The sequence below is a fragment of the Sarcophilus harrisii genome, chromosome 3, assembly GCF_902635505.1.
Source record: "Sarcophilus harrisii chromosome 3, mSarHar1.11, whole genome shotgun sequence".
Lineage (NCBI taxonomy): Eukaryota > Metazoa > Chordata > Mammalia > Dasyuromorphia > Dasyuridae > Sarcophilus > Sarcophilus harrisii.
Genome location: NC_045428.1, coordinates 277,530,769 through 277,674,947, shown reverse-complemented (window position 1 = coordinate 277,674,947; position 144,179 = coordinate 277,530,769). Strand labels below are relative to the sequence as shown.

General features: G+C 35.1%; 3 protein-coding genes across 9 annotated transcripts in view; 1 reads left to right on the top strand and 2 right to left on the bottom strand.

Moving 5' to 3' along the window:
• TOMM70 (translocase of outer mitochondrial membrane 70) overlaps positions 1-35,735 on the top strand; it is a 36,693-nt gene extending 958 nt beyond the window's left edge. Inside the window, exons 2-12 of the mRNA XM_031959569.1 lie at positions 14,757-14,930; positions 15,157-15,283; positions 16,459-16,568; positions 20,614-20,762; positions 21,451-21,658; positions 22,334-22,468; positions 23,883-23,990; positions 26,864-26,980; positions 30,392-30,489; positions 31,909-32,031; positions 33,472-35,735. Of these exons, the coding sequence (XP_031815429.1) occupies positions 14,757-14,930; positions 15,157-15,283; positions 16,459-16,568; positions 20,614-20,762; positions 21,451-21,658; positions 22,334-22,468; positions 23,883-23,990; positions 26,864-26,980; positions 30,392-30,489; positions 31,909-32,031; positions 33,472-33,625 (1,503 nt within the window). The 3' untranslated portion in view covers positions 33,626-35,735. The remainder of the gene's footprint in view (positions 1-14,756; positions 14,931-15,156; positions 15,284-16,458; positions 16,569-20,613; positions 20,763-21,450; positions 21,659-22,333; positions 22,469-23,882; positions 23,991-26,863; positions 26,981-30,391; positions 30,490-31,908; positions 32,032-33,471) is intronic.
• Positions 35,736-37,245: 1,510 nt separating this feature from the next.
• NIT2 (nitrilase family member 2) lies at positions 37,246-66,401 on the bottom strand. 2 transcript variants are annotated; one of them, XM_031959570.1, is made up of 10 exons: positions 66,244-66,401; positions 63,556-63,674; positions 60,860-60,980; positions 58,710-58,798; positions 55,778-55,871; positions 55,027-55,101; positions 52,619-52,697; positions 41,293-41,391; positions 40,194-40,249; positions 37,246-39,538 (listed from the first exon to the last, which is right to left on the bottom strand). In XM_031959570.1, exons 1-10 carry the CDS (start codon positions 66,269-66,271, stop codon positions 39,447-39,449), a joined length of 852 nt encoding a protein of 283 aa, XP_031815430.1. In that variant the 5' UTR covers positions 66,272-66,401; the 3' UTR covers positions 37,246-39,446. The 2 variants fall into 2 exon arrangements, with proteins under 2 accessions (XP_031815430.1, XP_031815431.1); XM_031959571.1 differs by lacking the exon at positions 66,244-66,401 and adding an exon at positions 61,369-61,402 and having other exon boundaries at positions 63,556-63,641.
• Positions 66,402-74,249: 7,848 nt separating this feature from the next.
• On the bottom strand, positions 74,250-143,257 carry TBC1D23 (TBC1 domain family member 23). 6 transcript variants are annotated; one of them, XR_004232971.1, is made up of 21 exons: positions 143,086-143,257; positions 122,304-122,415; positions 121,791-121,896; positions 119,665-119,869; positions 117,693-117,816; positions 115,225-115,349; positions 115,082-115,128; positions 113,827-113,930; positions 111,400-111,522; positions 110,282-110,374; positions 109,382-109,552; positions 103,780-103,822; positions 96,523-96,632; positions 95,429-95,571; positions 93,269-93,313; positions 89,928-90,016; positions 86,751-86,886; positions 85,363-85,557; positions 83,992-84,092; positions 78,285-78,379; positions 74,250-74,852 (listed from the first exon to the last, which is right to left on the bottom strand). XR_004232971.1 is itself a non-coding variant. In XM_031959566.1 (20 exons), the coding sequence occupies exons 1-19, from the start codon at positions 143,136-143,138 to the stop codon at positions 84,011-84,013; spliced, it is 2,106 nt and encodes a 701-aa protein (XP_031815426.1). In that variant the 5' UTR covers positions 143,139-143,257; the 3' UTR covers positions 74,251-74,852; positions 83,992-84,010. The 6 variants fall into 6 exon arrangements, 5 of the variants coding, with proteins under 5 accessions (XP_031815426.1, XP_031815425.1, XP_031815427.1 ...); XM_031959566.1 differs by lacking the exon at positions 78,285-78,379 and having other exon boundaries at positions 74,251-74,852; XM_031959565.1 differs by lacking the exon at positions 74,250-74,852 and having other exon boundaries at positions 76,914-78,379.
• Between the last annotated feature and the right edge of the window lie 922 nt (positions 143,258-144,179).

Genomic DNA, 144,179 nt, shown 5'->3' with positions numbered 1-144,179 from the left:
AAGGAAACTGAGGCCCCAAAAGATTAATCACATTGCCCAAGGTCACACAGTTTCCACGTTCAGGTCCCGGCCATGGCCATTGTTCTTTCACCGAATGGCTCGCTCTTTGCATGCTGCTTTTTGAAGTTAGTCTGATTTAACTTTAATTATAATAAAGAATGATAGCGCTCCCCCCTTTTTAATTTTCGGATTAAGAATATGTTGTCAACAATGTTACTCCAGATTAGACAACGGAAATGACTAATCGGATTATGTTTTAGATACTATATATCTGAAAGTGGAAGTGGATAGCATTGTTTTTTGAATGGGTTTGAACGTCCATTGGGGCATACTGAAACTCCCTTTTTCTTTAATTGGCTTATTTCCTTCAATGCAAATAACAGATCCATATATGAGGCCCTACCTAAATCGGCAAACATTTGTTAGACACCTGCCACATATTAGGCACTTTGCTAGTTCTCTTGGGATAACAAGTTTTTATTGTCCTCATTCACAAGGATAACAGTCTAATGCGTAAGACAAGCATAAAAATAAAGTTAAAGTTAATAAATGCAAGTAAGTATAAACTAGTCAAATACAAGATAAAGATCATAAATTTAAAGCTGAAAGAGGGTATTTCCATTTGCTCATTTTGTACTTAATGGAAACTAAGATTAAATGACTTGTCCAAGATCACAGTGAATAGCAAATCTAGGATTTGAACCAGGCTTCCAAATCCAGTGTCTAGGTCTCTATCCTATCACACTTAGTGTGTTTTGCCTTTTGGCATCAAGTACCTATGCGGATTTAGCTACACTGGAAAGAATAGATTGTGTTAACTGACTCTTGTGGATCTTAGTGGGAATAACCCATAGTATTTCTTACTGCAATCCTTGCTTGAAAATGTTATACATAAAGTTCTTTTACATCTTAAATAATCAAACCGGTCAGCACCTTACTGGCCGTATGCCCCTTTTGGACATCATATTCACTCTAGAGAGAGGCAGTGTGGTGCAGAAAGTGCAATAAATTGGAGATAGCTTGGGTTCCCATTTGAGAGGTGTCATTTACTACCATTGTGACCTTGAGTAAGTCACTTCCTCTTTGAACTTTGGATTCCTTATCTGTAAAATGAGGATTGTGTTGCGTGACTGCTTAGGTTCCTTCCAACTCTATGTAATCCTTGGTAGAGCTCATTTCAGAATGGTAAAGATTTCTCTCATTTGCATTACTAAAAGTGGTGGGATTAAAGGGAAAGAATTCTGCATTGAATCAGAAGTTCTTACTTGCTTTTCTTCCATTTACTAGTTATGTGAGAAGGCAAGTCAATTAATCCCTAAACCTTACTTCTCACATCTTTTGAGTGTATTAGATTAATGAGCTACTTACAGCCCTAAAAGAACTGAAGTTCTATGATTCTACCTAATTGAAAAATGAGTAAGTTGTCATTTGAAGTATCTCTCACACATCAGTATTTTAAAATTAGAGGGATGATTAATTCTTTTCAAGTAGGAGTGAAAGAATAATGAAGTGAATGTTAAAAATTTTCTTAGTTTTTGAGGAGTTTTTTTTTTTTTAATTTTGACGATTTTTTTTTCTTTGATAAAATTTAAAACTTTAATTACAGTTTTTAAGTTCCATCCCACATCCCCACCCCTGAATTCTTTTTGGCATCTGACTGAACATTGCTGGAACATTTCGAAACTTTATACTTTTTTTCCTATAATGGGATAATATTTCTTCAGCTTAAACGTATCTTGTCTCTTCTGTAACATTGTATTTTGTATTTTCTCATTCATTTAATGGTACTGGTTGAGAATCAAATTTTTATCTGATGAATTATTTGTATATTTTCGACTGTTACAAATTCTTAAAGTTTGGCTTAGGCTAAGTAAGAATTGGTAAAAAAAGCAAGCACTTACATGTAATTTCAGAGGTTTGCCTTTTTAACAATACCATGGGAAACTGTATGTCTGCTGATAAAAATAAAGAACTGCTTTGATATGATAGAAAAGATGCTGTTAATATTAAAGATTTGGGTATCTTTGTCCTAGCTTTTTAAAAATGAACTTGATAGGAGGAAGGAGAAATAAGACAGATTAAGAAATTGTTAAGCATATGTTAAATATGTGTTTGGCTATCATGGATTGTTTTTGTTTTGTTTTTTAATCAAATTTTTATTTATCTTACTAGAATGTTAGAAATTCTGGAAAGGACTTTTTTCATAATTTTCATGTTTCTTCTGAGGTAATTAGCATAGTTAATCTTGCTTTTCTCTTCGAAAGTTGAAAGATTTCAGGATGAAGAATATTAGCTACTTTTCAGGTATTGAAAAAACATTGCTCTAAACTTTAGTTTAGAGTACATTTCTGAGAATAAAAAATGAGGTGTTTTTGTTTTTTTTTTAATTATGAGAAATTGTTGCATTGTTTTGTTGTGCCCTCTCCTCTAGAGTATAGTTGGATCTCCAAAATTAGATTGGGTCAGTTTGAGAAATTTTGTCTTCTCAAATATGTGATGTCTTTATTGCTTTAATTAGGGTGAAAACTATAGGTGTTTTTTGTGCTCTAGTTTATGTAAATGTTGAAAAATTCAATTCAGACATTTTTTAAAGCTTAGAGTTAGTCTGACTCTTCTTTGCTTACAAAGTTTACGGTCTAAAATTGAGAGAGAAGACGCAAAAACAACTCAATACACTTAACTACATCAATGCTTTGTTTTGACAATTTTTGAGATTGAAGGTATGCACATGTTCAGAAATAATTCAATATATCTTTTATTTAGGGCTTTCCTCTTCAATTGCTTTATGTTTATGTTATATTTTTACACTTTTAACACTATAAATTGGACAGCTGAGTACCATAGTAAAGAGTATTAAATTTGGAGTCAAAAGGTACATTCTAATTCTAAAGACTCGGGTCTCTAGCTATTCTGATCTTGATCAAGAAAATTCTTAACCTCTAAATTCCCTAGTACTGTTGAATAGTTAAGTAGAAATCAATATAGTATTATCTGTGGATATAATATTAAAGAATGCATGCTAAGTCCTTTGAGACCTATCCATTTGATTTGAAGCTGAAACCTAAATTTTTTCTTGTTTTCCCCTTACTATATAAGAATGTGTGCTAGAGCCAAGGAACTGCCCTGACAATTTTTTTTGCTTACATTCCCAGTATTTTTGCAGCTTTTTTTTCCTTCATTCAACATCATTGCTCTTCTGTTTTGATTTGTAAAATAAAATACTGAACAGAATAATTTCTAAGTTTCCTTCCAATTCTAAATTCAGTTCAATTCAATTGAGATTTATTGTGCCTCTACCCTGTGCTAGGCACTGAACCAGAATCTGTGGGTAAAACAAAGAGAAGTAGTCTCTGCCCAAAGGAAACTTAAGCTTCTATAGAGAACACAGCATGGATAAATGAATGCAAAGTAATTGGGGAGAACCCTGATAATTGGGGGACAGCATATAGGAGATGGAATTTGAATTGAGTCTTCAAGAGAAGATTGGAATTCTAGCTGAAGTGAAAGTATTGTAGACATAGGAGACATCTTATACAAAAGCAGGTAGCACAAAACAGAATATTGTGGGAATTATGTTAGATTAGTTAGGTTCTAAATAGAAAGTACCAGGGCAGAATAATACCATTTTAGAAAGATAGGTTGAAACTATTGTAGATTTTCATGTGCCAGATAGGAGTTTCTGTTTCATCTGAGATGCAGAAAGGAGCCACTGCAGCTTCTTGAGCTAAGAAATGTCATGGTCACTGGATATGGGGGAGTTCGAGTTGGCTTGACCATTGTCTTGGCAATGGATTCTGATGACTGCTTTTGTACAGCTCTGCTTCACTAAAATCTAATTCACCTAGACATCTCCCTACTGATGTCAATGATTCTCTTCCAAAAGGAAGGGTGAATTGTAAATAGCTATTATAGGGTCAGAGCTATTGAAGAAAATGAAAAAAATAACATCCCTTTTCCCTCCTTGTCTTGTAGTACAAAATCTTATAATCATGGTTCTAGAGGGTAGTGATGAGGGTCGGTCTGTCTTGGTTGGAGTTGATAGGGATAAAGAAGAGAAAAGTATCGATAAGAAATATTTCAAAGTAGAATTGACAGGACTTTGTAACTGATTGTGTAATATATGAGGCATAGGGGAAGAGTCTGTTAAACAAAAGATTTACAGCTTTAGGGGACTCAGTGAATGAATGGTGGTGCCAGTGACAAATGTCAAAAGTTAAAAGAAAGAATAGGCTTAAGGGGAAAGATAATCTTTCTTTATCCATGTAACTGTTAGAATATATTGCTGAATATAACTATGAACTAAAGGAATTTTAGCTTCTTAAACCATCAAATCTTAAATTTTTCATGTGTGGGTAGACTGTACTAGTCACTTATTTTGGGAATTGTAGAACTATAACTCAAAAGTAAATGACATTTATATTATTTTAGCTTTATAATATTAATCAGTTGCTGTTTAATGGCATTTATATTTTAGCTTTATAATATTAATCAGTTGGGAAAGTGCTCAGCAGATCTGGTGAAGTAGATAATAGCTATAATCTAAATATTCTATTTGATACCATTTAATAATAGCAACCTGAAGGTACTAATCTTATTTCTGAAAGGAAAAGACTATATAAAATTAAAAAAGAAACAGAGTTGCTTATTACTATTTAGCTTTGTGCTCCTAAAATAATTTATATGTCCAAAATGTTAAGTTCAATATCTTCAAAAATCTGGCCATACTTAAATTTAGGCTATTTTGGGGGGCGGGGAGGGAGGTAGAGTATAGCTTACTAAATCGTTCAGTATGAATATAGACTAAGTTATTTTAGGGTAGACTTAGAAATAAGCATAAAATTGTTTGATCTATCATGTGCACATTTTACTATCTAGTGGTAAAGCCTTCCTTGTTAAAGACTGGCCTTTTTAATTTCAGTAAGTGACCCTGAGCCATCTGAAAATATTTTTAATAACTAATTAATTTCATACAACAGAAATTATTGTTTGGCTTATCTTGGTGGCATTTGGAAGAAGGAAAAAATGTGGTTTGGGAAATGAAGTTGGAAAAGTTCTTTAATGAAAACAATTGCTAAGTTGTCCTAAATATGCCCTGCATAGTGTTTTGTTGAAGCATTGAGTTAAAATAAATTGCACTAACTTACTGCTCAAAGTCTCGATATTTCACACCTGAATTATTGCCGTACTCTAATACTTCTGTGACAGTTCTTCTTACTGTTGCCAAATTAATAATTTGAAATGCCAAATTGATATCCCAAAGTACAGGTTTACCCATGCCACTCTACGAAATTTCTCTCTTAATGGTCTTTGTGTTGAAATGCAAATTTCTTTAGATTGAGATGGTTGAATATTTTAAATGCCAAAGAAATTTGCATTTGCTATATTGATCTATTCACAATGCTGTATCTGACATTAAATCTATCTCTATGCTTTTGTGTTTCTCCTACCTCTCCTTTCCTGATTTATTTTTAAATTCTCAACTTAAATACCCTCCACGCCCTAAAGAGTACTTCTATAATACATTATAGCACAAAAGAGTGGATCTGTATGAAACTTGGATATTCATTTCATGCCTCTTGCTTTTAAAAAATATTGTAATTATACATATTGCTTTCTGAACTCAACTTGTTTGTGGATCCTTTTGTTCTGTTTACATATTTAAAAAATTTTTTTTCATGTTTTAAAATATTACATCGGCCTCTTGGAATGGGTAGGAGAAATCATGATTGTTTATCTTCCCTCCCCCATTAGAAATGAAGAGACAGAAAACAATAAATGTACGTCTTTGCACTTTGTGACTCGCCTTCATCATAGCTCCTGGAGATATTTGCATGGATTAGACTTAAGTCTTTTAAAGTTATTTTTCTTTACAGTGTTGCTGTTTGTAAAAATTGGTCTCCTGCTTCTATTCACTTAGTTCTGAAATCAGTATGTACTATCAAAGATTCTGAGAAATTATCATTTCCTATTGTGTATTAATGTCTTACTACATCTTGTATCACTTGTTAAGTCATTCCCCATTTGTAGGAGAGGCAGTCTGAGGTACTGGCTTAGATTCTATCTCTTTGTTTTACAACCCAGTCCTGTCTCCCTTTCAGGAGCAAGAAGTTTCTTTTTTTCTTTCTTTTCTTTTCTTTTTTTTTTTTTTTAATTTAATAGCCTTTTATTTACAGGTTATATGCATGGGTAACTTTACAGCATTAACAATTGCCAAACCTCTTGTTCCAATTTTTCACCTCTTACCCCCCACCTCCTCCCCTAGATGGCAGGATGACCAGTAGATGTTAAATACATTAAAATATAAATTAGATACACAATAAGTATACATGACCAAAACGTTATTTTGCTGTACAAAAAGAATCAGACTCTGAAATATTGTACAATTAGCTTGTGAAGGAAATCAAAAATGCAGGTGGGCATAAATATAGGGATTGGGATGTAATGGTTTTTAGTCATCTCCCAGAGTTCTTTCTCTGGGCGTAGCTGGTTCAGTTCATTACTGCTCCACTGGAAATGATTTGGTTGATCTCGTTGCTGAGGATGGCCAGGTCTATCAGAACTGGTCATCATATAGTATTGTTGTTGAAGTATATAATGATCTCCTGGTCCGAGCAAGAAGTTTCTTTTGCTTATTACTATTACCTCCCCCCTAGATATTGTTCCCTCTCCCTGCCCTTGCTTTTTTCCCTTTTGAGTTGACGTGTTTCTACACCAGTCTGTGTGTTCCACATTCTTCATTAATGCTTGCTGAATTTGCATTGATTAAAATGTTAAATAGCGGAGGATCAAGCAAGTACAGTTTCTTGGGAGTATTCTGGAAATCTTCCATGCTGACATCAAACCTTTATTAACTACTTTTTAGGGTCTGGCCGGCTAAACAATTCTTGTCCTACCTAATTTTAACAGTTTAAAAGCTCACTTCTCTCATGTGTCCATTTTATGAGAAACTTTGTGAAATTCTTTGCTAAAATCTAAGCTACGAATAGAACATTTCACTGAAGTACTTAACCTAGCAAGTCTGTCAAAAACAGAAATTACCAACCTTAACTTTATTTCTTGGGACTGATTCCTTTTCTGTTATGATTAAATTTATTCTTTTCATTTTTACATGTTATAGTTGATCATGTTTCTTCTGATTATTTTGTTAAAGGGTCCCCTCTTTCAAGAAGTCTTCCCTAACATTAACATAAAGACAGCTTCATTCCCCCATCCCATTATTTCTGTTCCATTTGTATCCACGTGTAATATTTTTTCCCCAGAATAGATTTTGAATTCCTTGATGTAGGGGCCATGCTATTGTCTTTTGTACTTTCTATGGTGCTAGATGAAATGTTTTGCATGTAATAGGCAATTATGGTTATATAAATTTGTTGATGCCTCAGTACATTCCCTCATATTGCCACCTGGAAAGCAGTTGTTTTACTTGTTGTTGACATTGTAAAAGCATGATAATTTTCTACTGTGATTCTTTGGCCTTTAATTATTAGGTGGAGGGCTCACAAAAATGCTTTCCTTAACATGTATGTAAATTTCAGTGTTTTGCTTTGTGTAGATCTTAGCATAAAATCTATGAAATCCTAGAGTTTTACTGCTTCTGGGAGATTAGAATGTGGAAAGTAAAACCATAATCTTTAATAACTAAAAATTTAGAGACATGAGGGTTTTTTCTTACAGAATCTATTAAATGTTGGAACTTGATAGAATCTAATAATGAAGTGTCAAATCCCACCTGGCCATTGTGTCCTTTCATCTTTTCTAGCAGATTGTCCTCCCACCTTTACAAACACAATCACTTCTCTCTCAAATTTAAACAGATCTTTACTAGCGAGACCCTACTACAGTCTCTCACCATCCTCTACAAAGCTCTTTTCCTTTCTCAGGCAAACTCCCAGAAAAAGCTGTCTACATATATGGCCTTCCATCCTTAATTGCCAAATCTGTTGCTTTTTCAGAAGCAGCTTGATTTTTCTACAGCATTTAATTTTGTTGGTTACAGTCTCTTCCCAAATATTCCCTTTGGGTGGTTCCCCTGGTTCTTGCCTGTTTGCCTACTCCTCAGTCTTCATATCATACCCACTATCTAGGTGTACCCCAAAGCTCTATCCTGTACTCTCTACTTTATCTCTGTCAGTGACCTCTTCAATTCCTTTAGCTTTATAAACTCTTTCCATTACTATATATATATATATATATATATATATATATATATATATAGGCAGCTTCAGAAGAGAACTTCATTGTCACATAACTAGTTCCCTTATTGAACATTTCAGTCTGAGCATGTCCATGAAAAAATTTTCTTCCTTTCCCCATCCCCCATAAAAACAATTCATTCCTTTTCTTGAAATTCCCTGTTGCTGTGGAAACAAGGTTTCCCAGGTTCCCAATATAGGCAGTATTCTTGTGTGGAATCTCCCACATCTACATCATATCCAGTAAGCCATTAAATACAGGCAGGCAGTTTTTTACACATGCCCCTTTCTCACTACTCTTGGCCTGGACCATTTTAATAATTTGCTAATTGATCTCCTTGCCTCAAGCTTCTTCCCACTAGTCCATCCTCCACATAGCTGCCTAAGTAATTTCCTTAAGGGTAGTAGTCTTTTTATTTTGTTTTATTTGCAGGTCTGATCTTGGCTCTCGTATTTAATAAATTTCAGTGACTTTCTATTTCCTCTACAGCAGGAAATCTTTAAAACTTCTGTATGTCTGTTTGTGTCTTGTGTGTCTGTCTCATGCACCCTTTGGCAGTCTAGTGTAATCTGGGCCTCTTCTCAAACTGTTTTTAAATGCATAAAATAAAAAACAAAGGATTCCAGAGGAAACCTATTATATTAAAATAAAGTTAATAAAATATTTCTGGTTTTGTTGTTTTTGAAAAGAAGTTCATGGACCACAAGTTAAGAATCCATCCTAAGGATCAAATATAAACTTCTGAAGTTTAAAATAATTCACTACTTGGTCCTGACCTGCCTTTTCAGTATCATACATTGTAGAGGATTCCACTTTGCCATGTTTCACTTTGTATACTTTAGCCATCTGATACAGCTTTCTCCTCACTTTCAGGGATCATGAACTATGATCAAATCAAATATGAACCATGCAAATTTACACTGGTTCTATATCAGTGGGGTTTGGCAATCTCTTCTGTAACTCTGCTCTATGTCCCTATAATTTTCCCAGACCAAAAGTGTTTCTTACCTGACTGCTGCTCCCTTTTGTATACGGTCTCTTCAATTAGATACATATTCCTTAAGGACAAAAAACTATCTTGGCTTTTTGTGTCTGGGCTTGGTATGATCAATGCTTATTCATTCATAATAGTTATCATAGCTCTCCTTTATGACTTTATGCTCTATGGTGATCTCCCATGTCCAAAATATCCTCTTTCTTCATTTCTATTCCATAGAATCCCTCTTTTCCAGATATACATCAAACATCACTTTCTACAGGAAAAAATTTTTTTTTGTCCTTGTAAAATACATACATGCACTCCCAAATTCTCATGTCTTTTTACTTGTGCTATGTTCTCCAAATACTTGTGCATATGTTGGCCGAACTAAGAGAATATTAAAAAACATGATTTATTTCATTTTTTTGACTTTGCATCCCCATATTGCACCTCAAGAATCTGATACTTAATAAATGGTTGTTTATTGATAGGATATTGTGGAGGTTAGAATTAAGAGGATTGGCAACCTACATAGTTGACTACAGGAAAAGAGAAGGAAGAGTTTAAAAGATTTGATTATTTCTAAATGGCAAAGGAGTGTTACGTCCATCATTAGAAATTTGAAATTTGGGAGAAGGGACAGATTTCTCTTTCCCTGATGAGGATGAGTTCATTTTTTAATATGTAGAATTTAAGGTAATAAAATGATATCCTGGTGGAATTGGAGAGACTGATAATAGGTGTGTAGATTTGGGGAGGGTTAGTATAGAAGAAAGAATATAGTGAGAAAAGAAGGGATTCAGGTTGCCATTCTATACCTTTGTACATAACAGTGATTTGAAGAACCTTGTTGAAAAAAATTGAAAGCAGGTGAGAATAACAGCCTAATTTAAGTAAAATTCAAGCCACAAGGTGGCTTTTGCTGTTTTAACATCAGTTCTTAGACAGATGGTACTAATTTTTAAGTCAGCTTTTTCTTTTCATATATCACATACTTTAGCAATTTACTTTACTTGTATACATTTACATTGAATAATTTACATTGAAACCAAAATATAGATTATCCTATTTATGTACAACAAAAGTGCAAAATTATACTCTACATAAAGGGATTAGTACCTAGCTTTTTTTTTTTTTTTTTTTTTTTTTTTAAGTCTCATTTCTTACTGAAGAACATTGAAAATTTTGTTCAGGAAAATGTGGAGAGGTTTCCTGTTTAGTGTTCTTTTAAAAAAAAATCTTTTAAAAAAATTTTTTTAGTTAAATATTTAGAAGATGGGGCAGCTAGGTATCACAATGGATAGAGCACTAGCCCTGAAGTCAGGAGGACCCGAATTCAAATGTGGCCTCAGACACTTAACACTTTCTAGCTGTGTGACCCTGGACAAGTCACTCCAACCCCAGTTGGCCTCAGGAAGAAAATAAATGTTTGAAAGCCAAACAAAGTACAAAACTAATAAGTCATTTTGAAAGCTGACTTTACAGTTTGTCATTCTTTTGCTTAGCCCATATTTTCAACAACTCATTAGTATAAAAAAAAAATGGGAAGTTATTTAAAAAAAAAATACATGAAGAAACCCATATTAGATAAGTTCCTTGAAAATAAGAATTGCCCCTTTTTTTTTTTAATTGCAAGGACCTCTTAGTAAAGTTCCTGAAAAAAGAAAATTCTTCATAACTTGACATGGTCTAATTGCTAAATATAATCATCTCCATTGGGGCATATAGCAATTCATCAACATCTTCTGTTATAGGATATGATTCTTGGCATCCTCTACTTTCTTTTCCATAAGTATTAATTTAGTGTTCCAGCTATTCATTAGCTAGTTATTTCTTATTCTTAGTGTATGAATAACTTAAAAATTTCCTTATGTTTTCTGAGTCATACTCCTTTCATTCTTTTTCTTTCTTTTTTTTTTTTTTCTTCATGATTTGTAGCCTAGAAGAGAGCAATCCATGACTCTTGTCCAATAGGCAGCCTATTGAGTATTAATATGTGTGATTTGAATAGGAGGAAAAGAATGAGTTGGAGTGCAGTTTCCCAAATATAAAACCACTTTCCCTGATACACAAACCTATTATAGCTGTTAAATTAAAACCTAAATCAGTCTGATTTAAATTTTTTTTTCATGATCTTCCACTTAACATTCACTCAATCCTTAGAATATTTATATTTTAAAATGTCCATTTGTCATTTTAACTAGCCACTATATATCACTATATATAATAGTTTACTTAACCTACTGGCTCAGTATACCCACAACCCCTCTCCAAACACTGTCCCTGTCTCTATTTTAGTTTTTAATCTTAATTCCCCACTCCAGTTTTCCAGGATGGATTAGTAAAATTCATTGTTAATCAGGAAAAAGTCCACCTGCCCCCATTATGTATCTCTCTCCATTGCCATTTATGTTACCCCAATGTTTATGAGTGACCAGAGAAATCGAACACAGTTCATATGTAGAAGAATCATTTTGACTTAACATTTGAAAATGGGATGTTGCCAAGTCATGCAGTACCTTGAATACCATACAAAGGAATAATACATTTTATTCAAAAAAGAATCACTAAAGTATTGAGCTGAAAAATGCCATAATCAGATCCCAGTGCATTAGGATTAGCCAAAAGAGGGAGTTGATGGACTTCAGAAGACTCAGCCAAGAGTCCTTTGCTGTGCACCAGGTAATAGTAAGAACTTTTACCAGACAGAGGAAATAGAAAAGGGGATGATGGAGAAGATTTGGGTTATAAAGCTAATCCTGCTCTGGTACCAATTTGCCTGTAACATTATTTAGATCAGTTCTTTTAAAGGGATTAGCATTAACTTTTATATTGGCTACATAGAGCTCCAGGTATGCTTTGAGCCATTTGCTTAAAAGTATTCCTCTTGGTTTTAAGGGAATTAATGAAAAAAAAAAATTCAAATGGAAGTGGCTTAGCTGTACCAGATCTAAAATTATATTATAGAACAGCAGTTACCAAAACCATTTGGTTTTAGCCTTAGGCCAATAGGCTAAGGAATAGATTAGTTGATCAGTGGAATAGGTTAGGTTCAAGGGACAAAACAGTCAACAACTATAGCAACCTAGTCTTTGACAAACCCAAAGACCCCAGCTTTTGGGATAAGAACTTACTGTTTGACAAAAATTGCTGGAAAAATTGGAAACTAATATGGCAGAAACTAGGCATTGATCCACACTTAACACCATAAACAAAGATAAGGTCAAAATGGGTTCATGACCTAGGCATAAAGAATGAAATTATTAATAAATTAGAGGAACACAGGATAGTTTACCTCTCAGACCTGTGGAAGGGGAAGGAATTTATGACCAAAGAACTAGAGATCAATTACTGATCACAAAATAGAAAATTTCAACTATACCAAACTGAAAAGTTTTTGTACAAACAAAACTAATGCAGACAAGATTAGAAGGGAAGCAATAAACTGGGAAAATATTTTTACAGTCAAAGGTTCTGATAAAGGCCTCATTTCCAAAATATATAGAGAATTAACTCTAATTTATAAAAAATTAAGCCATTCTGCAATTGAAAAATGGTCAAAGGATATGAACAGACAATTCTCAGATGAAGAAATTGAAACTATTTCTAGTCATATGAAAAGATGCTCCAAGTCATTATTAATCAGAGAAATGCAAATTAAGACAACTCTAAGAAAATACTACACACCTGTCAGATTGGCTAAGATGACAGGAAAAAATAATGATGATTGTTGGAGGGGATGCGGGAAAACTGGGACATTGATGCATTGTTGGTGGAATTGTGAACGAATCCAACCATTCTGGAGAGTAGTTTAGAATTATGCTCAAAAAAAAGTTATCAAACTGTGCATACCCTTTGATCCAGCAGTGTTACTACTGGGCTTATATCCCAAAGAGATCATAAAGAAGAGAAAGGGACCTGTATGTGCACGAATGTTTGTGGCAGCCCTCTTTGTAGTGGATAGGAACTGGAAACTGAGTTGGATGCCCATCAGTTGGAGAATGGCTGAATAAATTATGGTATATGAATATTATGGAATATTATTGTTCTGTAAGAAATGACTGACAGGATGATTTCAGAAAGGCCTGGAGAGACTTACACGAACTGATGCTGAGTGAAATGAGCAGGACCAGGAGATCATTATATACTTCAACAACAATACTATATGATGACCAGTTCTGATGGACCTGGCCATCCTTAGCAATGAGATCAACTAAATCATTTCCAGTGGAGCAGTAATGAACTGAACCAGCTATGCCCAGAGAAAGAACTCTGGGAGATGACTAAAAACCATTACATTGAATTCCCAATCCCTATATTTATGCCCACCTGCATTTTTTATTTCCTTCACAAGCTAATTGTACAATATTTCAGAGTCTGATTCTTTTTGTACAGCAAAATAACGGTTTGGTCATGTAAAAAAAAAAGTATACCTCTTGGGCAGATAGTATTGATAATAGGTTGGATTATATGATATAATGATATATGATATGATATATCACCTGGGACTTGGAAAAGTTGAATTCTACTAAATTAGGACTAAATTATAAACTGTTTTTGAACCTTTTGAATGATTCCTTCACTTTGTTTTGATAACTGTCATAAACTGAACACTTGAAGCACACCAACCATGAATAGAAATGGTCTTTTTGTCCAATTCTGTCTCTTCTGGTTTTTATGTTTGTTTAATAAAAGAATTCTGTCTTAAATAGCAAGGTGGTAAATTACTTAGTTGCCATGTTCATACTTAAATTTAGTACAGTGCAAGAAACAGACTTCCATTTTTAAATAGTGTTTGCTTCTGGTTTTTATTCTTTTGATGCAGTCATAACTTTTTTCTATTAAATTTTACTAATTTACAAGGAAAGGTACAAAACTCTTTTCCCTTTTAATATCTAAGACTAGTTGAAATTCATAGGCTTATGGTTTTAAAGTTTACCTCAAAGAATGACTAGTTCCACCCCATCATTTTCAAATAAAAAAATAGAAGGAAGTCACACAAGTCATAAGTAAGAGTTGGGATTTCATTCATTATGGCACATTGCAGTACTAATAATTCATATGTGAAATAGAAATGTAATTTTGAATATATTAATTTGGGGGTTTATTAAATACAATTTTTCCATTAAAATAGTATAATTATAGAGTTTATACCAGTTAGGGAGATGTTAATCTGTTGAATAAAGAGTGAATTATTGTAATATGAGTTGACAATTTATGGCAAGAGTTTCAAGATTCAATGGCCTTCACACTGGTACTGCTCAATAGTATGGGAAGATATAAAATAAAACAGGAAAACTTTTTGTCTGATGAAAGCTTCAGTTCTGAGATTTCTATCATTTCTAAGTCCATTTTATTATGGTTACTTTTTCATTTTTTGTAGTTAATTGGGAATTTTAAAATTTTGCTCACTAGTACAATTGTAGAAATGAGCATCTTAACAAATGCTCATTTGTTAAGATGATCTTTGTTAGATCTACTAAATTGTTATACTATTGGTCATATATAAAACCATGTCTTTTGGTTATTATGGATATAAGATTGTTCCTCTTATTTATTAGATGCTAATGAATCTTCTTTGCAGAGTCCTCTTGACAGAGCCCAAGCAGCCAAGAACAAAGGCAACAAGTATTTTAAAGCAGGAAAGTATGAACAAGCCATTCAGTGCTATACAGAGGCCATCAGTTTATGTCCTACAGAGAAAAAAGCTGACCTTTCTACATTTTATCAGAACAGAGCTGCTGCATTTGAGCAATTGGTATGTCCTAAACTTTTTTCTATTAATTTGTGATATTGTATCTATTAAACTGAAATTTATTGCTACTTACTCAAATCCAATAAATTGATTGAATCCTTTGGGGGTTATTTCCAGACTAATATATTTACAACAGTTTTTTTGTGTTTTTTGTAATTTGATGAAATCAAGGTTGATACTTTGTCAAAAGTTTATTCCTTTGGTATGGTGTTTTTGCTTTAAATTGCAGCAAAAGTGGAAAGAGGTGGCACAAGATTGTACAAAAGCTGTTGAGCTCAATCCCAGATATGTGAAAGCTCTTTTTAGACGTGCAAAAGCCCATGAGAAACTAGACAATAAGAAAGAGTGTTTAGAAGGTGAGTGCATCCTTATATTAGTTTATTAAACTACTGTAGATTAAAAAGTCTCTATTACCAGATTATTAGTTTTTTCTTCCTTAAATAGATCTGAGTTTTTGCTTCATTTCTTCTAGAATTGCAAAATATTGAACCATATATAAATTTTTAAAAAGATTGTCAGGAAGGAAGTAGAATGAATAAACAGAAGGTCACTAGGGCAGGCAAAAATTAGTATGTGAACATAATGACTTGGATGTTATAAAAAATGTGAAATAGTGAAAAGCAGGAGAGTCAATGGGTTTGTGATTTGGGTCATGTTAGCTAATAAGGTACAAGTGATAGCTTGTTAATCTATCTAGAAAGGAAATATCCAATGAATCTTAACCTTGGATCCATTAACCCCTTCCTTATAGTCCATAGATAGATTGATTCTTGAAATTTAGATGAGGGCGAAATTACATCTTTATTTTAGTATAATTGGTTTCCTTCATAATTCTGTGTTCTTTATCCATTGAAGAACATTCTGAGGAGTCCAGACTTCCACAGAGCGCGCGTGCTCGCTTGCTTTCTCTCTCTCTCTCTTTCTCTCTCTCTCTCCCCCCCTCCCACTCTCCCTCCCCACGCACACACACACACTCTCATTCCTCTAATCCAGAAACTATTCATAGAATTTTACAGCAGGAAAGGATCCTTTCTAGTCGAGGGATTTGGATCCTCTTTTGTACACTAATGAAACTTATGGACCCCTTCTCAGAATAATGTTTTAAACTGCATAAAATACATTATATTGTAAAGGAAACCAATTATATTGAAATAAAAATGTGATTTTTTTTTTTTTTTCCTCATCCAAGTTCACGGACACCCTGAAATCTATGCATGGACTCCTGGTTAAGAATCCCTCATCTAGTCCAATCCTCTAATTTGACAGGTGAGGCCCAACATGTAGAAAGTTGGCCGTACTGGTTGTCAAGTACTTTGGAAAGCAGTTCATAAGTCTTATTTGTTTCCTATTTAGCTATAGGATATAATTAATTAGATTTGTAGGGATTAATTTCTTAGTTTAAGTGACTACTTCCTAACGTTCACATTTCTGTTTTTTTTATTTTCTTTTCATTGCAAAATTGATGCTGGTATTTCAATTGTCATGATAGTTTAATGGATAAGGATCCCTGTTTTTTTCTTTCTATTCCTAGATGTCACAGCAGTTTGTATTTTAGAAGGTTTCCAGAACCAACAAAGCATGTTGTTAGCTGATAAAGTTCTTAAACTTCTTGGAAAAGAAAAGGCCAAAGAGAAATACAAGGTAAACTGGTTTTGTTCAGAAAGATTATTCAATAAATGTGGGGAAGGATCAGCTCAGCTCTATATCTTAAACTTGAGATGTGTGTAATGAAGGTCTAAAACTAAAAATTAGATTTGGATTGTATAGTTCTTTTATGTGATTGATGGTTGAGGCTATCAGTGGTTTTGATGTTCCATGCTTTCAATTTAATTTAATTGATTTTTAAAAGGTTTTGAAAAATGAGTCTGTAACATAAACATGTTTTTTAAAAAAGTCATTTGGCCTCTCTGTGTCTTTTTCCTCATCTCTAAAATGAAGATCAAGTAGCATCTACCTGCCAGTGTTATTGTGAGGATCAAGTAGATTAATATCTGTAAAGTACTTTGCAAACCCTAAATCGCTATTTAAGTGCTAGCTGTCATTAATAATTTTTTGCAAATACCTTTTAGGCATAGGGAATGGTAGGTGATTTGGTCATTTCTTGCCTAAAGTAGCGTCTTCTCATTTTTGCCCCTTCCCAGCAATCTTTTATCTATTTATTCATTTATTTTAATTTCATTTATCCACATATGAGAGCAGTTAGATGACTCATTGGATTGGATGCAGGGGCAGGGGTTAAGAGGTCTATCAAACCTCAGACACAAATTAATTGTACAACCCTGGGCAAGTCATTTAACCCTGTTTGCCTCAATCTCCTCATCTGTAAAATGAGCCAAAGAAGGAAATGAAAAATCAGTATCTTTGCCAAGAACACCCCCAAAAAGTTCAAGAAGAGTTGAATACAACTGAAATTAAGCAACAACAATCTAGCATTATTACGGATACTCAAGATGAAAAAGCAATGGAATAATAAAAAAATTTTAAATTATGTCTTTGTTTTGTTTTTAAATAATATTATTAAATCTGTAAAAATTTGAAAGCCCTTTTATTCAGGCCAGTTGGCCTGAATTATTTGTCACTTCGTATGCATTGAATTTCTTTGTATGTTCAGAGATGATTAATTAAATTAGAGAAATTTGTTAATTCCCATAGGACATTAGCCATTTAGCACTTGGACCTTGTTTAGACCATTAGAATTTTATGGAATTGGAGCTCTTTAATGGTCTTATCACTTAACTCAAAAAGCATTCCCTCTGCTGTGACTAGTAGTCTATTAATTGCCATATTTGATGACATAGTCCCTTTTTTTTTCCCTTTTTACCCTTCTTAGTTTCTCCTTTTTAAAACGATTTTTATTATTGCATGTAAAAGCAATTTTTTTTTTCGAGTTCCAAATTCTTTCCCTTCTTCCTACCCTTCCCCCCCTCCTGAAGTGATATATGGGTTATATATACAGTTGTTTATCATGCAAAGCCTATTCCCATGTTAGTTATGTTGAAAGAAAACACAGGCCTCTCCTCTACATACACACACACACACACACACACACACACACACACACTGAAAATTAGTATGCTTCTGTTTGTATTCAGACTCCATAAGTTCTTTTTTTGGAGGTGGATGGCACTTTTCATCATGAGTTCTTTGGAATTGTGATGACTTTAAAAATCTTTATTTTAGCATTTGCAGCCATCTCTTATAAGTCCTCTCCACCTGCCTGTCTTCCTTTTCAATGTCTTTTGATTGATTATTATGTCCAGTTCCTGACTTGGAGAGGGGAGGGAATTATACATGAGTATGCTAGACCTGATTGTTAACATTTTCTCCATGTGAACATTTATTTAAACCTTGGAAATAATAAATGGTATATATAGATTAAGGTTTTATTGATTGTTGAGACTTAAATGGTGGAGAAGACATTAACAATGCAGGGTAAAGTTAAAAAACTATCCTGCATTTGTTGAAAAGTTTACCCCAATGTATATCCCAACCATGTCTGTTCTAATCTTATTTCTCTTCTTTCACTATATCTTTCATGTGGGGTAGTGATTTTATCAGCTCCCTCTGGACTTAGTTATGCCTGTAGATTATGGGTGAGGAACCTTTTTTTTTTTTTTTTTTTTTTTTGCCAAGGGTTCTTGGATTTTACAAAATAATCAGCTCATCCAACTTGAGCATTGTGAAGTTGTTATACTTGGCTTTCAGCTCACCACTGCTTGCAGTTGCCTTAGCAAACAAATTCACAGACCAGATGACTCGTATCTCTATCCTTGCAGGTCTCCGGTGTTCCAAGACTATACATACACACACACACACACACACACACACCCTCTTAGGGTATCACCAACAACAATTTTGAACTTGATGGTTTTTCCTCTGAACCCATTTCTTTTTGCTTTTCACTATTTTTATCAGAGACAACACTGTCCTTGAAGTTAACTAGATTCACAATCTTAAACTTGTCCCCAAACTTTTCAGCCTATGTCAAGGTTTGTGAGAGTTGTTGCAGATCAACAAGCCTTTATAGTCTGTCTCTTTGTGGGTTTTTTTTTTTTTTCTTGGTTTGTTTTTTTGATTAGTAAATTTCCCAAATACATGTAAAGATAGTTTTCAATACTCCAATCCCTATTTAGTCTCCATAATTCTCTCTCTGGATGTAGATGGCATTTTCCATCCCAAGTCTTGGTATTGCCTTGAATCACCACATTGTGGAAAAGAGCCAAGTCCATCACAGTTCATCATCACATAATCCTGTTGTTACTTTGTACAATGGTTCTCTTGGTTCTGCTCACATAATTCAGCATCAGTTCTTCTAAGTCTTTGCAGCTTTTTTTCTGAAAATCAGCCTGCTCATCATTTCTTATAGAAAAAAAAATACTCCATTACATTTATATATCATAACTTATTTAGCCATTTCCCAGTTGATTGGCATCCACTTAATTTCCAGATCCTTTACAAAGGGGATGGCTACAAACATTTTTACACATGTAAGTTCTTTTTGTTCTTTTATGACTTCTTTGGAATGTCAATCCAATAATGGCACTGTTGGATCAAAGGGTATGCACAGTTTGGTAGCCCTTTGGGCATAGTTCCAAATTGTTCAGAATGATTGGACCATTTCACTATTCTAACAATAGTGCATTTAGTGTCCCAGTTTTCCCACATCCTCTCCCATATTTATTATCTTTTCCTATCATCTTTTCCAATTTGAGAGGTATGAGGTGGTACCTCAGAGTTGTCTTAATTTGTTTTTTTCTAAGCAGTACTGATATAGAGTATTTTACATATGACTATAAATGGCTTTAATTTCTTTATCTGAAAATTATCTGTATCCTTTGCCTGTCTCTGCCTCTTAATAGGCTGGTTCTGTATCCAGAATGCTCAGCTTCAACTTGGCCACTTAACTTCCCACCACAGTTGATGTTATTTCCTGCCCTCTTCTCCCCAATCTTCTTTCCCCCATTCTCTCAGTTACTTTGTATATCCTTTGCATTTTTGTCTATGCGTTTGCTTCTCCTAATAGAACGTTTCACTTTTCTGTCTATAGCCCTCCAGCTTCTTGTACAGTGCCTGGCAAATTGTAAGCTTTAAAAAATTGTTATTGACCAAATTAATGATTAAAACTACAACTAACATTGGTATAGAACTCAAAACTTTAGAATTCTGTTTTATAGCAGTATGATCCTTAATAATCATACTTATGTATTAACTATGGTTTAGGTCATTAAAGGGCTTGCTATATTCAAGGTATTCTATTGGGTAACCCCAAAGCTTATTGGGTTGATCATGTATGGTAAAATCATTACAATATAGACAAGAATGGCAGAAATAAAGAATTAGATAATATATATTATTATCTACATTGGGAGTGAGTGTAGTTAGCAAGTAAGACTACATTCAAAACTAAAAATAACTTGATTCCTTCAGGTAAGAGAACTTTGTCCTTTTCAATAAGCATTAACAGAAAGGCCATAAAAATAAGTAATTCACAACAAAAATTTACTCTCTTGAGAAACAAAATGTAGAACTAAAAAAACCACATTGAATGTGCTTTAATTTGGATTTATGCTCATTTCTATCAATATATTTGGGGGAAGTACAGTTTGAATTTTCTTTTTCTGTATCCTAAAAATGTACATGCATTTTTTCCCCCATTTTAACATTTTATCATATAATTAAATTGCAGAATCGTGAACCTCTAATGCCATCTCCACAGTTCATTAAATCTTACTTTAGTTCCTTCACTGATGACATCATATCTCAGCCTATGCTTAAAGGAGAGAAGTCCGATGAAGATAAAGACAAGGAAGGAGAAGCATTAGAAGTAAGAGAAAAGTAAGTATGCCAAAGTCTGTGGTTTTATTTATTTGTTTTGTTTTTTTAAACCATATTTCAGCTTCCAAAATATTAGGCAAACTGCTGGTACCTTTTGAGACAGTGCGCCTTGTGGTTTCTCAAAAGAAATATGAATCCTGTATCAAAAGTGTGTTAAAAGTACATTTGCTTATAGTTTACTCTTACTATGCTGTCTGCCTTGCTTGTCCATATAACAATAGCAGTTAATACTTAGGGTTTTAGAAAGTATGCTGCTCATCACATAAAATGTAATTTTCAACATTTGGATAATTAATTGGATAACATGGAAACAGAAACTAGATTTGGCAAGATTAGAAAGAGGCAGATTTTGGCACAATAAAGGATTGTCCCAAAACTCAGGATTTTAGGACACCCTCTCTATAAGGAATATCGAATAATTAGTGTTGCCTCCAAATGGAATGAGTTATTTTGTGTCGTTAAAAACATCTGATGCAAAAGATTTTTAGGGGTGTTTAAAGAAAATGCTATGGACAGTATATTAGATTATATTATGTCGTATTATGTCCCCTACTCTGCCATTCTGGTCTTTTTACCAGGCCAGATTTATATTTTGAGGAAGCTGCCATTTGTTTACTCTCGCATATACCGATTATGGTCAGATATAAGTACATAGTTAAAGAATAGTTCTCTCTGTTGACATTTCCAGTTCTGGATATTTAAAAGCCAAGCAGTATATGGAAGAAGAAAACTATGATAAGATCATAAGTGAGTGCACAAAAGAAATAGATGCACGAGGTAAATACACAGCTGAAGCCTTGTTGCTACGAGCCACCTTCTACTTGCTTATTGGCAATGCCAATGCAGCTAAGCCAGATTTAGATCAGGTCATCAGCATGGAAGATGCTAATGTGAAGGTAAGCAAACTGATTTTTCTTTGTCCTTCTCTTTCCCCCACCCTATTTGAAATATAGTATTGTGGGAGAGGAAATAATTGTTTAAAGGTTTGCTTTGTAATAGTGTCCATCTTGTTCAGTTGTTTTTCAGTCATGTCTGGCTCTTCTTGACTTCATTGGGGTTTTCTTGGCAAAGATGCTGGTCCTGTTCATTTCTCTCAGCATCACTTCATGTAAATCTCTCCAGGCCTTTCTGAAAATCATCCTGTTGGTCATTTCTTACCAAACAATAATATTTCATAATATTCATATACCACAGTTTATTCAGCCATTCTCCAGTTGATGGGCATCAACTCAGTTTCCAGCTTCTGGCCACTACAAAGAGGGCGAGTAGCAAACTTTTTAAAGTGTTGAGTTATTTCCTGGGATACTAGAAAGTTCATTGACTTGCTAGAGACACATTAACCAGAAAGTGTGAGAAATAGGACTTTGAACCCTGATCTTGAGGCTTTCTGAAGCTGATCTTTCTATCCAGTGGCCATTAGACTGCAATGTAAGAGTCTAGAGAACTGAACGAATATCTATGACACAATGTAAAATATAATAAGAACCATAAGAAAGAGTAGTGTTAAGAGTTCAAAGAATGGTGTTCGTAACACTGGATATTTTAAATCTTTAATTTATTTGAATCTACAGCTTCGTGCAAATGCCCTGATTAAAAGAGGCAGCATGTATATGCAACAACAGCAGCCTTTGCTCTCTACTCAGGATTTTAACATGGCTGCTGATATTGATCCTCAAAATGCAGATGTTTACCACCACCGAGGACAGGTAAAAATTTTCTCTTTAACGTTCTGACTTTTGGAAATAATTTTACATTTTCTAGAGATTTTTTTTTACTAATATCTCAATTCATGATGCCTTCATTTGTTTACATATATGTGTTTGCCTCTCTCATGCCAACAAAGCCTTCAGAGTCAGAAGAGTTAGGGATGTAGTCCCATAGTCGGGACACCAAGCAGTCTTAGGTCTGTCCCCTTATTTAGTACTTTTTGTTGTTTTTAAAGAAGTCATTAGTGTCATGGCCAAGATTCCTCTTGCTTTCTAGTATATAAGTATAATGTGCTGGGTTTTTAGAAACAATAAATAAATAGAGAGCTTTATTTGGGATAATATATACAGCTAATAATAAAGGATAATATAATATATACAGCTACACTTGTATACTTCACCTTCTAAGATCTGTTTCCCTCTTCTATAAAATGTAGGAATAAGATTAGATGGCCTTCAGCTCCTTTCGGCTCTGGATCTATTGTGATCCTTCTGTTCCAAAGAAGGAAGGTGAAGCTAAAAAATAATAATAATAATGCTTTTTACCTTTAACATGAGCACCATAAATTTAAGTTGCCAGAGCAGAATAGCTTTGTGTGTATAGTAGGAGCAAACATATTACAATTATTAACCTTTATATTAACTCTTTATGTTCTTTGTATACTCTGCATTTTCCTCTATATCATCTACAGTACTGTAGTACACATTAGGCCAGTTTTACAGGATAAGAAATATGTTCTAATTTTTTATTTTTTTATAAAGCACTTGAATTCTGTAGCAGTTGTATCTTTTTTTTTTTTTTTTTTTCATATCAGATTCCTTTGAAGACTTTGGTTAGGCATTCAGTCTCAGCTTTTTTTTTTTTTTTTAATCACATGATTCTTTCAAGGAACAAAACTTCACGTAGGATGAACAGATTTTTCTGTTGCTTGTGAAATAGGAAATTTCTGATTTCTTTAATTTAAAAAATCTTATTCAGTAGGAAGGAATTAGCAAAAACCACATGGATTAAAGGGAAAATTGGTGTAAATGTTAGGGTACTATTGCCTATTTATTTAGTTTCTTGGGAGAAGAGAGAGTATTTGTGGTGGTGGCTCATTTTGTTGAATGCTCACCTGTGCTTTAAATACTAATGGAAACTTCTTTGGATTGTATTCATCACACATTTCTACTTGGAGGAAGAGAATCAGGAAAAAAAAATTAGAGTTCAAAAATGCTAACTTTACTTTCTACTAGTTTTTTGAGGTATATTTTAAATCGGTATTTCCTGATGGCAAATATTCAACCAATATTGTTTAGCATTGTGGTAATAATGAGTCTTACATAAAATGCATTTTTTCCACATTGGTGCTAGTGCTTACTTTTTACAGAATTATTTGGGAATGAGAATTAATTTTTATTTTTCTTTCCTTAGTTAAAGATCCTCCTTGATCAGGTTGAAGAAGCAGTTGCAGACTTTGATGAATGTATTAGATTACGACCTGACTCAGCCCTAGCCCAAGCTCAAAAGTGTTTTGCACTGGTATGCATTTCTTCCTTAAATATAAATGTTACTGAAATTGGTTTTATTTCATTATTGAATTTATCATTGTTTTATAAGGAATATTTGTATGTGAAAAAAGTCCTATTAAGGACTATTATCTACCATTACTTTGATATTTTTATTATTCTTCATCTTGTAGATATTGGATCCTGCCAAGCTTAGGACCATAGTTAATATCCCATGATCCTATCTATCATATTTGTTCTAGAGTTGGAAGGACTGAATTTATATCCTGCGGTTGATATTGGCTAGCTGTATGACTTTTAGCAAATCACCTAACCTTCTTGGGCCCTGGGTTCCTCAATTGTAAAATGAGAGCCCTGCATTAGGTTCACTATAAGGCCCTTTTAATCTTTACAACTATGTAGTTGTACAACTACAACTGCTGCTTCTTCATTCAGTGAGCTTTAATTAATGATAGTTCTTTAAACATTTTACTTAGGGTGTGTGGGTGGGTACATACGTACGTACATATATGTAATTTGCTCTTGCTGCTCTAATAACAGTACTATCAATTGTTAATGTTCAGATGGATAAGAATTTTCCTTTCAAAATGGTATAAATAGTCTAATGGCTTATGTGTTCAGATTAGAAAACTTTTGGCTGAGATGTGATGAGTTCATTTTATCAAACTGCCAAAGAAGTTTGGTGATTTTGCAAGCCCTGAACTCATTTTTCTCTGATTCTGAGGCTGGTCCTGTCTGTGAAAAGAAATTATTTAAAAGGAATTATTCCTTTTAAATGGGAAATGATGGATGTGTTTTATAGGTAAGCAAACTTTAGGATACAAGTGAAAATTGAGTTTTCTCTGTAACTTTATGAGGCTATGAATTTTCCTCTTTTCAGAAAGAGCACCATTATGACAATGACTACTAATAAAAAATATTGCTACATAGCAAAGACTTGGAAATCTTCCGATTTATTTGCATTTGTTTCCTATTGCAAGTAAATATCTTAATGAGATTATGTATTATTAAGAATGAGGGGCTGAGCAGGATGAATACAGAGAGTCTTGGAGAGACTTACATGAAATGATGCTAAGTGAAATGAGCAGAACCAGGAGATCATTATATACTTCAACAACGATACTGTATATGAGGATGTATTCTGATGGAAGTGGATTTCTTTGATAAAGAGATCTAACTCGGTTTCAGTTGATCAATGATGGACAGAAGCAGCTACACCCAAAGAAAGAACACTGGGAAATGAATGTAAACTGTTTGCATTTTTGTTTTTCTTCCCGGGTTATTTTTCCCCTCTGAATCCAATTCTTGCTGTGCAACAAGAGAACTATTCGGTTCTGCACACATATATTGTATCTAGGATATACTGTGGCATATTCAACATGTATAGGACTGCTTACCATCTTGGGGAGGGAGGGGAGAGAAGGCAGGGAAAAGTCGGAACAGAAGTGAGTGCAAGGGATAATGTTGTAAAAAATTACCTTGGTATGGGTTCTGTCTTTAAAAAGTTATTAAAAAAAAAAGAAAGAAAGAAAGAAAGAATGAGGGGCTAAAATCAGTTTCAATTGATCTGTAATGAACAGAACCAGCTACACCCAGAGAAAGAATACTGGGAAATGAGTATGGACCACAACATAACATTCCTACTCTTTCTGTTACTATTTGCTTGCATTTTTTGTTTTTTCTTCTTGTGTCATTTTTACCTTCTTTCTAAATCTGATCTTTCTTGTGCAATAAGATAACTGTATAAGTGTGTGTGTGTGTGTGTGTGTGTGTGTGTGTGGTATTTAACATATATGGGACTACCTGCCATCTAGGGGAGAGGGTGAAGGGAAGGAGAAAAATTGAAACAGAAGTTTTTACAAGGGTCAATGTTGAAAAATTACCCATGCATATGTTTGGTATATAAAAAGCTATTTAAAAAAATAAAAAAGGAATGAGGGGCTGGTTAATATTAGAATTTCCAATTCTGGTCAGAACTCGAGACATACAACTAAAAATTCTTTTTTTTTTTTTCCTTACCCCCACCCTCTCCTCCAGATGGCAGGATGACCAGTAGATGTTAAGTACATTAAAATATAAATTAGATACACAATAAGTATACATGACCAAAACGTTATTTTGCTGTACAAAAAGAATCAGACTCTGAAATATTGTACAATTAGCTTGTGAAGGAAATCAAAAATGCATGTGGTCATAAACATAGGGATTGGGAATTCAATGTAATGGTTTTTAGTCATCTCCCAGAGTTCTTTCTCTGGGCATAGCTGGTTCAGTTCATTACTGCTCCATTGGAAATGATTTGGTTGATCTCGTTGCTGAGGATGGCCAGGTCCATCAGAACTGGTCATCATATAGTATTGTTGTTGAAGTATATAATGATCTCCTGGTCCTGCTCATTTCACTCAGCATCAGTTCGTGTAAGTCTCTCCAGGCCTTTCTGAAATCATCCTGTTGGTCATTTCTTATAGAACAGTAATATTCCATAATATTCATATACCACAATTTATTCAGCCATTCTCCAACTGATGGACATCCATTCAGTTTCCAGTTTCTAGCCACTACAAAAAGGGCTGCCACAAACATTCTTGCACATACAGGTCCCTTTCCCTTATTTATAATCTCTTTGGGATATAAGCCCAGTAGTAACACTGTTGGATCAAAGGGTATGCACAGTTTGATAACTTTTTGAGCATAGTTCCAAACTACCCTCCAGAATGGTTGGAATCGTTCACAACTCCACCAACAATGCATCAATGTTCCAACAACTCAAAATTCTAACGAACGCATATAACATTTTGCGTCTCTCTACTGCTGCCTGTCATGATTTGAGGGTTCCTGGTTTGACAGAGCTGCTATGATTGTGTATTTTGTTTGTTTTCAAAACAGTATCGGCAAGCTTACACAGGAAACAATTCTACACAAGTTCAGGCAGCTATGAAAGGCTTCGAAGATGTCATAAAGAAATTTCCAAGATGTGCTGAAGGCTATGCATTGTATGCCCAGGTAAGTGATGGTAAACATTTTATTAATGTTGTTAATTTAATTAGTTGTGCTAAAAAAAAAATTCCCACTAAAATCCTCTAATCAATTCTAACTAAACCCTGAATTCTGGTAATTTAGAATAGAAAGATGTAATAATCAAATCTCTGTCGAAGTAATGTAATATGTTTGGATATATGTAACCACTAATTTATTCTGCGTTAGATCAAGGCTTCTTAACTTGGGGACCATGAATTATTTTTAAAAATATTTTGTTAACTATTTCAGTATAACTGGGTTTCTGTGTAATCCCATGTACTTAAAATATTTTAAAAAACATTTTTCTGAAAAGAGGTCCATGATACAAAATTAGTTAGGAATACTGCTTTAGATGCAGACAGTAGTCCTCACATGTGGCAAAGTAGACCATATGTTGGACCTTAAAATTATCCAGTAGTTTCCTCTTGAAGCAATAGCTTACTCCAAAATACAAGTGATTAAAAATATTTGTTAGTAGCTCAGCACCCATCTTATTTGAACATTTGAGTTGAATTTGGAGACCTGATCTGAGTTGCTAAAATGATCTAATTGACTAACAACCCTTGTGTCATCTCACCTCTTACCCCCAACTCCCACCTTCTGTAATTTCTAATAATTAAATCATTGTCCTTTAACCACTGCCATATATTATAGCAGTTTTATATATAAATATATATATATATATATATATTCCTACTGCAAAAGCCAAGTAACAAGTAATAACTTTCTTAAATGATTAACACTCATATTGCTTTATCCAGTCCATATCTTTCCTGGCTTCTCTAGTATTTGACAGTGAGCATCCTCCTCCTAGATACTCTCATCTCTGAGGGTTTTTTATGTTTTATCTCTTGGTTCTCCTACTTGTATAACCACTTAGTGTTAGTCTCCTTTGCTAGCTTCTCATAGAGAACTAGCCTCATTCCCACCCTAGCTATTTGTGTACCCCAATGCCTTGTCCTAATTGTTTCCTATTGATCTCATTACTCTTAATATTTATTATCAATTGCAGTTCCACATCACCATATGCCTTTTGCATATTTCAAATTTCTCTTGTTGTTTGTCTATTTATTTATTTTTTGTCACCCTGGGTCACAACCTCATTATTGTTCTTCATTTGCTTTCACCTATATTAGTTGCCATGGTTTGAGTATTGTGCAACCACATCTTTCCAACTTATTCCCTTCTCTGTAGTCATTCCACACTTTAGATCAGGTCCCCATCACCTCTTTTTAAAAATTTATTTTTATTCTTGAGACAGATTTCTTCCATATTTCTCAATCCCCAAGAGCCATCCCTTGTAATAGAAATTTTGAAAAAAGAAGAAAGGGGATGATAACTCAACAAAACTTATCAAAACCTCTAAAAATCTTGACATTATATGCAGTATTGTTCCACGTCTCTGAACCTCTCAGCTCTGCAGAAGTGTTAAGACTCAGAGAGAAAGGTGTTCTGTCTTATCTCTTCCTTAGGACCACACTTGTTCTTTATGTATTCTTTTTGTAATTTTCATCTTTGTTTCATGGAGGTTGTTTCCAATTATATTGATGTAATAGTTGTATGTATTGTTTTCTTGGCTTTGATTATTTTGAATTAGTCTTCTAAAGAAAAACAAATACAGAAGTATTTATAAGACTAATTCAAAATTAGTCAGAAGTATTTATGACATAGTAAATAATTATTTACATTAATGTGCTACAACTTTTTTAGTTATTCCACAGTAGATATTTATTTTCTCTACTTTTTTGCTATTAAAAAGTGCTACTATAAATAAATATATGATGCCTTAACTTTTTGTTGTTGACCATATGGAGTATATATAATTGTGGAATCTGTAGGTCAAAGGTTATGGATATTTTTAGCCACTTTATTTGTATTATTATTCCAAATTGTCTTCCAAAATTGTTGCCCAAATTTGCAGCTCTACCAGCATTTACATTATTGTGTCCCTCTTTCCACAACTCTTCAAGCAGCATTGACTTATTGTATTCTCATCTTCACCATTTGCTGGCTATGACTTGAAACCTTATAGTTCCTTTTCTCTTATATAATTGTTCTTAGCTTGCAGTGATTATTTGAGAACTGTTTGTTATATCCTTTGACCACTTATCTTCAATAACCTTTCCATACAGTTCTCCATATATACTCTGCAAATCAGTGATCCTGATCTCCTTGCTGTTTCTTAAATAAGATCCTCCATCTGTAGACTCCCAGGTGTTTTCCTTGGCTATCTCCCATCCTTGGAATCCTCTTCATCTATATCTCTGCATCCTAGCTTCCTTCAAATCCCAGCTAAAATTTCACCTACAAGAAGGCTTTCCTGATCCCTCTCCCCTTCCCACCCCATTCCACTTTGTAATGCTATTGTATATGACCATTTACAGTCTTAACTTTCATATGTCTGATTTGCATATCATTTTTGCATGTTGTCTCCCTATTAAACTGAGCTTGAGAGTAGAAACTATTTTTTGTTTGAGTTTAGCACAGGACCAGAGAGCATAGTAGGAGCTTAAGAAATGTTTATTGACTGACTACTGACTAGAAAATCAGGGGTAGCTTTTTGCAAAAGTTGGCTTTTGAATTTTACTTTAAAAGATAGGTAGGAATTCAGTTTATATGTAAGATTAGCAACTGGGGGGGGGGTTGAGATATAGGGTATTCCGTTGGGTAGATAAAAGTAAAGACAGGAGGAAGTCAGTTCAAACATGTTCTGTTTCCTTCCTTTTGTCATTGTCTTAAAGATATAGAAAATGGGCTGGTACTCTTGGGGCACCTTTTTGGGGAGAGGAATTTTTTAAAGAAGTATGTGAAGACATAACAATCTTAAGTTTGTGTCTTCCCTACTTAATAAAACCATTTACATATATTGATAATTTGGTTAAGGATTATGAATGGAGATTGAAGGCTCCTTAATAGTATTCTGTTTGCTTAATGCCTCATCATGGGTGTTTTTAAATGTATTTTAGAGGTAAGGTGCAAGTCCTCGTTAAAATTACCACTGACAAGAATTGATAATTGTTTGTCTGTCATGAAAGCTTCAACATGTGCTTGTAGGAAAAGGTTTTTAAAATATTGTGATGCAGAGAAAAGAGCAAATAGTGCTGACCTTTTTAAAGTATAAAACTTAAGATGTAAAATATTTTTGGTTAAGACTTTGGCATCAGAATTGTGATTGAAACTGGTTACTTTTATGGATACAAATGAAATCCGTGATTGCTCTTCTGTGTAACATTAGCATTGAACCCAAAAGGAAGAAGGTAGTCAAGTGAATTCATAGAAACGAATGATAAAATGTAAAGAATTAAAACAACCAGCCAGTGATATCTAAACAATTATAATTTTAAATTGCATTGAGTGACTCAAGTTACTCAATTTCAATGAAATGTCACCTCACAGGCACTAACAGATCAGCAACAGTTTGGTAAAGCAGATGAAATGTATGATAAATGTATTGACTTGGAACCAGACAATGCCACAACGTATGTTCATAAAGGGTATGTATTTTTGTGGTTTCTGTTCATTTTTCCATAGTTAATTGGTTTGTATGGGGGTGAAAAAATAAAAAATTTAAGTCAAAAGTTTCCTACAGCAAATAACCCTTAAATATTTCATTAATTTTCAAATGTAATATGACTTAAAAGATGAAGGGCATAGTGCTATGAATAATAAAATAACCCTTCTTATTTTAATATTGATGTATTCCCACACACGGGACTATAGTTAAGAGTAAAGGTAAAAGCCAAGGAGTGTTGTTAACCCACCATTTTTTGTTGTTGAGTCTCTTCAGTCTTCTCTGAGTCTTCATGATTCCATTTGGAGTTTTCTTGGCAAAGATTTTGGAGTGGTTTCCTTTTCTTTCCTCCAGTTCATTTTACAGATGGGACAAATGGGATTAAATGACATTCCCAAGATCACACTAGGAAGTGTCTGAGGCCAGATTTATACTTGGGAACATGGATCTTCATGACTGCAGAACACTAGTATCTCAACCAGTGCAATTAGCACACCACTGCTGTCAAGTTAACTCAGTTTTCAAAAAACTTTAGTTTCAAAAAGCATCTTCCTTATAGAGAAATGACAGTAAGTGATAGGAAGAACACATAATTTCATGATTGATGAATAATCTTATGTAGCCTAGTTCTTAGAGCATGTTGACATGCAGTTAGAAATTCTGAAAATGTCAAATGCTCTATAAAATTATGATCATATCAAAGATGATTGTCTTTGTTACCAGAATTAGTTGAATGTTTCTCTTAAGTTAGCTCCTATTCCCCAGCTTTGTTTCTGTAGCTGTAGTTACCTCTGCACCAGAATTTGTTGATTTATCAGAAGACATCACTCCCCCAGTGTTGGTGGCACAAGTCTTTGGTGAAAGAAATGGGAGTTTTATAAGTATATAATGGAAAGAGAGCCCCAGAAAGGAAGACCCTTTTACAAACTCAGTTTGTATACTACCCTCTTCTCTCTAAGTATTTAAATTAATTTCTATAAGAAGAGTCAAATATATTGATGAAGGGAAAGTATATTGATTAATAGACCCTAAAGTGAGTTTCCAGATAGGATAGCCTTCTTTTTTGCCCTTCCACCCTGATTTCTACCCTTACTCTTTTTTACTTTGCTCTCTCCTACGCCACTCCATTCTCATCCTTCTCCTTCCTCATCAAATGTGACCAGTTTTCAGGGCCTTCCTCAAATCCTATACCTTCTAGGGAGGTTTTCCTGTTGATGCCATCCATGCTCTTTATTTTAGTAGCACTTAACTCTCTATAAAATTTGTTATTAATTTGAATACACCATTTTGTGTTACTTTTGTCTCTCCAACCAATTTTATACTTTCCAAAGTTCTTTGACTGGGGTGGGTATATAATTTAGGAAATACCTCACTGACTTTGAACCATCTTTCCTTTTTCCAGTTTGCTTCAGCTTCAGTGGAAGCAAGATCTAGATAAAGGCTTGGAGCTTATTAGCAAAGCCATTGAAATTGACAACAAGTGTGATTTTGCATATGAAACAATGGGAACTATTGAAGTGCAGAGGTAAAAATAATTAACATTGTTGAACATATTTCTAAAAAATTGGAGGAGGAAATTACTTCTTAAACTTTTTACTCATCTTCACAGTATTGCTGGACAACAAAGCCCAATCAGTGACTAATAAAATAATTAATTTTACTGGAATTTTAATGATTTTGTAAATCATAGAATTTTGAGAGCTGAAAGGGACTTAAATGGTCATCTTGTCCAAGTTTGACCCAAAAGGAATCTCGACTATTAACGCAGTAAGTGGTCATCCAGCCTTTTAAAACCTCCAAGGAGGGCAATCTGCTTTCAAAGCAGTTCACTCTACTCTTCTATCTCCACCTTTTCAAATAACCCAGGGATTTTGAAGGCATACAACAATCACTTGTATTTAAACTCAAATTTAGATAAGCTTGAAATTTCCTAATTTCTTATGTACCAGCTCTTCTATAAGGGCTGATAATGTTCAACTAGTTTTGTTGGTAATAAGAGCCTAGTGCTTTAGAAGTGTATTGTCTTTTTTTTTTCCCTATGAATACTTAAATCGGTATTTTTTTTTCCTATGAATACTTAAATCGGTATATGTAGTCACTTAGGTAAAAAAATAAGAATCATTCCTCACACACATTCCCAGATCCATAATAAATGAACTGATCTTTATTGGTCAGCAGATTTTTCTGCATTAGAAACACATCAAGGTAATAGTAGAATGAATCAAAGCTACACATTGGATGTGTGACATTTAGCAAGTTAATCTTTCTAGTCTCACATTCACTTGCTTGTTTAATACTGCTAAGGCAGAAACCAGAATTTATGAAGCTTAGAATTTGCAGGCCAAGTAGAGGTGATGCACAGATATGCCAGGGTCCTCAAACACATGTTCCTTTAACCTACTCTGTTCTGAGGGCAGAGCCAAAATCATGGCAGACTTGAAGAGCAGTAGGTGAAATTTGTATGAAGAGATAAAAGTTGAATCCCTGACTTCGATGTTCATTGAATAGATTTAAGTTCTGTGTCCAAAATAAACCAATCTTGAATTAGTGCAGTCAAAACAATTAAGTATAAAGTAGTTTTGATGTTTTAATGGGACTTTTGCTTGAGTACTTCATCTGTATACTTAAAAGAAACAACTATTATGGCTATTAAACCCCAAATTTACTCTCCTGAAAAACGATTGATAAGAGATTCTATTTTTTATTTTGATGATAAAATAACCTGTGTAAAAATTTGATAATAATATTTAAAATTATATCTCATGAACAAAAATTCATTTCCCCTTCTCTGGTATTGCCCAGAATAATACCCACTAATAAAGTTTCAAATACAAAGCAACTAACTAATTTCATTTTAAATTTAGTATTCGTCTCCATCATTTTGTTTACATTACTATCCTTATCCCTTCCCTTTCTAGTTATAAAATTTATGCTGTTGTTTTGACTTTGATTGTTGTCCTTTCAGGGGAAACATGGATAAAGCCATTGACATGTTCAACAAGGCAATTAATCTGGCCAAATCTGAAATGGAAATGGCACACCTCTATTCACTTTGTGATGCTGCCTATGCTCAGACAGAAGTTGCAAAGAAATACGGATTAAAACCTCCTACATTGTAAAACAGCTGGGAAAGGAAAAATGACCCACTTTTTAGACGTTTGCCCATACTTCAACCAAGCCCTACAGATGAGATCACAGACCGTGGTGAATGGTGGAACTTAGTTTTTTTCCGTTTGTGGTGTTTGTCATTTGTTACATCTGTTTAATGTTTAGGTGTTGTGGGAGTGGCTGTTCAAGGAAGTATGCAGTGTTGAAGCTTATTCCCTAATGCAACAGAAGGGGATATCCAAAACAATGTTGCAGAGGGAACAAAGGATATTTTGGCCATGCAAATAAAAACTGATTTGTTCATTGGGGGGAGGAGGGAAGTGATTATGTTTTGGATGATTTTGTTTATGGTATATATATAAATATATATATAAACATTTTACAGCATGTTGGTTTTTAAAATAATATGGCGAGTACTAGTAAAATAGATTTCTTTTATATACAATTAATCCCTATGGATTGATTATTTGTTTTTCAAAGAAAAAAATATGTTTTTGTTTTGAGATTTTTTTTGGTTTTGTTTCTTAAAGCTAAATTGAGAGAGAACCTTAATATGATGAAAGGCACAGTGTGCCTTCTGCATAACTCTAGGAAGAACCTGGTGGCAACTACCAATCAATTTGATCATTTCCCACAGAGACAATAATAAATGATGAGAAACATAACTTCAAATCTAAAGCAACCACAAACTGCTATAATAAACTATACAGAAACAAGTCTGTTGCTTTGAAGCTGACAGACTTAGAATATGACTTTGAATAGCATTGCTACTGTTGAGGGAATAGAGCACTCAAGATGTAAAATGAGGTGGGTTTTTAAAAGGCTTAATACTATTTATTGAACTTGGTACTGCTAGATTTAATGGTGTACACTTTTTAAAGAAATTCAAATGATGGCTTATGTATATAATCTAAATAAAAATGGAATGAGTGTGATACATGGAAACATTTGATTTAAAATAGCTAGTAAAAAAAAATTTGGTAAAGCAATGTGCAATTTATTAAATGTTATTGCCAAGAGCCTACGATGTCAAGTGGCAAATGCTTGAGTGTTTCACCAAGTTATAGTAACAGAGTTAGAAATAGTACCTTTTCTGAGGCATTACTTTTTATGTAAAAGTATGTGTGGGATGCCGTTAATTCAGTGAGCCCTTTGTTGTGAGGTCCTGAGTGCCAATATCTAGGAATTTGTTGGTAATTTAGGAAACCTGACCATCTGTTTACAGTTTTATCCTCATTCAATCTGCAACTCATACTTAATTTCTAGTTATTTTATTCAGATTGGGTTTTTTTGGTTTTAGTTTTTTTGTTTTGTTTTGGTTTTTTTTGGTTATAATCCTAATTTAACTAGCAGAGTGTCCTGTTTTTGTTGCATGGGTTTTGTTTTTGTTTTAAGCAGTGGGCCATCAGATAGTGTCTCACTAAATTTTAGCCTTAGAAAATACATACCACAGTATGATAGGGCCTTCTGTCATCCTTTTGGGAAACTAAAATCTTGTTAGTGTACAGGGCCTGGGGTAAGGGGACTGCTTATCCAAAGGGTCAGCGTTCACTGGGTGCTTATATTTCTGAAACCAAATAAACTTTGTAGGCGTGAACACTACCTTTTTAGTACCTGTAAAATTGGTTCCTCTTTCATAGTAGGGGTAACTTCTGACTTGAGGAGATCATGGGTCTAAAGGTAGCAAATTGGGAAGTGAAAATTTTTTGACAACCAGGATAATGACAATTCAGATCTAAGGGCTCTCTCTCCATTTTTAGTCTTTAAATTATGTACCTTCCAAGACAACCACTGCTGACTTCAGGAGAGGTTGCTTTATCCCCAACTTAAAATTCTTCTGATTCTTTAAAAGGGTTTTTATTTGCATGGCCTTATTTTCATAGACACTGACATTTTCTTCTACTCTTCTCCCTTCCTCCCCCCCCCGGGGAGGGGTAGAAAAAAACCACACAAAGGAAAATGACGCATGTGCCGTTCAATATTATCATTCCAAATCTTCACGGACTGTTGCCTGTTCTTAAAATATTTGAAACTGCACTGAAAGCTACATTTGTCTGTAACTTTTCTTTTGTAAATGAATTCACATGTAAATTCACCAAATAAATATTACATTCAAGTTTATCCTAACTTCATTTTTTAAAGCTAGAACAATAGATAAGGAATTACCAAATAGTAGCAGCCTCCTGCTATAAAAGTAATGGTAGTTGTTAGAAAATGTCAGCAGTATTCGGTGTTAGAACAGAATGACGTATACAGAAGGATAAATAAGCCAAAAGTGTTTCTTTAAAAGCAGAGATCAGCAAACTGGCTTTTAACATAACACTTAAACCCATGGATCCTACGAGAAGAGTAGAAGAAATTATGTGCAACAATATAGCAACTGACATTATGGAGAGCGACAAACTATAGTAATCATTAGTACTTTTGTTTCTTCAATAGTATAGGGCGATGAGAATAGGAAACAAAGTAAATTATTTTATTTAGGATGTGTTATTTTAACATTGATGTTAGGAAACAGCCTTTGTTTTTTTCTTTTCATGTATAGTGTTTCCTCATTCAACTTACTGCTCCATTTTGCCTTCATTTGTCATCACTATTGATTTCTTACATCATATTCAAATTCTTTTTGTTTCATCATAACTTAAGTTGGGTGGTTTCTGCTTTGTTCCTAGTTTTATGCTATTTTTGAAAAGCATTGTTATAAATATGAGGCTTTTTATCATTAATGGTTTTTAAGGCATTTGCCCATCATTGGTCTTCTGAAAAGGTAGGGAATTTTAGTTACTTGCTTAGAATAATTCCAGATTGCCTTCCATAATGGCTAACCCAGTTTTTCTCCCTCCTTCAAACCCAACATTTCCTTAAAAAAAAAAAAAAAAACTTCAATAGAACTGTTGACCCTGCAAAAACTATGAACAACCTTTATTTTTAGAGCATCATTCAAATGATTTTAAAAAATCAAAGATTTTTAAGTTCCATATCTGAAACCAAGTTTTGCTACTATGATATCCTGAAAATTGAAATTTAATAAGTGTTTCACTATACAAAATAAAAATCATAAACAGCTTTCCCTCATCACTGAACAACCACACAGCACAATTCTAAGATAAGTGGTAGAAATGAGTTAGATCTCTTAGAAGGTGTAAGTGAAAGACTTTATCAGTGAAGAAACAAATCCAGGGGTGAATGACAGTGAAAGATTTCAGTAGAAACATCTCACCATATACACCTGTTGCTTTTAGAGGAAAGAAGGGGTGAAGTGGGCCTTAGCCAGTTCTGGAAAAAATGTGTCTCAACTTAATGAGGTAATTAAAAATGTTTTCTTCCCTTCTCCTAAAAGGCATTTAAACTAAGTCTGTTTTAGCAGAAGAGGAAAATCCTCTGCCCTTTCCAAGGAAAGTTTAAGTCCAGACACAAAAAGAAGAGGAGGTTTTGACATCTATAGTGAAGAAAAATAAGTATAAATCAAAAAGAATTAGCCCTAACTCATTTTGACTCATGAGGAGAGTCCATTTAAAGAAAGATCTCTGAGACAAAGGAAGAGTCCTCAGTTTGCCCTGCTCTCAGAGAACCTAAAACTCAACTAAGGCCTCAGCAACAAAAATGAATATAAATATTTTTTAAAAGACTCTTCTAAGATACGAACTTAGCAAAAAATCCCAAAGGTGGTTGGTTGGGCAGCCCATAATAAATAATAATTAGAATTCTTGAAATGATTCATGAGATTTAAAGTGACATTAAAGGAAATGGAAGAAAGGGGAAAAGAACACAAGGCACAAAACTATATCGGTAACAAGATCCTTAAGAAACAGAATGAACCAAATTTATGATTCCACAAGACATGAATCATTAAGTAAAAAAAATGGACAAAATAAATGGTGGTTCACCAGAAACAACCTATCCTGGAAACAAATAAGGAAAGTTAATAAAAATCATTTAATCTCTCCCATCCCCCAGGTGGGGGAACTGGTTCTATCAAGAAACGTGCTTATATTAGACAAGAAGACAATTTGAAAATGGAAGAATTTATCAATCATCTGATTGATAGAAATCTCAAAATGGAAACTCCTAAGAATGTCATTGTTTGAATAGTTTCCAGATAAAAGAAAAAAAAATACCTCAAGCAACCTAAAAAACTCAAAACGCTGAGGAAATTGGGCTCTTCAGCAACTATCATTTTAAAGGAGATATGGAATCAAATTCTTCAAAGGCAAGTATCAATCAAGAGTAACTTGTAAAATTGAGTAATTCTACAAGGAAGAAATGACTTCAGTAAGATAAGGGATTTTTTTTTTTTAAATATGGAAGTCAAGAAAAATTAAAGGGACATATATAGGTGAACAATTAGATCTATCATGGATGAAATGTTTATTCTAGTGGAGGGTGATAAAAAAGGGTTTTTACAGAATCTTAATATTCAGGGTCAGCTGTAGTCAAATGAAACCTAAGACCTAGAGTTTTGTTGTATTGGCAATCCTTTAAGAAGGAAAAGTTGGGGAGGAAGGGAATGGGCAATCACACATAGGCCTGCAAATACATATAAATATGAAAGGAATGAAGAGAGAATGTGACTTGAATTACATTGCATCTAAACTGGTTTTATATATATATAATTATATATACACACACGTAATTTGATATTGCGATGCTTTTAACTGTGATACAGGTAGAAAGAGGGGAAAGATATTAGAGATAGATTCGGGGATCTTGTAATGAGTCCATATAAGTTCCTTGAAAAGTCCCAGAAAAAGATGGTGTAAAGGTATGAGGTAAGTTTTTGGTTTTGCTTTGACTTATTAAAGTTAAGGCACCTTCTTGTACAGGTGATATTTAAAATATATGGGAAAGGGAATGATACCTTTTGTTTTTCCTTGCAAAAAACAAAAGGTAAAATGAGACAGATAACCCAGCAACACATGGGAAGAAAGTCACTTTGGGGTTCTTAATGTTGAGGATGGAATTTTGTGTAGTACTGCTAATTCACACTTTTTAATTAAGCACATTTACATTGTATAGAAACTCCTTCTCCAGATGTTAAGCTGCAAGGATGGCTCTTAAAGTTTGTCATTTTCACTTACATTGTGGAAGGCAACTTATACTGTCAGAGAGATTAATAGGAAATAGCCTGATATGTAGATTTACTTAGGCAGAAACTCCAGAGAATTATTTGTCAGTCTGAGAGGTTTGATTGGTGAGAACAATTCTGCTCACAAAGGAGAATAAATTAGATGAGATAGGGAAGGGGAATTCTTAATTTTAATGGAAATATAATGTTAGGTATCTTAAATAATTTTTAAAAAATACTTAACATAAACATTTAAAAAAGAAACATAATAAATTTAACCCATCACAAAACTGCCCCATTTCTAAACTTTATTTTTTTTCCCCATCCCATCATTAGGCAGCAACAATACCCAGCCCCTTTTGCCACAGGATAAAAATTTCTCCTTTTTAAGGAGTATAACCAAGCAAAACATATGTCCCCAAAACATAAGCCAGGTCTGAAATCTTAGGCACTTGTGGGGCAATATAACAAAACGGCTTTTTGGATAAAAAACTTTCAATTCCATGAAATGAATGGTGCCCATGAGCACCTTGATCTTATGTGAATTTTGCCCCTAATCCTAACAACACTTTATTCTGCTACTTTGTCGCTATTCTGACTGGTCTGCATAGCAAGACCAAGTAACTAATGATAAATCTTCTGTAGGACCTCAAGTGTGTGTGGTCTATTGTTGGATTAATTTCTTTACCCTTCACCACTAGGAAAAGGCTGAAATCTAAAAGAATTCAAAGATCTGGATATAGATCTTTTGCAGCAATCCGGGTCCCTCAGACCTTTTTCCACTCCACAGCATAAAGATCTGCCCTCTTCTGGCTGAGAACAGGGATTTGTTGGCGAACTTCAAACAACTTCTTCAGGTCTGCAAAAAGAGCAAGTTGTGTTACTAAAATTCAGCCTCCTCTGGGCTTTTCTGGGAGCAACATCTCATTACTGGAGGCTCCCGGAGGAAGTCCCAGGGTCAGAAGCCAGGGGGTGCCATACTCCAGTCTTTCATGGAGATGGTTAGTTGGTATTTAAGGGTTTTATTGATATTTTTATTATGTTACTGTCACTTCCCAAAGATCCTGCCCTATCCTTTTAATAAATACAGTCAAGTGAAACAAACCAGCAGACTGGCCATTTCTGAATGTATGCATGCTGCAATCTGCTTAACTGGGAGAAAACATGCCTCAGCATCATGTGAAAACTGAAGTGTTGTCATGGGAAGAAGTGCAGAACCAAGAGCAATGGGTGCAAGGTACCAAGAGGTATGTTCTTAGGCTGGATGTCAGGAAAGTACTTCCTAAGAGAAATAATTGATATCTTGATCACCACTTGTTACTAAGGCTGGTGGTCCTTTTTGTGGTTTGGTAGAACTGGATGGCTTCAGTTTCTCACCCTCTAGGCTTCTATCCCCTGCTTACCAGCTCTTTCCTAGGAGGCATCATATGACTAGTCATACGAAGTCATAATTGGTGAGCCACAGTTGGAAAAGCAAAGTAATGTAGCAGTGCAAGTTAGTAACCAAGTCTCACCTATGTTTGCATACACGATGCTTTCATCGGTGTCAGCTTGGGCCAGAATTTCTCCCCTGTAAAAGGAGTCAACACGGGAAAAAGATGTGTTTAGTAGCTGCACTAGTGGTGCAGCTGAAAGAGAGCACAGGTCTGAAATCTCCTTAGCTGTGTAACACTTGGTCTCTGATGGTCTTAGCTCCCTCACTTATAAGACAAGGGAGCTAGGCTGAAGGGTCTCTGCAGAATTTGGATTCCTCACTGAGTTCTCCAGGGACCAAGACCACTCACTGTGCTTTGTGACAAGAAGGCATCAGTACATGGTACCCACAGGGCCTCCAATCACATCTGAATCTCAAGGGAAGGACTGTCCCACATGAAATTCTGTGATTATCTCTCAGTGGTTAATGCTTATTTAGTTGATTAGGCAGCTACAAATAAATTTGTTTCATAGACAAATCAGACAAAATGGATTTCCACAATTCTTTCCTGCACATCTGACCTGACTAAAAAAAAAAAAAGATTTACATTATAACCCAAACACATCTAAACATACATGCCCTAAAATGCCTCCTAGAACTCTATAGTTCACTGTTTGAAAAGGAAGAATTAAAGAAAAAGGAAAATTAAAAATTTTCAATTAACTATTCTGCCACTGGGCTGATGGGAGTCAGTGTGGAAAGAGCATTGATTCTGAAGTGAGAGAACCTGGATTCAAATCCTACGTCTGAAGCTTACTATACTCTGCTATGTACATGAGCTCCCCAGATCCATCTGTTAAAAAACCACCCACCATGCACAGATAAAACTGACAAAATGCTAGAGAAAACTCGAAAGGGATTCTTGGACCGAGATTTTATCACAAAGGAACAAATAGAATGATACATTTAAAAATGGAAGGGGTCTTAAAAATCACCTCATTGTACCTTATTTTATAAAGAAGGAAACCTGAAGCCTAGAGAGTTTAAAAGATGGATATGATCTCAGATTCTCTGACTTCAAAATCATTGCTCTTTCCTCATCAGTTTATGAGATCTCCTTGCATCTTTCCTCTTGGGTGTTCTGAACACAAGTGCAATAAACTAAGGTAGTATCAGAGGACTCAGAACAAAACACTTACCATGGACTCACCACAGTGCTATGTCCCCAGGCAACATAAGAGGAATCCACATCCCTGGCTGGGGAGGCAGTGGCCACAAACACTTGATTGTCTACAGCACTAAAATGAAAAGATGAGAAAAAAAGTCCTATCATGAGAATCTCATCATATTGCAAACTTCCTGACCCAGATGCTTATATATATTGTCTCTCCTCTAGACTGTAAGCTTGTTGACAGCAGGAACTATCTTTTGTGTCTATCACCAATGCTTAGCAGTACTTGGCACTTAATAAATGTTGAATGACTGCTAATACTTTCCAGTACTCCTCCAGGAGAGGACACTCCAGCAGGCACCTTTTTGGCTGAACAAGATAGAAGAGTTTCTCAGGGACAAAATATCAAGAGACTAGTAAGCCAAAGAAAATGTGGAAGAACTGAAGACAAGAACAAACTGGTACAATTCCAGACATCCACAATATGGCCCTTCATGTTCAATAATAATCACTGACAATCACCTGGGGTCAAAGGCCTGGCCTTGCACAGCCACAGACACGTTTTCCTTTGCTTGTGTAGACAGACATGGCTTCCATGACTAGACTTAGAGTAATATTGAATAAAACAGGATTTGGGGAAAGCAAGCCTCCATGTATGAATAAGACTTTGGGCAGGAGCAATTGTAATGAAGCCAGGCTATATTTGTGTCTGTCAAGCTTATTTTTAGTCTCTGATGTATTGTTGGGGCACACTACCTGTAAAGGGCTGAAACTGAATAGGTACACTGGAATCAGACAACTGAGCACTTAAGACTAAATCACCTATTGGATAATAACTATTAGCATATGCTTGGAAAAATGGCCCTTCTCGCTATTCTGTGCTGGCTTGATCTTTTGGTGTATATGGATTGAAGGAAGGATTAGATAGTGAAGTAAGAAAAGCCAGAGTCACTTTGAAGGAGGACCAGGAGAAGAAAGGTTGGTGGAGAGCATATGACAGTTTTGTCCATCCCCTTCATTTTCCCCCTAAAGACCAAGGACTTTTGCTTATCCTGACTCTGGCTAATTCTGAGGCCACCAGGGAGCTAATCCCAACTTGACATTTTGGTGCCCAACGTGCGAACCAAGGACCCTAATTTCACTGAAGAAGTCCCCAGTGACCAGGGAAAAGGGTGAGTATTTTAATAGACAAACAGGGAACTTACTTTGTTAAGGGCTAAACTAGTAACCTTTTTTAACTGAAATGGGGCAGATATTAGGAAGAGATTCTCTCCCATCCTCATCTCCACCCCCACCCCCTCCCAGAGGGGGAGCTATAGAAAGCATACTTAGGTTGATCAAGAGACAGGGTTTGCTTGTAACTTGGTAGCAGATCAGTGGACTCTTGGGTACATTAGAACACACGTCCCCTTGGTTCTTCAAGGAAGAAGAAATAGAGGCAGATAATTGGAAACTAGTAGGAGATCATCTATGTGACTACTCTAATGATAAAGGTCCTGATTCAATTTCCAAGGAAACGTTCTATATATATACAACATAATACAATTGGCCTTAAAGAATCCTGCAGGTTTTAGAAAAAAAAGAAAAGTTTTAAGAACAGCCAGATGAGGAAGTGTGAGGAGAAAGAGTAAGACAGATTTATGGCAATATCACCAGAGGGCATGAGGAGTTAAGTGAACTTGAAGGGGTGGTGATTCTCACTCTCACAATCTAGCTTCAATCCCACCTACGCCGTCTCCCCATCAACTTCACCTTTTGGGGTAAAGGGAGGAGTGGGAGGGGCAGTGATATCACCAGCACCTCCCCCCCAGCAATCACCCCCTCCTATGACTGGATTGCAAAAGGCACTACTTAAAGCCACAGAAGAAGGGCAGAATACAGCTGATAATGAGAATAGAAATGTATCCTGTGATTCAACAGTTTTAACTCCTCAGGTCGAGAAAGTAGAAGATACATTCCTTTTGATCTAGAAATCTTCAAAGACGTGAAAAAGGCTTTCACTATTTATGGGGCTACATCAGCTTATGTTAAGATGTTATTACAGAATTTGGCTTATGAAGTCTTAACCCCTAGGGACTGGAAATCTATAGAAAGGACATGGTTAGAACCTGGACAAAACTTATGGCTTCCTGAATATAGTGAGTTCTGTAGGATATAAGCCCAACAAAATAGTCAAAGTGGAGTTAATCCTCCAATAACTTGTGACTAATTAATAGGTGTAGGCTCTTATGCAGAAATTTTAGTACAGATTAATTATTCCTTAGCAGCTTATGGACAAATTGCTGCTGCTGCTATCAAAGCATGGGGTTTTATCCCAGGTGAACAGGACAAAGGAGAAGCCTTCACAAAAGTAGCACAAGGGCCAAATAAACCCTTTGCTGATTTTGTGGGACGTCTGCAGACAGCTGTCGTACAAACTAATGATGAAAATGCAGCAACAGACATTATGATAAGCAACTTGCTAAAAAAAATGCTAATGAGGTTCATAGAAGAATTATACTAGGACTGCGCAAGGATGCTCCTTTAGAGGAGATCATAACACGCTGTGCCTCAGTGGGTACAAATACCTTTTATAGCCAGGCTATGATGCAGACTTCCCAAGATCCCAACATGGGAAGACGGGCCCTTTTGGCAAGAGACTTCCAGAGAGACTCATCAATGCTTCCAATGTGGTAAGTAGGGCATCTGAAAGCTCAACGTTGGCATAGAGACAGTGAGAAAACAGGGTGGGAGAACAAGACCCAAAACCCCATGTCCAAAATGCAAAATTCCATTGGGCCTCAAAATGTAGACTGACTCAGGAAAACGGGATGGGGGGCCCAGCCCCAGGCCCAAGGCAAAAAATACTTGGGGCATGAAGGCAGTTGATGCTACACCCAGAGAGCCTTTAGAAGTTCAATACCCAAACATAACCAATCAGCAAGGAAGCCATCTGATGGGAGAAAGGGATTACAATTGGGGAGAATAGAGCTGTATGCAGCTAGAACTACTAAGCTATCCCCTGGAGAGGTGAAATCTGTTCCTCTCCAGCCAATGCATCCCTTGCCTCCAGGCACAGTAGGCTTGACCATTTCATCTCCTGAGAGTACGTACAAAACAGTGTCCATCCATACACTAATGTGGGAAACTGGAGAGTGTATAGATAATATCCCAATCACTAATACAGGTAGACAATGTGTGACTTATCAACCAGGAGAAGACTCCTAATAAGCAATCTGGTGAGAGTCAGTCGCCCAGATTCTAACTCCAAGGCACAAAATCCAGGAATATACTGGACAGCAGCTGTAACAACTGACCAACCTGTGCTCACGGTCTATATAATGCCCTACCATTAGAAGGAGTGGAAGACACTGGTGCAGATTGTACAGTTGTTAGAGGTACCAACTGGCCCAGTCACTGGCCAAAGATTAAGGCAGACACCTATATGTCTGGCATAGGAGGATCAATAGCAGCTGAAGTTAGTGCTACCCCTTTGAGATGAACTTTTGAAGGCAAAACAGTAGTTTTTATTCCTTTTATAGTTGAAAAAATTCCCATCAATCTGTGGGGAAGATGGGTCATTTTTACCTTCTGAATCCAATTCTTCCTGTGCAACAAAAGAACTGTTCAGTTTTGCACATATACATTGAATCTAAGATATACTGTGACATATTTAACATGTATAGGACAGCTTGCCATCTGGGGGAGGGGGTGGAGGGAGGGAGGGAGGGGAAAAATCGGAGCAGAAGTGAGTGCAAGGGATAATGTAAAAAATTACCCAGGCATGGGCTCTGTCAATAAAAAGTTATTAATTATTAAAAAAAAATCTCTGGGGAAGAGACATTTTAAAACAATTAGGATTACAAATAAGTACTTCAGTTTTTTAGGCAGGGCTGCTATGAAGACCTGCCAACACTCTCACCTGTTCCTATTCAGTGGAAAACTGATACACCAGCATGGATACAACAGTGGCCCTTAGCTAGTGATAAAATTCAGGCCTTAATAGATATAGTACAGGAGCAACTTGACCAAGGACACTTACAACCTTCTCTAAGTCCTTGGAATTCCCCAGTATTTGTTGTAAGAAAAAAAATCTGGAAAATGGAGGATGTTGACTGATTAAGAACAGTAAGTGAACAGATGGAAACTATGGGAACTCTTCAGCCTGGACTTCCAACTTCTACTCAACTGCCTAGAGAATGGCCTCTTTGTGTAATAGACATTAAGGATTGTTTCTATTCTATCCCTCTAGATAAGGAGGATATGAAAAGATTTGTCTTTTCAGTGCCCAGCATTAACTTAGCTGAGCCTTATAAAAGATATGAATTGACAGTTTTGCCACAGGGAATGAAAAACAGCCCTACTATGTGTCAAATGTATGTTGCTGCTTCTCTTACTCCAGTAAGAAAACCATTTCCAAAAGTAATATTATTACATTACATGGATGATATATTGGGATGTGCACCTGAGGAGCAGATGTTAAAAGCATGTCTACAAAAGACCATAGAAACACTAAGAAATTAAAAATTGCACATAGCTCCAGAAAAAATTCAAAGACATGTCTTTTTCAATATTTAGGATATGAAGTATATCCTAAGGTGCTTCTACAGGACAAAAACTTTCCTTAAGAACAGACAAGCTAAACACCTTAAATGACTCTCAGAAATTGATAGGAGATACCCAATGGATGTGTCCAGTGTTAGGCTTGACTAGCTATCAATTGCAACCATTATATGACATTTTAAGGGGAGACAGTGCTTTAAACTCACCATATCAGCTTACAAAAGAACTCAAGAGGCTTGAACTGGCTTTATCCAATGAGGTTGGAAGAGACACTCAAAAACCTTTGGAAATATCAGTTTTTGCCACACAAGAGGCACCCACAGCAGTCCTTCATCAAGGAGACAGTGTGATAGAGTGGGTAAACCTCCCAACACAACCAGAACAAAGTCTTACTCCTTACCCAGTGCTTGTGGCTAGAATTTTATCAAAGGCCACTAAGCAAGCAGTGCAATTATCTGGAACAAGACCTGACAAGATATACACAGTTTATACTAATGCACAAATTACTGTGTGCTGTGAAACCATCCCAGAGTGGAAAATGTTATTGGCCACAACTCCAAATTTTACACACAGGTCTCCATTAAAGATAACCTGACTATTACATAATTGGCCATGGATTCTTGAAGAAAAGGTTTCTAAAGTTCCTCTTAATGAACCAACTATCTTTACAGATGCATTCAAACATAGTATTTGTGCTATATACTCTCGTGACTTAACTATAAAGATAATCAGAACTCCTTTTCAGTCCACTCAGCAGAATGAACTGTATGCAATCATTCTAGCTCTTACTTATTATCCAGGAGATATAAATATAATATCTGATTCGGCCTATTCAGTAGGTGTGGTACAAAAAAATTGTCACAGCCCAAATAAAATTTGTAGTTTCTAATATATATCAGCTCTTTAAGGAACTTCAAGAGCAAGTGAGAAAGCATCCAGGTAAGATTTATATCTTGCATGTCCACTCTCGTAGTAGACTTCCAGGTCCTATTTTTGATGGTAATTCAAAGGCAAATAGCCTTCTAACCATGTTAGCCAATATTCTTTTATTTCAAGAAGCTTTACATTTCCTTTCCACACTCCTATGCTCCCTCCAAGGAAGAACCCTTGTGGTTTGAGACTCAATGAAATTTGGCAAACAGATATGACCCATTTTAAGTCTTTTGGTCGTCTGTCTTTTATCCACATTGTGGTAGACACCTTTTCAGGATTCACTTTTGCAATACCAGCAACAAAAGAGACAGCCCGAGTGGTCACTGAATTCCTTATCCAAGCATTTGCAATTTTGTTTGTGCCACAAGCAATAAAAACAGATAATGGACCTGCATATACTTCTAAACATTTTGCACACTTTTGTGCACAGTATAAGATTTTACACACTACTGGCATACCCTTTAATCCTCAAGGACAGGCAATAGTAGAGAGGAGAAACAAACATTAAGCTGCTCCTCCAAAAACAAAAGAAAGGGGACATCACAGATAACCCTAGAGAACTTCTAAATTTAGCCCTTTATAATATTAACTTTTAATTTTTACAAAGATGCACTGGCTTCAGCAGACAGTTTTTATAACCCACCAGGGCAGTGTCCAGTGTGAGCAGCTCCACTCTCTTTAGATAATCGCCAGGTGATGTGGAGAGATCCAGAAAGTGGTGAATGGAAGGGACCAGATAGGCTAACTGCTTGGGGGAGAGGGTTTGCTTGTATCTCTATAGATGGAGAAGGAATCAGATGGGTGCCAACGAGCCATAATCGCCTTGTCCATTGGAGAGTGACAGAGCAGACCTTTGAAACGAAGGAGAAGACCCAAGAAACATCGGTTGGTTCTGCCGCTGACTGTGCCCACCACTGAAAGAGCCTGGCAATTATGGCGTTTGACTCATGGACATCAAAAATTGTTGGACTTGAAAACCCTCAGGAATCATTGGATTTTCTGAGAAATGATAAGATTGTTGTAAGACTTCAAAATCTGCAGGAATCATTGGATTTTCTGAGAAATGATAAGATTGTTGTAAGACTTCAAAATCTGCAGGAATCATTGGATTCCCTAACACATAAAAAGACTGTTACAGGACTTGCAGAGATTATTGGATTCCCTGACATGTGAAGCAATGGACAATAGACTGGTTTTGGACTATCTCTTGGCTGCTGAAGAAGGTGTATGTGACTGTTTATATACCCTCCTTCTAGGACTTCTGGAAATCTCTTATAATACCATGTTGATTCAGATTGTTTGTTATATCACTACTTGTGTGTACAATTCATGTTTGTTACACCACATCGAGCCTGCACTGACTGTGGGGAGAGTCATCCCTAATAGCCTCTGCGTTATTGCTATGTGCATGTGTAAATACCTCCCATGCTGATGGGTTTGTGCATAATAAGACCCTTCAGCCCAGAAAACCACTAGCAACCCCCACTTCCCTTTGGTGCTTTTCATCTCCCTTCCTGAGATGTCAGGGGGGTCGTGATCATCTCCTTTTTAGTGCTTTCACCTCCCTTCCTGAGAAGTCAGTGGGGGGCGTGATCACCTTTTTGGGGTTCTCACCTCCCTGAGAAGTCAGGAATGGCGGGACCACCTGTGTTCTAAAACAAAAAAAAGTGGGAGATGTAAAGGGCTGAAACTCTGAATAGTGCACTGGAATCAGACAACCAAGTACTTAAGGCTAAATCACCTATTGGACAACAATTCTATTAGCGTATGCTTGGAAAAATGGACCTTTTCTCATTATTCTGTGCTGCCTTGATCTTTTTTTTGGTATATACAGATAATCGTAGGAGGGAGTAGAGGGTGGAGTGAGACAAGCCAGACTCGCTTTGGAGGAGGACTAGGAGAAGGGAGGTTGGTGGAGGGCTTGTGGCAGTTTTGTTGATGCCCTTCACTTCTCCCCCTAAAGACCAAGGACTTTTGCTTATCCTGACTCCGGCTGATTCTGAGGCCTCCAGGGAGCTAACCCAGATTTCACAACCGCCTATCCCTGTAGTCAGTCACTCCTCATGATTTCAAGAAAACCCAAGAAAAGATACCAATATATTAAGAGGACATCTCTCTCTCACCCCTTATTAGTAGAGATGAACATTTCACAAGGCAGACAGTCCTGGATCAGTTTAGATATGTGAAGTTTGAGAGAAATCCTCCTGTATTAGACCACAGATGCCCTAACTCAAAGCATCTTAAACTTTTTCCATGCATGATCCCTTTTCTCCAGAGAAATGTTTACATTATATGGATATATTAAATATGTATACATACCAAGCATTTACTGAAAATAAATCATAATTTCGTGATTTCCACATTCAGTTCTAAGACCCCAGAAGGGCTCACAAAACAATTTAAGAAGTTTTACCCCAAAATGTTGGAATAAGTACCCACTACAGACAAGGCCCTAGGGGTATGAAGACAAAATGCAAAACAGTCCCTGCCCTTCAGGAGCTGCCACTCTTTTGCTCCTCTAGCAGTCTTTGCCATCCAGACCCATCACACAACAACCATCCACAATTCCCACTATCTCTCTTTCTAGTCCCATGCTCATAGAGTGGCAAAAGGAACTTAGGAATGTAGGAATCAACAATGTATCTAGAGGCAAATTTGGGGCTTAGCTTCCTCATCTGTAAAATGATCAGGTTAGGAGAGATGGATTGAGGTCTCTGATTAGATCATGACAGATGAGAGTAGATAAGACATTGCTTGAGCACTCCACAGATTCCCTCAGGATCAAACCTCTGAACAGATTTTGGAGCAACAGAATCCACAAACATTGGGAGTGTAATAGTTTCCCAGCTTAAAATATCTTGGAAAGACTTCAGGAAAGTCTGTTGGGCAAGGGGGAACACAGTCCAGCACAAGGAGGCCCAATGTAGGGATTCTAATTGAAGGCTCTTAGCCAAATACAGCAGCAATGGCTACTCTGTCATGGTTCAGAAGGCCAGTGGATCAGCAGAATAACTGAGATATCCAACACAACTATAGAAGGCATAATAGGCAGAATTTGGCTGGGCCCACCTACCTCAGGAGGGAAGCCTGCAGGACCACTGGCTGTAGTGCAGTCAGTAAGAAACCACTGTAATCCTGCAGAGGAAACTACAGACAATATCTCTTGGGTCCTAAAAGCAGGCCTTAACCTTTAAAAATAGGCAAAAATGCAAAAAGAGCTCTGACCATAGAGGGCTACTATGGAAATGGAGAAAAAGATCAGGACGCAAAACCAGAAGAGGACAGCAAAAGCAAAATGTTTTCAGGTAAAACCTCAAAGAAGGATATGAAGTGGCTTCAAAGCCTTTCTAGGAAGAGTTCAAAAGGGATCTTAAAAGAGAGATAGAAGAAAAATGGAGGGGAAAATGAGAGCTTTGCAGGAGAGTTATGAAAGGTTTTTTTGGGAGGAGAAGCCAACATCTTAGAAAAGGAAGCACACAAAATTGATTGAAGAGAATAACTTAAAAAATAAATTTGATGAAATGGGAAAAATATATACTGAAATAAAATGTCTTAAAAATAAATTTAGTGAAATGGAAAAAGAAAATAATTTCTTAAAACATAATTGGTGAAAAATCCAATAAACAAAACAATTCCTTTAAAAATACAATTGGCCAAATGCAAAAAGGAAATTAATGATTCACTAAAAATTAGATTTGGACAAATGGAAATGAATGACTCAATGAGACATCAAGAATCAGTCAAACAAAATTTAAAAAAATGGAAAAATAGAAGAAAATGTAAAATATCTCATTGAAAAAACTGACCTGGAAAACAGATCCACAAGAAAGAATCTAAGAATTATTGGAATACTTGAAAGCCACAATGAAAAAAAGAGCTTAGATAATATCTTTCAAGAAATTATCAAGGAAAACTTCCTTGACATGCTAGAACCAGAGGGTAAAAAAGTCATTGAAAGAATTCAACAATCACCCCCTGAAAGAAATCTCCAAATGAAAACTCCAAGAAATATTGTCACTAAATTCCAGAATTATCAGATGAAGGAGAAAATACTCCAAGTAGCCAGGAAGAAATTCAAATATCAAGTAGTCACAATCAGGATCACCCAAGACCTAGTAGTTCCCACTTTAAAGGACTGAAGGAATATGATATTCTGAAAGGCAAAGGAACTTGGAATACAACCAAGAATCAACTACCCAGCAAATATGCATTATCTTTCAGAGGAAAAGATGGACATTTAATGAAATAGGGATTTTCAATCATTTCTGATGAAAAGACCAGATCTGAACAGAAAATTTGATCCCCAATTATAAGACTCAAGAGAAGCATAAGGCAAAAAGAGAAGAAAAAAAATTTTTTTTTAAGGTTAAAATATTTACATTCCTACATGGGAAGATGATACTTGTAACTCTTGAAAACTGTATCTTTGTCAGGGCAGTTAGAAGAGATAGACTTGGAAGGCGTAGGTATAAGTTGATTTTAATATGATGATATAAAAAAAAATTATGGGTGGAAAAGGGACTGTACTGGAGAAGAGGAAAGGGGAGATAACTGGGGTAAATTACATTACATGAATAGACACAAAAGATCTATTACAATTGAAGGAAAGAAGGGAGGGAGGCAAACCTTGTTTGAACCTTAATCTCATCAAATTTGGGAATAATATACATACTTAATTCAGTATACTTAATTACCCTATAGGGTAATAGGAAAGGGAAAAGGACAGGGGGTGTTTATAGAAAGGAGAGCAGAAGTAGAAGGAGAAAGGAATAAGAAGTGTGGGGATGGAAAAAGGGAGGGCAAATTGAAGGATGTGATGGTCAGAAGCAATAGGCTGATGAGGAGGGGAAAGGGTGAAAGAAGAGAGAAAAGTATAATTTCGAAAAAATAGAATGGCAAGATATACAGTTAGTAATCTTAACTGTGAATGATGAACTGAATGATGAACATCCATTCAGGATGAACTCTCCATAAAATGGAAGTGGATAACAGAATGAATTAAAAGCCAGAATCCTACAATATATTGGTTACAAAAAACACATTTGAAACAGAGTACATATACTGAATACAGGTAAAAAGCTAGAGCAGAATTTATTATGATTCACCTAAAGTAAAAAAAGCAGGATAGCAATCCTGATCTCAAAATCGAGCAAAAGCAAAATAATTAAAAGAGAGGAGGAAGGAGACTACATCTTGCTAAAAGATACCATAGGTAATGAAGTAATATCAATACTAAACATATATGCACCAAGTAATAATAGCATCCAAATTCCTAGAGAAGTTAGGTGAGTTGCAAGGAGAAATGGACAGCAAAACTATATTAATGGGAGATCTCAACCTCCCTTTATCAGAATTAGATAAATCTAACCACAAAGTAAACAAGAAAGAAGTTAAGGAGATGAAGAGAGTTTTAGAAAAGTTACATATGATAGACCTTTGGAGAAATTTGAATGGTGATAGCTAAATGTTTATGTATGTTATTTCACCTGAAGTTCACAATAACCCTGTGAAGCTGTTATTACCACAATTTTACAGATAAGGAAGTTAAAACAGACCGAGGTTAAAGGACTTGCCCAAGTCACAGTAGATGTTCCGCGGTGGGATTTGAATGCAGATATTCCAAGACCAATGCCCCACAGGCCATGATGCCTCAAGAAACTAGATCCTGGATGCCAGTCCCAAGCCCAGGCAGTGGCACAACAGGGGGGAAGTGGAGCAGTCACATGGGGACCAACAAGGAGCAACACTCCCTGCTGGATCTGCCCACTGTAACCAAGCTCAGGCTGGAGGTTCCTTGGTGTCATCATGATGGGTTGGTGGTCTACCAAGATGGAAATTTTTTCAGGAGGAAAAAGCTCTTAAAAAGAGTCTTATCTTACCGGCCTCGCTGAAGCAGCTCCCAATGTGCTGGTCCAGTGGTCAGATTAAAAGCACCGGGGTACACCAGCAGCTGGCAACCTTAAAGAGAGAGATATGAGAGCTGGTGTTGGTCTGACCCGGTGCAGCACAAGTCATTGCTCCTCACCGGGCACACCTCACAGTCCCAAACCTTGAGAAAACACCAAGTGGGTCAGTACACAAGCAGTGAACACAAAACTCTTCAAAAGCAAACCCCCTATTCTTGTATCACCACCTGCAGTTTGGTGCTCCACAGAAAAGTGAAGGGAACCATTTACAATTTAAGCCAAACTTTCTCAACTCTAAATGATGGATTTCAGTCTGAACATTAATTGTAAATTGCTTGTGGGCAGGCAATTCATCTTCTATTGCTTCATGATATGAGGTTGTGATTCCTGACAAGTTCTTGAAGGACATTAAGAATTACCCAGTTACCACTATTTTTGCCAAAAGTTTACAGCATTGAACACATAATAGACATTCAAGAAATACATAGTAAATTCAATAAATGCATGCCAATTTTTGAGGCAGCTGATGGTTCAGGGGATAGAGGGCTGGGTCTAGTGGCAACAAGACTCAAGTTCAACTCCAGCCTCAGACCCTTATCAGTTGTATGACCCTGGGCAAATCACTTGCCTCAGTTTCCTCAACTGTAAAATGGTGATAATAACATCATCTATCTCCCAGGGTCACTGTGAGGATCAAATGAGATAACTGTAAACCCTTAGCAGAGTGTCTGACACAGTAAATGTTTATTCCCTTTCCCATCTCAATTAAATGTAGTTTTTAAGGGCCTTTGTTCAGACTCCCTAATTGGTGGTAGGAATAAAAGAAATGAAAAATGACTTGTCCCCAAGGAACTTAATAGGAATGTTCACTACAAAAACAGGTCAGCACAATTGAGTCACAAAATAGAGAGCTAGACTAAGCGTTCAAGGGAAATTTTGAAAAGCTATTGTTGAGTGGAGGGAACCAGGCTTCTGGGAAGACCAATTCTGAAGGTATGCCCCATGAATCTGCCATGAATATGCCATGTCCAAAAGTGGAATGTGCTGCCTAAGGAGGCAGTGGTTTGGCTGATGAACACCTTCAGGAAAAGACTAGATAAATATGTCCAGCATTCTACAAAGGTGATTATCTCCAAATTGTTCAATCTATTGTTTGTACATGCTATCTGCATGTTTTCTCCCTCATTAGACTGTGAGCTCCCCCCAAAAGTTATCAAACTGTGCATACCCTTTGATCCAGCAGTGTTACTACTGGGATTATATCCCAAAGAGATTAAAAATAAGGGAAAGGGACCTGTATGTGCACGAATGTTTGTGGCAGCCCTTTTTGTAGTGGCTAGAAACTGGAAACTGAATGGATGTCCATCAGTTGGAGAATGGCTGAATAAATTGTGGTATATGAATATTATGGAATATTACTGTTCTGTAAGAAATGACCAACAGGATGATTTCAGAAAGGCCTGGAGAGACTTACACGAACTGATGCTGAGTGAAATGAGCAGGACCAGGAGATCATTATATACTTCAACAACAATAGTATATGATGACCAGTTCTGATGGACCTGGCCATCCTCAGCAACGAGATCAACCAAATCATTTCCAATGGAGCAGTAATGAACTGAACCAGCTACGCCCAGAGAAAGAACTCTGGGTCAACAACAATACTATATGATGACCAGTTCTGATGGACCTGGCCATCCTCAGCAACGAGATCAACCAAATCATTTCCAATGGAGCAGTAATGAACTGAACCAGCTACGCCCAGAGAAAGAACTCTGGGAGATGACTAAAAACCATTACATTGAATTCCCAATCCCTATATTTATGCCCACCTGCATTTTTTATTTCCTTCACAAACTAATTGTACAATATTTCAGAGTCTGATTCTTTTTGTACAGCAAAATAACATTTTGGTCATGTATACTTATTGTATATCTAATTTATATTTTAATGTATTTAACATCTACTGGTCATCCTGCCATCTAGGGGAGGGGGTGGGGGGTAAGAGGTGAAAAATTGGAACAAGAGGTCTGGCAATTGTTAATGCTGTAAAGTTACCCATGCATATAACCTGTAAATAAAAGGCTATTAAATAAAAAAATAAATTAAAAAAAAAAAAGACTGTGAGCTCCCCGAGAGCAGTTTGTTTTTCACCTTTCGTTTTATCCCTAGGACTCAGCACAATGGCCAGCACATGGTGAGTACTGAATAAGTGCTTGATGACTTGATTCTTATGCATTTCCATTCCCCAATCTCAAAATGATCCAGCGCTTTCCCTCTACTTATTAACTGACTAGGGACTTACTCAGGCTTAACCAACTCCAAAGCCAAAACTCAAGGCCTTTTAAGTAGTTTTAATAGTCATAACAAAATGTCCTCACCTCTCTGAGAGTAGATTTGTGCAAGTTCAGCAAAGCGAATGTCATAGCAAATCCCCACGCCCACTTTGCAATAAGCTGGATAAATGAGATACAGACAAGTCAGTGTCATTAAGCAAAGGAAAGTGTAACAATAAACACAACAATGACATTGAGGGGGAGTTTTTTTTAGTTTTCAGTAAGAGAAGAGGACTTGGAGCCCAGGTTCAGGCCCTCCTTAACCCAGATATAGCCCAGCTTGGCTTACAGTGGGGGTTTTTACTGATGCCCCAGGAGACTTGCCTGAGGTCATAAAGCAGTATATGTAAAGGCAGGAGCTGAACCCAGGCCTGCCTGCTTCTCAGACCAGTTATCTCACTATCCCAGGTTGCCTGTACTAGCCACATACCTGTAACAAGTTTTGCAAAATAAATTGCTTTGGCGTAAGGAAAAATCTGATTGAATTTGGAGTAAGAAGACCGAGGTTAAAATGTTGATAACTCTATTTATTAGCTTTGTAATCCTGGGCAAATCGCTTCTCTCTAGGTCTGGGGACCTCATTGGTAAAATGAAGGCATTGGACTAGGCCAACTCTAAGCTCTTACAGTTCAGGGTAGGGTTGGGAAAATTAGCTGACTAGGCAAAAGAAGCACTGAGTCACATCAGAACTAAACCCAGGTAGGGGAAAAGCCTGCTGTTCTTCATTGACAAGTAGGTGAGAAAGAAGCAATCCAAAGATCAAGGCCACAAGGCCACACTTAATTCTGGTACATACGGGTTTCAAAAATGGAGAGACTGTCACCAGCACTCAACGTTTCTGATTCTTGGAATCGAATCCTTCCAGGAATATCAATGTCAAACAAGTGAAGCTGTCTCAAAAATAATTGATATGGTTACCAAGGAATGCTCACAAGTCCTCAAAAATTAATATTTTACACATCCCTCTTCCCAGTTCTATTTCTCCTAATTTCTGTTCTTGTCTAATAGATCTGGTAGCTTTCCCTGAGCACTGAATCTCCAACTCTGATATCCTGGTATCAGTAGCCGTCCCATGTTGGGAATCTTCTTTCTTCTATCCCTCAGCTCCTATAGCCTGCCTTCATTTCAAAGTATAGTCCTAGTGCCTGGTCTGACCCAGGGATTTTGCTGATCACTTTGAACTGTCCACACATTTACATTCACACAATTCTCACTCTCATTCTCACTCTCTAGAAATTACTTTGCAATGGGGGGTAAAAAAACAAACTAGTTTGCATCGCTTTAGATAATACTTCCTATTTATTTGTACATATGTTGTACTGTTCCCCCCATCCCTTCCCAGTAGAAAATATGCTTCCTTGGGGCAGAAACTGTTTCATTTCTATTTTTGCATCTCACCCATTTCTCAACCCCTCACCATACAGAGGATCCTTAATTGAAAATACCTTGTCCAAAGTTACCAAAAACTTTTTAAACTGCTAAACCTGATGATTTCTTCTCAGTCCTTTTCCTCCTTGATCTTTCTAATAACCCTGATGTAGTCAACTCTTCATTCTTTCTTCTTTTTGCTTCTATGAAATTATTCTCTCCTGGGAAGATTCCTACTTTTTAAACCATTCCTTAGACTCCACTGTGTGACCATGAGCTATCACCATTCCTCAAGCCTGTATATATATATACCATACACTCTACCCCTCCTCACTTTTTTCTCCATTCTCCTCTTCCACAATCTTATCACCAATGCTGAGCTTGAGTAATGTCTTTACACACGTTGGTCTCAAATTTAATTATCCACCCTCAATGCCCTTCCTAAATTCTATTCCTATTCGTCCTCCTAAACTCACTTCCCCCTTTAGATCATCACCATCCCCCCAAACCCCTGAATTTTGAATCCATGAGTCCAGGCCAAATAAGAATTGGTTGAAGGAAGTAGGAATGTTTAATCTGTAGAAAATGCACAAGACATAACAGCTGTCTACAATTATTTGAAGATCAATCATGTGAAGGAGGAATCAGACATATTCTATTTGATCCCACTTGGGATCAAATAGGTCAAAACTTGGAAAATCTGATGGAAGTTGGAAAGAAACAAATTTAGGTAGAAGGTGAGAAAAAGCTTCCTGATCATCAAAGCTGACCAAAAGTAGAATGGGATGCCTGGAAAAGCAATGAGCTCTATGTTTAAGAAGAGGACAAGGACACTTTTCAGGTATGTTAGAGTGGAGAATCCTTGTGTATAAGGGTTCAATAGATAACTAAGGTCGCTTCTTACCCTCAAATTTTGTGACCTGGTCAATTTTTCTTGTCCTCACCTTCAAGTCTCATTCTTACTTCCTCTATACTAACACTGCGTGTCCTCCTCTTCTTTCACCACATAGCTCAGATGCCCTTTCCAAGCTCTCCTCTCCCTGGCTGTCAAAGCAATCTCCATCTAGGACTCCTCTGCTCAACAACTTTCAGCATCTTCCTAATGACTCTGGAATAAAAACTTCTTAGTCCAGCACTAAACACAATCCACAAAATGGATCCTCAGCTTTGCTGATATAACTCCCTGACACGTTGCTTCTCCTTCCTATGGAAATGAACCATATTTGAAACATTCCATTTCTTTCAGGCAGGCATTCTCAATTATTTACACTTTTCGCTCATCTGAGTTCTACCACTTCCACACCCACACATTTTTCATTATTGTAGATGTTTCCAGGCATATCTTTTCATATTGGATTTTTTCACCCAGTAGAATTCAAGTTTAAGAGACCAATCTCCTTGTTTTTAATTCCTCATTTCCACACCTATTCTCCAAAGACCTATTCAACTGAGAATTCTAAAGCAAGGGCCTAAATGTTTCATTCTCCTGCTGAAGAAACTTTAGTGGCTTTCTCCTCACTCTAAAATAAAATGCAAACTCCTGTTTGGAACTTACAGCCCTTTCTAAAATGCTTGCCTCAATGCCTGAAATGTTCTCCCTCTCCTCACTATCTCTTGTTAACCCCAGCACCCTATATACTTTGTAATTATTTTGTATATTTTCTATATTTAATTAGTCCTAGTACAAGGTAAATACCTAGAGGAGATAAGAATCCTTTTATCTTTGTAGCCCTTCAACCTAACATGACATAGACACTTAATAAATGCTTCTCGAAATTGAACTAAATTTCCTTGTCAAGCTAAGATAAGCAGCAGCTACCAACTGCTGGTTTCTTCTAAGCTGGCTTCTAACCTCTGGCACTTATCTTCCCAAAATTCTGAAATCTTCCCTTCCCTGCTAAATCCTCAGCCCTTCCTGTTCTTGACTTCCCCTCTTCCTAGAGATCTGTCCTGCCTTGACTTCTGTAGTAAGTTTTTTTCCAGTTCTCCTTCCTTTCTCTCTGACCATTCCTGCCCAATCTCCCTGACAAATCATCATTGTTCTCTCATCTCTTTAAGTAAGGATAATCTATTCCAAAAGTTCTTCTTTCTTTATACTTTCTCCATCAATGATCTCTCCTTCTTTCATAGATTCATATAACACATCCAAAAAGATTACTCCCAAATTTACCTTTTATCCTCTCTCTCTTAAACTCCAATCCCACTTCACTGACTACTAGATATCTTTATTTATAGGCATTTAAATTAAACTTAATCACCATTTATTAAGAATCTTCTAGGTGCAAGGGATGGGACATACAAAGACAAAAATGGAGGAGGTCTACCAAAAAGGACAAATGAGACTTAATCACATCCTTTACCTTTCTGTGCTTTGCCAGGAGAGCTCCATCAGGACCAAACACAGTACAGGTATTGTAAAATTTTCCATCATCTTCTTCAGGAATGGAACCTTTCATCAAAAGGGGAAAAAAACCACATATAACATCAACATTTTTCTGAATGCAGCATATCAGACTTCAATTCTCATGTGGAAAGTGATTTAATGGTTTATCAATATTTTCTGATGTGCCCAAAATAAGACTATTTGATCACATACTTTCCAAAGTATTATTTCTCACTATATATACTTCTAGAAATAAGTTCCTATTTGTATGAGAAATAGTATCAGGGCAAATAACAAAAACAGGTTTAAAAGAATCCAAATGTTCCCTAATGTAAATATTACCCTTAAGCAATTAGACACTAATCTGTAACTTTATATCAGAGATAGAAAACTTCCAGCTCTCAACTTTCATTTGGCTTGTGGGACAAACATAAAGAGAGATTATTTTCATTGAGGTCTTGAAGTCTTCAAATGAAAAAAAATTTTTAAGTTTTTGGCAGCAATATCCCAAAAGACCACAAGATGGCAATGTGACAAAAGTCTGATTTTCAGAGTTTATTTTCAGTCTCTTACTTCTTTTTTTTTAAGTGAAATATTTTTTAAAATGTTGAATGTCAATACAACTAGTTAAATTTTTCTATTAACTTATTTTACTTAAATTAATTTCAACCTATAAAGCCTAACAATTTTTTAGTTACTTTTTTAAAGTTCCTATCAGAAATCTTTTGTTTATTCTCATTCACTTTTAGTGTAAGGTTATAGTTAGTATATATTTCAGTCTTCTGGTTCTACCATTTTTTAAAACCTGGCATAACTTTGATAAAGGTTTTTCTAGATTTGTTTTGCTTCTAGTCTCCAACACTAAATATATGATCCTAAGATTTCTTTGCATTCCTCATCAATGTTGATAGTATTATTTTCCATAACCACAATTTCTTTAAGTCCAGTGTGGGGAATTTATATCATTACCAGTTTTTTTTTTTCAGTTACACACACATACACACATATAATGCTACGAAAATCTTCCAACAGATAAATTTTCTGTTGTTTTTTAAATAACACTTCAGAGAACACTGCCAACAATGAAAAGTTAATAAAAGGGTACTACTGTTTTTGTAACTTTTACTGCCAGACTGTTCTCCAAAAAAAATTGTACAAATTTGTTATTTTGCCAATAATAAATGAGTATCTATTCCTCCATATAATCACCAGCACCGTTTCCATTCTTTTCTCTCATTTCTGCCTCATATGCTTAACTGAGCAAAACAAAGCATTTTTTTTCAACTGCTAGATTTAATCTTTAACTGCTTATTCTAATTTTAAAAGCAAAGCATGTCAGTATGTTATAATGATAAAATGGAAAAAAGCAATGGGGTTTTTAAGACCAGTTTTGGCTCTACCACATTTTGTGTAAATTTAGGTAAATTGTTTAACCTGCAAAATGAAGATCTCTACATGTCACATATTCAAATGAATTTGTGACTCATCAAAGTGGGAATTCCCTCCCATATGCAAATTACAATATATCCATATTTGTCTTTCTTGAGCTACTCTCATCACATGTAACAAATATAATATACACAACATCAAACAACAGAACTATACAATAACACATTCACAAGGAAGTGGCAAAAACTTTTATCATAATAAATATTATTTTTAAAAAAAAATTTTCAAAAGAATCTCCCTAAATTAATCTAAGTTAATGTTGAGCTTACTTATATGTCTACAAGAGAGAAGTTTCTTTACCCCTCACATTAGAGACCCCACAATACAAATATATTGAACACATGTTGATGTGATTTATATTTCATCTCTTTCTGATAAATATGCCAAATATCAAACATTTTCAGAAAATCATTTTTGTATTGCTTAGGAAAATGTTTATTGAGAAAACCTACAGTATGGAAAAGTAGGTCTTCAACATTAGTTTGTTGATAATAGGGGAGGACAGGAAAAATTCCAAATTAAAAAAAATTATTTTTAACATCAGAAAACAAAAATGATTAAAAGCTAATGTCCCATAAGAACCACTTCCAGGTGTGGCATACCCACATGGGCATGAACTTGAATCCCACGAAACATATTTTTACAAAAATATATAACTCTGGGGCCCCAGAAAGCTACCTCCAATGAGATAAACTTGACATTCTTTGGCTAAATCAGAAAGTCTTCTTGTGCATTCACCGGGGATTGGCTCTGCATATTCAGGAAAGAAGTTTGCGCCATAAGGAGAATTAAAACACTCCTAGAAGTGAAGGAGAAAGGGGGGGAGGGGGAAGATGTTAAAGGCCTTCTTCTGGAACACTTGAAGAGAATAATGTCTTCTAGAAAAGGGTCGGCTCCCACAAGGCCCTTCAGGGCCACAGCAGCCCTGAAACAGAGGATGCCACCCATTCCCAACGAGGCGAGCCATTTGGGCCCAGGCCTTACCTTGCTGACCAAGAGACAGATTCAGCTCCTATCTCATCAAGGTCCTATCTTAAAGGAAAGCCATAGGGGTCTAAGAGAGGTTTACAGACTTGCTGCTGATATGATCCAATTTTTGGGACTTAGGACATTACAGGCTCCACACATATGGATTGAGATACCCAGGATTTATAAAGAAGTACAAAAGATTGAACAACTAACTATACCATAAGCCACCTCTCTGTTCTTCTTTCTGGTGATCTAAAAAAATGAGAAAATTAAACCAGGTGATCTTTAGAACAGAGTGAACATCTGTGATTTTATGTTTCTAGAAATAAAAACTACTCTCATAATTAGCTGAAAATTCCCTTCTATCTGTTCTTTCCCACAGCTGACTCACATAAATATTGATATAGGCAAATATCTATATAAATATGACATAACTCTAAGAGAGGGAGATGGAACAGTGCTGAGAATTTACCTCATATCTTTTTTTTTTTTCCCTTTCACAACTAAGAGCCAGTCTTCAATGATCTGTTCTTAAAAACCAGGCATGTTCTAAACTTGTCTCAGGAAGAATTTTTTTTTTTTTTTTTTTGCCAAGCATTTGCTGAGTGACTACAGAGAGACAGGACTGAACAGTATCATGCAAAGTATTTTTTGCTATAAGGGCTAGACTTAAAAAAAAAAAAAAAAAAAAACAACTGATTGTGCAAGGTACACTTAATATCCAATGTGATAAAGGTGTGACTTGATAAATAAGAATTAATATGTATCAGATCTTGCCAATGCCAAATCACATAAAATAAGTGACTGTAGCCAAAGGATATAGTGTATATTAAAGTTTCTTAAAAATATAAAAAGTTGTAAGACTTACATGTTTAACATATAATATATATTAACATATATTGAATTAATTGCTGTCTGGGGAACGTGTGGAGAGAGGAGAGGGAAAAAATTTAGAACTCAAAATTTTGTATGGATAAATGCTAAAAATTATCCGTGTGTATATTTTGAAAATAAAAAGCTTTAATTAAAAAAAAGATTTATTGCATTAATTAACAAATTCACAATTTGTCCAGCATTTAACACAGTGTAGGTGTGGCACATTTAAGAGTTTATTAAGGACTTGCTGACTTGATTTTTTGCCTTCTTTCATTCCAAGTAATTCAGATACCAGTGTAGATAAAACTTCTCCTGCTTTAGGAAGCTTATAGGCTAGTAAGGAGATGATGCCAATACAGACAAATAAAATGATAATAGTATATGATAAGCACATCAAAGACTGGTAAAGCAAAGTGCTAATTTGAGGACTGAGAGTGAAAGGTCATTATTAACACCAAAGAGTGAAAGACACCCAAGACTTCATAGAGGAGGTACCCTGTGACTCAGAATTTAAGGCTGCATAGAAATTCAACAGTTGGATTTTAGCAGGAGGAATATAGAAGATTGTGAAGAGATACAGATAGGTTGAATGGAGCATAAAGCGCATGGAAGAGAGCACTAAGAGAAAGAGAGAGATAACTCTTTAATGTAAAGGGCTTTGTCAAGGGGGAAAAAAAAGGAGTGCTTGACAAATAAAAGGGACATGGAAGATCTTTGAGCAGAGAAGGGGTATAACCAGATTGTATGAGTGAGAAAGATTCTCCTGGCAAATAGTAAATGAAAAGGTAGAAATAAAAAAAACCTCTTCAGAGGTGGTTAGTAGGGCCTGCTTTACAATTGTGATAGCAGCAACAGAAGGAAAAAGTCAGATGTGTTCAAGGTGAGGAGGCAGAAGCATCAGCATTTGGCAATGGACTGTTTATGAGAAATGTCAAACAGGGATTCATTAAACTTGATGTGTGAACATGAAAGATAAGGTGAATGACTGAACCTAAAATAAGAAGGCCCAGATCTAGAGGCTGGAGGAAAGGGGGAGGAGAGAGTAAGGAGTAGGGGAAAATAAGAACAGGTCTGTAGGGAACTGGAACTCTTAAGGCTGAAAACAGATTTGGAAATTAATGGCAGGGGGTTAAATTTACAAAAGTGATAAGCAAAGGAGAAACTGTAAAAATAAGTACACAGATAAGCCTTTGGGGAACAATCACATTGAAGGTCGAGGAAGAGATAGGAAGTTAAAAAGAATTAAGTAAGTGTAGTATTGGGCAAAAAAAAAAAATTATCTGTGTCAAGGGGTGGTCTATAGTGGTCAAAGTGAAGACTAGAAAAAGCCACTGGATTTGATCACTAGGAGGTCAATGAGATTTCATAAAAGAATTTTTTAAGTGGATAACTTGTAAAAGATATAGGATAATACTGGTGAATAAGCAGAATCAACCTCAAATAATATTCTGATACCCTTCCCCTAAGTCTGGAGCTGAATTGCGTGATGAGAGTCAGAACTGTATTAGGTGTGTTCCCTTTATACTTACAGGAAGACTTATAATTTTGGCTCCTTGACTTGCAGCCTTCTTGATAAACTCACCAGCTCGAGTGAGGTTATCTGCCTTGACAGAAGACACACGAAGCTGGATGAGAGCCAAACGAAATTCTAAGAACACAGGTAAAGGAAAATGAATACTAAGGAAGGCAACATTTACTATATATGTAAAGCATACAAAAAACTTCTAGATAGAAGTGGAGGCCATAAACATCAAGTGCTCTGAAAAACTCGGGACAACTTCCCTTCCTCACCCTCAGAAAAATGATTTATATAATAACAACATTATAAAGACAAACAACTTTGAAAGATTTAAAAATTCTGATCAATGCAGCTCAACCATAATTTCAATTGCCTTATGATAAAGCATCCTACCTACCACCTGACAGAGAACTGACAGACTCAGAATACAAACAAGCCCTATTTTTTTGAACATGGTCAAAGCAGCAACCTGCATTGTTTTGTCTGACCATGCCTTTGAGTTACAAAGGCTTTACTTTCAACTTTCATTTTTCAAGAACCAGAGGATAGAAGGGAAAGAAAACAGATTTCTGATCATTGAAAAAAAAAAGTTTCTAAGAAACCCAACTGATTTGCCTCAAATCATACAGATAGTAAAAAATACATACTGTATCTGTATGATAGTAAACAGGACTATCACTTGAACCCAGGCCCTGATTCTACATACAGGAAACTACTCCGAATTAAATTATCAGCAGAGTCAAGACTAGCATTCAGATCTCCTAAAGTTCAGCCCCAAGTCTTAATATTACAAAAATTCCTTTTGTAAAAGATTTAGCAAAGGTCCAGTTTGAATTTATTAAGTGCCTACTTTGTATCAGGCCCTATAAGAGGTACTGAAGATATATCAATATAGAATGAAACAATTGCTCCCTGCAAGGAGTTTACATTCTAATGGGGAAGATACACAAATATATTTATAAATATATAAAAATACATTTACATATGTTATATAATTTATATAAACATATAACTTGTATATGTATATACAAAAGTAATGAAAAATACAAAGTAGTTTGGGATGGAAGACACTAGCAGTTGGGGTATCAAATCCTCAAGCAGCTTGAGCTACATCTTAAAGGAAGAACTCAACTTTTAAGAATCACAGAGTCAGAATTCCATTTAGGTGAATTGGGGTGGGCTGAAACCAGCTCTAATCAACCTGTAGAGATTGTTAAATTTTCAGTGTGAGCACTTTCACCATGTAAAACCAACAAATTAGGGCTTGATTTATTTTTGTTTTGTTTTATTGATTGTTAAACTTAAGTATTGATGATGTAGATTAAATTTAAGAGTACGTGTGTACATTTATTTTTTGTTGACTGTTGATTTTTTAGACATTTTTTTTCTGAAGAACACAATTGTAAATCATTTTAAAATGTATCCCTCAAACAAATCTATAATAACTGAGAGAAAATCTGGCCTAAAAGAATCATAGTAAAGTAGTGATAGCATGAGCTTAGCGGCTTCCTCACAGCTCCCCACGTCTTCAGGTTTTGACAATACATCATCTATCCAAGAGCCCTTTAGGGAAACTGGAAGTTTTCAAGGTGGGGGGCGGGGAGAGAAAAAAAACAGGAGCGAGACAGATTCTTCAATTATTTCCTAAAGAACACAAAGTCCAGAAGTGACAGGAATGTTACCAATTAACAGCTTACAACAACGAATAATTAGGATTAATGATTACATATTAAAGAAAAATTTTGATTTTCATAATTATCAAGATGATGTAATGAATATATTAAAATATATTAAAAATCTAGATCTCTCCAAGCTGCCTTTTCTGGCTTGGGAGTCAGAAACTCGCAGAACTGCTTGAAATCATCAATAAATGATCGAAATCAGCTCTCCCATATATGTTATGTAAAGACTGTAGAATCTTGTTCCTGTCACAGAACTCTGGCTTGTTCCCCCACCACCTGAAGAACCCAGTGATTTGAAAGAACCCTCCAAGAACACCCACATTGTCCCGCAGTTGTGGGCTTGTCATAGGAAATCAATCAAATCCCGAAAATGATTGCATTTCCCCGTCCCTTCCCATTTATGATTTTGGTATAAAATCTGTATCTATCCTGAAACTGGGGGAAGTCTCCTGCTCAGGAGAGCTTCCCATGGGCCAACTTGTATTCCCACTCAACGATCTCTATAAACGATCTCTTAAAAATCCCGTCTCCGGTTTTAGATAAAGTCTGGCGCCACGGACGCCTGGGGCACCGGAGAAGCCTGGGGGACTCTTCTCAGAGCGCTTTCCCACGAGTGATTAGGGAAAGCGACTGCTCAGAACTATTCTTTATTCTGAGCCAATGCTCTCTAAAAGAGGTCGGGCCGCAGATCTGGAGCCCCTGCACGAGACGGGGGCGGGCCTTCAGCGCGAGTGCGTCGTTTCTCACAAACAGGAAACCGAGCTGCAGAGGGTGAGAGATTAGCCCGGGTCACGTGATTAGAAGCGGGGACTGGACCCGGGTCTTCTCGGCTCCCCGACGCCAGGCCGCGAGGTGCAGGACAAAGGGCGGGCCGGCTCGGGAGCAGCCTCTGAGCCCCGGCCGGGTCCCGGCTGCCTGGGAAGCTGCCGCCGCCGAGAGCCGGGGGCTCCGGGGCTCCGGGGCTCGGGGAGCCGCTCCGGGGGGCAGGGGCGCGCGGACTCCGGCGCCGCACTTACGAGACATCATTTTCGACCCGGGTTCCATGAGAGAAATAACCCCGCACGCAGGAAGGGGAGCGGCGAGACGCACGGAAGGGGCAGGAGGGTTGACGCACGAAGCCGGAGCGTGGAGGGCGCACGAGCTCTTAAACGGGAGCCGGAAGCGGCGGCTCCGCCCGCGGCGAGGCGGGGCGAGGGGAGAGGCGGGACGGCGGCGAGGCGGAGCTCGCCTTCTCCCCGTGGGCGTGGCCACGACGGCCTCGGGCTGCCCCGATGCGCCCCTCCCTCCCGGCGCTGCCGCCTGCGGTTGTGGCTTTGCCCGCTCCCCGCAGGGGTTCCCGAGCACTCCCAGCTTGCTCGCGCACGCTCCTGATAGACTCGATTTCCCCGGAATTTTCCTCCCCACCTGTGAGCCCCTTGCGGGCGGGCTAGCCATTTTTGCGGGCTCCCTGGAGCCCCGCCCCCCGAACTGCGAACAGGTGCTTAACACATGCTCATGCTCCCAACTCAAGTGTTTGCTGACCCCGCTTGGGCTGGCCTGTCCCAGCCCCCACCAGCTCTGAGCCAACTTGGGCTGTCCCAGCCCCCATTCCAATGATCTGCTCAGGTTTCCCAACCCCTACCAAGCAAACTCAAGCCCTCACTGAAACCCATAGAGGAGCCAATTTGGGATATCACTCACGGGCCCCTTTAGGCTAAATCTCATTATGAAAGAGCCAAGCTGGAGCCCTCTCTTTGCAGAGGTTCCAAGCATGCCAGCACCATGTCTGGCACCCCAAGGGACCCCTCTGTCCACTGGAACCCTGTTTCCGGTGTCCTCCTCTCTTTATCCTCACCTATTTCCTTAACTAGACTTTAACCTTACTTCCAAACCCCATAATAAACCTCTTTTATCAATCCAGGTTTTTGGGTCTGTAAATTCCTTTACAAGGGACTCTCCTGCCGTTACTAGCATAACGGGGAGATAATTCTCTTACCACTAGGAGAGCATCACCCAGAGCACCCAGGAGTCATTCCCCGTAGGTAGCCCTCTGTTTTTTTGGCTGGAGACCTATTCCTACACCCCCTTCATTTTCCTTTTATTTATTTCTCCATTAGAATGTAGGCTTCCTCAAGGAGTCTTCTTGTACTCTCAGCTGTAGCACAATGCCTGGCACTAGTTAAGTGCTAAATAAAGGCTTGTTGACTGACTTCACTGGTAAAGAAAAGCAAAAAGAAAGTCTTTTGTTTTCAAAGTTTAAGATCCCACAGGGGAGACAACACGTAAACAACTGTGTATAAATAATATTTATGCAGAATAAAATGGAGATAATCTCAGTGAAAGAAGGGCCTTCTAGGTAGGAGAAACAGCATGAAAAACTTGGTGTAGGAAAGATACACAAATACTGATGCGGGTTGTGGACCCTTTAAGATTTATTCCTTTCTGATTTCCAATCCCTCCTAAGTGATGCATTATCAATTCAGGAAGCTAGGGCCTTTGATTCACAAATCCTGGTCAAAAGTATCCCTTTGAATTCCAATATAAGATCCGGGCCTGTCCCAGCCCCCACCTGGATCTGAGCCAACTTGGGCTGTCCCAGCCCCCACCTGGATCTGAGCCAACTTGGGCTGTCCCAGCCCCCATTCTAATGATCTACTCAGGTTTCCCAACCCCCACCAAGCAAACTCAAACTCCATGAGCAGCCAACTTGGGACTCTACCCACAGGCACCTTTAGCTAAATCTCTCCTTATAAAAGAGCCAAGCTGGAGCCCTCTCTTTGTAGAGGGTGGAAACATGCCAGCACCATGCCTGGCACCCCAAGGACCCTCTATCCACTGAACCCTGTTTCCGATGTCCTCCTCTCTTTATCCTCACCTATGTCCTTAACTAGACTTTAACCTTACTTCCAAACCCCATAATAAACCTCTTTTATCAATCTAGGTTTTTGGGCCTGTAAATTCCTTTACAAGGGACTCTATTGCCGTTACTAGACCTCATTTAACTCTGTTTCCTTGCGCTGACTCCAAAGGGGTTGTAGGGGAGCTCTATTTGACTCCCTGTACCCCGAACCAGCCACTAGACCTCAATTAAACCCTAATTTCATTTAGGTACACCATAGCTAGACCTCATCAATACTACTGTAAAACCTCACTTTCCCTGAATTATTATGCTATATCCTGAATAAAATATTATGGCCACCCTCCCCCTTTTTCCTTATCCCATTAAACTCTGGTCACTCTTACATTCCAGTGAGTTTATAAATTCCAGATGGCTTATCTCAAATGCCTGGGTAGTGCTCACTATCTCTTGTCCAAGACTCTGTCTCTTGCTCTCGACCTTCTTGATCCCAATTGGTCAGAATTAAAAAGTTATGATCTTTCCTAAAATTATGAGGTACCCAGTGTTCTGCCCCTCCCCTTGCCTTTGTTTTCCTGATAGCTGGATGCCAGAGAAACCGAGGCAAAACGGAGATTAGGTTTTTAATATTTTAATAGTGGAGAATCTGGACCAGCCAAAACCAGCTGGCTGAATGGAACTTTTGTCTCAAAGCATCCAAAGATAGAAAGGCAAGAGTCCCTGCTTTTAAAGCACTTAGTCTAATGAGTGAATGATATGGAAACTGTACAAAAATTTATATGTACAGGATAACTCAAGAGATAATGAAAAGAAGAACACTCAGATTTTAACTGGGACTTGAAAGGAGCCAAGGAAGCAGAGACAAGGGAGATTATTCCAGGCATGGGGAACAGCTAGTGAAAATGAACTCGCATGTCCTCTCTCTTGTGCAAGGAACAGCAATCACTGAATCCCAGAGTAGCCAAAGAGAAGTAAAACTGGAGAAAGGCATGAGGCTATGAAGGTCTTTGAATCCTAGAGGATTTTATACTTGATTATGGAATAAAGAGCCTGCAGTTCACTGAATGGGGGTGGGGTGGGGAGGGTGTTAAGATCAGATCTTTATTTTAAGAAGATCACTGACAAGTGAGTGGAGGATGGAATGGAGTTGAGGAGACTTGAAGCAAAGAGACCAATAGGTTACTGCAACAGTCCACGTCTGAGGTGAGAAGTGCTTGTACCAGAGTGGTGTAAATGTCAGTGAGAAAAGAGCATTTATGAGAAATGTTACAAGGGTAAAATTTACAGGCTTTGTCAACAGATGGGAAATAGAAAAGAGAGAGAAAGTGGGGTCAAGGATAACAACCTGGCTTGTGAGAAGTGAAAAACTGAAAAAAGCTGGTGGTACACTCAGCAGCAATCATGAAGTTTGGAAAGAGGGAAGATTTGGAGAGAGAAAAATAATGAATTCCTTTAGACATGTTAAATTTGAAATGTCTATGATTTATCCATTGAGAAGTCTAATAGGCTTTGTGGAGATTCAGATCTCCAAAAGTTGAGAGGTTAGGGATGGATATGTAGATTTGAGAATCGTCAACATAGAGATGATATTGAAACCATGCAAGCTGATGAAATCACTAAGTAAAATAATATAAAGGAAGAAAAAAAAAAAAAAAAGACAGTCCAGGACAGAGGTCTAGGGGAAATCCTACTGCTAGTGGAAGTAACTAGGATGAAGATATTATCCCTAGTCCAAAAACCTAGAGAGAGATATCAAGAATAATATAGTGGACTGTTGCAGAGATTAAGATTAATGTAATGGGTCGAGGGGGAAGGGGGAAAGCCATTAGATTTGGAAATAAGAAATCATTGGCAACTGTAAATGATGAGATCTAGATTTCAAGGTTCCCAGTTAGGGAACCAAAATGATGAGATTAGGGTTCCTGGTGGTCAGGGAGTTAAATGATGAGGTTAGTGGCAGGTACAGAGTTCAGGGAACCAAATGAAGAGGCTTGACTCTCCTAAATCCCCTTAGAATTGGCGCAAGGTAGGGAGTTGTGGGAACCTCCCTTTTGGTGGCACAGAGGTCCTTCATAAAGGAATTTACGAACCTGAAAAGCTAGACTGGTAAAAAGTTTATTATTGGCATTGGGGAGTCAGCCTTTGCTATGCATGAATAGAAAGACTGAATTCCTTGGTGGCAAGATAAAGTTTCTAGTGGAAGAGTCCTGGCAGAGAAGTAAAGTTTCTAGTAGAAAAATCCTGACAGAGGTATAAAATCTTGTTAGGGAAATGGGTGAGGAAAATAAGAGAGGGTAATGCTGAACGAGAGTATTTCAGCAGCAGAGGTTGCTGCTACTATGCCAGGGAGAGAAATTCCTTGGCATATTAGGTCCTCTGAAAGGACTGAGCCCCAAGTTGGCTCATTTTATCTATAAACTGGGGTTTGCCCCAGCTTGAGCTGGAATTAGAGAAAATCTTGGAATTGAATGAGTCTTTCTCAAATAATCTCCAATTCAATGGGATTAGCATCTCCAACTCAACTAGCCCCATCTAGATGACAGAATGAAACTGTCCTGTTTTCCCTCAAGCGAGGTCTTTCACAGAGGCCAGGATTCAAGGAGAATCTCGCCAAGTTTTAGAGTTTTGGGGTCCTCCCTCACCGTAAAGAGAGAAATTTTGGTTGAATAATGAATTTGGAAATGAGACTATAGAAAGCAATTGGGGATGGATAGCACAAGAAAGCATTTTTTTGAGAATGGGGAGATAGGCATGTTTGTAGGCTGTAGAGAAAGTAATTATTAGGGGGGGGGGGGAATTAAAGTGAGCCTTTGAGTGGTAGAGGGAGTTATCTAGTAGAGAAGGCAGGACAGAATGTGTATCTGTACCCTTTGGCTTTACTCATCAATCCAGTTAAATCTGCAAACCAAAATATCTCTCTGGCCATTATTTCCCATTATGTATTATCTTCCTCTATTAGAATGTCTTGAGGACAAGGATAATTTTTTTTTTTTTTTTTTTAACTTTGACTGGATCCCCAGTACTTTGGACAGTCCTTGGTACTTATACATTTTTTGTCCATTCATTCTAAATCTCTGAAGTATTTAGAGTAATGGTTATCTACTGCCCCTATTACCTACAGTGTTATATGTATAATTATTCCCAGGTAAAAGAAAAACTCAGTACTATTTTTTTTTTTTTGCAAAAGTCTGTTATTGTCTAATAATTATCTTAAAGTACTGCTAAAGAAATTAAAAGGCAATTAATATACTGTTGAACTTCTGAGATAAGGCACTTAGACTTTCAATATGGCCAAAAGTGAAAAAGATGGTGAAGATATTTCAATGTACTAGGTTTAGTCATGACCAAAAGCAAAAAAAGGGTCTAATCAAAATCCCTCCCTGAATTTGATTCTAATCCAGGGAATGAATAACCAATTTAGTTAACATTTATTAACACTTTATGACATCTCTGGGAATTTAAATAAAGGCAAAAACAATCCCTGCTGTCAAGAAATAGTCTAATTATTAGGTATTTGATATAAGTGAAATCAAGAAATAGATTGTAAATTCTTTTGAATTTGGATTTTTTAATTAGAATTTTGACTATTTTTATCATTTTGGTGATGTTGGGTGCTGCCCTCCCCCTTCCCCCCCCAGGAAATTGAGTCTTACATATCATTATGACACAATGAAGGACAGAAAAGAAAAACAGTATCCAGGTGCCTGCCACTCTGATTCCATCCTTGTCCAATACTACCCTGGAGAAGAATTATATTATCTCACTTCCTGCCTATGCTTTTGTTAAAAATCTCTACCTATCCAAGAATAATTCCTCCTCCTCTGACAGGTACTGAGCCATGGCTGTAAATACTAAGTTAACTCCTCTCTCCCTGAAGTAAAGACAACAGCTGTAAAATGTTAAGACTAATTGCCTTTTCACTAACTATATTCTATTTGTAAACAATAATTAGCTAAGGACCTTTTAAAAGTTCCCTAACTCAGCTGCTCAGGACCAGAATGATTTTTGGACATGAGTCCCATCCTTGGTGGCCTAAACTCTTCACAATTAAAAGATTAAAAACCAATTTCTGTCTTGTTCAATTTCTCTGGCATTACAATGAGACCAAGGACTGAATTATATTCTTAATATTTTCAGTAAGTGGGAGCTTAATATGCTTCTATATTTTAAATATGATTTCCCCACTTAATACAGACTACAGATCTTTTTGTTAGGTATTCTTTACTGAAGTTTTTGCTTGAGCAGAAATACAGGTCTGGGTGAGTGCTAAGCAAAACAATCAACAAATATTTACTCAGTACCTTTGTGTAAAGTCCCATGCTGGCCTTTTTTGGGGGAGGAATTAGTTACTCTCTAACTGTAGTTAAGAGTTACTTCAGATTCTCTACTGTATAGTAGAGAAGTAAGTCAGATTCTCTACTGTATAAAATAAAAATTACTCTGGACTATAGTACTTCAGGGAGGATTTAAATATGTGTTCTAAAGGATGGGTAGGAGTCCAGTCAATCAGAAAAGGCAATCCAAGGTATAATGTTCTCATTTTGGTTTTCTGGAGGTCTTGGAGCAGCCTTCTTTTCAGTAATCACAAGAATAGCCAGGTATTAAAGTCCAAATCCTTTATTATCTCTTTCAAAGTCTTGTCTCCTTTCCTGGGGCCTGGTTAGCTTCTTTAAAGGCCTTCTGGAGTCTTGGTTTCAGTGGAAAAAATGGCCAGGTCAGTCACCAGGAGCCTGACCGAAGATGGAATTGAATCTCTTTCTCCTTTCCTTCAAGAGCTTGAGCTCCCAGCTTATATGCTCTACACCAAGTATAACCCAATCATTATATCACTAGGAAACCATTATTTGTTGTAAGATTAAATCAATCATACTGAACTTAGAGAACTATTAAGCACCATGCTAAACTAGATAGCCATTGGTCTCATCAATTCCACTGACTTAACATCTTGTAAGAATCCTTGTTTCAGAGTTCTGGCCCATAACATCTCCTGCTTTCTTTTATTTTAGAACATAAGGTGGTCACACCCTCTTTGACTTCTCAAGGAGGTGAGAACCCCAAAAAGGAGGTGATCTGACACTTTCCCAGACTCCTCAAAAAGGAGATGATCATGCCCTCCTCAACGTCTCAGGAAGGGAGATGAAAACCAAAGGAAAATGGGGAATCAAACCAGATTAGCGGATTTCTGAAGGGTCCCACTTAAAACAGGTATACATAAATCCATCAACATGGGAGGTATTATATAACAAGCAACATGAAGCAATAGGAGGGATTATACATGTCCATAAGTCCTAGAAATAATTCAAAACCAATCTATTGTCCATTACTTCATGTGTCAGGAATCCAATGATTCCTACAAGTTTTGAAGTCCTGCAATAATCTCATCTTGTATGAGGGAATCCAATGATTCCTGCACATTTTGAAGTCCTGTATCAGTCTCATCATGTCTCAGAGAATCCAATGATTCCTGCTAGTTTTGAAGTTCTGCCACAGTCTTATCAACAATTTTTCATCTCAGGAAATCCAATGATTTCTTCTGGCTTTGAAGTTCTGCCACAGTCTTATCAACAATTTTTCATCTCAGGAAATCCAATGATTTCTTCTGGCTTTGAAGTTCTGCTAGTCTCATTATTAGCCATGCTCTTTCAGTGTCAGATGTTTCTTAGGTCTTCTTTGTTTCAAGGTTTTTCTCTTTTTCTGTCTCTCTTCAATGGACAAGGTGAATACGGCTGGTTGGCACCCATCTGATTCCTTCTCCATCTGTGAAGATACAAGCAAACCCTCTCCCCCAAGCAGTTAACCTATCTGGTCCTTTCCATTCACCACTTTCTGGGTCTCTCCACATCACCTGGGGATTATCTAAGGATAGTGGAGCTGCTCGCACTGGACACTGCCCTTCCGGTGGGTTATAAAACCTGTATAACGGAGCTGGTGCATCTTTATCAAAAATTAAAAAATGAATGGTATACAGAGCTAAATTTAGAAGTTCTCTAGGGTTACCTGTGGCTCCCCCTTTCTTTTGTTTTTGGAGGAACGTCTTAATGTCTCTGTTCCTCCTCTCTACTATTGCCTGACCTTGAGGATTAAAAGGTATGCCCATGGTGTGTAAAATCTTATACTGTGCACAAAAGTGTGCAAAATGTTTAGAAGTATTATGCAGACCCATTATCTTTTTTTATTGCTTGTGGCACACCCATAATTGCCCCTAGTTTCAGAGTTCTGGCTCATAACACCAGGGTTCAGGAAATAAAACCAAAACAGAATACATTTTCCATCCTTAGTCAATAAATAAATGTTCTAAATACTGTACTCAAATTAAGGGTATAAGAAAAGGCAAAAGAAAGTTCCTGAGCTCAAGGAGCTCACTATCAAATAGGAGAGATAAGAAAACATATGTACAAGTATCATATAATGTAATGCCAGAGAAACTGAGGCAAGACAATTGTGGAGAGTTTAAGCTAGTATGTCAAATAGAACTCATGTTCAAAAACCATTGAACCCCAATGACTGAAGCAGGGAACTTTTATAGCTAACTAAGGTTTTCAAACAGAATCAGATAAGGAGGGCAAGGATACTGGATAAGTAGACACACCATAATTCTAGGAAAAGATCATAACTTAATCCTGACAATATAAGGGTCAAGAAAAGAAGGTCGAGGGCAGGAGACAGCAAGGTAAGGAACAATACTCAAAAGGAGGGGGAAATATCCCAGCAAGGAATGAAATAAGGCACCTGGAGTTTTATGACTCAATGGTATTTCAAGGCTTCTTTTCTGATTCAATTCTCCAAGTCCTAATGGCAAAGAAAAAGGAGGGGAGAGGGCTATAATAATTTTATTCAGGGCATAACTATAGGATAAATAAGAAATAGTTGGGAGGGGAAAAAAATTCTTGTAGAAAAAGAGATTTTAGTTTAGATTTAAAGGCAGGCACTTGGGAATAGGATGAAAGATAAATTAAATTCAGTCATGTTGAGTTTAAGATACCTAATAGCCATCTCGTTCAAGATGTCTGAAAGGTAGCTCACAATGCAAAACTGGAGGTCAGTAGGAAAGGTAGAACAGGACAGGCAGATTTAAGAATCATTTTTAGAAAGAAACTGGAAATTGAGTTAATACCCATCAATTGGAAAATGGCTGAATAAATTATGGTATATGAATGTTATGGAATATTATTGTTCTATAAAAAACGACGCAGGATGATTTCAGAGAGGCTCAGAGAAACTTACATGAACTGATGCTAAGTGAAATGAGCAGGACCAGATCATTATACATAGCAAGAACAAGACTATAAGATGACCAATCCAGACAGACCTGGCCGTCTTCAATAATGAGATGATTCAAAATAATTCCACTTGTTCAGTGACGCAGAGAGACATCTACACCCAGAGAGAGAACCATGGGAACAGAGTGTGGAACACAACATTTTCTTTTTCAGTTTTTCTTTTTCTTCCTTGATCTGATTTTTCTTGTGCAGCAAGATAACTATATAAATATGTGCACATATATTGGATTTAACATATATACTTTTAACATGTTTAGCATGCCAACTAGGGAAGGAGGTGGGGGGAAGGAGGGGAAAATTTAGAACAAAAGGTTTTGCAAGGGTCAATGTTGAAAAAATTACCCATTCAGAAGCAATAAACTGGGAAAATATTTTTACAGTCAAAGGTTCTGACAAAGGCCTCATTTCCAAAATATATAGAGAATTAACTCTAATTTATAAAAAATCAAGCCATTCTCCAATTGAAAAATGGTCAAAGGATATGAACAGACAATTCTCAGATGAAGAAATTGAAACTATTTCTAGTCATATGAAAAGATGCTCCAAGTCATTATTAATCAGAGAAATGCAAATTAAGACAACTCTAAGATACCACTACACACCTGTCAGATTGGCTAAGATGACAGGAAAAAATAATGATGATTGTTGGAGGGGATGTGGGAAAACTGGGACATTGATGCATTGTTGGTGGAGTTGTGAACGAATCCAACCATTTTGGAGAGTAGTTTGGAACTATGCTCAAAAAGTTATCAAACTGTGCATACCCTTTGATCCAGCAGTGTTACTACTGGGATTATATCCCAAAGAGATTATAAAGAAGGGAAAGGGACCTGTATGTGCACGAATGTTTGTGGCAGCCCTTTTTGTAGTGGCTAGAAACTGGAAACTGAATGGATGTCCATCAGTTGGAGAATGGCTGAATAAATTGTGGTATATGAAAATTATGGAATATTACTGTTCTGTAAGAAATGACCAACAGGATGATTTCAGAAAGGCCTGGAGAGACTTACACGAACTGATGCTGAGTGAAATGAGCAGGACCAGGAGATCATTATATACTTCAACAACAATACTATATGATGACCAGTTCTGATGGACCAGGCCATCCTCAGCAACGAGATCAACCAAATCATTTCTAATGGAGCAGTAATGAACTGAACTAGCTATGCCCAGAAAAAGAACTCTGGGAGATGACTAAAAACCATTACATTGAATTCCCAATCCCTATATTTATGCACACCTGCATTTTTGATTTCCTTCACAAGCTAATTGTACAATATTTCAGAGTCTGATTCTTTTTGTACAGCAAAATAACGTTTTGGTCATGTATACTTATTGTGTATCTAATTTATATTTTAATATATTTAACATCTACTGGTCATCCTGCCATCTAGGGGTGGGGGGTGGGGGTAAGAGGTGAAAAATTGGAACAAGAGGTTTGGCAATTGTTAATGCTGTAAAGTTACCCATGTATATATCCTGTAAATAAAAGGCTATTAAATTAAAAAAAAAATTACCCATTCATATTTTGTAAAATTAAAAAAAAAAAACTTTAATTAAAAAAAAAAATCAGCTTAGAGATGGTAATTAAATCCATAGGAACTGATGATCACTTAGTGAAGTATGTGAGAAAAAAAGACAAGACAGAACCCCTTGGGACTCCTGCAGTTAGAGGGCATGACCTGGAGAGATGGTCTGATAGGCAGGAGAATGGCAGCCTGAAAACTTAGAGAGCAGAATAACAAGAAGAGGACAAATTAATGATATCAGAGGCTACAGAGGTGTCAAGAAAGAATGAGAATAAACAAATGGCCATTGGATTTAGAAAGAATGGAAAGATGAGATCAGAAACCAAATTATAAAGGATTAAGAACTGAATGACAGAAGAGAAAGAAAGGAGGCACCTTCTGTAGATGGCCTTTTCAAGGAGTTTGAGCAGATATAGAAATAGAGGATATTTCTATATATAGAATAGATGAAAGTGAAAGTATTTTTGAAGATGGGATAGACATGTTATTAAGCAGTAGGAAAGAAGCCAGTTGAAAGAGATTTAAGAGTGGCAATGTCTAATGAAGGAGGCAGGCTGGGATGGAACTGCTTCTGCTGAGAGGAATTGCCTTGGTAAAGAATAAGGATACCTTTTCATGTGAGATAGAAAAAGATAGTGGCAGATGGCATCTGCGTGAAATGATGGAGAGGAAAAGAGGGAGCCTATGATGAATGCACTCTATTCTGCAAAATATGAAGCAAGGTTCTCAGATGAGGGAGTTTGGGGGAGGGGGAGCCATGGGATGTTTGAGAAAGGATGAAAATATTTAGAAAAAACCAGGCCAAGAGAATGAGAGTTGATGAGGATGGTGTATCCTAATACATTGCCTAATACATGTTGAAGTCTCATAGTATGAAAGCAGGAAGTAAGAAAAATTGTGAACTAGGCACCAAAGTTGTTAAGGAAGGGGGATGATGTGGAAGTTTGCAGACAGCAGCTACCAGCAGCTGGGTGGCATAGTGCACGGAGCACTGACCTTGGAGTCAAGAGGACCCGAGTTCAAATGTGGCCTGAGACACTTAACACTCAATAGATGTGTGATCCTGAGCAATTTCACCCCCAATTGCATAAATTTCAAAGGAAGGGAAATTACCAAGTGATGGAAGTTTAGGAAAAACCTGGAAGTGGCAATGGGCCAATGAGATGGACAGCCCATGGTTAGGTAGCAGGCCCTGCTTTTACTACTCCTTTTTCCAAAGGCCTCGGGTAAACAATAGAGCATTAGGGGATGGCAGTCAAAATTGAATAGCAAGAGATGACTTTTCTCTTCCTTTTCCCTAACGGTACAGGTCCAGCAGAAGGAAGACCAGAGGTCTAAAGGATGGTGGCTCCTCTTGGGAACATTCACAGAAGATGGAAGGAGTAATCAAAAGGTCTAGATGCTCTTTTTACCTGAGGATGGAAATCAGCAGAGTCCCAGCAGGAGGTAAAAGTCGCCCAAGAATGTTAGGGCAGGCAGAAGTTGGCTGGGCTTCTTGACTGGTTCCCTAAGGGCATATACAACAGGTGGTAGAAAGCTCCAAGCACAGAGGAGGGTCTTCTTGTTCATTTCCTTTGTCAAACTTTATTGCAGAAAATTCTCATCATTATTCCCCTGCACTACTTTAATTTAACTTTACATTTGGTTTTTTTTTTACTTACACTCACTCCACTTCATCCAACTGCAAACATAATTGTCCTGTAACTCAGATCTGTTACTCCTCTGTTCAAAAGCCACCAAAGGCTTCCTATTGTTTCTAGGATAAAATACAAACTTATAAAACTCTCCACAATCAGGCGTCAACTTATACCTTCTGCTTAATTCATGTTATTTCCCTTCGGGAACTTTATGTTCTAGCCAAGCTACTCTCCATGTAAAATATGGCTTCTCCAATCACTGAAAACAATCTTTGTTTCCAAGGCACTTGGTTCCTCATCCTGGATTTTTAAAATTATTATAACTCACATGCCAATCTCCTCTGTGAAGGTTTCTCTTATCTTCTAAAGGAGTGCTGTCAAACTCAAATAGAAATGGATACATGACTTAACATTAATTAACATTTTCAATACTGTACTGTCTTTTTACTTTTGTTGAACCTTTCCCAAGGTTGGGGCCTATTCTGCAGTTTCACTGGTGTCTGACAGAAGCCTCAAATATGACCTCTATATTTAAGAGTCCTTTTTTCTGAGGCTCTCTTTTATTCCCATCATTCCCTATTCTACTTATCTAGGTCAGTCAGAATCCATAAACATTTATTAAATACCTACTAATCTCTAGGCTGTGCTAAGCTTGGAGTACACAAAAATACAAGGTAGTCCTTACTTTCAAAGACTTCACAGTCTAATAGGGGAGCCAATACATAAAAACAAGCTGAAGGGAGAAAGGAGGGATTACCCAGCAATAGTCATGGTTGGAATCATGAAGATGGGAAATGAATTAAGGATATGTTTCTGAGTTGATTTCATCTTGCAGAATGATAAGTTTCTGGAGATCATAAAGTCCAAAACAGTATCCAGATGGGAAATGATCCTTAAATAATGGAGAATCTGGAAGGGACTTTCCAATGTCTATCCTCCACTCCTTCCATTCTGAGGGAGATAAGGACCACAAAGGTAGAGGGTATTGAAGAGGCGTGTTTTCAAGTTAACTTCATCTTACAGAAGGGTTTCTTGAGATAATGAAGCCCAAGAAAGTAAGCAGTTGAAAAATAAATATAGCTAGGTTTTCCAAATTCCAAAAGTGTGTTAGATTAGGAACCAGAAGGCCTACATTCTAGTTTAAGTTAATTACTAACTGTACTGAAAACCACTCTCTTGAATTTCCTCAACTTTCAAATGAAGGCCATACCTATTTCACATATGGTATATGTATCCTCTCCTCTTCCCCCAAGAATGTAATCTCCCACAATGCATTGCACATAGAAGGCACTTAAATGTTTAAATTAAGTCCAGGAAACTGGATTTACCTATCTGACTAATACAGAAATTACACAGAAAAACTGAGAAATAGGATTGAAAAGCCATATAGATTTTGGAAGCTAGATTTTGGAAGACTTTGAGTACTAAGTGAAGATTTTTTAGTAAGGGAATAATAGGATTAAAACATTTTAATTAATCTCCCTCTGTGATGTAGGTAGACTGACGTGAGCCAGATTAAAACAAGTAAAGACATTATTGGAGTAGTCCAAGACTGAGGAGAAAAGGTTTGAGGCAGAGGGAATTAGGAAGAAGAAATCAGTAACACATGGTGATCAATTTTAGTAGGCAAAAAATCAAATTTAGTAGGCATCCTTTATTCAAGAGAGGATGTTAATATTTGAAGCTTGAGTGTCTGAGAGAATGATAGATTTAACAAGATGCTGAAGAGGAAAACAATCAACAACAAATACCTATCTTAGGATAGGCTTTGCAGATACTAATTTGGGGAGAGTTCAGTCTAAAATATTGCAAGTCTGGATGATGGTAGAACTCTCAAATAGAAATACCCATTATTTATAGTTTCTTCCTTGATGTATTTTTAAAACTAACTTCAGAAAATAACAATTCTTATTAACATTAGACATTAATAATTTGTTTAACTAATTTTTTCTAGAAATAACTTGAATGAATAATTTAATTTTCTTCAGTTCAAGTGAAATATTATTCAAAAGAACTCTGTTTCTTTATCTTGCTATAAAACAAGAGCATTTTTTTTCTTCTCCAGGGTTAGGAGTCAGGAATTAGTTAGAAGAAAGTGGCATAAGTACTTCCTTTATCTTCCTCCTTGCTCCTCCCCCTGTGGCAAATAGGGATTTTTTTAGTCGAATAGGACATCTATCTATTAATAAACCAAAATTCCTTTGAAATGGTTTACTTTTGTTCTGTTATACCAAAATGTAATCGTACTAAACCCAGATTTCTGGAACTCCATGGAATACATGCCACTAGTTTAAAAGGCATCTGGCAAGAAAATGGATTCAACAACAATGCAAACCAATAATTATCAGTTATGGAAAAACCTCAAAACACATGCTTTTATTTATGGTAGGGCTGGTAAAAGCATTCCTTTATACACATTATTGGTTTGGGTATATATATATATATATATGTATGTATATATTATCAATGTGTGAATATGCTACATATAAGTATACATACATAAACATGCATATTAATAATGTGTATAAAGGAATAGTGCTACAAACATGTGTGTGTTGTGTATGTATATGTGAGAACTTGTATGTATAAAAATATTTATAGTAGCTATTTTGTAGTGGTAAAGGATTGAAAATTAAGGGAGGGTACCCAAACTGAAGAATGACTAAATAAATTGTAGGAGATGAATGTAATGGAAAGCTGTTTTAAGAAATTGGAAAAGGCATTGTTTCAGAGAAACCGGTGAAAACTTATGTGATGCAAATGCAGATACAGAAAGAGATTAGCAGAACTAGACCAATTCATTAACAAAATAAATTAAGTCAAATAACTATGAAATGACCAACTATGATTCCAGAAGAACAATGAAACATATCTTGGATATAGAGATGATGGACTCAAGATGCAAGATAAGATATGGCCAATGTGGGAATTTGTTTTGCTTGATTCTGCATATTTTGGTCTTATTTTTGTTTTTTGTATTTTAAATGCATTTTATTTTTTCCTACTAATAGGAGAAATAAAATTTAAAATGAACCTAATACTCTTCTTAAAAGATGAAGTTCAGTTTTCAATATAATAACAATAGTTTGATTCAGTAAAAGATACTATGACTGAAATGTTTATAAAATCTACACATATTTGTTACAAGAGTTTAGTTTTATTTTTCCCTAGTGGGAGGTGAAGTGGAAAGAAGAAAATAAATGTTATTGAAACAAAAATTTTAGAAAGACTTTTGACTTTTCAGCATATCATCCAAATATCCCAAATTTATTAATGATCTATTCTTGCTTAATTATTAAAAAGCAGACTGGATTTTCTCTTTATCTGTTATTTTGTTTTAGAATTATTATGTAGAATCGAAAATACTTCCCCCCAAAACCACTTTATGCACCAATGCAGCTCTTTTAACCTGGTGTGGTCAATAAAGGACACTGGATTAGAAAGTCAGGAAGTCCTGGGTCCAAATTCCACCTTAAATACTTATTAGCTCTGTGACTATGAGCAAGTCATTTAAACCTCCTCCTCCATTTTACTCTTCTGTAAAATGTAGTAACAAATTAGAACTTAAGGCATGTTATCTGCTAATATATAAAGGGGTCTCTGGGGTCCCTGAGGAGACATGGTTTGGGATGTTTCTTCATTTGGGAGTAGAGATTCTTTTGCACAAGTTAAATTTTGTTTGGAAGTCTAGAATTTATGTCAACAGCTGTAACTGGCAAAAGTTATGTTTTTCTATGTGAATAAAAACTGATAATTTTCCAGTATCTAGAAACTAAAAACTCCTTCTACTAGAAGAAGCCCAGGAATTTTAATTAATCTATAATATAGCAACTGCAAAAACTTAAAAAGAAAAAGGTATAATGTCTTCTGGAAGAAAACGTTATGAGCAAATTGTACTGGTTTATTTACAGTTGTAATTTAAAAACAGTAACACAAACATTTTTACATTAATATTATGGAAAAAATCCCATGGCTGAATTAGGCAAAAGTCAAAGACTTTGGGAAAGTTCTGTAAGGGATCAGGAAAAAGGAAATGTAATACAACAGTCATAGGGCAGGATTATAAATACCAAGCGTGCCCCAGTTGCAATTTCATGCAAATGTCTTCAACAGTTCAATTCAGTTGGTTTTAGATAGTAAAGCAAATTATTTCCTGAATTAAGGTGCCTCATAACCACTTGATTCCCATTAAAATAACTTAAAAATAGTTGATTATTAGATTCTTTTCTCACCTCACAAAGCATTAGTTTTATATTTTATGATCTGAAAGTCTATGGATCTGCTACATTACTTATGGGGAAAAAAAAAAGATAAAAGATTTCAGAAAGTCATTCCATGGCTCTAAACACATTCTAGGGCTCCCCACTAAATGTGTTCAAAATGGATCAAAAAAGATCAATTAAGAAAGCAGTAAAATAAACCAGATCACTTATGTTTCACTGCATCAAGGAGGAAGAAAAATTTTTTCAAAATGGTTGAACTTTGAAAAACAAAGTACTAAAGGAAAATTGCATTAAAAAGCAAGGACGTGATGATAAGGCATTGCAGCTATATAGCGCAGTGCTCTGATTAGTAGCTTTTATTTAGTCTCATCACAGAACACAATCTCAAATGAGTGTAAAACAATGCACACTCATACCAGCAGGTTTTGAAACATACAAAACCAAATAATTTACTTGTGATGGAGACTATTTTCATTGCTCCAGTTTTATCCTTTCAATTTGAATTTCAAATTTAATACACTTATACACTTATCATAATGCTTTTATGCAATCCATTTTACTCATTAAGACTAGAAGTTAGTCTTAGCTATCCTGTGATAACTATTAGTACTGGGTTTAGTATTTTTAAAGCATTCGTTAAGTGTTCAAATTATTCCCCCAATTGTGTATAGGTAAATGGGTGTGATTTAGAAAATATGTTTTTATACTTCACAGTAGGATTGCATTATTCAATCAACTCGAATCTCCATATCTACCTCATTGGTTGAATTCCAGTCCTTTTAAGAACAAGAGTAGTAAGCAAAACATTTACTATTCTGTAATATTTTTAGTCTGTGATAATATTTGTGGGTAAAACCAAATGTATAAACATTAGGTTTTCTAAATGATTTCTATGAATAGTGTTCAAGGTCATTGAAGACACTGCAATTATACACACACGCACACACACACTCTTACATGTGTCTATACTGTTACCTGAAAAGTGCAGAATATTCCCTTAAAATGGGTTGCTCAAAACTGAACTGCATCTTGTGTCCTTACTCCACGAAGGTGCAAGATCAGCTACTCTAAAGCCACTTAGTAAATGACCTTGATAATAAATGACTTGTACAAAACCAAAAATGCAAAAGAAAATTTAAAAATTTAAAAACTGTCCTGAAATTGATTACAATAATTTACCCTATCTTAAGCCTGCTACTCAGGCATTCTCAGGAGTAAATAAAATGTCTTAGTATTCAGTTAGGAAAGTGTGTCCACACCTCTCCTGGTCTTTCGCTATTAGCTTTCCAAGGCATCCAGAACCTTCATGATCTGCTGTTTTATGGCTTTGGTAGCATCTCCTGCATTTGGAATCAAATACCTACAAGAACAAAAACTAAATGTTAATATAATGCTTTAATAATAATAATAATAATACTTATTCTTCATAACATACCTAATAAGGCTGAGGTATTAAATTATTTTTTTCAAGAAAAAATAAAAAGCCAAGAAAAGTTCAATTAGAATTAGTGTTCAAGTCAGCACCACTATCTCATTTTAGTGAGATATAGTGAGCACCACTGTAAGACTGAGACAATCCTAGTGAGCTAATCTAAAAAGTACAGTTTGTTTTCTCAATCTCAAAACAGGTTCTAGGTTACAATAAGACAGTCTAATGTTCCCCGTGAGTTCCACTATGAAAAGTTTGTATTATGGGCACAACAGTACTTCAACTGGGTAGGACTTTAAAGCATTTGATGTCAGCCACTTGTGAGAATATATCCTTAGGAGATCAAAATCAAAGAGGAGACATGTATAGAAATATTCACAGAAACCATTTTTGTGGTTGCAAAGAATTAGAAGCAAGATGGGTACCCAATGATTGGGCAATAGCTGAACAAATCATGGTATAGAAATATAATGGAATAGTATTGTGCCATTAAAAACTCAGAGGAATTAATGAAATTTTAATGAATTAATGCAAAGTAGAACCTAGAAAACAATTTTCATAATGATCATATAATGTAAAAGACAACAATGTCAGAACTCATATCAATGCAGTGACCAATCTTGACTTCAGAGGTCTGAGGATAAAACAAGCCTCTCAAGAGGCTTGATCTATAGTGTTCTTCTGGAGGTGAAAGGTGGTTACATCAGTTATGACAGGATGTAAAAGAATACAATCATCACTATACTACATTATTCTTAAACAAGAAATACAAATGAAGTAATTATTAGATGATGATAAAAATTATTATATGCAATCAAACCTACACTTGTATAATGTCTCAGGTGGTTGAGAAAAACCTGAATGAATGTTCAATGAACTCTCCTTTAAGCTGTCCTTTAATTTAAAATATATAACGCTCCAGACAATGATTTTAATTATTACTCTCAAATATCTAGTAAGCAAATTAAGTTCTTTGGTTCATAAGAAGTATAAGGAATCCTAAATTCCACAAAGAGAACATGCCAAAGTAGACATGGTCCAACTCTATATCATGGAGAAGTTGCTAAACCACATTTGTGGCAGTAGTAGTTACTGGTGGAAGAGGAATAAGTAGAGAGATGTGAAAACACATACTGATTGTTTAAATAACTTATTGTACCACTTTAATATAATAATATATGTAATAATTATGTCTTCTTACCTCTCAACTGCCAAAATTTCTATTCCTGAAGTACTGCTGTTTCCATATTTAAAGGTAATTAGCTCAGGGTGTTTCTTCTTGGATGTGATTTTAACTACAGAATTTAATGCCTGTCGAGACTGTATATAAGCCAATCCTTTTCGTGAAGCAATTTCTCTTAAACAGTACATGTGTGTTGCAGTAACCAAAAGATGACTTGAAAGGAAAAAATTATTATTAGAAAAAATTAGAACAAAATAAACCAAAGCAGATGCTACCAAAACATCCCTTTTGTTAATACACTGGTTAGATTTTTCTCGTGCAGCAAAATGACTGTATAAATGTGGGTATTCATATACTGAATTTAACATATATTTTAACATATTTAACATGTATTGGATTTCCTGCCATCTAGGGGAGGGGGATAGGGGGAAAGAGGGGAAAATTTGGAACACAAGGTTTTGGAAGAGTCAATGTTGAAAAATTACCCATGTATATGTTTTGTAAATAAAAAGCTTTAATTAAAAAAAAAAATAAAAATAAAAAAAATGTATTAATAAAAAAAAAGATATATATATATATATATATATATATATATATATGTTAGATCTAGGTGAGATTAGTTCTTCATTAGCTAGAATCATGGGATAAAATGATTTATGAACAAAAACTATTTTATAATGAAAGACTTTTCATTCCTGCCCCCTTGATTGTTTAAATTAGTGATCAGATGTTACTGGTAAATGATGTAACAAAACTGACACAATTCTAACAAATATATCAGAATAATCCCTAAATGAAACTCTATATTCTTAAAAGATATAAATAAAAAGTATTTATCCACAAACATAAATTATATGGTCTGTTTTCTAAAAACTTTTCAAACACTGAAGCTCTAAAAGTGACAATATTTGCTAAATGAAAACTAGTGAACAAATTAAACACTATTTCAGGTAAAGATATAACTTTCTGCTACATTATACATTATATCAAACAATTTCTGACTTAAGGAAATAGGATCTCACCATGGCAGTATCAAAGGAAGACTATCATTAAACATACTCTGGCACAGTACTGAGATCAGTGAGGACCACAGAATATTAAATTTCCTTTCATGATTGGAAGAAATGCAACTTATTTAGATCCCTAAATCATTAATGACTAGGGAGCAATAGTACCTCCCTTTGGTTCAATTTTTGATACATTTACAAACAACCATATTCAAGAGTTTTTAATTTTAAAAAATATCATTCATTGCAAAAATTGATAAAAGTTATTATGGCAAATTGAACTTATGTGATAAAATTATTTTATATATATATCCCTCTCTAGATAATTTTAAATATGTAATATTCCCATATGACAAATTTTATTTTACTTCAGAGCAAGAAAATGTCTTAAATCAGTACCTAGGAAACATGTGTCCATTTTCTTTTACTTCATTGCAAGGAAAATGATGCTTGATGTCTGGCTTGTTTATCCAAGTTTGAATATTCACAACTTCTTTTCGATCATCATCTGACATTGAAGAACTATCGATTTCATCTATAAAGAATTAAAATTACTATCTAAATGAAAATAAGATCACCTCTCACATAGATAGGCAGCATGATATAGTAGGAAAAGCATCGAGCTTATAGAGTCAAAAGAAAACTGGGTTCAATTCCACACTGCCATTTACAAACTATGTAATCTTGGGAAAAGTCACTTGTTTTTTCTGAGCATCAGTTTACTGATAATGATACCGATCAGTTTCTGTAAAGGAGGGATATCACATTTAGTCCAATGCTTAAATGCTGTTCTGAGGATCAAATGAACTAATAGAAATAAATTGCTATAAAACACATTTTTATTATCATCTTAACTTTTCATATGTCACAAAAGACTTACTAGTCAAGAGAAAATCTCAAAAGTATTTTGATAAGACCAGACTAAAAAATAACCTCATAATATTTAAGGTAACATGCAATATATTAAACATGACATTTTGCAAAGAAAATTGAGTAAAAAATTTATAAGACTAACAAACTTTCCAGTAAACTAAAAAACTTGAGGAATTTACATGTAAAGTTGTCACCCATATAATTTTCAAAAGTAGTATGAATTTAGGGTTAGAGTCGGGAGGCATATAATAAAATTGTAAAGATATGGCTGAGCCTATTCAACCACAAGTGTATTTCTAAGCTGAAGGAAGAGGAAGATTTTTTTTCCCTTTACCAAAAGCCATAGATAGTTCCTTAACTTTTTTTTTTTGAGAAATAATTTTAAAATTACAAATAGATAACATCAAAATCTACTAAGAAAAAAAAAATTACCCCACTTTCTATTTCATGAAGATTAACACTATCACCTAATAAGAATTCCCTCAATTTCCCCACCATAAAGCTTCTATGATTTATCTTCTCTTTCTTCCTTTCATCCTAGAAAGAAAGGTGTCCTTATATCTAAAATAATTCCTCCTACCTCTGTTCATATTCATGACCTTATTTATTCCTTCCTGTAAACTCTTAAGGACCTTTTTCTCTGCTTGCTCTTTCCAATCTACTCATAACCACGTCCAAATATCATCAATTTTAAAAATGTTTCTCCTACTTTTATCTTATTTAGTTACCACTCATATTTCACTTCCCCTTTATAAATGAAGCTTCTTTAAAAAAAAAAAAAATGGTAAGTACCACTTGGGGTGGGGGATGGGTGGGAGATGGGGAGATAAAGCACATTAATTCACTTTTGGTAAAGTTATGTAGTGCCACTATTATGGAAAATAATTTGGAATTATACAAGAAAAGTGACTAAAGGTATGATATACCGGGTATAAAAAAAGTCATAAACAGATATCAAAATAGTAAACGTAGCACTTTTTATGGTAGCACAAAACTGGAGCAGAACATTGATGGGGAAATGGCAGGACTGGTGGAAAGGGAGGTGGATAGAAATCCCTGAACAAACTGTCATATATAAATGTGATATATGTTATTATTATTAGTATACCATAAGAAATGATGATCGTGAAGAATTCAGAGAAATTTGAGAAGACTTGTAATGAACCAATTAAAGAAACAACCAAGAGTAATATACATAAAGACCACAAAAATGGAAATACTACTAAAAGACATTAAAATTTAGAAGAATGAATGACCAATTGATTTGTGAGGGCTAATGAAACATACTTCACTTCTCTTGGCAGATAAATGGTAGACTGGGTCCAGAATGATGAATATACTATCAGAACTCAACTGTTTTTCTCTGTCAAAAATGAGGGTTTCTGGGTGGAGTAGGGAAAGAAGTAATTGGACAGTGATACTAAAAAAAAAAAAGATCAATAAGACATTAAAAAAATAGTCTAAATTTAATATCCTCAAAACCTATTTACCTCAACAACCCCACGTACTGCGTTATATTGCAAACACTTTACTGAGAGTGCATTCTCAAAGGTCAGGAAGGACCTAATTGACAAATCTAACAGCCTTTTTTCTATATCCTCACTCTCCTTGATTTTCTGAAGCATTTGACATTGTTAATTGACCTGATTCTGGATACCCTCAAGAAATACATAGTATCATTTGGAAAGGACCTCATGGTATGACTTATACTTGAACTACTCTAAAACCAATGAGTGCTGGTGATGAAGAGCATACCACCTTCATAAAGCAGTTTATTACATAATGGGAGAACGCTAATAGTCATAACTTTTTTTTTTTTTTTCATTTTGATTGTGACCTCCATTCATTGTTCCTAGATCTCTTGATTTGTCTTCCAAGGTTCTATCCTTAACCTTCTTCTTTTCTCTCTCTCTATATGACAATTTCATTTGCTCCCACCCTATCTCTAACATCTGCCAAACACACACTTCTTATTTCTAAGGATACTGAGAGTTCAGTTCAAATCCTACATCCTTCAGGAAACGTTTTCTGATCTCCTTCAGTACATAAATACATTTTCTTTGTTTTCACCTCTTTCGTGTATTTCTAGTTTCCCACTGCACGATAATTATTTGTGGATATGTCATATCCCTGAGTAGACTGTGCTCTATGATAATGGGGTTCATATTTTATCTGAACTTTATCATTTCCTTGATTACTTTATTATCCTTTATTATTTCCTATCACGGCGTTCAGCACAAATTACATATGTTTATATGTAATGACAGTTGCTTTTTTTTTTTTTTTAAATCCCCAGTGCCCGACACTTAGTCGGTCCTTAACACATCCTTTACTGACTAACTAGGTAGATCTCTAATGTATACTGAATTGAACTTGAATAAGAGATTGTAGATGGATGGCTACAAAAGAAACAGACAGAATTTTAAGAAGCAACACTTCCATCTTGTGGCTCTTTAGAGTAATTACTGTTATGAGCACACATATTATTACCTAGAATCAATGCTTGCTGCCATATGTTGGTTAGAAATAAAGCTTTGGGCCAGTGTTTCCAACTTCTGAATAATACTATGTCCATATCAAACATATTATGCCCTATTTTGCTATTTTTATAGGACAGAATATCACTTGTACTCAGTGGCATGTATGGTTAATGATATCTCAAGAATTCCAAAACAAAAAGTACTCTACAGTTATTAGAAGTACCTGTGTCATATTCTTCTTCATCCCCAATGCTAAATACAGGCTTCACACCACGATAGGGCTTGCCCACTCTGTCACTGCTACTCACGTGTCTGCAATTAACAGAATTTGGAAAAGAAAATAACAGTTTAAGATAATCATCAAGCAAAGTTTTCCCCAAGCACCATTTTAACATGCAAGCAAACATGAATTTTATGCACCCAAGAAGAGCCAATAGTTTCAGAAAAGCTGTGTCAAAATTGAAAGTAGATAAGCAAACTATGTTAGTAAAAGTGAAGTAAAGTTTATTTGCTAGACTAAATGTTCTCAAAGCTGTAAGAATGAAATTTAAACAAGTTAAACATTCTTTCTAAATGCAATCCCAAAGTCTTGACAATGAAGCCAAAGTGACAAAGGACAACAAAGTCAACTGGGCATTTTTTCTTTCTAACAGAAAAATTGGAGTATGCTAGGAAAAGTTGGCTTTGTTTACTTTTTTAAATTCTCAAAATGTTTTTATGCACATAAAAAATTACTATGAAGACTTAAGTCTCTCCCTCAAAATATCACTTTTTTTTTTTTTTTGTGAAACCAAAATGTTATTTTGGAGATATAAATAAGTGTTATATACACAACCTAAATAAATCCTATAGGATTGAAGTTCCCCCTGATTTGTGTGTGCGTGTGTACCTACTGATATCAATTATGTCTATAAACCATCAAAGTAAAATGAAAACACTTCTTCAACATATATTAGTCCATACATTTGAAGAAGCTGCAGCATGTTTTTAGAATAAAGATCAGAAGGATCATTTACTATAAATGTGTACCGTAGATTTTCACATTTTATCATGTTTTTCATATCAAGAACATACAACATGTTCTTGTATAGAAAAATTTGGAATATTCAGATCTTCAAATAGTTTTCTTAATTGTGTGTGGATAATCCTCTAATAAGTATTCTAAATGAAGCTCTAAATAGAAAACCATTGTTCTAGTCCCTTGTTTTTCCCCTAAAGAGGCTGACATTTTAAACCATATATAATATATAGCTGACTAGGAGACAAATGTAAGTAGATATAGTATTAGTCCAAATGTAGGTCAAAGGCTCCCCAAACCTGAGCTTGGTATATTATAATCACATTCCAAGGAGCACAGACCCAGTTTTACATTCACTAGTCTCATCAGCAAAAGTTAAAGCAACAGCTACCCTACCCACACCCTGGAGATTAAGTATAATCACACATGGAAATAGGGGAAGTGATAACTTTTCAGTGTATTTTCCTTTCAAAGAAATTTTATATTAGGTTTATAGCAGGTTCAATACAGCAGATTATGAATACTAGGTTAAAATAGCTCCTGTGAACCACAAAACAAGTTAAACAACATATTTTATAAAGTTGGAATTTAAGTGATCTAGAAATTAAAATAAATATTCTTTCTATTGCCTAGTAAATTTTTGGAGATAGAACCAACATCAACAAAATAGCTTCAGGGATAAAAATCTAAACATAGAATCATAAGACTTAGAGGTAGAAGAAACTTTTAGAGATCATCTAGTACAAATCCTTCATTTTTCAGATTAGGAAACTAAGGGCCTGAGAGATTAAGTAATTTGCTCCGAATCACATGAGTAATAAAGTATAGAGCCAGGATTTGAACCAAGGTCCTTGATTCCAAACTAGGGCAGCTTCTACTGTTTTGGCTTGAAATACTTATTTTAGTCTAAAATGATTCATAAACCTTTTGTCATTTTGTAGAGAAGAAAATTATATATTGCCAAAACCCAAACCTTAAAGTTCTATATCTAAAGGTACTTTAAGACCCTTTTTGCATATTTTTTTTTAAAAAAGGAAGTTTTGATTAAGCCATTATGATTTTTTAAAAAGCCAATTGAATGTTTACATGAGTAACAACCAAAAAATAAGCACGAGTAACACTGACAATCCAAAAGTGATTCTTAATCTGGACTGTCAAAATGCAAAATTCTGCAGAGAAAAAAAATAGAGTAAATTAGATAAATTTTAAAGATGTGTCAATATTCATTTTTGATTCTTAAAAATCCCAGTAATAATTATTTAAATTCCATAGAAAGGGCTTTTCTAATTTTTTTTAAAAGCACGTATTTAATCAAACAAAGCAAAAAACAAAAGACAGAAAAATCAACTCAAAAAAACCCCCAATCTTCAACCTAACATTTTAATGGAATATCAGAAGGGAAGGAATTTTTAATTAATTTCATCAAAGACAGAAAGAAAATAACTCCTGTTTTTACTTCATCTAAATTTTATTTTGGTCAAACTCTCAGATTTGAGATACTTTCCCTACATTAACAATGTTTGTTAAGTCTTAAAAACTTAATGGAAAAATTAAGTGGGACAAGGAGGATCATAATTTGAATGAAAAATTAAGTTCACAATTTGGGAAGAATGAAGCTCAGCTAAATGAAATTTAACCAAAACAATCATCTCATAATAAGAAAAAGAAATGAAGATGATTGCATGTTGGGGAGATGTCCTCAGAAATAAATTTTATAAAGTGATTTCTCTAGAAGATTTGAGTAAGCAAATTCAGAATTATCTTGTACTGGCACTATGCCAGAATAACTTTAAATGTAAATTTTTAAACTTAGAAGACTAGCTTCCAAAAGTACATTACCACAAAAGAACCAATCCTCTTTAGCTGGTTTATATTCACATAAGTAGTAAGCTTTATTATCTAAAAAGCTGTAAACTTCTAGAAAAGGGTATATAAAGTAAATATAATAGAAATGGAAAAAAACAATCAGCCACAGAACCAAATAGCCTGAGAGCTATTTATTTTTTCTTACTTGCACTAGGTTGGACCAAATGACCTTTCAACTCTTAAGATTCTATATTAGACTATAAACTTTCAAGAGGTCAGGACCATGCTTTATTATTTCTACTATGACATGGTACTATAAATACATATCACATTCTCTCTCTTTCTGTTTCTGTCTCTCTCTCTCATTTTTCTGTAAGCAACATGCTTTACTATCTTAAAGAAAAAATCGCATGTATGATCACATTGATGTACTCAAGTCTTCAATGCATATTATCATGAAAAATTAAGTTCTCAAGAAAAGACAGCATAAAAGGAAGTAGAATCAAACCAAAGCATGCATGAAATAAAAAATGAAAAGCACCAAGCTAAAATACAGCCCAAAGAACAGCACTAGACAAATAATCAAAAAGCAGAATGAAAAGAGGCTACTGAAAAATTTAGTTTATTTAAACTGTCACCTGGAATCTCAGGTTACGTCAGTGTAACTAATGCTTACAAACAGTGTGAATCGTGCTTAAAGACAAGCATGGTTTAGTTGGACTCTTCTACTCATGGCTTACCGCTCTGTACTTGTTTTGTCTGGCCAAGGAAGATTGAAAGACATTCTATAGTAAATTAAGGCAGAGGACAGAACAAAACAATTATAAAAAAATTAAAATCTATATATTTTTGAAGTGATCAAATTTTCCAATACATATCATTATGTGAAGAAATCATTATGAAGAAAGGGTTTTATACTCTCAACTAAAAACCACAGGAAAACAAGACACTGAGTAGGGATTGGGATGTGGAGAGTAGGAAGGACTGTGGGGGAGGAGAAACATATTTACTCTGAAGACAAACCATATTCCTAGAGATTAAAACTAATATATAGAAAATTGTAATTACATTTAATCTACACCAAAGAATATATCAAGAAGTTGTGAACTATCTAAAAGTCAAAAGATTATACTCCTAAGAACAAAAGAAACCTTGTGAGACCCATTATTTTGCCAGATCTGATAAAATAACCTTAATACAATCCATAAATACATGAGCATGATATTTTATGTTTTATTAACAAAAGTAAACCTGTAATCTTAGTTGCTATTTACCCCAGGAAAAAATACATTTCTATGAAATGCCATATTTCTAACATTCATTTTTTGTGTCACTTGATTAAAATTAAAATGAATTAAGTACATATAATATATTTTCAAGAGAAAAGTTTGCTTAGAAACAAAACCTCTCTTTTGTTCTTTCACTTCAGACATTTTTATATACAAAAGAGGTGCATATCATTTGAAGAATGTAACAGAAGAAATGATGGCTATGATTAATCACAGAACCACAATAAGACTTGCATAAACTAATCCTGATCTGAGATAAGTAGAATTGGGAGAATAATTTACATGATGACAACAATATGTAGAAAGTTAACAAGCTTAAGAACTCTAATCAAAGTAAGAAACAATAGCGACTTCAAAAGGACTGATAATGGAATATTACCCCTCATACACACTTCTTTACAGAGAAGTGCTAGACTAGAGATGCAGATTGACATACATTCTCAGAAATGGGAAATATGCTCATCTGTTTTGTTGGAACAATTGTTTTGTTACAAGAAAGGGTTGGAAAAAAAATAGGAAAGTAGTGCTAAAGAAGGAAAAATAGACCATCAATAAAATAATTTTCAAATACAAAGAAAAAATCTAAGAGACCCAAAGTTTTGTTGCTAGTTGATTAAATTTAAATTTATTTGTTTAAAAGTACATATGTTAATTTTTAAATTTTTTAAGAGATCAACATCCTCTCCCCACCTTCCAATTTATTGTTTCAGTTATTTCTGAGTGATGTCTGACTTTTCGTGATCCTATTTAGGGTTTTCTTGACAAAGATACTGGAGTAGTTTGCCAATTCCTTCTCCAGCTCATTTTACAGATGAGGAAACTGAGGCAAACACAATTATTGTGCCCAATGTCATAAAGCTTGTAAACATCTGAGGCCACATTTAAACCCCAAAAGATGAGTCTTCCTGATAGAAAGAAACAAATCCTTCTGGTTCAAAGTTCTAACGTAACCTCAGATTTTAGAAAGCAACTAGCTAATTAGGTATAGTGAAAAGACAAATTTCCCCAAAGGCCAAGAGTCTTTCTACCACCCATATGATTTTGGAAAAGTATCCACCACATGTAGTGATACGCACATATTAAAGCAGGTATTACTATTATTTTAATGAATAAAAGGCACATTGTTTTCATGTTTTTAAAGTTTTTAATATATGAAGTTTCTTTAGTTATTTTCAGTTCTCCACTATATTGTACAGTGAGTGTCCCATGAACAATTATCCTTTTTGCTGCCAAAAAGAGGATGAAATTTAAGCCAAAATTAATTCCATGAAATACAATATGTAGAATACATTGCAAGAGGATTGCTTAATAAAAATGTATTTAAACAACTTTTCTGGAATATCTTCTTTGACCAAGTTATAGTGACATACCGATCATAGATTATAGGTCTTCTATCACAAATAAAATTTGAAAGAGTTGAGGAATAATGAAAATCCAACTCCCTCACTTTACAGATGAACAGAAATTGAGCTAGATTAAGTATGTTACCCAAGACACAGAGGTAGTAAATAACAGAGTTGAGTTTTGAGCTCCAAACCTAGCACTCTTTTGCACCATGCTCCTCTCTTAATTTCAAATTCTATTCAAGAGAAAAGGGAAAGAAAGGCTCACCTGTCTACAGGAGTTGATGTATTCTCAATAAAACTGATAACTTTTTCCTTGACATTCACAGATTTTGTCTTTAAAGCAACAGTCATTTTGTTTACCAATGATTTCATTCCTCGTCCATCATTTGAACCATTAGGAGAATCACCCTGAAAGACAATAACTGATCTAACTGATTAACTGTCTCCCAAAACATAAAAACAGGCAAACTCATGACAAAGATAGGTAAATATGAACTTTTTAAGAGTGGAAGAGGTAAAACTGAATATAAATAAGTGTCTTACTCTGTCAAAAATTTATTCCTTCCTCACTGAAAAGTATTTCAAACCTATTGACTTCTGGTCTAACTCGCAGAATGAAAAGACAGTGCGATTACTATTAACAGGACTAATTCATTTTTTTTCTTTTACATATTTCTACCATATTTGTTCTTACTTCATTAAGTATTTCTTTAGAAAATGAATAAATATATGGGTGAATGAAAATGTCTGTTTCTATATTTAAACCCTAAGCTTAACCAAATTACCACTGCAAACAATTTCCTTATCAGACTCAAGTCCCTTTTCTTTCTGGTTTGCAAATATTTTTTGCATGAAATGGCTTTAGTTAAAATTTTCTATGCTACTCTTAAGTACGCTTTTATTTTTAGGAAGTTGTTAGAGCAAAAAGTTAAAGGGCTTCCATTTAATTAGTATTTTTCAAATTGGGAGTTAGAGATACCAAAAAGGGTTGTGAGTTAGAAAGGTGAGTGAAGAGAAGAGTTACTCAGGTCCCAAAAGAGGCGAAATGTATTACTACCTTAGGACCATAAGGCTTTAAAGAAGACTATAATTACATTAAAAATAATGACTTAGAACTAATGAATTTTTTAGGAAAAGACACTTATGTCAGACAAATTTCTGAAACTTTCTTTTTATTGATGGTAATGACTAAAATAAACTAAGAATATCTGTTTAAAATCAAGACCATTAAATTAAACCATATTAAGTGATTGATTCACTGTAAACATAATAAAACTACTTAATGAATTTGTTAATACTTGGTCCTCTTTTCTGGACATTTTTCTAGTATGGGAAAACAATCTGTATATAGACACTTACATCAACAGAGGAATTAATACTGCTCCTGGAGCCTGAGGTGCTAGCAATCCAGTGGCCATATCCATTTTCTGGTCCATCCACGTTTATATCTGCTAAGTGTTGCTGGAGTGCTTGTGGGAAAATAGAAATAAAAACTAAAGCATCAAATCCTTTTAGACAGTTATTACATAACTTCTAAGTATGACACAAAATTGCTTCCTTATATACATATGATCCTCTTTCTGAAGAAAATAGTAAAACAGTATGGGCCATAATAAAAAGACCATAATCTTAAAAAAGTCTCCTCTTCCCTTTAACATCCTGTTCATGTGCCACACATTCATAAGAATAGTTTTAACATAACTGATGAATTTTCCCTTTTCCATTTTTGTTTCTTGTAAGCTGCCCATAAGTTATCACAATTAAATTATTTTACAACTTAACAAAGATTCCATGGAAGAACTATTGCTGCTTTTCTTTGAAGAAGGAAGTCAAGCTAACCTATTCTGTAACAATTTAACAAATTTCAAAATTATTTTTTAAAAAGAGATTAATCCTTAGCAAAAGCAATGATTGGTAGCAAAAATAATTCTGCAAAACCTCAGCTTCATTGTGCACAAAAACAATTTTTAAATGTTCAGAATATAAAGGACAACAGTTCTAATGAACATCCCTCCTGTTTACATATTGCATTACAATATATTATATACAAATTAATGATGAAAATAAATACTGGATCCAGGACCAATGTGTATATAACACTTATAATGACTACACTGATCATTCTCTAGGTATGCTATTCACTGGGCAAAAGAAAATAACAAACCTTGCTAATACCAAGAAAGATAATACTTAGTTTTTTGGAAATCTACTGAACCAATCTTTTTTTTTTTTTAAATAACTTTTTATTGACAGAACCCATGTCAGGGTAATTTTTTACAACATTATCCCTTGCACTCACTTCTGTTCCGATTTTTCCCCTCCCTCCCTCCACCTCCTCCCCCAGATGGCAAGCTGTCCTATATATGTTAAATATGTCATAGTATATCCTAGATACAATATATGTGTGCACAACCAAACAGCTCTCTTGTTGCACAGGGAGAATTGTATTTAGAAGGTAGAAGTAACCCAGTAAGAAAAACAAAAATGCAAATAGTTTACATTCATTTTCCCAGTGTTCTTTCTTTGGGTGTAGCTGCTTCTGTCCATCATTGATCAGTTGGAACTGAGTTAGATCTCTTTGTCAAAGAAATCCACTTCCACCAGAATACATCCTCATACAGTATCATTGTTGAGGTATATAATGATTTCCTGGCCCTGCTCATTTCACTTAGCATCAGTTCATCTAAGTCTCTCCAAGCCTCTCTGTATTCATCCTGCTGGTCATTTCTTACAAAACAATAATATTCCATAACATTCATATACCACAATTTACCCAACCATTCTCCAATTGATGGGCATCCATTCATTTTCCAGTTTCTAGCCACTACAAACAGGGCTGCCACAAACATTTTGGCACATACAGGTCCCTTTCCCTTCTTTAGTATCTCTTTGGGGTATAAGCCCCTACTGAGCCAATCTTAAAAATAAACTTCAATGTATCAGCATTGTTTTCATAACTGTCCACCTCTTCTTTGCTTCCTTATACATTTTCTTCAGGATCTATTGTTGATAAGGAATCTATGGCTACCATCTAATACTCTGCTCTTTAGGATCCATACAAATTTGTTGTTATGACTAATTAGGGTTTACAGATTTGTATTTTTCATATCATCCTTCCCCTCCTGCTTTAAAAGTAGCATACAATATAGATGTTATCTTAAAATTTTACAAATTCTCAAAATACATTAATTATATATTCTACAATAACTCTAGTCAATTATTTTTAAATATGGGGAACTGAGTCACCAGCTTAGAGATATGAACACACCTAGCCTGTTTATTTTTTCCCCCAACTACTAATTTTTTTGGGGGGGTGAGGGTTGGGGGAACTTATACATGTACTTTTTTTTTTCTTTTTTACACATTTCCTTATGAATCATGTTGAGAAGGGAAAATCAGAACAAAAGGGAAAAACCATAAGGAAAAAAAAAACAGGAGAAAAAGGAAAAAAGTGAATATAACATGAGTTGGTTCATATTCAGTCTCCATTTCTCTCTATGGATGCAGAAAGCATATTTCATTTAAAGTTTATTGGGATTTAAAACCATCAGTAAGCATCATATATAATGGGGATAAACTGGAACCATTCCCAATAAGATCAGGAGTAAAACAAGGTTGCCCACTATCACCATTACTATTCCATATTGTATTAGAAATGCTAGCTATGGCAATGAGAGCAAAATTAAAGGAATTAGAGTAGGTAATGAGGAAACCAAATTATCACTTTTTGCTGATGATATGACAATATAGAGAACTCCAGAGATTTTACTAAAAAGCTATTTGAAATAATCCACACCATCAGCAAAGTTGCAGGATACAAAATAAACCCACATAAGTCATAAGCATTCTTATATATCACTAACAAAATCCAACGGTTAGAGTTACAAAGAGAAATTCCATTTAAAGTAACTACTGACAGTATAAAATATTTAGGAATCTATCTGCCAAGGGAAAATCAGAAACTATATGAGCAAAACTACAAAACTCTTTCCACACAAATAAAGTCAGATCTAACCAAATGGAAAAATAATAAATGTTCTTGGATTGGGTGAGCAAATATAATAAGGATGACAATACTACCTAAACTAATCTATTTATTTAGCACTATACCAATCAGACTCCAAAAAACTATTTTAATGATAGAAAAATAAAAAAAAAGTTCATATGGAAAACAAAAGGTCAAGAATTTCAAGGAATTAATGAAAAAAAAAATCAAATGAAGGTGACCTAGCTACCAGATCTAAAATTATATTATAAAACAGTGGTTACCAAAACCATTTGGTATTGGCTAAGAAATAGACTAGTTGATCAGTGGAATAGGCTAGGTTCAAAGGACAAAATAGCTAATAACTTTAATAATTTAGTGTTTGACAAACCCAAAGACCCCAGCTTTTTGGGATAAGAACTTGCTGTTTGACAAAAATTGCTGGGAAAATTGGAAATTAGTATGGCAGAAACTAGGCATTGACCTACACTTAACACCATACACCAAGATAAGGTCAAAATGGGTTCACGGCCTAGGCATAAAGAATGACATTATAAATAAATTGGAAGAGCATAGAATAGTTTACCTCTCAGACCTGTGGAAGAGGAAGGAATTTATGACCAAAGAAGAACTAGAGATCATTACTGATCGCAAAATAGAAAAATTTGATTATATCAAATTAAAAAGTTTTGTACAAACAAAACTAAGGCAGACAAGATTAGAAGGGAAGCAATCAACTGGGAAAACATTTTGATAAAGGCCTCATTTCCAAAATATATAGAAAACTGACTAATTTATAAGAAATCAAGCTATTCTCCAACTGATAAATGGTCAAAGGCTATGAACAGACAATTCTCACACAAAGAAACTGAAACTATTATTAGCCATGTGAAAAGATGCTCCAAGTCATTATTAATCAGAGAAATGCAAATTAAGACAACTCTGAGATATCACTACACACCTGTCAGATTGGCTAGAATAACAAGGAAAGATAATGCGGAATGTTCCAGGGATGTGGGAAAACTGGGACACTGATACATTGTTGGTGGAATTGTGAATACATCCAGCCATTCTGGAGAGCAATTTGGAACTATGCTCAAAAGGCTATCAATCGGTGTGTATCCTTTGAGCCAGCAGTGCTACTATTGGGCTTATATCCCAAAGAGATTTTAAAGAAGGGAAAGGGACCTGTATGTGCAAGAATGTTTGTGGTAGCCCTGTTTGTAGTGACTAAAAGCTGGAAAATGAATGGATGCCCATCACTTGGAGAATGGCTGAATAAATTGTGTTATATGAATATTATGGAATATTATTGTTCTGTAAGAAATGACCAGCAGGATTATTTCAGAAAGGCTTGGAGAGACTTATATGAACTGATACTGAGTGAAATGAGCAGGATCAGAAGATCATTATATACTTCTTCTTTTTTTTTTTTTTAATTTTATTTAATAGCCTTTTATTTACAGGATATATACATGGGTAACTTTACAGCATTAACAATTGCCAAACCTTTTGTTCCAATTTTTCACCCTTACCCCACCCTCCTTAGATGGCAGGATGACCAGAGATGTTAAATATATTAAAATATAAATTAGATACATAAAAGTATACATGACTAAAACGTTATTTCTGTTGTACAAAAGAATCAGACTTGAAATATTGTACAGTTGTTGAAGGAAATCAAAATGCAGGTGTGATAAAATAGGGATTGGGAATTAATGTAATGGTTTTTAGTCATCTCCCAGAGTTCTTTTTCTGGGTTAGCTAGTTCAGTCATTACTGCTCCATTAGAAATGATTTGGTTTGATCTCGCTGAGGGATGGCCGTCCATCAGAACTGGTCATCATAGATTGTTGTTGAAGTATATAATGATCTCCTGGTCCTGCTCATTTCACTCCAGCATCAGTTCGTAAGTCTCTCCAGCCTTCTGAAATTATCCTGTTTATTTCTTACAGAACAGTAATATTCCAATATTCATATACTCAAATTTATTCAGCTTTCTCCAATTGATGGACATCCATTCAGTTTCCAGTTTTTAGCCCTTACAAAAAGGGCTGCCACAAAACATTCGTGGACATATCAGGTCCCTTTCCTTCTTTATAATCTTTGGATATAATCCTAGAATAACACTGTTGGATCAAAGGGTATGACAGTTTGATAACTTTTGAGCATAAGTCCAAACTATTTCCAAAATGGTTGGATTCGTTCACAACCCACCAACAATGATCAATATCCCAGTTTTCCTGATCCCCTCCAACAATCATCATTATTTTTTCCTGTCATCTTAGCCAATCTGACAGGTGTGTAGTGGTATCTTAGAGTTGTCTTAATTTGCATTTCTCTGATTAATAAGATCATTATATACTTCAACAACAATGCTATCTGATGATCAATTGTGATGGACGTGGCCCTCTTAAACAATGAGATGAACCAAATCATTTCCAACGGAGCAGTAATGAACTGAACCAGCTACACCCAGGGAAAGAACTCTGAGAGATGACTATGAACCATTACATAGAATTCCCAATCCCTCTATTTTTGTCTGCCTGCATTTTTGATTTCTTCAAAGCTAATTGTAATATTATTTAAAGTCCAATTTTTTTGTACAGCAAAATAACTGTATGGACATGTATACATATATTATATTTAACTTATACTTTAATATATTTAACATGTATTGGTCAACCTGCCATCTGAGGGAAGGGATGGGGTAAGGAGGGAAAAGTTGGAACAAAAGGATTTGCAACTGTTAATGCTGAAAAATTACCTATGCATATATCTTGTAAATAAAAAGCTATAATAATAATAATAAAGTTTATTGGGAGTGCTTTGGCCCAATGAACCAATGAGAAGAATGAAATCTATCATAGTTGATCATCACACAAACTTGCTGTTGTTGTGTACAATGTTTTCCTAAAGTTTCTACTTGTTTCACTCAGCATCAGTTCATGAAAATCTTTCCAGGCCTTTCTAAAATCAGCCTGTTCATCATTTTTTATAATATACCTCAACTTATTCAGCCATTCCCCAACTGATAAACATCCACTCATTTTCCAATTCTTTGCCACCACAAAAAGAGCTGCTACAAAAAAGCTTGCATTTATCTAATCAACAGTGATTCAGAGCATTTTTTCATATGACTGTAAATGGCTTTAATTTCTTCATCTGAAAATTGTCTATTTATGTGCTTTGACCATTTATCAGCTGGGGAATGATGTGTTCTTATTAAAAAATATTTCCCAGCTTTCTGCTTCCCTTCTAATCTTGGCTGTGTTGATTTTATTTGTGCAAAAGCTTTTTAATTTAATGTAATCAAAATTGTCCACTTTGCATTTCATTATGTTCTCTAGTTCTTCTTTGGCCATAAATTCTTCCCTTCTCCAAAAATCTGATAGACAAACTATACCCTGCTCTCCTAATTTGCTTATAGTATCATCCTTCCTTTACACCTAAGTCACGTGCTCATTTTGACCTTATTTTGGTACAGGGTGTGAGATATGGATCTATGCTGAGTTTCTCATATTTTCTAATTTCCCCAGAAATTTTTGTGAAATAGTGAGTTCCTATCCTAGAAGCTGGAGTTTTGTGGTTTATCAAATAATAGATTACTACAGTCACTGATTATTATGATATATGTATCTAATCTATTCCACTGATCCACCTCTCTATTTCTTATCCAGTAAAAGCATTTGGTATATTGTATATTGCAAAACATGAAGTTAAAAAAGTAGTCATTAATCAACATCTATGCTTATTAATAAACAAGTCTTACAAATGCCAGTTACTATCAACTACACTAAAGAAGGGATCTAGCAGATAATATTAGGGAGCATAAACACACACACGCAATTATTTTTAGTTTAGAAGGCTTAGTATGGTTTTCTGCAGCAGTTCTACCTTCCTAATTGTATCCACATTAATCTAATCATGGAATTACTTGTATCCCTAGGATACCAAGTGATGGTGACAAGAAACCAATTGAGAAAATCTAATGGCAGGGGAAAACTCTGCTATAGATAATAAACATATGTAACTCATAATCTATTTGTATTGTGAAGTTTTTTCATTGTGTAAAGTCAATTAATTATAGTTAAATTACTAAATTTGTGTTACTTTTCTCTGCTCTTCCACAATTTGTTTATAAATATAAATTATAAAAACTAGTGCCTACTTGTATGTGTCTTGTATATATTGCATGTATTTATCTCCTGCATTAGAATCAAGGGCAACTAGGTAGCATAGTGGACCGAGCATTGGGTTTAGAATCAGGAAGAATTGTCTTTATGAATTCAAATCTAGCTTAGCTTTGTGTAAGTCATTCAACCCTATTTGCCTCATCTGTAAAATGAGTTAGGGAAGGAAACAGCAAGCCATTCCAGGATCTTTGCCAATAAAACCTCAAATAGTGTCATAAAGTTAGATGTGACCGAACAACAATAAAAAAATTCCTTAAAAGCAACAGCTGTTTCACTATGTCTATCCTTAGCACTTACCAATATCTTGCAAAATAGGAAGTATTTAATAAATGTTCAGTGACTGATTAAATTCTCCATCCAATATTACTTCAGTTGTCATACCAAGCATCCTCCTTCTCACATGCAACAGATAAAGAAACAAAATTTTAAACTTACCCATAAATCCTCCACTGGCAATGCTGACATATTCTTTGTTTTTCTGTCATGAGAAATAAACATGATATTATTTTCAAATTCCCCATATTCAAAATGTTGATAATGCTGTTTACAACTTACATTTCTAAAAACATGTATTTAGCATTTTTGTTTTGCTCTTTTTAAAAAGAATCCAAAAACAACATCCATAAGGTTATACGTTAAATTGCTAGTTTTCTTTTTAATATTCCCAACTTTTGCACAAAGGGAAAATTAAATTATTATTTCCTTTTCCTTATTTAATTATTTCCTTATTTAATATTTCCTTTTCCTATTAAATTATAAAGTTTCCTCTAACTGCTATGACTAATACCAAAAGATTTTTGAATAGGAATCAAATGGGTCCTGGAAAAGAGAATAAATACAAGGAAGAGGTCTGGGGGCCTCATTTTGATCACTACATACATTTTGTTCTACATACATTTTGCTCTATCCAATCTATCTTTTTTCAATAAGAACTGTCACTTATCCATTTCCATACAACACTTCAGTCATTTTCTGATTCTGTCTTTCAACCACTTTTGTATTTCAATTAATCTGAGACCTCAACTATGTAGCTTCATCCCCTCTCCAAAACAATGCATCCACGATCCACATTCTGGAATGTCCTCACTCATACTCTCCAGAGAGGACCTGCAAGCTGGAAGCCTTCCACTATTTCTTAAAAGGAAGTTTTTAAAAATTGTAAACCTAATGACCTAATAAAAACAACCAAATAAGGAGTAAAGACTTATCCCAAATTCCTACCCTTTAAGAAGGGACAGTCAAATTAAAAAACAACAAGTAAAGAAAATACTTTTGTTTTGTTTTGTCACCTTGCAGTTCTGTTATCTTAATATATTCTATCATTAACATATCAATGGTTCAGTCCTCTTACTAGGCATGTATATAATTTCTAAATTTTTGTTACTAATAATAGAACAGCTATGAGAATTTTGCTGAGATTATATCTTTTCTCTCTTCTTATGATGTTTTTGAAGACTAGGAAAAGAGCAAAAGAATTCTTGAAAGGTAATATCAGTTTTGTAACTTTTACTGATTAGCATATCATTCTCTAAAATGTACCAGCTAGAGTACCGGTTCTAAAGTCAGGAAGACCCGAGTTCAAATCTGGTTTCAGACACCTCAGACACTTACTAGCTGTGTGATGCTGAGCAAGTAAGTCACTTGACCTCAATTCACATATACACACATACACACATACTGACTGTTAGGAGACCTTGGTGATCTAGAACTATAATATATTGAATCACTGATAGAATAACACTAATAAAAAGAACAATCTGAAGGTCAAAAAAATCACTGAAATTACTGTATAATTTCTGAAATTTAATTTTTTTGTCTGTTTTCTCTTATTCAATTTTGAACCAAACTTATTGTCAATCTACAGCAACTATTCAACATAACAGAATAAATCCAATGGATTACTCTTCAAAATGAATAATATATGAATTTTAATTCACTAAGTTTTTCTCTATAATGTTGTTAGTCCAATATCTTCACTGAGGAAGCCCAAATAGCAATTATGGATTTTGATGCAATAAACATGATGTCAACCAAATATACACTTTGCCAAAAGGGATTTGCAAAATGATTATGAAACACATAGTGAAATAAAAGAGACACTCATGGAAGGGAAATGTGCACATGTGTGTGGAGGGAAGGGGGGCGTTCTATACATATATTCTAGAAATTGTTTGCTTTCCCACTACTAATTTCAATTGTTTTCTCAGTTCTTAACCCTTTTACACAATTCTGAAGCACAAGACATTCTATCTATTCTGACATTCTCTTCCATCTTGGCTTTACTAACATTGTTTTTTCCTGGTTCTCCTACTTTTCTAAATGCTTTACAGCCTCCTTCATGGTTTTTTTTTTTCTTCCATTCCCCTTTTCTGCTGGCCTTGGCCTTCTTTCATCACTACACCTTTTCCCTTGGCTCTCACACCCTATTTCAATGACAATTTAAAACTCTACATAGGGGTATTCTCTTTGAGCTCTGGAACTTTATTTCTACCTACCTGCTATATAACTTCACCAAGCTATCCTACCAGAACCTTACATTTCTCATGTCCAAAACTGAAGCTGCTTTCCCTCCAACAATTTGTCCTACCAATTTCATTATTTCTCTCATTGGTATTTCGCCATCCCAGCACCTTAAGTTTGGAGCCTCTTCTCTTCCTCTCAATTCTTCCATCTACTCAAGTGTCAAATCCTTTTGAATCTACCCCTTAAAAGGTATCACATCTGTCCTCTTTCTGCCACTAACAATGGCATCTCACTAGTTCAAGTTCATTCTAGATTCTAGCCTGGACCCCTGGTAATGCCTCCTGATTTGTTTCACTGCTAACAGCCTCTCCACTCTCCAGAACATTCTGCATACAGGTGTGTATAATGTACTCTTTTTTATTCAAGAACCCTTGAGCCATTCTATCATATAGAAACATGTTAAGTAGACTCAGGACATTGTACACAGTAACAGCAACATTGTTCGATAATCAACTATGACAGATTTAGCTTTTCTCAGCAATATAATGGATTAAAACAACTCCAAAAGACTCAAGATGGAAAATAATATTCACATTCAAAAAAAAAAAGAACTATATAGGCTGAATGCACATTGAAGCATACCACCTGCACTTTTTGCCCTTTCTTGTGGTTTTCTTCTTTTATTCCGAGTTTACTTTCACATGACTAATGTGGAAATTTAAATATATATATATATATATACACACACACACACTTTAGTCTTACATTTGAGAGCCCTCCACAGTCTGCCCCTCATCAATCTTTTTGGAATTATTTCACAGTACTCTACTCCATATATATTACATTCAAATCCAATGAGATCAATAGTTGGTTTTGCACTTTGTCCCCATATTCATCAAGGTCATCAAAATCTCTTTTCCTTCAAGGCCTAGCTTCCATGAAAAATTCCATCCTTGATAGCCTCAATAAAAAGGGATCTTTTATTTCCCAATTTTCCTTGAAGCACTTTGGCTCTCTTATTTGTTCACACTCTACCTTATGTCATATTTATTTATCTAAATCCTGTCTCCCTCTCCATTGAATGTAAGCTCCTTGTGGATGGGGACTGTGTGATTGTCTACCTTTGTATCCCCAGAGCTGGTGATTACTAGATAGCAAAGTGGCTAGAGTGTAGAATTGGAGTCAGGAAGATCTGAATTCTAATCCAGCCTCAAACATTTACTAATTTTGTGACCCTGAAGAAGGTACTTAATCTCTCTCAGCTTCAGTTTTCTCCTCTGTAAAATGGTGACAGTAATAGTACGTCCATTCAGGGTTGTCATAAGAGTCAAGTGAGATGATAAAATCTTTGTAAATCTTAAAGCACTTTAATGCTAGCTATTATGAGTTATTATTGTTATTACATGTAGACCATTTCTATACTGATGTATGTATTTTGCCCTCAACTCTCTTGATCTCCAATATCCACATTTCCACTTGCTTTTTAGGTTATCACAAATTAGTTATCCAGAAGACATCTTAACTCAATATATAACTCCTTATTTTTTCCCCATAAAGCACATCCCCCCAATCTCCCCAATCTCATATTTTCTCTAGATAAGCAATACAATCTTCCCAGTCCTTTAGGCTCACAACCCAGGAGTCATCAGGATTCTTCAATATCTTCCATTTACCCATTATATCCAAGTTGTTGCTAATATATAATACATGTATACACATGCATTCTTATGTATGTATATGGCTGATATCACACCTACATCATATTTATATATACACACAATATGAATATATATGTATATATATGCACCCACACACCTTTTTTCCTCTGATCAGCTTAATTTGTATTATTGCAACTGCTTCTAGTAAGTCTGCCTGCTTCAAGAATCTTTCCACTTCAATCCATCCTTCATTCAACCATTAAAGTGATTTTCCTAAAGTATAGGTCGGAACACACACACACACACACACACACACACACACACACATCCTCTCACTCAGTAAACCAAGCTCCCTATTTACCTCAGGACTGAATGGGTGGCTGTCTCAGTCAAACTGAGACCTTTTAAAGGACTGGGTCTCCCACTGCATCCAGGGACATCTCCAATCATCCTGATCCATGAGGCAGGTGATCTTATCCAGCACTCCCTCATTTAGCAGCAACACCTTACTCTCCACCACATCATCTTCAAGCCAGTGACCCTAGCCTCCAGCTTTTCCAAAGAAACATTTTATCTCTTGCCTATGACAATTTTCTCTGGCTGTTCCTCATTCCTGAAAATTTCTCCCCCCTTAACTCTACCTACTGACTTTCTTTAGATTCCATCTAGAATCCCCATATCCCATCTTTTGCCAGAAAAGCTTCCCCAACTCTTTTTAATATTAGTTGCTTTCTTTCAGTTAAATATTTCCTGTTTACCAGGAAAACTTTAGACAATTTGCTTTATCTAGACTAGTTTTCCAGTAGTCTCCAGAATTAGATTGTAAACTCCTAGAGAGCAGGCTTTGTCACCTGCCTCTTTTTGTATTATCAGGTGTGCATAGTGCCTAGAGATACTTAATAATGTTTATTCTACGTCCTTAAATGTTTATTGATTAATTAGAATTTGTGTTTTTTTCTTAAATTAAAAAAAGATGTTCTAATTAATAACAGGAATTGAACATGAAATGAAACAAATGAGAAGGTTTGTGCGACATTATACCTCTTACCACCCCAATTCCTTTTGGTATTAGGGAGTAAGGGGGAATTGAGACAGTGGGGTTAAGTGACTTGCCCAGGTTCACACAGTAAGTATTAAGTGTCTAAGGCCAAATTTGAATTCAGGTCATCCTGACTCCAGAGCTGGTACTCTATCCACTGGCTATCCCTTATCTTCCTAATTCAAAACCATACAAAGATTGATGTCAAAGTTCTAGTTATCAAACTACTCATTAGGTGTTTATGAAGTCAAATTTTCTAGCTAAATAAAATGAGAGGATAGTTCTGTGAGAATGCAAAGAGGAACACAAACCATGTCACAAAATTCATAGGTCATCTGGTTAATTCAGACTCACATTCATTAAGTACCATGGACTAAGCCCTTAAGTTACAATACAAAAACAAAACTAGCCTGCTACCAAGGTACCACAATTAAGCAATTTAGCAATGGAAGAGACCTTAGAGATCACCAAGTCCAATCTTCTCATTTTGCTGATACAAAGAAAAGGCCTATGACAATATTTAAAAAATAAAGAGTCAAGTTTCAAAAGGACACAATCAATTTCATGATGGCAATCCTCACTGGAAATATTTCACTTTTTTTTTTTTTGGGGGGCTGAGGCAATTGGGGTTAAGTGACTTGCCCAGGGTCACACAGCTAGGAAGTATTAAGTGTCTGAGATCAGATTTGAACTCAGGTCCTCCTGACTTCAGGGCTGGGGCTCTATCCACTGCACCACCTAGCTGCCCCTTTATCCACAAGGAGAAAATGCCTAATAGGCCTCTTTTTTTTTTTGTTTAAACAGCATAAACTTTTTATTTTAAATTGATGGCTAGAAGAAAATATTTGCTCAGGTATAGTCATTTATACAAACATACCTGTAAAAAGTGTGCAAGAACCATATTCATATACATGTCTTCTTCTTCTCTGCCACTTCCCATGAAGCAGAGGTGTTCCCCTCCCGCAATTGAACCAGACTCAATAGATTGTTTCTGGGCTTCTAGCAAATATTTTACTGACTGTGCAAATTCTGATGGATTCTGAAGCATCTGAAAGGGAAAAAATAAATCTGGCCAAGCTGATTTACAGTAATTTCAAAATTTCATAAATTTACGGTAATTTTATTATCATAGAATGTTAGCATTTAAAAGCAAACAGGAAAAGAAGTAAAGTCCTCATTAAATTTAAGAATTTCAATCTCTTAATCAGTTCTAAAACAGACTGATAAATGTCAATGAAAGATGTGAAAATGAATGGCAGCATGTGGGAGAATATATGAACATGAAAGGCAGGTATAATAGTGATTATAAAACAAAAACAAAATTTTTTAAAGAAAATCTAGAGTTGACTACTGTAGGATTTCAGATGATAACTTCATCTTCAACTTCATTTCAGATGATAACTCATAACTTGTGCTTTCTAAATATATGTAAACAGAAACCAAGTTTAGAATTATAATTAAATATTTCTCAGTTACTATTTGAAATGAGTACTTATATTTAGATATAATGTAAAACTAACACACTCAGAATTTCTTAATCAGGTACATGAACTTTCTCCTAAGAATATATAATCTTTTTTATCTGAAACAATGTGATAGTACTTAATGAAATAATTTATGCTGCATTTTTAGGAATGCAGCAAGAATTTTAAAATAATAATAAATATCAGACTACATAGTTACTAACAATAGTTTCATATTCTTACTTTTGTGAACTATAAGGGAAAAAACAGTATTGTTCCTTACTTCATTTATTTTAATCAGTACTTATACTAACCAAATCTGAATCTAAGTGAAAAGCTGTTGATAAATGCCCAGCATTGTATTGTTCCGCAGGCCTGCAATCCACCACAAAGAATCGAACTCCTTCCTATGAGGAAAACAACATCTGAAATGTTAGAATTCTCAAAATCAAAAATTTCATCGTGAAAGGCATTTGCAACCCGACCAAAGCAAGATGGATTGATATGATGTGGTAATAAAAAACAAGGAAATACTTTAGATATTCCAAATAATTCTAATATTTAACAATAAAAGTGTCTTATAAAGAATTTTTAAAAATAATTTACAAGCTTTAAAGACAAGGCAGTAATTGCCTATGGAATACTACACATTACATAGAACATAAAATGTACTCCCCAAATGTGGAAAGAAAATCTTCTGAATTGACAATCTAAAATGAAGTTCATGTAATGAATTATTTAATCTGGACTTAATATCTTAATTTCTTATAAGAGAAAAATCAGATACTGGTACTCACTTTAATTCCAAACTACCAGTCGTGGTATTAAGAGGCAGCGTGGTGCAGTGGAATGAGAGCTGGATTTGGAGTCAGAGGACCAGGGTTCGAATCTTGGCTCTGCCATTTACTACCTGTGTAACCTTGGACAAGTCACTTGACCTTTCTGGGCCTTAGTTTCCTCATCTGTAAAATGAGGGGTTGGACTAGATGGTCTCTAAGGTCCCTTCCAGCCCTGAACCTATGATCCTAAAATCCTTTGGGGGAAGGAACATCGAAGCATGACAGTTTTCCATTCCCCTCCCCAACATGTTTTTCTAATCCCTTGAAAAAGCTTCTAGCATGGCTACACAGAGCTTTTATTTAAAAAAATGATTGACATTTTTTAATTGAATGTGTTTTCTGGGGTTTTCACACTGATAACAACAACTTAAGAACTAGGGAATATTTTTCTCACTATTTTCCTTTTTTTTAACCACAATCTTAAACTATAGTATAACATTAGCTAAACCCTCGATCACAAATTAGTACTGAGTATCAAATTTAATCTATGATCTTAAACATTAAACTTCTGAAGAAAATCAGTAGCCAAAATTTCTTACATTTAAAAGGGTCTTTTTCTCAGGAGAAAAATTTTATTTCTTTTATTTACTGACCCCTTGATGTTGATTTGCTTGAAGAATCTCTGATACTGAAATTGCCAGACAGAGAGCCTGACTCAGATCTGTGTCATCATCCTTAATTCCCAGCAAAGGACTGCCAAATAAACTATGATTGTCCTGATTGGTAAGAGAGAAGTATTTTTTTTAATGAGAAAAATTGAGCTTTGTCTCTTTCCTAGAGACAAAAAAATTATAAAAAATTTATGTAGTTTCAATGCACAAAGACAAGAACATATAAAACCTATCTCACAATCACACAGTGCTCACAAAGCAGAAACAAACAGCCTATTATGTAGGACATGGAGTTCAACTGTTTTGCCAATAATGGTAAAAATCAAAGCTTTTCTGCCTACAAATACCTCACAATCCAAAAAAGAGATGCAAGAAGATAGTGTTACATACCTCTTTTCCCTTTTGTTCTTCCTGAAGAAAAACTAAAACACCATAGTTCTTCAAGCACTTTAAAGTTAAAAATTCTTTAAAATAGATAGACTCAACTTTTTCTTATACTATCATCAAAAATAAAATCACAAAATGACTGTTTTATATTCCTCACAGATTTTGGAAAATAAAATAACTGATATAATGATACTTTACTCTAATCATAATTGTGACATTAATCTAAAACAGGGATTATTGTCTTGTGATCTGGTAACTGGTAACTTGTTTTTTAATTTCATTTCAACAGCAATTGGTTTCCTTTATGATCCTATATATTTTATTTATTTAAACATATTCTCAGAATGAGTACAAAGGCTTCTTCAGAAAAAATGATGCATACAAAAAGAAATTAAGTACCCTACACCTAAAGTTTTTAACGAATTATTCTGAAAAGTAACATTAGGTTGTGGAGAGAAAAGAGAAAGTAACTGTGCAAAATATTCTCCATAACCCAAAACAATTATCTGTCATACTTAAGGAATAAGGTACTCCACAATAAGTTTGCATCAGATTAAAGATATTTATACTTTAAACATAAAAATATCCTGTCATATCAACTTCTTTTAATTTTTTAGGTGATTAAATTGTCATTTCACAGTGTTTAAAAATCACAAATATGTACTTTATTTAAAAGCAGTAGCACTGATACCTCATAGTTTTTAGAAAATAAATATGAAAAAATTCTCTCTCTCAAAAAAATTAAATCTGACCTTTTGGGTTAGATTGTCTAGGTACAATCCTAGGCTATCATTATGAATATCAGTTATTGTGCTGTACTCCAACACAGAAGCATCAAATTCACAGCCACTTCCAGAATCAGATTAAAATGTAATTAAGAAATGTTTAATAAAATAAATAAAAATATAATACAATATAGATATTGTTAATTTAAGTCAATGTCTTGCCAAGCTCCCTTTCCATGAGTTTGATATCCTTGTTCTAACTTAATGAAGTCTTTCTTGAAGTGCTTCTGAGAGGACTGTGTGTTTAGCAGCTAGTGAATGTAGCTTCTGACCTTTACTCCCTTATCATTATCTGCTGTTTTTTTTTTTTTTTTAATTTAATAGCCTTTTATTTACAGGTTATATGCATGGGTAACTTTACAGCATTAACAATTGTCAAACCTCTTGTTCCAATTTTTCACCTCTTACCCCTCACCCCCTCCCCCAGATGGCAGGATGACCAGTAGATGTTAAATATATTAAAATATAAATTAGATACACAATAAGTATACATGACCAAACCGTTATTTTGCTGTACAAAAAGAATCAGACTCTGAAATATTGTACAATTAGCTTGTGAAGGAAATCAAAAATGCAGGTGGGCATAAATATAGGGATTGGGAGTTCAATGTAATGGTTTTTAGTCATCACCCAGAGTTCTTTCTCTGGGCGTTATCTGCTGTTTTTTAATGTTTCAGTTTCAAACAGACTCATAATATACTTGCTGCTTTTAATCTGCTATCTCAAAATTATATAAATAAACTCCATTTCACACGCAATTCTAACCTTGTCTTTGTCCCAAACATTCTAAGGCTCACATTCCAAACTAAGCTCCCTAAATTAGTAATAGTTATGCTAAAAGTTTTTTTCCCTTTAAACTTACCTGTAAATTAATAACCATGTTCTAGAGACTGCTGAGATTGCGAAAAAGCTGACCTTTGAATAAATTTTTTCCTCTAGATCATTAATGTTCAACACTTTTTTTTTTTTAACTCAAGTAGGTAATGATTTGGGAAGGTATTAGCAATTTATTTTCTCACAATCTGAAATAAGTGCAACATCCAAAAGCAAAGTGATGATGGATTACTCTGTAACTTGTCTGCCTTTTTCTTTGTTCTTCCACTCAGGACACACACACACACACACACACACCTCAAATTCAAAAAAGGAAAAAAACTGGGACATCATGAGAAATAAAGTAGATAAAAGACAATGAAGCAATTTGCACAATGGAATTCATTAACCTTTTGCTTAATACCTTTCTAAATGAAGCTGGAGTTTTACTGTAATAATATTGTGCCAGAGAAAATAGATCTTCAATATCTTCTATATTCAAACTGGATGGAGTATTTTCCAAGAACTCTGAAATAAACAAAGGCCAAGAACACAACAGTATTTTAAAACTATGAATGAAAGAACAAACCTTTGATTGGCACAATTTCTCTTCAAAAAGAAATGTTTAGGGAGTTTGCAATACTTAATATTGTGAAAACAGTATTAATATGAATTATTTGAATTATTTTTTCAATCAACTGCTCATTTGGGAGGCACACATAATTTCAATGGAGAGCTGGTACTCATAAAGAAAAAATCTTATTTAATAAAGATGCTTTAGTTATTTGTCTATTGGTCTTCAAATATTATATCCTCTTATAGCTGATGGTTCCATGGTTTTTAGGGGAAAGCATTTTCCCCTCTTTTCTTTTCAATTACATGTAAAAACAGTTTTTAACATTTATTTTTAAAATTTTGAATTCCAAATTCTCCTTTTATTCCACTCTCTCCCCTGTCCCCTCCCTGAGATGGCAAGCAATTTGATATATTAAACATGTCATGCAAAAAGTATTTCCACATTTGCAAAACAAAATATACAAAAAAAAAAAAAAGAAAAATAAACAAAATTTTAAAAGTATCTTTTGATTTGCACTTATCATTCTTTCCGTAAAGGGAGATGATTGTATTGCTGAGAATTATTTCGTCATTCATAGTTGATCAGCATACTATATTGCTCTTATTGTGTTCTGTATTTTCCTGGTTCTGCTTACTTTATTTTGCATCAGTTAATTTAAGTCCTCCCTTTTTTCTTATAGAACAATAGTATTTCAATCATATATCAAAATTTATTCAGCCATTCCCCAAATGTGCTTCCCCTCAATTTCTTTCCCCCCACAAAAATAACTGCTAAAATATTTTTATACATATAGATTCTTTTAGTTTTTCTCTGATCTTTTTGGAATACAGAGCTAGCAGTAGTACTTCTGAGTCAAAGGATACGCACAGTTTTATAACCCTTTAGGCATAATTTCAAATTGCTCTCCAGAATAGTGGATTAATTCACAACATGAGAAGGCTTAAAAAAAAAAACAACAACCTAAAAATTTGGGACTCTGTTCATGGAATCAATAAATGCAAGGATTGGATACCACCCTAGTCCAAATCTCTAACATTACAGGTTAGAAAAATAAGGCAATGAAATGGCCAACATTTTTTTTCCTCCATAAAATAATACTTACGAATAATTTCTTCTTTATTGTCAGACTCTTGTGCTAAAATAACATCTCTGTAACAGAGGAAAGTGATATAAATTACCAAGTAAAGGTAAACAATGGCAATAAGGGAAAAAGAAAATTTTAAAAATAGCCAATTTTATACTCACTTTGTATTGACAAGGATTATTAACATTAAAAAATAAATAAAGAATGGATCTGCTTGCTGTAAGTATCCATCCCATATTGCCTGAGTGACTTCAATTGAACAGAAACATGCAAAAAGGCTTCCAAGCTGTAATCAGGAAATACAGCAAGAGAAACAAAATATTAGAAATAACTAGAAGTAGAAACTTAAAATTGCTTCTGAAAGACTAAGATGCTAATAAAAAATATATCAATTACATAAAACAAAATCACCTATACTTAATATTTAGTGAATACAGTAAAATGGGTTTTGGAAATAACAGAGTTGATATTCAGAGAATCTAAAAATTATGCAAAAAAACCCCCACAAAACTTCATGGACTAAGTCGGAATAAATCTTTATTAATTTTTAATCGCAAAAATGCACTAACTTATAGAGTTTTTTTTAGAGTTCCTCTGGTATCATATCAGTGATAACTAAGAATTCTCAATTTTTGACAAAAAGTCCAGTTCCACCCTTTACTCCCATTCTATTGGTTTAATTCAAAACATCTTAGAGAAATTAATGTATGTTTTCTAGTAGTACTTAATTCTTTTTAGAAGATTTTTTACATACTATTACAAAGAGATTTAAAAAGTGTTGTTAATATCTTCCTAAAGAGCTTTTTTTTTTTTTTTTTTTTTTTTTTTTTTGGTCAGAGGACAATGGGAACAAAAATTGTGGCAGAATTGTGTTATTTTTCAAACTAGCCCACATAGACCTTGTTATTATGATGTGACTGTAACCTCAGGAATACTATACCATGGTCCCATGTTGTATCTATCATTTAGATTGTCTTAAATATATACTTTTTGATTCTAAGATGTCTGTTTTAGGCAGATTTTATAGACTCAGTTATGCTGATTCTGGATGGAACATGCTTAACTAACTACAAAAGAATCCTAGTTTATAACAGTAATGCTGGCTCTGGAAGGCTTAACTAATAATAATGATGGCTCAAGAAAAAAGAAGACTAGCTCTAATTCTAAACTAACCAGTAAGCCATAAAATTAGCATATCATATTGGTACAAATCAGTAAGCTTACAAATTCTTTTGAGACCCCTTATAACACCAGCCTGGAACTTCAACACTATTTTGGGATTCAGCTTCTTAAGCCCAATAATCATTCCTATCATTTGTTTTCATCATTAGAGCCAGCATTACTGTTATAAACTAGGATTCTTTTGTAGTTAGTTAAGCATGTTCCATCCAGAATCAGCATAACTGAGTCTACAGGAAAACTTTATTTTCCCATTACCATGTTATTACCACATCAAAAAGTTTTCATTCTGGTGGTAGAAAGTATCCATTGTGTAAACAGAATAAATTAATAATATATTAAACATTTCAAAAGGTTCAATTCACTTTTTTAAAAAGTGAAAATATCATGAAAAATGGCTAGTTATATTGCTTTGCATTCTACTCTGGCTTATTATGATAATCAAATGGTTAAAAAAATAAACTTCATAAAGTTATTACTCTTTTATTTTGAATATTTTCATTTTAAAGCAAGATGGCAACATGGTAAAAGGACAACCAAAGAGAATACTTAAATATCTTTAAGATCAATACTAGTTAATTTCTATATATTATTTTATGTCATTAAAATTAAGAACATATTGGGAAAAGTAATGAGAAATGCCAAAAACACTGATGTGCTTAACTTTAACTCTGGGCCTAACCTAGGCCTGCATAGATGCAAAAAAGAAAAAAAATATTCAATATGACACATATAGAGGTCATTATGAAAAAAATTTTAAGAGAAAACACACACACACTCACATATGCACACATATTTGCTTGGATACACATATATATGGGTTACAGAAATGTTACAACAACACACCGTCTTCAAGATCAAAGGATGTTAATAAACGCTAAATTCTTGCTGATATAAAGATATTAACAAAGAAGTCTCTATACAAAAGTTAAGTTAGACTTTGTTAATGAAACAAGTTTGCTTCTTTAAAATAATCTTTCAACGTCCAACCAACATTTTAGTTCAGGGATTTAGAGTATTAAAATAAAATTGACAATTTTTAATAATGCAATTAAGAGTTAATTGAAAAGAACCAACCTCATATGCAAAATCTCTGAAAAAGATGATTGAATTTAAAGTTACTAAAGATAAAAAGTATTTAACTACTTTAAATCCCTGAAGTCAGTTTCCTAATGTATGAAATACTGATCTCAAATATTTTTATGAAAGGCACCAAATACTTAGACACGAATAAATCTTTTAAGAAAATCCAGTTAAACTTCATAATAAAATATTTTGAAAAAAGTGAAGAGTAACAAAAGCCATTTTGGAATACCAATAATTCTAATCTTTAGTGTGAGTAGTACTTTTCTGTAATTTAGTATTTTTCTTCTCCCTTAAAAAACAAAACTATCATATATTTATAGATAAATCTATTTTTCATTAAGTGTCCCTACTTTCACTTTATTACCCAGTTGAGTGCATAGGAGTCTGGAGTCATCTTCTTTGTATCAAGAAAGGAACACAGTTCAGGTTCATGATATTGGATAAGCAATCGAAAGAGATGAAATGGTCTCCCCTTCAGGAAACAATCCCTAGAAAGCAAGAAAGGCAAGGTTTTCAAGTAAATGCACTGAACTGATATTACATGGGGCATTAAAGGTGATCTTTCTGCTGCCCACTTCTGACTCAAGAGAGATAAAATACTTTTAAGTTCTAATACATAAAATTGAACAACTAGCAATATCAAATTTGGATGGGACTGAGTATGAAGGCTAAGAAAGTCTTAGATTTATACTTGTTCATTGTAGGAAGGATTTCCTCTGTATCTGAATAATTTTTAACCTAGAGCAGTCTAGTGACAGGTTAGAGGGAGGGGAATCTAGAAGACAATGGTTTGGTAGTTTCCCAGCACAAGCAGAAAGGGAGACAGGATTACCCTTATTCATTCACTTGAGAGTATCCTCAGTTTTCAAGGTTGACCCATTGAAACTATAGCTTCAATGGTCAGAAAGCAACACATACACATATACACATCAACTTGGTTTCTAACTGGGACCAGGAGTCAGGGAAGCTCTAAACTTGGCCAGAACTGTTCAAGTGCAGATAAGGTAGCACCAAACAGAATCCACATCATAAGTGGAATATGCTAAAACCAAGACCAGTACTTTCTTGCTCCATCATAAACCAACGCATAAATCAGAATTTCTGAAATCTTCTTGATGTGAAAGAGGGACAGAAATACTAGCCACAATTATTTTAAAGGATTGATATGAAAATAAAATGAAAATAACAGATGTAAAAAGTGATGCTTAAAGTAAAAATCTCTGTATAAATTCAAGATACCTTTATCATTATTACTTCTATTAATGAAGAGAATTCACTGAAATGTCTCATTTATTGTCAGAAATTTCTTCACCACTTATGCATTCCTTTCATATTCTTCCCGCCAAGTTAGATAGGCTACAGCACTCAAGCTCTTCTGACCCATTTAGGAAGCAATTCCTCTCTCAAAAGGATTGAACTATCCACAGACCCATAATTAGGTCAAGTCATCAAACACTTATTAAGCACTTATATAAGCCAGGCCCTATATTAGGCCACCACTACCATATCCATTTTAGTTATTGTCACCAACCCAAAATCAGAAGAATAGAACTTTTTTCAAATTTCTCTGTATCCAGGTATATCTAGTTAAAAAGATAAAACCTTTCTAGATATTAATAAATTCTTCTATAAGAATTTATTAAAAGCATCACTATATTTATAATAACCTATCATATACCAACACAGTATCTCACTTTATTAACTGACAAAAATGCATAGTAATTCATAATAGATGCATAGTAGTGTAAAACTCTCAAACAGGATGCAGTAAAATAAACAATTTGCCACATTAAAAATCATTATATTAAGTTATCTGTGCCCAGTTTAACTGATTAGCATATTATTAAAGAAATCAGTCAACTTCCATAAAGGCCAGCAAATTTACTCCATTGTATAGAACTGCAAAAAACCCAAAAAAAAAAAAAAAATTAATTCTAGCCAACTGGCTGTTATATAAATGCCACTGGTCACTAGTGACCTAAATAAAAATGTACATTGATGGATCAGTAAATATCACTAGTGGAGGTTAAAGCACACATCTTACTGAGTGTAGAAGGCAAAAAAAAGAGGCATTTTTCATAAATAAAGGTTCAATATTTAAACAAGTAATACATTGGTAGACATGAAGATTACTTTAAAAGCCAAGTATAAAGCAAATTAAAAAAAAAAAAAAGTTTCCATGCAAAAATTTAGCAAAGTGCATGTTATATAGTTTTACCATGAGAGAATTAAAAAGAGAAAAACATTCAGAAAATATTTCTCAAGCAGAAATATTTTACAAATAATTTCCATAATACTGAGATTCCAAATGCAGATTTTTATTTTATTTTTTTTACCTGGGAATGTACTTATTCATGATAGCATAAAAACAGTTGTATAAATCACTGCGTGTAAGATGAAGATTCACCAGTGGCTTAAGCAAATGTATCCAACCAAGGGATGTGCTGTATTTGACATTCCGTGATTTACAATAAAATGTAATTACAGATTCAACGTTCAAGAGTAATGCATCGGTCTTTTCTTCTGGCACTGAAAGCTGGTCTAGAAAATAAATGTCAAAATAATCAGTAAATTGGGATTATAAAATCAAAGGTATCAAAACTACCTGGTAATAGTTAAAACAGAAGAGTAAGTAAGTGGAATAAACTGGATAAAGCAATTTCTACATAAATCAACAAAGTAGTCTGCTGTTTGGCAAAATAAAGAACATAAAACACTGGGTGGGCATCTAATTGGATTAAAAACTGCAAGGGCAAGATGATTTAGGCTAGTTCTAATGGACTGTTGATGGAGAGAACCATCTGCACCCAGAGAGGACTTTGAGGACTGAGTGTAGATCACAACACAGTATTTTCACTTGTTGTTGTTGTTCGCTTGCTTCCCACCCCCCATTTTGTTCTTTTTGATTTGATTTTTCTTGTGCAGTATAATTGTGGAAATATGTATAGAATTATTACACATATTGAATTACTTGTCATCTAAGGGAAGGGGTGGGGGGAATAGAGGGAGAAAAAAATCTTGGAACATAAGGTTTTGGGTGAATGTTGAAAACTATCCATGCATATATTTTGAAAATAAAAAGCTTTAAAAATAATAAAAAAAACTGCTGGGGAAAGTGAAAAGAACTTAGAGAAAACAGGTTTTGACCAGCAATTTATGCTACATACCACAATAAGCTCCAAAAGGATAAGCAGTATAATTATAATAAATATCATGAAAAAGTTAAGAGATGAATGGATGGACATTCCCTTTATTACTATAGCTAGGGGGAGTATTCTTAAACCAAAAAAAAAAAAGGGGGGGGGGGTAAGAAGAGAAATACTTTTTTAAAAAAAACCATATGAAACAATTTTGATTATACAATATCTGAAATTAAAAACAAAACAAACAAAAAAAAAAGCCCAGATTTATTGACTAGGAAAAAAAATGTTGCATCATTCATATGATAAAAATTAGATATCTAAGACATACGTGGAAATGAAAATACGTGGAAATGGTTAATACCATTAAGAGACAATGACCAAGAGATAATTGACCAAAGGACACAAATAGAAAGTGTTTAAAAAGATGAGCAACCTAACAAACTTATGAAAAAGTTCTCCAAAAGCAAATTAGAACTACATTTCACTTCACCTACCAAAATTGTCAAAGACAGTATGTCATAGCTCTTAGAAACATGGGGACTGAGAATCTATAAATAGAAGGGATGTGTGTGATCATATAAATCAACCTCTTCACTTTATTTTAGATAAAATTGAGGCCCACAGAGGTTCAAGAATCACATGCCTAGTCTTGCATCAGGAATACAACAACATGGCTAAAGAAAAGACTTGTGCCTCCAGGGCCACCACAACCCTTGCAAGCTCTATAATGTCCTTCTCCAAGTACACCATGTTATCTGTGGTTGTGATCCGATAGCAGTGTACTGTAACTGAAATATTAAGGGAGGAGGAACAAAAAGAAGACAGCGACCAAAAGGAAATGATAACCAGGTAAATCATCTCAGGGGCAAAGCAAAAATGCAGTGACTCCCAACCATACTAAAGTCAAAATAGGCCTTTATGAGATGCAAACTAATCGTCAGTTACACTGTTGCTTTAGAAACACACAGTGTCTAAGTGTTAGTACACAACTTACTTCTAAATGGGAGATTTCTTGTATAGATGATCGAAACATATCTTACATTGCAACAAAAATAAGAGATAATAAAAATGTGGGTACAGGAACATGAAGAACTAAGCATATAGTGTAAAGAGCAAATCTTTTTTTCCAATCATTAAAGATTTCTGCAATTTGATGCAATTTTTTTCATCTTACAATCTCTCCTCAAAAAAAGGTCATATATTACTTTGAATAAATATCAAAATGAAACCAGAAATCTTCTAAGGGTTAGGGTTCTAACAATACTTTTAATAATTTCTAGATTTTATATAAACAACTTGAAAATAATTCTCATGCTTACCAATGAGCTCTTGACAATCCTTGTGAATTGTAGTCTGTTCTGGCAGATCCAGATTACCATCCCAAGATGCTAAACTGTTGCCTTTCCCTGCAACATTTAAAGCAATCTAGAAGAGAAAAAGAAAAAAGCCAACCATTTCCTATTTTCTATATTTAGAAAATCCAAATGAATGTTGAAAACTATCTGTGCATATATCTGGAAAAATAAAACATTATTAAAAAAAATAGACTTTTATATACTACTTGCTATCTGGAGTTATTATCAATCCTAAAACTTAGCACCTCGGAGTGTAACTTTTATTACCACTTTTATTAAGCTTAATTAAAATAAGCTTAATCCCAATTAAGCATTATTGGGAAATTCCTTCACAAATTTCACAGAAATGGTACTTTGATAATAACATCCACAGTAATAAATCTTCAAATACTCAAATGAGTATAAAGTTACAGTATTGAAAATGAAATATCCTTCAAGCACTTAGTTGCTATAAATTATATTTTCATTCCAATTTACCTTCCAAACTTTTGCCCTCAAATCAGCAGGTAGTGGTCTCCCTTGAATTATATTCCTCAAAGTTTCAAGATCACAACCTCCAGTTTCCAAAGCTTCTCCAAGATCTTTTTCCCTACAGGAAAAAAAAAAAAAAAAAAAAAAAAAAAAAAAAAAAAAAAAAAAAAAAAACCCTTCCAATTAAGGAAAAACTTTTTTTTTCAGAGAATGTTATCTATTCAGGACACAATAATACTCTGTGATATCTGGAGATACCCTGTTTTCCAGACCTAAGGCCCAGCAAGAAAAGCAAGTCCTTGAGCTTGACATAAAAACAAGCCTTTGTGCTCACCTTCTGGATGATCTTACCATCTGTCAAAATGTATTGTTTTGATCAGCACCGGGTGTTTTTGAGTGATTTATGATTTTCACATTAACTGATATTTGTTAGGGGCAGCTAGGTGGTGAAGTGGATACACCACCAGCTCTGAAATCAGGAAGATTGAGTTCAAATCTGGCTTCAGACACTTTACACTTCTTAGCTGTGTGACTCTAGATAAGTCACTAAACCCCACTGCCTCAGCAAAAAAATTAACAAAATTTTTTTTTGATATTTGTTGGAGCTTCCCCATTTTCCCCAGGGACCTGTTAGCCAAAAGTAGCAGACATACTGAAGAGACTAGTAATAAACCAAACCTCCTGACACCCTATCAATTTTCATGCTTATAACTAGTAAGGGAATCTCAACCACTAAACCACTATTTACTCATGACCCAAGAATGAATATATTGAAAGGCCTATTGATCCTATTAACATGAGCCAAATAGAATGATCTCCTTGAATAAGATCCTGGCTGAGGAAACAGAATGTAGGGCACAGGTAGATTGATTTATTCCATAGCAAGGAATAAAAAGCATCATTTCTCCTACTGAGATAAAAAATAAGGAAGAGACAGTTGGGAATGAAAACTATGAATGTTGTAGGGGGTGTGGGAAAACTGGGACACTGATACATTGTTAGTGGAATTGTAAATACATCTAGCCATTCTGGAGAGCGATTTGGAACTATGCCCAAAAAGTTATCAAACTATGCATACCCTTTGATCCAGCAGTGTTATTACTGGGCTTTTATCTTAAAGAGATCTTAAAGAAGGGAAAGGGTTGTGGCAGCCCTCTTTGTAGTGGCTAGAAATTGGAAACTGAGTGGATGCCCATCAGTCGGAGAATGGCTGAATAAATTGTGGTATATGAATGTTATGGAATATTATGGTTCTGTAAGAAATGACCAGCAGGATGATTTCAGAAAGGCCTGGAAACACATGAACTGATGTTGAGTGAAATGAGCAGGACCAGGAGATCATTATATACTTCAACAACAATACTATATGATGATCAATTCTGATGGATCTGGCCATCTTCAGCAATGAGATGAACCAAATCAGTTCCAATAGAGCAGTAATGAATAGAATCAGCTACACCCAGCAAAAGAACTCTGGGAAATGAGTGTGAAGCACTCTACATAGCATTTCCAATTCTTGTTTTTATCCGCTTGCATTTTTGATTTCCTTCTCAGGTTAATTTTAACTTATTTCAAAGTCCAATTCTTCTTGTGCAGCAAAATAACTCTATGGATATGTATACATATATTGTATTTAACATATACTTTAACATATTTAACATGTATTGGTCTATAATACTAACATGTATTGCTATCTGGGGGAGGGAGTGGGGAGAAGGAGGGGAAAAGTTGTGTATACATACACACTTGTCACATCTATAGTCAAAAATGGGGGGAGAGGAAAAAGGGGGAGAAAGAAATGCATTAATTAAAATCTTGCAGAATGTCAGTTTTGTGCTTATGGCTACTAAAATGTTATATCTAATAAGAGTTTGAGCAAACTGTGATGGACTTGGTTCTTTTCAACAATGAGGTGATTCAAGACAATTCCAATAAACTTATGATGGAAAGAGCTATCTGCAACTGGAGAGAGAACTATGGAGACTGAATGTGGATCAAAGCGTGATGTTTTCACCTTTTTTTGGTGGTGATGTTTTGTTTACTTGGTTTTTTTTTTTTCTCTCACATTCCCTCCCCACCTTTTTGGTCTGATTTTTTTTTTTGCACAGTATTAGAAATACGTAAATGTTTAGAAGAATTGCATAAGTCTAAACTAGAATGGATTGCTTGCTGTCTAGGGGAGAGGAGTGAGAGAGTTGGGAAAGGGAGGGACCTTTTGTAAAAATGAATGTTGAAAATTATTTTGGCTTTTTTTTTTTTTGAAAAATAAGAAGCTATTTATTTTAAGTTTCCATATTTCAAAATTAAAAAAAAATTATGATAAAGGTACACATCAGAAGAAAAACAAATTAGGATTGGAATTATCACGAGTGGATTTGGAGTACAGTACACATACTTCATTTCACTTTAATAGGAACCATGTAGAAACATTGTCTGCCCTTTCCCCACCCTCACCACTAATCTTCAATTCTAGGTAACCTCTGCTATCCAATTTCTTCATTCCTATAGCTTCCTTGGTTGCTGAGCATCATTGTAGAAAGTCACAAAATTGAGTCCATTTCAAGTAGTATAAATTTATTATAAGAAAACCTTTGGTAATTCCCCAAGTGTTACTTCTCTACTCTTACTGACTCCCTATTTCATTCTCCAAATAATCACTACAAAATTGATAGTTTCCAACTTTATTCCCACAAATGATCTTGCCTCTTACTTCACAAAGACTGAGGTTATCTTTCTGACAAGAACTTTCTCAATTTCCCTCCTTGAAGCCTTTCAGCTTCATTTCCTTATTTCTTGTCTCAGTGGAACAGATGATGCCTTCTATTCCTTACTAAAGCCAAAAATCAATCCACCTGTGCCCTACCTACATCGTTTCCTCAGCTGAGATTTTATAACTCATCTCACTTATCTCAAATCTCTCTCCAAGTACCCCTATGTCACTAGTTCCTTAACATCTTCTTATAAACAAACTCTCAATCTCTTAAATTCTAAAAAGCACCTTTTCCTCAACCTTCTACTTCATCAAATTTCCATTCTTTTTCTTTCCATTCCCTGATAGACTTAAATTCCAAAGTCTCATATTAGTCTCTTCAATCCCTGGTAACCTCTTCATTTAGGATTAAGTGTAATTTTTTTCAATCTGTTTTTTTTCTCCATGATTCTAATGAAATTGCTTCTCTCAAAGGTTACCAACTACCTTCTTATTCTTTAATATATGACTTTTTTTCATGTTTCTTGTCCTTTCTCGAGCATGTAAAAGTACTGAGATTTAACAGTATCTTCCCTTATTTTCTGATTTCACACTTCCTTGGTTTCGTCAATCTCTTTAATCCACTTGTGTTTCACTCTCCTTCTCTGGAGCCCCTAAAATAGATCTCAAAGATTCTGTCTGTAGTTCTCTTCTCTTCATGTGAATATACCATCTTCCCTTGACAAATCACATTCACTCCCACATCTTCAATGACCTTCAATGTCTCCTATCAAGACATGTTATTTCTCTGTCCCATCTCTCTGCCTTTTTATTGGCTAATCATTTTGCCTGAAATATTCTCCCTCCTCACCTTCACCTTCCTTCAAGATTCAGCTTAAATATTACTTCTTCTTTTCTGAACTGGATAAAGCACATGACCTGAAGTGAGAAGATCTAAATTCAAAGCCAGCCCTGAAAATTTACTAGCTGCATGATCCTGGGCAAATAATTTAATTTGTCTCAGTTTCCTCAAATATAAAATGGAGATAACAATATCACCTATACCTCACAGTTTTGTTTTTAGGGTCAAATGGGTTAATATTTATAAAAAGCACTTAGCACAGTGCTAGACATATCATCAGGGTCTTGTTTCTAACTAGTTTTGTACTTTGAGGATTTAGTATAACTCCTGACATATACTAAATATTTAATAAATGAATAAATTAATATTGTAAATAATTATAAATATTATATTTAAAATATATAGTTTAATATTAATTAAGAATCAAAACAATAATTAATTAAATTTATTAAAATGTTATATTGTTTATAATTGTAATTATAAATTATGAATAAATAAGTTAAATTTAATAAATGCTTGCAGATTGGATTAAGAGATGACTTAATCCAATATCTTTATTTTATAGATTCAGAAAATGAAGTCCAAAAATGCAATGGAATTGGTCCATGGTCACAAAGAGAACAGAAACAACCAAAGTCTGGAAATAAGCCTCCACTACTCATTGTACAGCTCCTACTCCTTTTCCTCATCCATGGTTTCATAACCAGGGACTGCCAATAATGATACTCTTCAGTTTTTCCAATAATACATCAAATCAGTTGATGGATAAGGTTCATATAATACAAAGGAACAATGAAGTTAATGTTTACAGATGGCTAAAAATAGTACATCTTAGACATCTTCCAGAAATTCTTTCAATTATTTCTCTGCAGACTTGGAAAGGGTCACAACAGTCTGAAGGTATTTGATATTTTTTTGACAAGTTACTGTAGCCATTTATGAAAAATATTTTCATTATCTATGTGAGATACATTAGAATTTTTACTCTTCTGAGGTTTATGGAAAATTCAAAGATCCAGCCAACTTTAGTAAAAATTCACAAGAAGTCATTCATTCATCCAGACAATTACTAACTAGAGTGAGCTTATTTTTTGGTAAGCAAGTTATTGTTTCCAGAATGCTTTAACTATTAAAGAAACAAATTATTAGTATGTGGAAGCATTTCCATCTGCAAATTAATCTGAGAAAATTTTTAAATAAAATAAGCAGTTCTAAATGCTAATAAGATAACCTAAATTCAAATAACAAATCTGTAATTACTGTCTGAATAAGGCATATTTTAAAATTTAATACTGTAAACATATGAATAAAGTTTATATATTTTTGTTGTAAATAAAGCAACTTTATCAATACAAAAAACAAATTTATATTTCATTTCTGCCTCTCATTTTTCCTTTCCCAGAAACAAAAATCCTCTATTCCCCCCTCTAGCTTTAAAACATATGTCCATTTTACATTCCTACTGTAGAAGTTAAGAAAAAGCACACCACAAAATTCTAGTTCTTTCTCTGCTTTTTTTTTTTGTCTAGCATGCCTTTTCTGGAAGTCTATGCTTCAAAGCTCCACTGTATACATTTCCACATCCAATGTAATTGTGCCAATAGCTTCTTCCTCGTATATAACCCAAGATGTGGGTAACTTTCAAGATAAATCCATGGTCCTGGCCTGTTTTACTAAGGGCCTGGTGTTGAAATGTCTTAGGATGATTTGTAGTTCATGCTGTTCACACGGTTTCAGTCATAAATGCCTCATTTGGGGAAGGGTCATCTCTAATCCCAGTGTGGAGTGTCCACATCTCCAATACTCACAAATATAATGTAGAAGGTGATAAAAAGCAAAGGAACTAAGCAGTTAATTGTCCATTTCTGGAATGTATTCCCAGGTGATAAGAAGAACTAGCAACTGCCTCATGACTTAGTTTAGCTTTGCTGTTACAATACATACATAGTGCTTTAAGGATTTTCCACAACCTGGAAAAAAAATTTTTTTCCCCTCTTGAATTTTTCTAAAACATTTTGTCTGAATCTCTCCTTTGTTCCTACTACATTGCAAAATGTATCATTTATTTATATATACAAAGTCAGAAAATTCTGGATTTGGAATTCAGATCTAGGTTTGAATGTTAGTGCCACTATAACATAATGGCATGGCTATTTTCTTAGATAAGACAAGATTCTGAGGACATGCCCAGGATTATATATCTCAGAGGTAAATGGAATCATGAATATTTCTGACCAAAAGATGAGCATAATCAATCTCAGGCCATAGGAAAATTGTCAGCTGTATGAGAAAGGACTAGAGAAGAAAAGGAATGAAAACCATGAGTCCAATTAGGAAGCTATCACAATCCAGGTAAGAGCCCACAAGGAGACTGAACAGCAAATGTCAAGTTTACAGAGAGAATGAGAGGGATTTAAAAGACATTTAGCTCATGCAATCCTAACTGGGTAAATTCTTTTATCTCATTTCAATCAGGTCTTCAATGCAGAAAGGCAGTCCTATAATGCCCACTCTCCTGGGGATTTTCTATACTTTCTCTTTTTTCAAACTTTCCACTCCACCCTCTCCTTCAGTTCTGTCGAAAGAAGAATTTACCTTACAATCGACTCAGAAAATAAAGATAATTCAGTCTTTTCCTTGTTCTCTACATCTCAATGTTGCTTTTTAGTCATTATCACTCAAGTTTTCCTGACTCCAGGCAAGCAATTTGAGATGTTATATATACAAAGACAGTCATGCATAACATACATAACACTTCCCCTGTTGTGAAAGAAAACACAAAAAAAAGTTAAAAAAAAAAAAAAGTAATACTTCATCTGCATTCAAACTGTTGTTTCATTTTTAAAATAAATTCTTCAGAATTATTTTTGACCACTGTATTACTGAAAATTGCTGTCATTCAGAATTTTACCATCATATTGCTAATGTATAAAATGTTCTGGTTCTGGTCATTTCACTTAACATCAGTTCATCTAAGTCCAGGTGTTTCTGAGAGCATCCTGCTCATCATTTATTATAGCACAATAGTATTCCATCACAATTGTATACCATAATTTCTTCAACTATCCCCCAGTTAACGGATGAACCTTCAATTTCTAATTCTTTGCAATCATTAAAAGAGCAGCTATAAATAATTTTGTAAAGGTCCTCCTTTTTGCTTTTTCATCTTTTTTGGGATACCAACCTAGAAGTGGTATTGTTCGATCAAAGAATATACATGGTTTTATAATCCTTTGGGCATAGTTCCAAATTGTTCTACAGAATGATTTAATCAGTATACAACTTCAATTTTCCTACCTCCCCTCCATGTCATTTTTCTTTTCTGTCACATTAGTCAATCTGATAAGTGTGGAGTGGTACCTCAGTTATTTTAAGTTGCAATCTCTACTATAATGACTATAATTAGACCATTTTTTCTTTCTTTTTCTTTTTTCTTTCAGGAGTCTTTTTAAAAATTTTCTTTTATTATAGCTTTTTATTGACAACATATGCATGAGTAATTTTTCAACACTGACCCTTGCAATCACTTCTGTTCCAACTTTTCCCTTCTTTCCCTCCATCTCCTCCCCTAGATGGCAGGCAATCTCATACAAGTTAAACATGTTAAAGTATATCTTAAATACAATATGTATACATATTTACACACACACACACACATATAAATTCTCTTGTTGCACAAGAAAAATTGGATTTAGAAGAAAAACAAAAATGCAAGCAGTTCACATTCTTTTCCCAGCGTTCTTTGGGTGTAGATGGTTCTGTCCATCATTGATCAACTGGAACTGAATTGGATCTTCTCATTGTCAAAGATATCCACTTCCATCTGAATATATCCTCATATAGTATTGTTGTTGAAGTATAATATGATCTCCTGGTTCCGCTCATTTCACTTACAGGCTGTGCACTCTCAAGTGTTTTGCTTGTGACTTTTATCTCTCATAATCTGCTCTCCATTATATCCCCTCCCCACCATAAATTTCTATGCCCAACTGAATTTGTCTTTTATTCTTTCTTTGAGCCAATTCTAGTGAAAAGTTCATACACTCCCTGTTACCTTCCCCATGTTTCCATCCATTGTAAAAGCTTGCATGCTTTTTTTATGTCAAATGATTTATTCTACTTCTCTTTTCTGCTTCTTTTAGTCTATTTTTTTCTTACCACTTAATTTTAAGATAATTATCCCATCATATTCAACTCACATTCATGCCTACTGTCTCTGTATGTTTTTTCTGTTCCAATAATGACAACTTTTTAGGAGTTACAAATGTCATTTTTCCTAGTAGGAATATAAACAGTTTAATCTTATTAAATGCCTTTAGACTTCTCTTTCCTATTTATCTTTTTATGCTTTTTTTGAGTCTTGTATTTGAAAGCTAAATTTTCTATTCAATTCTGGTTTTCATCAGGAATACTTTAAAGTCCTTGTTTTCATTGGATATTTTACTTTTTTCCCCCGTGAGGCTTATAGTTTTTCTGGGCAGCATGATTCTTATTTTTAATTCTTGTTCCTTTGCCATCTGGAATATCATATTCCAAGCCCTTCAATTTTTTAATGTAAAAACTGCTAAATGTTGTGTTATTTTGGCTTCGTGATATTTGAATTGTTTTGGGTTTTTTTTTTTTGGCTGCTTGCCATCCTTGACCTGGAAGTTCTGAAATTTAACTATAATATTCTTGGGAGTTTTCACTTTAGGGTCTCTTTTAGGAGGTGGTTGGTAGATTTTTTGAATGTCTATTTTACTCTCTGATTCTAGTATATTAAAGCAGTTTTCCTTGAAAATTTCTTGAAAGATGATATCTGGGCTCTTTTTTTTTTTTAAATGATAGCTTTCAAGTGATCTAATAATTCTTAAATTATTTTTCCTTAATCTATTTTCCAGGTCAGTTACTTTTCCAAAGAGATATTTCACATTTTCTTCTATTTTTTCATTCTTTTTGATTTTGTTTGATTCTTAATGTCTAATGGGGTCATTAGTTTCCATTTGGCCAAAACTAATTTTTAAGAAATTATTTTCTTTAGTGAGCTTTTGTATTTCTTTTTTCATTTGGCCAATTCTATTTTTCAAGGAGTTCTTCTCTTCCTTGAATTTTTGTCTCTCTTTTGCCATTTAGCCTATTCTGTTTTTAAGGTGTTTTCTTCTTCAGTACTTTTTTTGTGCCTCCTTTATTAAGCTGTTGACTCTTTTCCCATTATTTTCTTATATCACTCTCAATTCTCTTCCCAATCTTTCTTCTACCTCTCTCACTTGATTTTTTACTTTGAACTTATTCATGGCCAGAAACCAATTCATTTTTTGAGTCTTTGGATGTAGCAGTTTTGACTTTGTTTTCTTCTGAATTTGTATTTTGATCTTCCCTGTCACCATATTAACTTTCTATTGTCAAGATTGTCTTCTTCTTTTTGGGGGGGGAGAGGGGGTGTCAATTACTTTTTTTTTTTTCTCCCAACCTATGTCTTGACTTTTAATTCTGTGTTAAAGTATGGCTCTGTTTCTAGAATGGAGAGTGTACTATCTCAGACTTCAGAGTTTTTCTACATCTGTTTTCAGAAATAATTCTGGAGACCTATAAATTTTTGGTTCTTCCAATGTGGTATGATTTAGGAGAAGTGTGCTTACTACTTTCCTGACCTGAGATGAGTGACCATAAGCAATTCACATCTTCACCAACAATGTATTAGGTTGCATGAAGGGAGTATGTATTAGGAGATATTAAGTATTTTTCATCATCCATCTTCAGGATTCTGGCTGATCATTACACTTATCACAGTTCTTGAGTCTTTCAAAATTGTTCATCTTTAAAATGTTGTTGCTTAGTAATGAATTGAAGCAGCTTCACCCAGCGAAAGAACTCTGGGAGATGACTATGAACCACTACATAGAATTTCCAATCCCTCTATTTTTGTCTGCCTGCATTTTTGATTTACTTCAAAGGCTAATTGTATACTATTTCAAAGTCTGATTCTTTTTGTACAGCAAAATAACTGTATGGACATGTATATATATATAGTATTTGACTTTTACTTTAACATATTTAACATATATTGGTCAACCTGCCATCTGGGGAAGGGGGTGGGGGGAAGGAGGGGAAAAATTGGGGAAAAAAAGTTTTGCAACTGTCAGTGCTGAAAAATTATCCATGCATAGATCTTGTAAATTAAAAGCTATATAACAAAAAAATTTTAAAAATAAATAAATAAAATGTTGCTGTTACTGAATAAGGGAGTTCTCATTTCACTCTATATCAGTTCTAGTCTTCTCTGCTCATTTCACTATGTATCCATTCAAGTCTTCTCAGGTTTCTCTGAAAATCCCTTTCATCATTTCCTATAACACAATAATATTCTATTACATTCAAATTCATTCCATTCCCCAAATGATGAGCAGCTTCTTAACTTCCATTTCTTTGCTAGCACAAAAAAAAGCTATCATAAATCTTTTTATACACACGGATTCTTTGGTCTCTCTGGGATATTAGCATAGCAGTGATATGCCCAGTTTATTAACTCTTTCAATAGAGTTCCAAATTGCTTTTCATAACTGTTAAACCAATTCATAGCTTCACAAACAATTCCCTAGCCATCCTAAGTTGCTTTACCCCTTTGACCAAAACCTTTGTCCTAGAGGACTTACTCTTTTCACCCTAGAACCTCCTCCTCCCTCCCTATTACTTTTTATTTGGAACCATAATTATTTCAACTCTGTCAATGTTCCTGGTGTGTTACTATCTACTCTCCTATGGTTCTACTCTCTAACCCTAAAACCTTCTAAATCAAAATAGTCCACAAATACTTTCCATTTAATCTCCACCAACAGGAATGTAAAGTAGGGCATTAAAGACAGGGATTGTCTTTCTTTTGTATTTGCTTCTTTAACACTTAACATAGTGCTTGGTACATATTAAGCATTTAATAAATGCTTTTTTTATTCATATGTTGGCACTGAACTGGAACTTGAAAGAATGGATTTCAAGAGGAAAGGGAAAGCAATGAAAGGAACTTTAGGCAAAAGGTAGAACTGAAGCAAAGGAGGAGAAATGAGGAAAAAACAAGCCAAGAAGAAAAGCATTGCTTGGCTGGAACACAAACTAGATTCAAGACAAGGAGTTTAAGATAAGGTTGGAAAACAAACTGGACACAAGTGATAGAGATCCTTGAATGTCAAGATAAAAATTTTATACTTTATTCAGTAGGCAACAGAAAGCTAATGAAAGTCTAAGGCAAAATATGACATGATCAGATTGGCATTTTAAAGTTATTAACAACTGTATGAAAAATTGTTCCAAATGACTAATACAAAGAAAAATGCAACTTGAATAAATGAAATTTCACTTCACATTCAATAAATTAAAAATATATGACAAAATATGGGAATAGTCAATATTGAAGGGGTTACATAAAGACCAACATATTAATGTATAGTTGATAGAACTGTGAAAATTTTGATTTTTGAATTTAAGCACTAAATTAAAACGAACATTTTCACATAACAAGAAGGATAGGATTCTACATGAAACTGTGAATATTATGTACAACTTGTTTTCCTTTTAAGTAATAAATTCAACATGTTACTTTCAAAGCTTCAATATCTGTCTTTCCTTTGAACATTCCTTCTATTCTCTTCTGTATATGTTTTTAAAAAGTATTTCAATTACCCTCTTTTCTTTTTTGATACTACAGGAAAAATACTCAGCACCTATGAAAAATATCTAAAAGGAAAATGACTAGAGTAGAAAGATCAGAGAGAGAGCTCTTAAAATAGTAAAGGAAGAGATATGGAACTAGGGTAGTTACTGGAGTGAAAGACAAATATGTGCGTTAAAGTAGAAGGAAATCACTTGCCAACTGTCTAGAAATGTAGTAGAAAAGCAAAGGAAGAGGGAAGAGTAAAGATAATTCCATTCTTTCAACTGGCTACTATAGACAAGAATAAAAGTATCAGGTAATGATGTAAATAGAAAGAACAAAAAAAAAAAAATTATAATGACAAAGCTTGCTACTAGAGAAAAGCTGAGCATATGTACCTCTCCTTCATGCTCACAAAAACACTATTGGTGAAGCTATGAATTGATTCAACCACTGGGAAAACCATCTGGACTACTACTAGTCATATCAAAGTGATAAAAGAAAACAGATGATAAATAAGGTGTTAAGTATAGACTGATTTTTCAAAGATTTGGGCAGTGAAAGGGAAGAATTCTACTGGAAATCTGAATCAAGAGATGTTTACTTCAGGAAAAGGGAGGCCCAAAATTATAGGAATTTTAGGTGAAAAGGCCCTTAGACGATATAGTCTAGCTCCTTCATTTTATAAAGAAACTGAAGCCCAGAAAAATTAAATGACCTGTCCAAGGTACTAAGTGGAGAATTGAAAGAATTAGAAACAAGCAGGTCTTGATTTTAAATCCAGTTTTCTTTCTATTTAACCATAATATAAGTTTGTAGGAAAGCCAGGGGGAAAAAAAAAAAGAGAAAAGAAAGTTGACAAGAGATCAATAATATGACTGATGAAACAAGGTCTCTAGGAGACAGGACAAGATGGAGCACACTGGTTGAAGGTTTCCTTGAAAATAGGGTTAGCTATAACTCTGAGATTCTCAGACTACACTGATCTACACAGCTCAGAAATGTAGCAGTCATAATGCTCAATGATTCAGGTCAAAGGTTGGAAACAGACAATCCTCAGGAGGAGACGAAAACTGATTAAAAAAAAAAAAAGCCAATCAAAAAAAATTTTAAGTACTAACCTTACAACTCTGATGCTGGCAACAAAAGTTACAAATAGGACTTATAAAACTTATAACCAATAACTTATAACCATATGTTAAAAATACTAATTAAAAGTTAAGGAAAAAAAGGAAGGCTGGGGAGGGGGAAGAATGACAGGGAATGAGGCCTGTGGTAAACTGGAACTAAGAAATCCTTCTATCAATGCAAATCGGTAGATACCTTTTCTGCAATTATATTCATATAAATATGCTAGGGGCAGCTAGGTAGCCCAGTGGATAGAGTACCAACCCTGAAGTCAGGAGAACCTGAATTCAAATCTGGTCTCAGACACTTGTGTAACTGTGTGACCCTGGGCAAATCACTTAATCCCAATTGCCTCAGCAAAAAAATAAAATAAAAAAAAAATTAAAAAAAAATATATATGTCAAAATACTTATATTTTGTTAAATGACTTATACAGGGTTACATCACGTTTCAAAGGTAGAACCTAAGTTAGGTCCTGAGGCTCTAAGACCAGCTTTCTATTACTATATAACATGCTGCCTTTTCCATCGTTAAGGTAATTCATGTTGATATCTAGCACAATAACTTTGTCAGATACTTCTTGAGAGGGGTCTGTGCATGATCAGAGTTTAATAAGAGGTGAAATTTAGATTTAGGTCTTCTGATTCAAAATCCAACATTCTCATTTACTGCAAATTTTTTTTTTTATTAAAGCTTTTTTATTTACAAAACATATGCATGGCTAATTTTTCAACATTGACCCTTACAAAGCCTTCTGTTTCAAATTATCCCCTTCTCTCCCCCCACACTTCCCCTAGATGGCAGGTAGTCCAATACATGTTAAATATGTTAAAATATATATTAAATCCAATGTACGTATTCATATATTTATAGTTATCTTATGCAAAATTTAAAAAAATATATAAAATGATCTTATGTCCAACAATTGGGGTAGATATATATATATATATATATATATATATATGTATTTTTTTTTTTTTTTTTTTTAGGTAGGGCAAAAAACATTTATGAAGCATTTAAAGATGTGCTAAGTCCCATGTCCTGTGGATACAAATAGGTGTCCAGGAATTCACATTCCAATGGAGGAAACAACTACAAAGGAGATTTCAATTCTAATTCAAACAGAAAGATTCCCAAGACTTTTTCTACAAAGCAGATGATAATGTATCTTTTTCAGTGTCATTTTGTTGATAATACTGCTATCTGTTGAAGACACATTTTATCACTGTATGGCAAAAATGACAATAAGAAAATAAAGTATGACATGATATGATGATGAGTGAAGAGCAGAATTAGAGACAACTGCAATTACATAAAAATGACTATGGCAACAAAGCTTTATAAACTACATAAATAGAAAACAGAATGGAATACAGAGCAAATTTTAAGTTAATAAATGGAATTAACTTGAGTTTTATGATTTTATTTAGGACTTTCTATATTTTCATTTGTTATTTCTGAAGAATATTACATATATAATAAAAATTATTTTACAAAGAGCTATTTTATAAAAAAAAATTTTGTAGAGAAAGATTTCAAATCAGTTCCAAGTTCCAACATGTTAATACGGCTGGATTTTACAGTCTTCCTTTTCCCTTTTTATTTTCCTAATTGGGTCTAAGCTCTTAGCTCTAACATTCAAATGTCTACAATATTACTCAACTTCTCTCACTGCCCTCCTATATGAATCCCAAGATTCAGTTAAACTGGACTTCTCACTATTCCACAAACTTTTTCATCCATGTCTGTGATGTTCTACTGCTTTTTCTCTCTGTGCAATTTTTTAAGGAGGGAAATCTGTCAAAACCATCTTCCTAAAACATGGGTCTGACAATGTCATGCTCAATTATTTCTGCTTCCTTAGTTCTTTTTGGCTTCTAAAATAAAATATAAACTCCAGTTTAACATTTGTTGCCATTCCCAATATGGCTTCATCCTAATTTTCCATTCTTACTTCATACCACTACTCCCTGTCCTTCACTCTATTTTTCCATTCCAAGTAGACTATTAGCTACTTCTGAACTTCTGTCGCAACTCCCACCTTGATTCTGTTATACAGAACATAAGCTTTTCCTCACATTATTATAAATTATTTTGTAATAAAGCACTTTGTTATAAAAAAATGCTTCTTCATCTCTTTTCAGAATTCTTTCTTCATAGCTTGCTTCAGTCCCACCACCTCCATGAAGCCTTCTGAAATCCTCTCAACCCACAAATTCCCTTGTATTTGCTCATCTCTATATGTATTATACTTGTGGAAGAATATAAGTGCAAGAATGACCCTTACATTGTTCTATCTCTAGCATCTTTACACAAATAAACATGAATAATTTATGCACACCTGCATTTTTGACTTCCTTCACAAGCTAATTGTACAATAATTCAGAGTCTGATTCTTTTTGTACAGCAAAATAATGTTTTGGTCATGTATACTTATTGTGTATCTAAGTTATATTTTAATATATTTAACATCTACTGGTCATCCTGCCATTTAGGGGAGGGGGTGGGGGGGGTAAGAGGTGAAAAATTGGAACAAGAGGTTTGGCAATTGTTAATGCTGTAAAGTTACCCATGTATATATCCTGTAAATAAAAGGCTATTAAATTTAAAAAAAAAAAAAAAAACCTTTAAAAAAAATAAAAAAAGAAAAAAAAAAACATGAATAAATGGTAATCTAACTTAACAGCACTTCTCTATCTCTTCTATACAAATAATCTGCTTCACTAGAAGACATATGGATCCAAAAAGCAATTTCTTTGAACCTCTTATGGAGCTAATGTTCTGCTTTTGCTAAAGTTAATTGTGCAACTGGCTTCTCCCAGTAGATTATAAGTTTCATAACAATTACCTGAGCTATACCACAAAGATATCAAAAAGAGAAAAAATGTTTTGTTTCTCTATGTTCAAAAATATTTAAAGCAGTTCTTTTTATAGTAACAAAGATATGAAAACTAAGGAGATGCCCAACAGTAGGTGAATAGCTAAACAAATTAAGAAATACAATGTGGGGTTTTGAACTGCATTTTATTTTTTTCATTTAATAAAAATCTATTTTCTCCCTTTCAAACTCTCCACTCTCATTAAAAAACACAACACAACACAACTCTTGTAATAATAATAGTCAAGTAAAACAACTTCCTAAACTAACCATGTCCAAAAAACATTCCAAGTCCATTATTTCTGTCAGGAGGTAACATGTTTCATCATCTCTGAAATTCGGGATGGTCATTACTATTAATCAGAGTACTTAGGTCTTTCAAAGTTGTTTGTCTTTACAATGGTAATGTATAAAGGATTACCCTGTTTACCTGACTAATTATCAGTTCATACAAGTCTTACCAGTATTCTCTGAAATTATGCCTTTAATAATTTCTTACAGCACAACAATATTCCATTATATTCATATACCATATTTTGTCCAGCCATTGTCCAATTGACAGGCATGCCCTTCATTTCCAGTTCTTTGCTGATACATATGGGTCTTTTTCTGTTTTCTTTTACCTATGGAGATATGGACCTAGTAAAGAATTGCTGGGTCAAAAGGTCTATGTACAGTTTAGTAATATAATGGACTATTACTATGACAATGTAAGAAATAACGAGAGCTTTCAGAGAAACTTTAACATAATACATGTAAGGTATTTAGCACAATTCTCAGCTCACAAGTTGTTTTAAAAAATTGTCTGTATGAATCATTACACAGAATTCCCAATCCCTCTATTTTTGTCCGCCTGCATTTTTGATTTCCTTCACAGGCTAATAGTACACTATTTCAAACTTCGATTCTTTTTGTACAGCAAAATAATTGTTAGGACATATATGCTTTAACATACTTAACATGTATTGGTCAACCTGCCATGGGCGGGGGGGGGAGGGGGGGAGGGGGAAGGAGATGGAAAAATTGGAACAAAAAATTTGGTAATTGTCAATGCTGTAAAATTACCTATGCATATAACTTGTAAATAAAATGCTATAATAAAAAAATTTTTTTTAAATAAAAATGTATAAACTTTAAAAAAATTGTCTGAAAGACTTAAGAATATTTATCAATGCAAGAACTAATCATGATTCCAGAACATTCCTCATAAAGCATACTACCCACTTTCCTGATAGAATGGCAATAGCCTCAAAGTACATAACAAGAAATACATTTTCAGGGACCATCATGGGAATCTTTTGCAAGACTATACATATCTGTCACAAGGGTTTTGTTTTTCTTCTTTTCTGATTAAGCTGGGTAGGTAGAAGGGAAAAGGTGAGTAGTAATAAGGTTGTTAAAAAAAAAAGAAAAAAGAAAGAAAGAAAAAAGGATCACTGAAGCTTTAAAATTATATATATATATATATATACATACAGAACAGAAGGAATCCAAAAAAGAAAACAAGAATGCTTTGAAAATTACTTGATGAACTTATTATTTACTTCAAAGGAAAGATGTTATATACAAGAGACTTACAATTTGATGTATAATCCTTTTTCTGTTCTACTTTCTATAGAAATTTTCATTTGATGTTTAAGTCAAGAATTTAAAATATGTTAAATTTGAATTACATGAGTAAAGTATATATTCATTTCTGTATCCCATTACTAACACAGTGACTTATAAATAATAAGCGCTCTATCATGTTCAATCCTCTTACACAACTACCAAGTTCCAAGATCCCAAAGCACAGATATTAAAGCAGACAGAAGATGACACTGTTCTTGGAGTATCTTGGAACTTTCTCAAAAAAGGGGAAAGTGTCTCTAATACAAAAACTGGTGTTTAACCTACACAAGGGGAAAACCTGGGAAGTCATCTTTGGAAATTCCACATCACCACATCTGAAGATTTGCTCCATCACAGTCCAATCTGGACAAAGACCTAGAAGCCTTCAGTGTACCTTTCATTCCTATCTCTGACTGTAAAGAACTTCCTTTAATAAGTCTCTTTTGGACATGTGTCATGGATTCACCTTTCCCCTCCCTAGAGCAGAGTTACCACATAATTACTTATTTGAAAAGATATTTACCACTAATGAAGAAATTGAAAAAGGGAAGAAAAACTGTTCAACTCCCCTTTTTAAAATTTAAACTCATTCCATTCACCCCAATGAGAGGCCCTAATTTACCTGGAGTATTGCAATAGTTACCTAACTGGTGTTCCTATGCCTCTCCTCAATCCAATCTATCCCCATAAAGCTAGCAAACATTTCTAAGGCAAGGGGCTAATCACATCATTGACATGCTCAAGAAGCTTTAAAGGATCTGTTGGTTTGTTGGATAAACTACAAATTGTGCCTAGTTGCAAACAGCCAAGTGACCCAGTAGAGATGAGTACTGGGCCTGGAATCAGGAAGATCCAAGTTCAAACCTGTCCTTAAATAGTTGTATGTCCCAGGGCAAGTCACTTAACCTCAGTTTCCTCATCTGTAAAATGGGGATAATAATAAATCACTTTAGCATAGTCCTTAGCACATAAGCAGTTACTTAATCAATTCTTGCTCCTTACCACAAACACAAACCTCCTACTGACTGTCTACTGGTACCTAGAATGCTTTCTCATTTTCTTATCTATGAAACTGTAGCTCTCTTGGAAGACCAGTTCAACTATCATCTGCTTTAAAAGGTTTTCACTAATCCCTTCCTTGATTAGTACCTCTCCTCTGTAATACTTTCTACTTTTTCTAAAACCCTTTATTAATTTATCCTAGTCAAGTATAATCTCTAAAAGTATGGATAGTTTTAAGTTTTTATTCATATACCTGATGCTTCACACAATTCCCAGTACATAACATGTAAGCTCACTTCTAGTAATAATGTCTTTATTCTTTGAACTAGCATTCCCAACTCCTTTTAGGATGCCTCACATATCACAGGACATAAGAAATACTTGTTGATTAACAGAGAAGGCACTTATACAAATGATTGTTGCTATTCTCAATTGCATTATTCATCCTTTAAAAAAAAAAAACTACATTTTCTTTACAATGGTCAAACTTTAAAGTTAACAAAACATAATGGAGTGGCAAACAAAAAAATGGAAAATGCCCAATACTAATATGTTATTACTACGCTATTAAGTAGATTTACTTATTTTTTTAAATGGGAAAGTGGAAGAAAGTGCTGGCTTTTGGGAACTGACTGATGTATCAATGTATCAAAAGTCATCAAATTTTAAAAGTTAACAGAATGACAATATGCTAGGGACATTTGCATAGTAAGCACTAAGTATATTAGATTTTCAGAAACACTTAAAAGTAGCCAAATCCTTTACTACCATACACTTGGGTCACCTGCAAACATTCCAAATGCCTCTTGAGTTTTTACTATATGAATGCCCAATATCATACATCATGCTGCGGTAGTAATATGTAGAGAAATCATCATGAATGCCCAATATCATACATCATGCTGCGGTAGTAATATGTAGAGAAATCATCATGAATGCCCAATATCATACATCATGCTGCGGTAGTAATATGTAGAGAAATCATCATGAATGCCCAATATCATACATCATGCTGCGGTAGTAATATGTAGGGAAATCATCACGAATGCCCAATATCATGCTGCAGTAGTAATATGTAGGGAATCATCATGAATGCCCAATATCATGCTGCAGTAGTAATATGTAGAGAAATCATCATGAATGCCCAATATCATACATCATGCTGCGGTAGTAATATGTAGGGGAATCATCATGAATGCCCAATATCATGCTGCAGTAGTAATATGTAGAGAAATCATCATGAATGCCCAATATCATACATCATGCTGCGGTAGTAATATGTAGGGAAATCATCATGAATGCCCAATATCATACATCATGCTGCGGTAGTAATATGTAGAGAAATCATCATGAATGCCCAATATCATACATCATGCTGCGGTAGTAATATGTAGGGAAATCATCATGAATGCCCAATATCATACATCATGCTCGGTAGTAATATGTAGAGAAATCATCATGAATGCCCAATATCATACATCATGCTCGGTAGTAATATGTAGGAAATCATCACGAATGCCCAATATCATACATCATGCTGCGGTAGTAATATGTAGAGAAATCATCATGAATGCCCAATATCATACATCATGCTGCGGTAGTAATATGTAGGGAAATCATCATGAATGCCCAATATCATACATCATGCTGCGGTAGTAATATGTAGAGAAATCATCATGAATGCCCAATATCATACATCATGCTGCGGTAGTAATATGTAGAAATCATCATGAATGCCCAATATCATACATCATGCTGCGGTAGTAATATGTAGAGAAATCATCATGAATGCCCAATATCATACATCATGCTGCGGTAGTAATATGTAGGGAAATCATCATGAATGCCCAATATCATACATCATGCTGCGGTAGTAATATGTAGAGAAATCATCATGAATGCCCAATATCATACATCATGCTGCGGTAGTAATATGTAGGGAAATCATCACGAATGCCCAATATCATGCTGCAGTAGTAATATGTAGAGAAATCATCACTAACAGACAACCTACTCATAAATTAAAGACATTAGTGGACTAAGTGACCTCAGAAACTAGCAAACAAAAAAAAACCCTCTAGACATAAAACCAATCCGACACACGCATGTCCACAGATCTTATTCATTTCTGCGTGATTCAGGCTGACAAAATCTTCCAGGTTGGAAGACAATGAGTGAAAAGAAACCGGACTAAGCCCAGCGAGGACAGGTAAGGTTGAAGGAATTGAAGTTCACCTATTGGTGTTCTAGCAGACACACCATCTGACAGCGCAGAGGGGAAAAGTTCCTTTTTCCCGTTCAGAGAAATCTGCCCTGAAGGGAGTCACAGTTTAGATTTCAACAGCAGTCGCCGGTCCCGTTCTCCGCTCCGCCCCCGCCCGGCCCCAGACCACCAGCAGATAGATATTCAGAACTTTCCATAACAGGACCCCGAAAACTCTTCCCCCCATATCACGTTGCTAGCTCCGCCTGCGCTGGGATTCTCCTCCGGCACAAGTTGAGCACTTCTCTAAGGAGGGAAGGTGGAGAGCGACACACCCACTTCCGAGAAGCTAAGGGCTCCTAGCGCTGAGAGGGGGAACCACTTCCATCCGCGCAGGGAAGGAAAGCCGGTCCCAGAGGGAAGGACGGGAGTCAGTCCCACGGGGTTCGGGGGCGGTCGCTTCTCTGGGCTAGCGAGGGTCAGAGGATGCCCCTTCCAGGGGGAGGAAGAAGAGCCCCTCCCGCGGGAGTCTCCTCCTCACGGTCAGGGAGAGTCCTTCCCCGGGGGTCGGGGGAGCCGCTCCCCGTCCCCTCCACTTCCTCCCGAGCCCAGCCCAGCAGGAAAGGAGGAAGCCGAGAGAGAAGGGGAAGGGGCGGGGTGCGGCTCTCAGGTCCGCAAGGATGGGGGTCTCCGCGGGCCGTCCCGCGCCGTCTAGGCTCCTCGCTGTTTAGACGGGTGCCGGAGGGCAGCAGGGGCAGGTGGGCGCCGGGTTCGCCCCGGGTTTCACTCACCAGCTGTCGCTGCCTGACGTTGGCGGCGGCGAAGCCTCCTCTCCTTCCGCCATTGCTGTTGACGTCCACGTCACTTTGCCGAAAAGTAAGCCGGAGACGGGGAGGACTCTGGGATCCCGTGTGTCGTAAAAAGTTCTCCAGGTTCGGAGGCTGAGCGGGGCGGGGGGGAAGTCTGAGGCTTAGAAGGGAGTAGAAAATGAATGGGACCATGCAGGAGCAGGGACGTGATACGTCACGAGACCCGAAGACGTCAACACGCTCTTCTTCGAGACTACATTTCCCAGCATGCAAAGTGCCCCGTGTAGGGCTGTAGCAGCTGTGTTTTCTCTGGCCACCTGCTGAGTTTAGACACTGCCTTAGTTTGTTACAATGTCTCTAAAACCCCTTTCATCTTGTTGATGAGCAAACTGACGCTCGGGAAATTAAGTGGCTTGCCCAGGGATTCGCGGAGAGTGAATGCATCCTTACACCTGATTAATTCAGGTGCGCGTCGGCGTCCCACGCGCTTTTCGCCTCTTCCTTAAATCTGAGAGTCCTGCAGAAATGGGATCAATGTGCGGAATGGAGGAAAATGATGTGCACACCCAGACGCTTGGCTTCCTTCCAGACTCGGCTCAGATTCCGCCTTTGGGCAAGAGGATTTTCCTAATGTTTTCCTTCCCCCAGTCAATTATTTCTGAAATTACCCTAAAATCCCTGTCTATACTTTGCAAGCCGATAATCGTCTCCCTTAGTGGAGTGAGAGCTCCTTGAGGAAAAGGGCTGGTGTGGCCTTTCTTTGCAAATACTGTGCCCTCACGTAGTGAGAGCATAATAAATAGTCATTCACTTTTTACAATTTCATTCCTTATACCATGGAAGAATCGGTTCTTTACGCGTTTACCTCTTTAGCTGTTTTGTTTTCACCTTCTTTCTCAATGCATGATAATCCCGCCACCTTTCAGTGATTACAATGAGAGAGCGGGAATGTCAAGTGAAAGGTACTTGAAAAGTTAACTAGTATTTATCCATCTTCTCTCCACAGGTGAGTCTTAATTTGTTTTCAGAAAATTGTTACTATCTATTCAATCAGCCAAAGGGGAAATTGAAAATGC

Excerpts from the sequence above, each read along its gene's own strand:
- NIT2 (XM_031959570.1), bottom strand. The coding sequence starts at position 66,271 with ATGGAACCCGGGTCGAAAATGATGTCTC. Across the intron at positions 41,392-52,618 it reads GAGCTGCTTCAGCGAGGCCG|TGCTGTAGACAATCAAGTGT; the intron begins GTAAGATAAGAC and ends TTTTCATTTTAG. Across the intron at positions 39,539-40,193 it reads CATCGTGTATGCAAACATAG|ACCTGAAGAAGTTGTTTGAA; the intron begins GTGAGACTTGGT and ends CTCTTTTTGCAG.
- TBC1D23 (XM_031959566.1), bottom strand. The coding sequence starts at position 143,138 with ATGGCGGAAGGAGAGGAGGCTTCGCCGCCGCCAACGTCAGGCAGCGAC. Across the intron at positions 122,416-143,085 it reads ACGTCAGGCAGCGACAGCTG|GGAAAAAGATCTTGGAGAAG; the intron begins GTGAGTGAAACC and ends TTTTTCCTGTAG. Across the intron at positions 121,897-122,303 it reads TGAGGGCAAAAGTTTGGAAG|ATTGCTTTAAATGTTGCAGG; the intron begins GTAAATTGGAAT and ends TTTCTCTTCTAG.